Source organism: Podarcis liolepis, assembly GCF_965112155.1.
Source record: "Podarcis liolepis genome assembly, chromosome: 1".
NCBI classification, from domain to species: domain Eukaryota; kingdom Metazoa; phylum Chordata; class Lepidosauria; order Squamata; family Lacertidae; genus Podarcis; species Podarcis liolepis.
In genome coordinates, this window is record NC_139554.1 from 47,415,208 (window position 1) to 47,545,062 (window position 129,855).

The window sequence follows — 129,855 nt, forward strand, 5'->3', positions numbered from 1 at the left end:
TGGCTGAGGTCTGCTGAACTCTGGCGACAGTCCTGCACAAAACATTATAGTGGAATCTACACACATATAAAAAATGCTGTGAAAATGCTTTTTAAAAAAACATTTTGAAAAATATATTGAATTTGCCATAGTTCACTGTCGCCATCTAGTGTGACATTTGTATATTGCACCTTACAACATACTTAAAACATTTTATCTGCAGCTGTGTAGCTGAGTCCTATGACTGTGAAGAGTGAGGAACGTTATTCAAGATTTACAGTTTTCTGAGACAAATCCTGAAGTGATTCAGCACTAATTATGTTACCTTCATTCCTGATTCAAATAAGAGTTGGTCCCATTAAGATCACCACATATGATCACCATGATCCAGGGCTAATTGTCGAACTCGCATCCAGTCATTCTTTCTTTATCACACACCTGTTTTCCAATATATCTCACAGTTTCACAAGATTACCAAACAGCTGTAATTTACCTGTTGAAATGTTCTTAATTTTACTAACAAATGGCTAATTATTGGGAATTTTTTTAAAAAAATGATTTTTCAATACTTCTACTACCTTGTAATAAAGCACACCACATTTATGGTCCTAAACGATCTTCCTATGCTACGTGGTAAAATTCCATAAATGATGGGTTCTAGTTTGTGGGTTCATATTATAGATACAGTGGTACCTCAGGTTACAGACACTTCAGGTTACAGACGCTTCAGGTTACAGACTCTGCTAACCTCAGGTTAAGAACTTTGCTTCAGGATGAGAACAGAAATTGTGCAGCGGTGGCGCGGCAGCAGCTGGAGGCCCTATTAGCTAAAGTTAATAGGTTAAGAACAGTTTCAGGTTAAGAATGGACCTCCAGAACGAATTAAGTTCTTAACCCGAGGTACCACTGTATAGGGTTGTATCCAGTGTTAGTCCTACTCAGAGTAGGCACATTGGGCTGGATTCAGCTAACAGGTCTTGCTAGTGGAAGCCAAGCAAGGACCTCCACTAGCGCAACAGGGCTTTCCCCCTTCTTCTCCTCCCATAAGGTAAAGGTAAAGCTGGCCATTAGGTCCAGTCATGGCCGACTCTGGGTTGCGGCGCTCATCTTGCTTTATTGGCCGAGGGAGCCGGCATACAGCTTCCGGGTCATGTGGCCAGCATGACTAAGCCGCTTCTGGCGAACCAGAGCAGCGCACGGAAACGCTGTTTACCTTCCCGCCAGAGCGGTACCTATTTATCTACTTGCACTTTGATGTGCTTTCAAACTGCTAGGTTGGCAGGAGCAGGGACTGAGCAACGGGAGCTCACCCCGTTGCAGGGATTCGAACCATCGACCTTCTGATCGGCAAGTCCTAGGCTCTGTGGTTTAACCCACAGCGCCACCCGCGTCCTCTCCTCCCATACCCCTCCCCCAATTGACTAAGCAAGGGCAGAGACAACCCACTGAACAGTGTGCAGCGGAGGTGGGGGGGGGAGTGGTTTTTTTGTCCAACCAGCTGAAATGTTTGCACCAATGGAACAATTGCCATAGCACTATGCTGAATACCTCCCATCGAAATTAATGGCCATGACAAACTTAGGTCCATTAATTTCAATGGGTCTACTCTGCATAGGGCTTGGTTATTTAAGCCTTATAGTTAATACCATTTGCATGATTCAGGGGATTGGATTGGCCTTCCCCATGACTAAGCCGGATTCTTGTGTCTTGAGCTAAAGCTTGCCAGGCGGAAATTCAACATTTCCACACCAACCAACCTCCACAGAGAACTGCACACCTGTTGAATGTCTGCCTGTCATGTCTCTGTTACAGGTACAAAAGCCATGCCCTGTGACTCAAAATAACCCTTGTTTTGGAGCCAAACTTTTTCCATGGAGGGAGATGTTTTCTTGCAACATGATCTGAGTTGCTCAACTTTTTTGAGTGGAAGACGCTCCCTGCTGAGAGAAGGAACACTGGCCTCGGGCTGATCGCCACTGTTGTGGGGTTGAAAACCAGGGGAGAACGAGGAAAACCAGGGGAGAACGAGGGTTTTTCTTTAATTGGAGAGGGGGCGAGGGCAGGATATAAACGCAATAAATTAGCAACCCTTCATCCTTATTGTACTAGACAGGCGCCCTGCCTTCCGTGCGGGATCCTCATCAATATAGGACCCCTTCGCTATGAATTTATATGTACTCAACACGTGCCTACAAGTTCCCTGTCACACAAACAAGGCTCGCTTAACAGAACAAAAAATAGGTTTCGCGGTGGGGTGGGAACCATACAGCATCCCCACCCCGTTACCCGCTGCGCGACAAAATGGCGGCTGACTTCCCTGGGAAACTGAGCAGCCACGGCAGCGGGCAGAGCGAGACTTTGAAACACGGACACCGTGAGGGAGATATATGGTTGCATAATTCGCGAGACCCACAAAACCAGGCAGTTTTGACGCCATTTTGTTTTGCTCCCCACCCGCGCTAGCCGAGTAAAGGGGGAAGCTGCCCATGGAGAAACGCAGCGCTTTGGTTATAAACGCAGCTGCTGGGCAGCAACTTGTGCCCCCCCCCCCGAAAAGGAAGACCTAAGCTGCGAATATTTCGCGTTAGCTTGTCGGCATTTGAGAAATATATATGCAGCAAATGCCTATTAGCTTCCGCATTGCAGACGGGGAGGGAAGAGGGGAGTCACCGAGAACTGCTCTGGCTGCGTCTTTATCCCTGCATTGCAGAAGTGGGGACGTAGAAGCAGCGGCTCCACAAATGTGAATCCCCGGTTCTTTATGCGGCTTAAGAGGCGGCACGGAGTGACTCCGCTGTATATGTATAGGACATGGGATCGTCGGCGGGTTGCTTAAGTCTGGAAATGCAGTTGACACAATGGCAAGTCCGGCTCCCGATTTCGGGCTCGCGAGCTGCCGCCTCGCCCAGTAGCAGCGAGGCCTGCGTCTCGGCGATAATGCGGCAGCGCACAAGGTGCTGCTGGAGAGGCCAGCAACGGACTCCTCCGCGCAAGGATTAACTAGCGCTTTAAAATACTGCCGCTTCCGATTTTGTACCTCGCCTCCCTTCCTAGCGAGAATTGTTCTGGATCTTCAGCTAAAAAAAAAACCTTACAAGACTGCAAGAAATCTATACCGGAATTGAATTGGCCTTCCATAATCAGCTCACCCATCACCACCCTGCACTCAGTTGGGCATGTTTGTCAAGCAGGCCACTCAACTATAAATTAAGTCAATTGAAAAGCACGCATTGACCCAGTCTCGTGGGCCTGGCAGACTGCAGCAGGAAACACATCCTCCTAGCTTCTTCTCTGAATGGCACAAAACAAAGTGCACAGGGGCAATTAGCATCAGCCTGCTTTTGAGATGGCCTACTACACCCCCCACCCCAAATAGGAAGAGAAACAGTTTAGTAAAGGTTCTTGAATTGGGGCCTACCATCTAATCCAGGCCTATGTAGTTTGCATGGCCCAGCTTCTGAATTTGCAGTCTCAAAATGCCTCAAGTAAATTCTATTTTTAAAATATAATTTTTATTTAATCTTCTAATTTACATCTAAACAAATTTATCTTGTGTACTTTCTCTTGTGAACTGCCTTGATAGTCCGAAGAGCAATTGTTCTGCACAACTGGAAGGGCTAATTTATTCTCATGGATGTGAATCCTCCCCAACTGCTCAAGCATGTTAAGCTACTGGTGGATTTCCAGATGCTAGACCCATTAGGTAAAGGGGCCTAATAGCTGGGCACAAAAAGCTGTTCAAAGGGTCATTAGGCGCACAGTGATTAAAATGTTTGTCTAGATATCACCATGTTTTGTGTAGTGATTAAAATCTGGTGTAGTATTTTAGAAGAAGCAATTCCATGAAAATGCAGTATTTTCCTCTAACTTTCCTGAACCTTTAAGGAACTCAAAATCATTTAAATGCTGCAGACAGGTTTTTTTTTTTTTAAAACAACCTGGTCAAGTTCAATATAAACCAGGCCACTGCTGCTGCTCCTACAGGGATGCATCAAGAGCCAGTGTCATCTCTGCTCTTGGCTTTTTTGCCATAGCAGAGGCTTGAAGATTAACTAAAATGGGTCGAATGTAGTGAGTGAAAACTAATGTCTACTTTGGAAAGGCAGATGCTGCAGCCAAATAAATAAATAAATAAAATTGGGGACGGGTTGCCTTTGGCAATGTAAAACTGGACTTTATTAAGTCAGGCAAGAAAGACAGATGAAAAAGCATACTATCTTATACTGTCAGTGCAGTTTTTCTGCAATGTAGGGATTTACCACCTATGTTCTAGTTCCAGCTCCCCTTGTACTCAACCCCCCCCCCTCAAATGGAGTGCCTAGTCATGCAGAGATTATGATTTGTTCTGAAAAGCTCGCCCTTAACATTCCCTGCTCTGTAGTTGTAAAGTATTGTGTATATATAAACCAACCTTATGCTAACTACTTTTTTCAAAGAAAACACACAACTTTAGTAGCATTTTATTTAATTAATAATGGAGACCAAGCCAATGCAGGAACACTAAGGAAGCATGGAAAATCTGAAATAAAGCTTTATTTACAGCTGGTGTAGAGCTCTACTGCCAATAAAACGTTTTCAACACCTGAAGTGTCATATACTGGAGTACACCGATAACTAAAAATGTTCAAAAGTAGGGTTCTCTTTAAATACAAAAAAAGTTTTCTTCAAAGAGCTCTAGCAATATACATAAAGCTATGCACTTCTGACTTAATGAAGTGAGCAGGAAAAGGATTATCAAAAAGACAATACAATTAATTCAGTAACTTGTGTGGTCCACATATACAAAGCTGTTAACCCTCCCACCCCCGTTCAGTTCCTCTTTCCCAGGAGTCACATACTTACCACAACTAATAGCAAGTATGATTTAAAAGTCCCCAAGGCAAACTATTTGTTCAGTTGCCACTGTCAACAGATCTTGACCTTGAGCGTGATCTCTGGCGATCCACAGAAGCTGGAGACTTTGATCTACTTGAGGAAGCACGTTTTTGGCTCTTTTCAGGGGCAGGAGACCTACTAACTGAGCGTGACTTGCTACGGCTCCTGCTCCTAGATCTGGTGTAAGACTTGCGGCTCCTGGAGCGAGAACGGCTACGAGACCTTGAGGAACTCCTACTACGAGACCTGGACCTGCTTCTGGACCTACTGTAATGGAATAAAATATTCATTTTAGGTTCTTCTCTGTGCAGAGATCTCAAACATGTCAATATGCAAACATTTATAAATTAAAATTCTTACCTGTGCCTTTTGCTGCCTTCAATTAGTTTTATTTTCCTTCCATTTATTTCTTTGCCAGAAAGCTTTTCAATAGCATTCTTTAAATCACTGTAAGAGGCAAATTCAACCACCCTAGTAGTTTAAAAGAGGACATACAAATTAGTGAATAAAATAAGCTTAAGAAAAAAAGCGCATTTTACTAGTCTTTTTACTATTTCTCCTAATAGAGACCTTTCTCCAACACTATACATCAACCTCTGCCAACCTGGTGTCCTCCAAATGTTTTGTGACTACATCTAGAGGACACCAGGCAGGAAAGGACAGTATACATTATTACAGTATAACTATAATTACTCCATACCTCAATCACTATTACTGCACGATACTTACCCTTCATTTAACTTGGGCCTATGTGCATCTGCAAAGGTTACTTCCCCAGCTTGTCTCATGAAGTCTTTGAGATCCTAACACAAGATCAAACACGTTAAGACAAAGCAGTAAACAATACTCATGAATAATATTTTAAAAAATACTACTGTAAGAAAAGGTGTTAAGAATTACAATGTGGCAGATGCCACAATTGTAGATAATACTACATTTGATAGAATACATCAGGGCACGAAATAAATGAAAACAGCAAATTGCTTTAAGCAAAATGCTCAACAACTTTTAACATTTAAGTTACTTGTTTATACAGTTTACTGAACAGAATGCATAACAGTTTATTTGCAGAAAAGCATTCTGAAATGTTTTATGATTAAACAGTACATTTACAAAAACACCAGTTATTTTGTGCCCCATATGTCATTAAAAATATAGTTTACTTTACCTTCATTAAAATTTCCCTAGGCTAGCCAAGCAGCAAACTGCATTAAGCGATCGAAGATACCGTCATGATATATGCCCGACTGGCTCTTCGCCAACCATGTGAAGAACACTACCCAGTCGAAGGAAGCCTTTAATCGCACAGCCCTCCCTATTAGCAGACTACTGGCGGATCCAGACATTCTCTAATCTTGTGAAGTTACACCAAGGACCACTTTACTGCGATCAGGATTCCAACGACCACCTAATGCGTATCTCTTTTCAACTCTCTCGGATCATCATCATCTTATTTTCGAAGCGTTACAGGAGGTACAGTTCTCAACTTAGGACTCAGAGCTCTTTAACTTTCGGGGATCGCTGCAACCCGGCACTTTAAGGAAGTGCATCGATTACGTCTAGACCAGCAAACACAGATCTAGAGGTGGCCAACTGATACACTGGAGGAGCTGACTGGATAAGTCAACCAGGCCCAACCAAGAGTGACCAAGACAGAACGATTAGGATAACCCACAGGCACTCCTCGTCATAAGGCCAACGACACAGATAGGCTGGCAAATAAAATGGATTTTTAAAGTGGTTAAAATGGATTTTGAAAACAAGGTAAAATTACATTAAAAACTCTACCATTAATCTACTTTTGAAAATGTATTTAAGCATTAAATATTAATAATTCTGATAATGTTTTAAAATTAAGATAAAAATTAGTTCTAATAAAAAACAATTTACATATTACATATTACATACCCATTAATTGAAGTCTAAGAGATAATCATGTTTCAACAAACCTGCCAGCTGACTCTGGATGATAAGTTTTCTACAATGAGACGATTCTCTGTCCTTACAGGTGGAGCATTTCTGGAAGAAGCAAAATGTTTAGTTCAGTAGCAACATCTAATAAAAAATGAATTAAGTGTCTGTCAGGTCCTCTAGACCACGTTTAGTTCTAGCTATGTATGTGTACATGATACCTTCTATCATTTCGTGGACGGCGGCTACTAAAACGGTCAGAGTATCGACCTCTGCCTCTTCCACCTCTAGAACGGGCCCTTGCATGTTCAATTGTAACCCTAGAAAGACAGACCAAACCACCAATTTATTTCATTGCTCAGGCGTTCATAATAACTCAGATCAGAAAACTACAGTACCTGGGGAAGACATGTTAAGATGATCTACCTTTCACTGCAGAGCTCTTTTCCATCCAATTCATAGACTGCATCATCAGCATCTCTTGGATCTTCAAACTCCTGTTAAAAATAGGATCTGCTGAGTTCTGGCTTTGTATTCAATTAATGTAACAAACCAGAATGACATTTTAAACACCAATAACGTATTATTATTTTTTTACACTTTTCCCCAAATCCTTAAGTCACATTTGACCTTTACATTAAACCAAACTATTTTTCTTCAGAAAACATTGCTTCTATTTCATTAAAAATACAATTGGATGCAGTATTTTTCCACTGGCACATCCTCCCCCCCCCCAAAAAAAAGGGGAGAGCCATTTATCCACTGAAATCCTAATTGTACATGAACGGCTTATTTCCACTTACGACAAATCCAAAGCCTCTTTTCAAGTCGATGTCTCTGATGCGTCCATATCCCTTGAAAAATCTTTCAACATCCTTCTCTCTGGCGGCTGGATTGAGCCGTCCGATGAATACACGACAACCACTCATGGTGTATCTAAAGATGAATCAGCTGTAGATAAAAAAAACCAATGCGTTAAGCAGGAAACCACGAACAGAGATGCCGAAGCAAGATGGCTGCCACAAAAATAGGTCAGCAGCTGCTGGCATCGCCCTCCCCTTTGGACTGTGCCGCAGTACCGGCTCCGCCTTTCGCTGCCGCAATCTGACATCAAGGCAGGCAGAGCGCCAAACAAGCCCCGCCTCCACGCCTGCTGCTCCAGTCGGAATTCGCGTCCAAGCACCGCCTTTCCCCAAAGCCAATCAGAGAACGACGCATCCGTTTCGCCTTTTATGACATAGCGCCACCAGCCCCGCGAGGCTTCGGCGCGACCGACCCGCGCATGCGCTCTACCGCAGGCCCGAGCTTTTCGCCAGACGCCATTTCTTCCACAAAATGGCGGCGGAAGCCCGCCGCACCCGCAGCCCTCGTTTAGACTTTTCAGCAGCGGCACCGCCTGCGCTCCCCGCGGCCTAACTAAATATGGACGCGCCCAGCCACCGTTCAAACGCAAACCCCATTTCCTTCTTCCTACACCTGCAAGAGGTAAAAAAAAAACGACGCTCCCCGTTGACCCGCTAATTGGATATTTCTTCCTCACGCTTCATCCCTTCCTCAGCCCCCCCCCCGCAGTCTCCAAACAGCTGCAAAAGCTGCACGAACCTGTATTTTTCTTATCGGTCGTTCTTGATCGAAGTAGGACAGATGCCAATCGACACTCGGCGATCAACTACCTCGAACCTTCCCCAACGGCGTCTAACTCCCGACTGGGTAGTTCGGTCGCTGACTGCGCCACAAAATGGAAGCTGGCACCACGTGACCGAGAAGGCACGTGACGCCCTTGTCGCTCAGGGATAGGTGGAAAGGGATGCAAAAATCTAGGTCAGCGGTGGAGTGGCGGGGGGAGGGCTTTCGGCTCGGCTGAGTCATGGGAAGAAAAGAGGATAAGCGGGTCAGGTTGGCCGGCGCGCGTGCGCAGTCGCGACGAAGCTCAATGGAGTTGGTGTTCCACACCGAGCTGAAAGGGAAGGGCTATTGGGAGATTATTGGGTTCTTTCCTGCAATACTAGGCGTCCTTTTGTAGCCTCCCTACTCCTGTCAGCTGTCGAGAGAATAAAATAGAATAGAATAGACAAGGGAGGGTAAATCAGTGCAAGTAACAGTAATGTTGCTAGTCTCCCCATTTCGCTAGTCTCCCCATTTCGAGTTAACTCATAAACCATCCCATGTGTACAATGCAGCATTTGCAGATTTCCTTAAATCCAGCGTGATTGTATGCTTGTTTATTAATAAGTCCTGGGACTTAACTCCCGTCTAAACGCTCATAGCATTGCAGGCTTTGCTTCCATAAAGCGATGTCGGATTTTTTTATTTTTTAAGAGCTTTCCTTTCGGAGGCAGCCTTTCATTTCCCACTTTTGCCCTATAATAATAACCACGAGCCAGCATGAAGTGATCTGGACGGCATTTTGAATTAAGGACTTCATGCTGCCACAGTCCCCCTCACCCCGACGTCCGCCTCCATAAAAATATCCGGTTACACAACGCGCAGCTTTCTAGTCCAGGCCCGACTTCTCCAGCACCTTCCCAGAATTCCAGTTTGCATGATGGTTAAATCTTGGAGTGGTTGCGGGGTGAAAAATCTGCAACGGATTTGAAATGCGTTTTGTTTTTGTTTTTATAAGGCATGCAACTTCGTTGTTGATTTTATGCTGCCCACCGCCATAATGTTGGTACAGAATTTTTTGCATGTTTATATAGTAATAAAGTTCGTTTACACAGGATTATTAATTAAACTGCTTGCTGTGATAGCGTTTAATTCCTTTCTTAGGATGTTAGTTCTCTATCGCAAGCGAAGTTGTGAAGCTTGATAAAAGCTTATGAAAAGGGATTATATTAAATTTACAAATCCCAGATCAAAAACATTAAATAAAATGTATACAAATAAATGCAACCTTAAATATGTCAGAAGTGTCCCCTCTTTTAGCAATCGCAGCCCACTTACCTTTCTCCCCTGTTTAGTATAGGCATGTTGGACCCTCAGTAATTATTATTTTCTACAGCATCATCTATGTACACACAATGTTTTACAGAGTGGCATAAAGGAACAAAGGACAGATCCCTATCTAAGGAGAGGCAAGAGCAATTTTGGCTACCGTATTTTTTGCACTCACTTTTTTCCTCCTAGAAAGTAAGGGGAAATGTCTGTGTGTGTTATGGAGGGAATGCCTACGGGTGGCTGGCATGCCTACGGATTTTCCTCCCCTAAAAACTACATGCGTGTTATGGTCGGGTGCGTGTTATAGAGCGAAAAATACGGTAATTTCCTGCTACCTCAAACTTATGCTTCCAATTGGAAGTGTGTTTACTTCATTAGACATATTCATTCAAATGTGTTTTTACATCAATTTTAAAGGCACAGAGTTTTGTCAAATATCACTATTTTAATGGTTAACTTTGAACTTATGCCTCGATGAGTTATTTTGAGTTACTGTAATGTGAGACAGGCAGCAGTGAAAGCAGAATAAGGGTAAGGCTTTGAGGAGAGGACAGTCCCTTTGCTCTGTATGCTTTAAAGATAAGAAGTGATACTACTGCAGGGAGGAGCTGTGTATGCTTAGAAAGGGCACGAGCAGGAGCTTATGCGAACTTTGGCACACACATGTGGAACTACTGGACTGTAAAATCCTGAAATAGTGCAAGTGGCGCCTGCTTTGCTGGCACTGCAATTGCCGCTCCTCACCCACGCATACACTTTCATCTCCAAAGTCAATGAGTGAAGGACCAACAATGCCAAACACAACACAAACCACAGGGCTCAGATGCACTTTGGATCACATAAGAGACTCCAGGAAAAAAATGGCTGATTTTGTTGCATCTGGTTTTCTATCAAGGGTATCATAGCTGTTTCACTCACTGTGGGGACAATCCAGCCAGTTAAGCCATCAGGGCTACAATTCTGTACCTGCAGTCACAAACACATGCTTAAATCTAAATTAATAGTGGGTGTAATAATAATTTTAAGGTCACACACACACACATATATATACAGTGGTGCCTCGCAAGACGAAACTAATTCGTTCCGCAAGTTTTTTCTTCTTGCGAGTTTTTCGTCTTGCGATGCACGGTTTCCCATAGGAATGCATTGAAAATCAATTAATGCATTCCTATGAAAACCGCCTTCAGACCAGGTCCGGGGACAGTCTGTCCCCCGACCTCTTCTGAAGGCTGGGGGGGGGGGACAAGGGCTTTTCTTCCCACCCCCAGCATTTTAAAAAACCCCGGGACAGCGGAGGACTTCCCCGCTGTCTGGGCGATCTTAAAATGCTGGCGGGCGGCATTTTAAAATCGCCCCGGGACAGCGGAGGACTTCTCCACTGTCCGGGGCGATTTAAAAGCCCCTGGGAAGGCAGGCAGGGGGGACAAAGACTTTTGCCCCCCACCAGCCTTCGGAAGAGGTCCTGGACCTCTTCTGAAGGCGGGCGGGGGGCGAAAGTCTTTGCCCCCCCCCGCCTGCCTTCAAAAGCCGCCCGGGAAGGCAGGCGGGGGGAGCAAAGACTTTCGCCCCCCGCCTGCCTTCAAAAGCCGTCCGCGATAGCGGGAAGCGCTTCCCTGCTATCCCGGACTGCTTTTAAAATGCTGGCGGTGGGGAGCAAAGCCTTTCGGCCCCCGCCGGCCTTCCTGGACCTCTTCTGAAGGCCGGAGGGGGGGAAAGGCTTTGCTCCCCACCACCAGCATTTAAAAGAGGTCCCCGGAGATTTCCCTATGGTCTTTCATCTTGCGAAGCAAGCCCATAGGGAAATTCGTCTTGCGAAGCGCCTCCAAAACAGAAAACCCTTTCGTCTTGCGGGTTTTCCGTCTTGCGAGGCATTCGTCTTGCGGGGTACCACTGTATATATATTAAATGTTCATAAATGTACCAAGCAAACACATACAAATATGTAAACCACATGTCTGAAACCCACAGAAAAGTCCTGAAACCATTTTCTCTCTCCCAAAATGTCCTCAGATATTTCTCTGCAAGGTCGAAGGAAATGGGAAATCTCCCATTGTCTCTTGCAAATGCTGTCATAAGGGCACATTTAAGATATGAATAGGGTGTGAGCCTGTGACCTGGATTCAGGAATTGAGTAACAAAAGAGTGGCCAGGATGCCCAGGTAATCCAATCAAGCAACCTAGCAGACAAGAGAAAAAAAAAAAAACAACTCAGATTTCTGTGGTAGTCCGCCCCTCCTGTGATGTAAGTATGATGTTTTTGTGGGTGGTCTGGAGTTTGAGGATGAGCAATTTAAAAAGCCTATATAAGGACTTCCGGAGGCGGCGCGAAACTGTAATGGCGGTCCTCTTCGTTCTCTGAAGAGGGGCTCCGCGGAAAAGGGTCGTTCGCTGCGGCATAGCGACGACCCATTAAGATAAACCACGGGTAGAGTGAGCCCGTGGCCGTGGGACTCGGCGGGCACCAGAAGCTGCCCTGAAAACACAGAAGGGACCCCGTAAGGAGACCCGGAGTGAAGGAGGGGTAGCGGTGCTGTGAGTTCATCGCTCTTTCCGCGGAAGTGAAGCCGCGCGGCTGTTGCAGATGAGCGCTGACCTTTCTTCCTAAAATCAACACTAAACTGCAAGCAACATACCCGTGAGTAAAGGGATTTAAATTTGGTAAAGAATTTGTTGGATTTGGCTGAAATCGGGAGATGAGAAAAGGGAAGTCCGTCTCCCGACATTGCTGACAAGATCAAAGCAAAGCCTTAAGAAGCGGAAGCGCTTGAAACGGGACTTTGGGAAGTTTTAACTTTCTTGCGCTACTAGATCTATTCTTTATTTTACGGAAGGAAGGAATGGATATTGACTAAATTAAGCTGTAAATGTGGACTTTCCTCCTATTTCCTGCCTCTTTTGGTTTGTACTTCTAAAGAGTCAGACGTCGGACTGCCGGGGAGAGAGGTTGCAATAACTGCAGAAACAGTTGCAAAAAACTTTTTTGGAGTGCAACTGATACATTTGAGCAGAAAAGACTGTATGAGACTTTGTTGCAAGCACCGTTGATGGAACTTTGCTGAACTTTAAGAGGTGCTTTGGGGAATTTTTTTGGCCGGTGAAGGGACTGTTGGATTATTGGATTTATTGAGCAGAAACAACTTGGAATTTTAATGGCGGAATACTTCCTTCTTTGTCTTTGAAACTTGGTGGCACTCCCCCTACAGGGCTTTCGGATTATAAAATCCTGGGAACTGATCTTTGTTTTGGCTTTCATTCTACTGATTGTTTATAACTGGTTCTGTCTTTCCCATGGAACAATAGACAATTTGACCTTGAACACTGACAGATGTGTAATGAGTGGTGCAGGGAGAACAAGAGCATCTAAAGCTAAGGAAACTAAAGAGGCCAAGGAAAAAGAAAAGGAAAAGGAAAGAAAACCAGGACAATTTGTACAAACAACACTGACACAAGGACGCCGATCGTCGGTTCCAGCTGTACTGGTGACACAGAGGGAGCAAGCTGAAATAACAGAAAAGTCCACTGAGGAAGATATGGCAGCAGGTGGGTCAGACACACTATTAAAACAAATATTGGAGCAGTTATCAAGCTTAAACCAGAAGGTGGATGACCAGTCTCTGAAAATAGACAAAGCGACTTCTTCGATACAAAAATTGACTGATCAAGTTTCCCAGCATACGCAAGCAATAGAGAACCTGCAAGGAGCAACAGCGGAAAACCGTGAACTAGCTGGAGAAGCAATTCAAAAAGTGGGAGCCTTACAAAAAGAAGTTGAAGAAATAAAAGGAGAAGTCAAGCCTCTGCACAAACAGGTGGGTGAACAACAAACCTACCTGTCAATGGTGGAATTGAAAAATCGTGAGAACAACATCAAATTGAGAGGCATTCCAGAACTTGAGCAAGGAGACTTGATTGGATATCTGACACAAGAATTTTCAAAGTTCTGGGGCATAACAGAAGATACAGACTTTAAAATTGTCTCGGCATACAGATTGGGAAGACTGGTAAGGAAAGACAGATCCAGGGACTGTTTGATAATTCTAAGATCAAGGGAAGAGAGAGACAAGATCCTAGGCCTTCATTTCAAAAAAGCAATTCAAATACAAGACAAAAGGGTGGAAATTTATAGAGATATCCCAAGACAGCTGTTGGACCTTAGAGCCACCTATACAGAACTAGCAAAATTACTGAGACACAACGCAATTCCCTACAGGTGGGAGTTTCCACAAGGATTATCCTTTACATACAAAGAAAGGAAGGTTAAAATTAGAACACCTGAAGACAACCAAAAGTTCCTTCACGATCACGGTGAAGATCTCCAAAAAGGAGCAGATTGGCTTCCACCTTTACCAACATCAATTCTGCCTGGAAGCGGGCCAACGCCTGCCCCCTCGGGATCGGAGCAAAAGGAAGACACCTCATCTTAAGAACATCTCAACTAGAACAGGATGTCCCTGCAGCTACTTAGTTGGAATATAAATGGCGGGAATTCTCCGGAAAAAAGAAGGAGGATATTTCATATCCTAAAAAAAGAACAATTGGACTTAATATGTCTTCAAGAAACACATGTGACCAGGCTCCACAGGAAAGTATTAATCAATAAAAGATTAGGCCAAGAATTTATCTCATCAGACAAAGTTAAAAAGAGAGGCGTTGTAATATATGCAAAGGAGAATCTGACACCAAAATTCTTATTCAAAGATGACTATGGAAGAATTCTCGCAATTGAAATTCAAACACAAGGGGAGAAGATTTTGATACTAGGAATTTATGCACCAAATGATGGAAAATCAGAATTTTATAAGAAGCTGCATGAGACACTGCTTGACTACCTGGACTATTCTAATATTATCGTGATGGGAGATATGAATGGGGTGGTCTCAACAAATATGGATAAATCCCAAAATCAAAATTTAACAACAGACGGCAGACTCCCCAAAACGTTTTTTGAAATGACAGACAATATGGACTTGATTGACATCTGGAGGACAAGGAACCCCTTGGGTAAAGAAGGAACCTTCTTTTCTGAGGCCCATTTGTCATGGACACGAATCGACCAAATTTGGATATCTAGAGGGCTGGCACCTAAAACAAGAAAGGTGGAAATCTGCCCAAAAACCTGCTCCGACCATAATGCCTTAAAAATGGAATTGAGACTTATCCCAACCGGATCCTTTAGATGGAGGATGAATGACACCTTGCTAAGAGATCAAGAGATCGTTAAGAAGGCCCAAAAAACTTTAAAGGACTATTTTGAAATAAATTTGAACACTACGGTCGAGAAGAGAACAGTCTGGGACGCAAGTAAAGCTGTAATGAGAGGGTTTCTGATACAACAGAACACAATAAAAAGAAAATTTTGGAATGGAAAAAAGGAAAAAATCTTAGAGAAAATAAGTGAAGGAGAGAAAAAGCTGAGGACCAAACCAAAATCAAAAGAGGTATTAAGAGAAATCAAATTCCACCAAGCACAATATTCGAAACTGATTAATCAAGAAATTGAATGGAAAATTAAACAAATGAAACAGAGATCGTTTGAATCAGCAAATAAATGTGGAAAATTGTTAGCTTGGCAGTTGAAAAAAAGACAAAAGTTAAATACAGTTACAAATTTAGAGATTCAAGGAAAAATAGTGCAGAAACCAGAAGAAATAAGGAAGTGCTTCCACAGATACTTTAAAGATCTTTATGCACAGGGGCCTCAGCAAGAATTGGAAATAGACCAATTTTTGAGAACAAATGGTCTAACTAAAATAAGCCAAGACCAAAGAGTAATTCTCAACAGTAAAATAACCCAACAGGAAATTGAAGGTGCCATTCGAAATATGCAACTCGGCAAATCTCCAGGCCCGGACGGGCTCACCTCCAAATATTATAAGACTTTGAAGGACTTTTTGATACAACCATTATTGGAGGTTTGCAACCAGATTATGGAGGGGAAGAGGGCACCGGAAACGTGGAAAGAAGCATTCATCACATTGATTCCAAAGTCGGAGATGGAAAAGACCCAGCTTAAGAACTATCGTCCCATCTCACTCCTGAATGTGGATTACAAAATATTTGCAGACATTTTAGCAAATAGATTTAAAAGAGTATTAAATGAAGTAATTCATAAGGACCAAGCAGGTTTTCTCCCTGGCAGACATATGTCGGACAATACCAGGAACATTATTGACATATTGGAGCTTTTGAGAATTAGGAACACAAGGGCCGCTTTAATTTTTATTGATGCGGAGAAAGCATTTGACAACATTTCTTGGAGGTTTATGAAGAAAAACCTGAAAGGGATGGGAGTGGGAAGGGGGTTTGAAAATGGAGTAGAAGCAATCTACTCAGAACAAAAAGCCAAACTGATAGTGAATAATGTGGTGTCGGAGGAACTCAAAATTGAAAAAGGGACACGACAGGGGTGCCCCCTATCTCCTCTGTTATTTATTTCTGTCCTGGAGGTATTGCTGAATATGATCAGAGAGGACCGGTTGGTGCAGGGTATAGTGGTCGGAGCGAAACAATACAAATTGAAAGCTTTCGCAGATGACCTAGTCTTGACATTACAGGAGCCAGAATCTAGTACAAAAAAAGTTCTTGAACTTATCTCGGAGTTTGGTCGGGTGGCGGGATTTAAGCTTAATAAACAAAAAACCAAGGTTTTGGTTAAAAATCTGACACCTACAGAGACAGAGGGGTACCAGAAAGAAACAGAGTTAAGTGTGGTGAAAAAAGTGAAGTACCTGGGGGTATTTTTGTCCACCAAAAATTTAAATTTATTTAAAGATAATTATGAAAAATGTTGGTTGGAAATCAAAAAGGATTTGGATATATGGGCAAGATTGAAACTTACCTTGTCAGGCCGAATCGCAGCTATAAAGATGTGTGTTTTGCCAAAAATGTTATTTTTATTTCAAACCCTACAGGTCGTGGACAGAATGGAATGTTTTGGAAAGTGGCAGAGGGATATATCTAAGTTTGTCTGGCAGGGCAAAAAGCCCCGAATAAAATTTAAAATACTAACTGACTCAAAAGAAAGAGGGGGGTTTGCCCTGCCGGATTTAAGGTTGTACTATGAAGCTGCAGCCTTCTGCTGGTTGAAGGATTGGTTCCTGTTGGAAAACACTGATGTCCTAGACCTGGAAGGGTTTGACAATGTTTATGGTTGGCATGCATACTTGTGGTATGACAAGGCAAAGGTTCATAAATTGTTCAAAAACCATATTGTCAGAAAATCAATATTTGCTGTATGGATGAAGTACAAGGATTTACTAGAAAGTAAAACCCCGAGGTGGTTATCACCAGTGGAAGCCAAAGTTTCCAAAAAAAGGCCCAATATGGAGGCCTACTGGCCAAAATATTGGGAATTAATTGAAAGAGTTGGAGACAACTGGAAGCTCCAAAGCCAAGACAAATTAAAAAACAAGGTGCGAGACTGGCTACATTATGCTCAAATGCAAGAGGTTTTCAAAATGGATAAAAAAGTTGGTTTCCAGGTGGAGAAATCGAAACTAGAGACGGAGTTATTAGAACCCAAAACTAAGGTACTTTCGAGAATGTATAACTTGCTGCTTAAATGGAATACACAGGATGAGACAGTTAAATCGGCTATGATAAAATGGGCACAGGATGTAGGACATAACATTATGTCTGAGGACTGGGAAAGGTTATGGAACACCGGTATGAAATTCACGGCATGTAGTGCCTTGAAAGAGAACATTATGAAAATGGTATACCGGTGGTACATGACCCCAGTCAAGTTGGCTAAAATATACCACCTGTCTGATAATAAGTGTTGGAAATGTAAGAAGGAAGAAGGGACATTCTTTCACCTCTGGTGGACCTGCCCGAAAGTAAAGGCCTTCTGGGAAATGATATATAATGAGTTGAAAAAGGTATTTAAATATACCTTTCTTAAGAAACCAGAGGCCTTTCTGCTGGGCATGGTGGACCGGAAGGTGCCAAAGAAGGACAGAACTCTGTTTATGTATGCGACAACAGCAGCAAGGATCCTTATCGCAAAGTACTGGAAGACACCAGATTTACCCACACTGGAGGACTGGCAGACACAGTTGTTGGACTACATGGAGTTGGCAGAAATGACTGGCAGAATTCGAGATCTGACCGAAGAAACAATAGAGGAGGACTGGAAAAAATTCAAGGATTATTTGCAAAAATATTATAAGTTGTTTGAATGTTAAGATTGTGCATGATTAGGAAACGTCACGCTTCCGCAACCTATTTAAGCAAGGGATAAAATAAGTCTAGATAAAAAAGAAAAGGAAACAAATTTGAAACAATATATTATGTTTATTGTGAAGGTACCAAAAGTAAACTACAAACTTTCGAAATTGGTAACATAATAAAGTCAAAGATACAATAAGTTATGAAACAAGGTAACAAACTGCTGATCAGGTTAGAACAATGAATGCAATGTTGGGAAGATGTGGGGAGGTCCAAAAGAAAGTAAATTTATGAAACATGATGTGTAACATATTTAATTTTCTTTTTTTCTTTTTTCATTTTTCTTTATATATAAAAAAAAATGTTTCTTGCATGTTGCTATGTAAACTAATTTGTGAACCTATGAAAAGGAACGCAATAAAAAAATTTTATAAAAAAAAAAAAAAAGCCTATATAAGGGCGGGCACACATTTTGTTCTGGGTCCTTCCCCCTCCCCTGTGTGCCCGGGGGAGTGGTGGAGGGAGAGCACCCTGTTGCAACAGCTTTAATAAAGATCAGGCTTACTAGCTGCTTTGCTTCTCAATATTCTCTGGTTGGTCTCTCTTATTTTCTCCTACCGATAGAGAACCTACAAAATGACTCTGTATGGCCTCTTAAAGGGTAAAGGTAAAGGGACCCCTGACCATTAGGTCCAGTCACAAACAACTCTGGTGGTGCGGCGCTCATCTCGCTTTACTGGCCAAGGGAGCTGGCGTACAGCTTCCAGGTCATGTAGTCAGCATAACTAAGCTGCTTCTGGTGAACCAGAGCAGCGCACAGAAATGCCGTTTACCTTCCTGCCGGAGCGATACCTATTTATCTACTTGCACTGCATGCTTTCGAACTGCTAGGTTGGCAGGAGCTGGGATCAAACAACAGGAGCTCACCCCATCGCGGGCATTCAAACTGCCGACCTTCTGATCTGTGGTTTACCCCACAGCACCACCCGTGTCCCCATATGGGCTGTTGTGTACCCCATAAGGGAAAAGGAGCAGTTTTTTCTCATAACAGTGGGCAAATGTGTTTCACTTTTGCAGAGTTGTTCCCTACACTTTCTACAGTATCAAGCAAAACACTTTATGTACACGTGCACTTTACAGTAACACTTTATGTACACATGGTTATGCTTTGCTTTTAGTGCAGTCATCATCTCTTTTGCAGGGGATCCTTCTATTTTGAGGCAAACAAATAGTAAACTGGATTACAATGTTGTTAGGCAAAAACAGTTAGGATATCATGTAACCTCCCTGAATGACTCTGAGTGCCCCCAAACTAGAGGAACTAATTTCAAGTCCCCCAGCCTTCCCTAGAGTTCGGGGGACCCTGATTATGGAAAATAATCCCCAATCCAAAGGAATGTGTTTATGAATCCATATAGTGTGTATGATACTCTCAAGGCTGCTTTAGGGTGTAGTCTCCATGACCTATATATAAGCTCATGTTTAACATTCCTAGTGTGTTCAGCTATTTTCCACCATTCCACACCTACATTTTAATTTTATTTGTAGGAGAACACACATATGTACCACACTTTTAAATTTGATCTGAACCCTCTTCAATTATACATTCAAAGATTGTAATAGACCCCTTGAGGAGTAGCCAGACTGGCTTTTTATGAATAAGTTAGTTAGGTCAACATTAAAATATCCTGCTGACTGATGGGTTACTTTTTATAGTTACATCCACACACAGTCAAGATGTGGCAAAAAAAGAGTGGGAGAGACTGGATCACTTTCCTTAGTTGTAACATCAGGTTAGCAGTACGACACAGATGGCTATTGCACAATGTATTTTTGTGTAAAATACTTGGCGTTCATTAGAGTAGGACACTTTATATTTTCTAATATTGTAATCATCCTGGAGTAGGGGCTCAATCCATCCTGAGAGTAGCACAAGTACCAAGTGCATTGAAAGGATTGAAATATGTGTGCATTGAAAGGATTTAAATAAATTCCATACAATTTGTGCTAATGTACTTTCCAGCCTGGGAAAAACAGCTGATGGAGATGTAGCCTAAAGAGCTTTCTCCAGAGTTATGGCATTGACAACACAATTTCAGTTTGCAGTATGTGAATAGGGTGTGTCATTGTGGAGTGGGGAGATGGTATCTTAAGAGTCAGTAATAAATTTAAAGGCTTGGCCTAAAGGAGAGCTGGAAAAAATATTCCTGATTCTTGGGGGCACATAGGTGATAGAGTAGTATGTAGGGAGTTTTTCCCGTTTTGGTAAGAGCAATAGATGAGAAATGTCCTCAGTTCCAAATACTATAACTTGGCATGTTATGCTCAGTAACTGTACATAATTTGGATGCTTCACTTAATTTTCCCTGTCAGTCAGTTTGTGAGCTTTTAAAAAGTAGATATATCCTGAACACAGTATTACGTGTTCTTTTAGAGTGAGGGTACAACTGGAGTTCAGCCTGAAAGCCTAAACCCACTTTCTAGGGAGTAAACTCTGTTGAACTGCATGGGACATGCATGCAAGTAAACATGCATAGGGATGGGCTTCGCATGTGCTTTTAAAACGTGAGGAGAGAAAGTGGAACTACATTCAACAGAAGGAATTTCAATGCCAACAATTCAGCTGCGACCAATTTGACTTGCAGATTCTGAGCAAATGAAAAGCTCCCTGCCCCCAGCCCGCTGCCTCTAGAATAATGCAGTTTAATTCTGTTAAGTAAGGGAAGGGAGTGGTTTACTTGGATTATACAAAGTCTGAAAAGGCCTCTGTCATTTAGCCAGTTACTTGGAATCTATTGCATAAGCATGCCAGTATATTTTTCAGCCCTGTTTCAAGTTCCTGAGCCAGTCCTGCCTCCACAGCTGTTCTTTGTCAGACTGTTTGAGTATTTGACAGGTTTCTGTTTAACTAACTAGCCCTTACAACGTTCTTCTTTCTCTTTTTAGCTGGAGCCCTGTAGAAAAACATTATTTCCTCATAAGGCTTCAAAGCCTTTTGAGTTATCTAGTTAGGATATAGGCATGCACGGTTGATGCATGGGACACAGGAAGGTCAGCAGGGCTGGCCCACCCACAAGGTAGAAGCCTGTGTGGTGGTGTCCTAGGAGGTGCCCTGCTGCCATCACCAGCGAGGAGAAGTGACTGCAGCTTCCGGTAAAATCTCATGAGAGTTCCGCAAGATCTCACGAGCTCTTGCCAGAAGTCATGCCACACAATCCCGGTAAGTGAGGCTTCTTCAGCAGATGAAACCATCCCACTTCACTTCAGGTGGTGAAATGGGACAGTTTACCCCCGAGGGTCAGGCTGCGAAAGGGAAGAGATATCTGCATCTCTCTCTAGACATCAAAACAGGGGGAAGGTGCACTTAAAGACAGGTGAATCTGATGGAGTCCACCTGTCCAAGTTGACCCAGGGGGGGTGGGAAAATAGCCATCAGACAGAACTGAACTTCCATCCCCTGCTTTCCTCAGGGATCAGCTGCTTGAACAGCAATTTCAGCTGACACCAGGACCAGGTGTGGGGCAAGTAGGCATGGTTTGGGAAAAACAGACTGGCAGTCCAAATTTGGCCTGTGGGCTGGAGGTTTCCCACTTCTATCTAAAGATATACTTAGTGTCCACTGCTCTAACCCCACCCCCTCTTTTGATATCTCCCATTTGAACAGCACATTTGAAGGGTCAGGGTGCTATGACTGTAGCACCCCACATGAATTAGGACTCCTGTTTTCCTGGGATTAAGCAAGCAAGCCACCTCCCTCTCTGCATTGTGAGCGAAGCAGAATTAGCTGTTTCACCAGTTAACATCATACAGACACTGGGGCTATATCCAGCAAAGTTGCTCCATTCATGCAAGGACCTCTGCTTGCACAGCAGAGCTTTTCCTCCCTCTCCCTACCAACTCCACACCCCTACCAACTCCCCCAATCAGTTTTAGAGGGTTGGGGAGAAACCTGGAACAGAACTGGGGGAGCAGGGGGAGGAGACATTCTCCTGCCAAGTGGAAGTCCTTATAAAAATGGGATTCCTTTATGGGATACAACCCCATCGTTAAAGAACTTTGATTTTCTTTTTTGCTCTTAAACATTGCTGTGCCAACAGCAATCACTATCATACAAATATCCGCTCTGAGCAAAATGGATCAAACAATGTGCCCATTCTTTGCTTGCAGTGTTGACAGAATGCCTTTTAACACCTTACTCCTTGTGCATGCCTGGAACATTCCTACCACTGAACAGAACTGGGCTGCCTCTGTTTACACAGTGCTCCATGAGTACCTTTGTGCCAGCAGGTCATTGGGGCAAGTGTGCTGGCACCATATTGTACTGATGTTATTTGGTTGTGTGTTTGAAAGGAGTGCTGTGACTTTCCATACCTCTCCCATTCAACCAGTTATCTATACATCTTTAGGGATTGTTGCCGAAGGTTAAGCACTTCTCTCTTATTAATCTATCTGCCTTTTGTTGTCATTTTATAGTTCATCATTGTTCTTCCAAGAAAGTGAACATAAAAATTAGCCTTTTCAGTCTTTTGAAAAAGCAGGTTGCTATGACTCCTTTTTCCACCCCATATCTTCTCCAGCAATTGGCTTTAAGATCAGTCAATCTGCACCATGCGTTTTTCCCTTGAAGCAGAGCAAAGGGGCAGGATCGATCAAACTGCTAGGCTAAGCCGACTCAGAGCTGAGAGGCTTCACACAGCAAAAACTTGAGGAGAGTACTTGCCAGCTAACAACAGCTTACCTACGTGAAATATACTCAGAGTCGAGTGTGAATTTCATGCTCTTTATTCAGCTCATAGTAGCAGTGAATGAAACTTTCCCCAAAACGTCTAGCTACATATACGGTACATTTGTTACACAATGGGCCCTGCGTGATTGGCTAATTCTGGGCTGCTCCTGTAGGCCAATCAGGTTGCGGATTCACCTCCTCCAGAAGCCTGATTGGCTGCTCCTGCAGGCTAATCAGGTTGCTGATTCACTTCCACCTGGAGCTGGATTGGGTGGCTCCTGTGGACCAATCAGACTGCTGCATTCTGGATCCTGTTGTTCTTGGATTCAGCTCAGTACATAACATTACACATGGAGGGGTAGTCTGAAATTTTGTAACAGCAAGAGTAGAAGAACCTCAAATCATTGTAGGTGTAATGAAGTTTCATACACCAAAATTCCACCAGGTGCAACAAACCTGCACTACCAGTCTTTCTACATCATTCCATGCTTTGCACAATTAAGGTCCCATGCCCTGTTCTTAGCATCTCCAGTTAAAAGGACCTCATCCTAGAGAGATACTGCAAGTCACTGGAGACAGGACTGGGATAGGTGGACTAAAGGCCATTCTGTATTCTCAAATCCATTTCACACATGCTAGGGGGGCTCTCTTATTTGGGGAGAAGTCACAGCTCCATGGCAAAGCTCATGTTTTGCATGCAGAAGGTCCCAGGTCCAACCCCTGATCATCTCTAGTTAAAAGGATCTGCCACCTGACAGAGAAGGCAATACTTAGGTTGGATGAACCAATAGTCGTGACTCAGCAGCACAACCACTTGACAACTGCTAGAGTCTCAGCAGACCACTGAATAAAAATTGTATATTGGGGGGGGGGGTGTTCATTGGTACATTGTGGAACAAATATTCCTTTCACTTCTGGATTACTATAAAGAAAAATAAAGCACCATGTCTTGCTGCATCATAAGCATCATTGCCAAAACCAGTACCATGTTATGAAAACCATGGGCCCCAAGCCAGGGCCTTGTTAATAATCTGGCTCTTGTCAAAATGGGCTTTATATCAATTGACAGCGGAGGAGAGTGGAATGGGGGGGGGGCAAACTACAGATTTCCTTGACCATTCTGCAGCCTTTCCACAGACCATCTGAACGGAGCTCTCAAACCACTGCCTTTGGTTCACAGAGTACAGTTTCAGAACCCCTGGTCAGACTCAGTATAAGGTGAGTTTATATGTCACTACTGTAATAATCAAAAACATATAATACCACTTTAAAGTGGCAAAGGTGCCCCAAAATACAATATTTTAAATGCAACTAAGCATATAGAAATCTCCTGGCTTTTATAGTGTTTTATCTCCAAAATAAACACAACAAAACAAAAGGATAGCAATTGGGACAAGATTAAGCTGACCTGAAGATCAGACTGAACTATCCTTTCTTTGGCTTTTTAAAGAGAGCTTACCTACTTGGTGACTCTATCAAGTACAATGTGATGTTCAAGCTAAACTACAGGTTTTATATTCCACCTAATTTAAGAAGTTGGGGCGAGGAAAGCACCGATCCAACTCAAGTTAGTTGTGATGAAAACTGCAATCCTATGCCCACTTACCTGGGAGTAAGCCCTATTGAACTCAGTGGGTAGGCATGTTTCAGAGTGCATTGCAAATGTCATTCAAACAAGTTAATCATAGTAAGTTCCTTTTTTTCTGAATGAGCCTTTGTCCTTACTAATTATAGTGGGGCCAGGAGCAAAGTATATTCCACGCAGTGTTTTCCCTAGCATCTGCAGTTTATCCCTGAAATCACTGACATCAACAGCAATGCACATGTTTTTCAGCTAAAGCTATTACAAAATTAAAACATAGGTATGGAAACTAAGAAACAGAGAAGCAATATTGTGACCTGTTTGACAGGATTGGCTCTTATTATGAGCTTTGGCAGGTATTTTGCAAATCAAACAGGATAGGACTTGTTCTGCTATGCAAAATGGAACTTAATAAAGATCTGTAAAAATGGCATCCCAGGACACATATAGGGACCTTTAGCAGGTATAAAGGGTTAAGGTACCCCTGACTATTAGGTCCAGTCGTGGCCGACTCTGGGGTTGTGACACTCATCTCACTTTATTGACCGAGGGAGCCAGCGTACACCTTTCGGGTCATGTGGCCAGCATGACTAAGCCGCTTCTGGCGAACCACAGCAGTGCACGGAAATGCCGTTTACCTTCCTGCCGGAGCGGTACCTATTTATCTACTTGCACTTTGATGTGCTTTCGAACTACCAGGTTGGCAGTAGCAGGGACCAAGCAATAGGAGCTCACCCCGTCGCAGGGATTCGAACCGCTGACCTTTTGATCAGCAAGTCCTGTGGTGGTTTAACCCACAGCACCACCCGTGTCCCATTTGGCAGGTATGCTTAATCACTATTTCATTAATTATTTGGATTTTATTCCAGTTCATTTAGTAGCCACTATGAGGCTATTTTTCAACCTTTGTTTTTATAATACCATTTTTTAAAAAAAAATCTGGCTTCTTCATTGGCTCAAAGTAGCCTACAACATCAAAAAACAGTAATGCAATGCAAAACAACATCATCCATAGAACCAAAAGCAATTTCTTAAAATCCGTGCTGTTCTTCTAGAAGACAAGGTGCCAGTACTGCGTAACCTTGAGTACCCCCAGGGGGGGAAAGGACTGTTTAAAATCATTATTACGAAGAAAGAAAATTCTGAACACAGCACACATGGTCTCATTGCAGCTTACAAAGCTTTTAAATATCCCAGTTAAAATGCAAAAATGCTTGGACGAATTCCAGGGAGTAATGAAATGGGCTGGATTCAGATACCATAATCTGTACATCCAGGCTGTGAGGGCTGCTGCTTATGTAGTCAAAGCCACACATAAGAGGTAGCCCCATGAGGATGAGCATGCTCAGTGGCCACGGAATGTGGACTATTTTAGGGTGGATGAAGCTAAACCCGGAGAAGAGGGGTGTGTGGATTGGAGTGGAAGCGATCCTGGAACAGCACCATACCAAATGGCAACTTTTTTTGCAGACCACAGTTGTTGTTGTTTAGTCGTTTAGTCGTGTCCGACTCTTTGTGACCCCGTGGACCAGAGCACGCCAGGCACTCCTGTCTTCCACTGCCTCCCGCAGTTTGGTCAGACTCATGTTTGTAGCTTCGAGAACACTGTCCAACCATCTCGTCTTCTGTCGTCCCCTTCTTCTTGTGCCCTCCATCTTTCCCAACATCAGGGTCTTTTCCAGGGAGTCTTCTCTTCTCATGAGGTGGCCAAAGTATTGGAGCCTCAGCTTCACGATCTGTCCTTCCAGTGAGCACTCAGGGCTGATTTCCTTAAGAATGGATAGGTTTGATCTTCTTGTAGTCCATGGGACTCTCAAGAGTCTCCTCCAGCATCATAATTCAAAAGCATCAATTCTTCGGCGATCAGCCTTCTTTATGGTCGAGCTCTCACTTCCATACATCACTACTGGGAAAACCATAGCTTTAACTATACGGACCTTTGTTGGCAAGGTGATGTCTCTGCTTTTTAAGAGTTACATGTAACCACAGTTACACACATGTAAAATTAATGTAGGGGTCTTTCTACTTTTCACCACAGCTTGCTTTTTTATTTTTCTGTATGACCAATCCCTCTCTCTCTCTCTCTCTCTCTCTCTCTCTCTCTCTCTCTCTCTCTCTCCAGCTTTTGAAAATGAAAAACAACAAGAGTAGTGCTGTAAGCAAGAGCCCCTGAGCAAAGTGCCTTGGGAATTCCATGTCGGCAGGGCGGCCGGCCATCTGTTGCCATCTCAGTCATGTGCCAAATGACTGAACAATGATGCTTTGAATTTCAGGAATAAGGACATGTGTAATCTGCACCATTCTCGTAGGGAGGCTACAACATGCCCTTAATATTTCTGTGTTCCAGGCATGGGCAAATTGATTGGCAATGGTTAATCTCTAGAGTTTTCAGTGAACGGTTTCTTCTTATAAGGGGACAAAAACCACATAAAGCCTCTATGCATCATTAACATGACAGCTGTAGAGTGCTATATGTGTGGGCTTGACTTTGAAGATTGTTTAGAAACTTTGGTTAGTGCAGAATGCCACTTCTAGGTTACTTAACTGGGGTCCCATCTGCACTATAGATTTAAGGCAGTATCATTCCACATTCAGCAGTCATGGCTTCCCCCAAAGGATCCTGAAAACTGTAATTTGTGGAGGATGCTAAGAGGGCTACAGTTCTGGAAGGTCTTGGAAAAGAGGGATTGGTTGTTAACCCACTCTGGGAATTGTAGCTGTGGGGGAATAGGGGTTTCCTATCGACATGTTTAACAGTCTGCAGTTGTCGTCCTGTTAAATCAATAAATGCAGAGCTGTGTGAATTGTTAACAAATGGGATAGGTATGGAAATGTAGAGGGCTATGGAGAGCAAAACAGATTTGGAAAATGTAGGTTTTCAAGTCTGAGCAAGCCCTCTGTCGCTTCCTTTTTTGGCACGGGTAATATTCATTTTCAGCACTAGATGGTGGCATTTAATCGCAGTTGCCTGATGTCTATATCTTTCCTTATGTGTTCATATATACTTTCATAGATGCGTCATCCACAGTGTGTTGCAGTTTTCCTACTTATTGTTATTTCAAGTACAGCGGTACCTCGGGTTAAGAACTTAATTCGTTCTGGAGGTCCGTTCTTAACCTGAAACTGTTCTTAACCTGAAGCACCACTTTAGCTAATGGGGCCTCCCACTGCCGCCACGCCACCAGAGCACAATTTCTGTTCTCATCCTGAAGCAAAGTTCTTAACCCGAGGTACTATTTCTGGGTTAGTGGAGTCTGTAACCTGAAGTGTCTGTAACCCGAGGTACCAGTGCACTGCTGTTGCTATTCCATCTGTGCTGAGAACTCACTTGTAGCCAGTGCTTGTTTGCCTTGAACGGGGATTGGGAATCTAGTGTGCCCCCACCCACTACATGCTGCTGTACTACAACTCCCATCATCCTTTGACCACCAGTGGGTGGCTGATGGGAGCTGGAGTCCAACAACATCTGGAGGGGCACTAGGTTCTGCATCCCTGGCCTGGAGGCAAGTATTGCTCACCGCAAATACTCCAGCTGTTGCCTTTTTTACAATGCTGAGTTAGATAGACAAGTGGTCTAACATGGGAAGCTAAGACCACTGGTCCATCTAGCTCAATGACCAGCAGCCATTCTCCAGGATTTCAGATAGGAACCTTTCCCAGCCACATGTGGAGATGTCATGGACTGAACCTGAGACCTTCTGCATGACTGCATGTGCTCTGACAGAGCACAATGGCTATTCCCCAAGTCTACATGGGATACTCAGTTGCTAGCCTCTCTCCTAAGCTTGCCATTAAGGGCACCAAGCATGGGTGTTGGTTTAGAGATGTGGACATCAAATTTCCACATGCAGTTAAGCTATGGAACTCTCTCCCACAGGAGGCAGCAATGGCCACCAACTTGGATGACTTTAATAGAGGATGAGACAAATTGATGGAGGAGCAGGTTATCAGTGTCTTCTAGCACTGCCTCCATGTTCAGAGGCTGCCTCTCCCACAGAAGGCAGCTTCTGAATGCCACTTGCTGAAGACTGGAGAAGACAGTCCTCTTGTGCTTGGATCCTGCTTGCACAAGGCTTCCCATAGGCATCTGGTCAGTCCCTGTGAGAACAGGATGACGGACCATTGGCCTGATCCAGCAGTCTCATCTTAAATCCTTATGTTCATTTTATTCTTGTTCAATGTAAAAATGCAAAGCTTTGGGGAAATGTCTTGCAGATTTAAAAATCAGTTTAAGTTTGGTGTTGTTGTTTTTTAAAAAAACAACAGCAGCAACACACTATGGTTCTGGCCAGTTGTTACAATACTTCTCTCTTTTTTATATATAATAGTTTTTATTAAGAATTTCACATAATAAATTATCAAAACATATCATCTTTGTCGTTGTCCCCAGTTTTTCCCCCTCCCCACTCCTTGAGACAACCCCCCCCCCGAGACTTCCCTCAGCTCCTCTCTCTGATTTTTCAGCACATGTTATTCTCTGCATATTGTAAAACTGTACAGATTCCTAAATTATCTATCTATTATGTTAACAATCAATAAATTTGTGTATGTTTATTCAAAAGTTGTTGCAATACTTCTCAAGCTGACTGGTTGGTAGGCTGCAAAACATTTTTCAAAAGAAAGTCATATAGCGGCCATTGGAACAGTCGGCATGGCCTGATTCTTTGCTCTTAACGCAATGAGCAGCATTTATGATGTGTGACAACTTTAGCCCAGCACAATTTTTAATAGTTATGCAGAGGAAGAATTCTCCAAGGTGGGTCACCACTGTTAAAGAGTCCATAAACTGCTTTCCACTTAGGTGGAATCTACACACACATAAAAAAAAGCTGTGAAAATGTTTTTTTTAAAAAAAGTTTGGAAAAAAATATTGAATTTGTCATAGCTCACCATCACCATCTAGTGTCACATTTGTATATTGCACTTTACAACACACTTAAAGTGTTTTATTTGTAGCTGTATAGCAGAGTCCTTAATGATTTCAACTAACCAACCAAACAATTATTTGATTGTAAGGTTACTGTTGTCTTCTCTTGAGAAGGCAAATACGGTATATAATTCCTGAGCTTGAATGGGCTTTCATCCCATCACCAACCCTCTCTGTCATTGCCACATCCTGAATTTAAGCAGATGTTGGATGGCCATCTGTCATGTGTGCTCTACTTGAGATTCCTGCATTGCAGGGGGTTGGACTAGATGACCCTTGAGGTCCCTTCCAACACTACAATTCTGTGATCAATTTCCCTCCCACAAACACTATCAATAGGGAGGAAAATTAATTTTTATAGCTTTGTGGGCTTACTGACTCTTCTTCTAATAGCGTCAAATTAGACTGGGCCCCTATAGTAGCCTTCTTACAAATTGTTGTTTACATCCCATTTGACCATGGCTTTCATTTGGCAAGTATCCAAGCTCTGTGTGTCACAGTAATTACACTATTTCTGCTGCAGGATCTAGGAATGCCAACAGCTTCAATCAATGAGTGACGTACACTGGCTGAACTTCATTGCAACCCAGGAAGTTTCGTTTGTTTTTTATAATTATTTATTATAACTGAGATAGAAGAGTAAGCACACGCTCATGAGTCAGGCAGAAGGCACTTTCAGACCAGGCCTCATATTGCAAACACGTTGCTCAGAGCATTCTTGGCTTGTTAGCTTTCACACCTGCCTGTTGTTGTTTTTCAGTCGTGGATATTCATTGCCATACTGCCACTTGCCATTCACACTGATGGGCAGAGCTGGACAGAATTGTGTGTGTTGCATCCCTTTACTCAATCACTCCTCTCTTGCCCTCCATTTTTTCCTTTTCTCAGCATGCACACAGGAATTTCTGTATCTCAGGAAATTGCCTTTCCCTAGGAGGTGAACAAGAACAAATGTTGCCATGTTTCACAATGAGCAAAATGAATGCTTGTGCAGTTTTTGGAGTGGGTGGGATATCATTTTCCATTTGAGTTTTAAAAAATCAATGCTGAGGTATTGTACAAGAGTGATGTTATCGTTACTAAGCCTTATAGAAGAGTGATTTTTAAAGGTTTTGTTGAAGATCTCTTTTAAAAGAAGCAAAAACAACCACCGCCTCTATGTATGTACTGTGATTACAGTCTCCAAAGCAGTCCCTCACTGTGGCAATCTTGAGAGTACAGCTTCTGCTAACTGGGTTGTTGAAATTCAAACATGCACCTGGCTTGCCGCAGGAAACAAAATGGCTAGGTTGTGCTCAGGTGTGGAGCAGGGGTGTGGTCATCGCACATGTTACAAACTGACCCCTCCCCCCCCACTCCAGATGCACTAACTAGCTTCCACACAATCAGTGGCCAGTAGTGGCTTGGGATCACTGGACTGGTGAGGTGGCTTGGAAGCTAGTGGAGCTGGGCCCAAAGGGAAGTCACAAAGGCAGAGCCAAGAATGTCCCAAGCTGATGACAGGAAACTTCTGGGGAAACACTCCTAGAGGTCTCCCATGGTCCACATGTAGGACCCCTATCAATGAGGAATTGTGCCTTCGGTGTAGTTCTCTCTACAGAACACCCTCCCAGGAGAAACTAGACAGGCACCATTCCTGCAGAGCTTCAGATGTCTAAACGGTTTTATTTCAGAAGGCATTTGCACCGTGAATGCCGCTCGAATGTTCCTGTTTGAATCTACATCTTAGATTTCGAACACTGCATGTTTTACTTGTTGAAAGCTGCTTTGAGAAGCATGTGGAAAGGGCAAGTGGGCATGAATTCTTTTTAAAAGCACAGGCTGGTTGAGGACGGTATAATGTGGATGCTGCAAAGAACCTCCTGTGCACAAGCAGCACTGATTCCACAATAAATGCCATCTGGAAGCACAGACAAACAGACAGACAGGTGATAAAAATACTGGCTGAGTCATTGCCTCTATCCTGCGCAAAACAGTGATTACAACATACCATGGGTTTCAACATTTTATCTTTAGCTGCATGCTTCCATGTGTTCTGGTGGAGGTATGCATTTTTTGTTATGCCTACGTATGTACGGCATGCATCTTTAAAAATCCCTTGTAAGGTGTTTCTCTAAAACCACCCCATGCAGAAACATCAAATACTGCTGAGAGGAAGAGCAGCTTTTCAAGGAAGTGACTTGTCCTTGGGGGAAGGAGTTTGCAGCTCTCCTTAAGCAACAGCATACCTGAAGAACAGGAAAAACAAGCTGAGGGTGACCCTTTCTGTCCTAAACACAACTGTTCCCTGCCAGGCACTTTCATAATCTCCAATTTGCACATGAAAGAAAAATTACACAGCAAGCTCATTGCCTCCTTCACACAGTTTTTAAAGTCATTCCAGAAGTCAGAGCTTTCATTTCAGCCCTTTGGGGGCCTAGGACAGATTCCATTAGTAGCTTTCTTATATTCCTGGTATCTGTGTTGCCATGGCCAACTTTTCCTTGTGAATCCTTAAAGTCTCATAACCAATTACCGTATTTTTCGCTCTATAACACGCACCCGACCATAACACGCACATAGTTTTTAGAGGAGGAAAATCCATAGGCATGCCACCCGTAGGCATTCCCTCCATAACACGCACAGACATTTCCCCTTACTTTTTAGGATGAAAAAAGTGAGTGTTATGGTGCAAAAAATACGGTAGTTCAGACTTTCCCCCCTCAGCTCTCTTCTGCTCTTACTCTCTCTGAGTCCCTTTTCTATATGCTGGGTCTCAAAATCTTCTTCATCCACCCTTTTGCCCACTGATCCACCCCAGCAGGCTACTATTTTCTAAAGCAATTTGACTGAAACTTACCTACCTCCAAAACTGAGCTTATCTCGGTGGGAACAACATGTGGCAAAGCAAGGAGCAGAGTTTAAGGACAAATTATCCCACTCCATTTAGCCTTCTCGCATCACAATTAGCCTTACACATTTGTTACAACAGGCCCACTGTCACAAGGATTTCTTCAACGCAGAGCCATACCATCTGTGATGTCCCAGGTCCCAGGAGAATGATGTCTCTTGCTGTATATATGATAGGATGCTGCCACCATCCGAAGAGCTTTAATCAATTACTCTGGTACCCTCAAACATACAGTACCATGTACATCACCCTGATTTTTTTAAAAAAGTTATCATTTAGAGGGTTGGGTTAATCTTGGGCTCGTTGATGTCAAGCTATTGGATTTGATACTCAAATATTTACTCCAAACTTATCTGGGAGTTCTGCCTCTTCGAAAACTTTTATAAAGGAGTACATACAAGGATGCTTTAAGGAAGACCACGATCATACTGACCTTTCAAAAAGGGTTTTCTTGTGTGTGTGTTTCTTTGTGGCTGATTAGCTGCTCTCCCTGTGCAAAGGTCAGAGGGGGCAGGGTTTCTGTTGAGTCAGGTGATTAGCTGTGGGAGGAGCTTATCAGAGTTTGCAGGGCAGCAGTTGAAGAAGGAGCAAAAAGGGTTTTCTTGTGTGTGTGTGTTTCTTTGTGGCTGATTAGCTGTTCTCCCTGTGCAAAGGTCAGAGGGGGCAGGGTTTCTGTTGAGTCAGGTGATTAGCTGTGGGAGGAGCTTATCAGAGGTAGCAGGGCAGTGGTGCGCGCCTGGTGGCGTGCGCAGTTTGATCCATCTTTTAGATTTAGGGGAGCTAGTCTCAAACGTTTGTTGGGGGAGACCTAGGTTTTTTGGGGGGGTTATTCGTCCTGTCTTCATGCTTTTTAAGATGGAGGACCACTGTAGCCACCCCCAACGACACGTTCTCAAGATGGAGGGTGAGGGAACAGCTGCAGTCGCCTGCGGTTCCTGTGCAATGTTTGCCATCTTGCCAAAGGTTGCAGGCAGCTTTACCTGCAGCAATTGTATGTTGATTGCCCTCTTAGAAGACAAAGTCCAGCAACTGGAGGAACGTGTAGCTACGCTCCAAAGAATTAGAGAGCTGGAGGTATTCTTGGAAGCAACAGAGAACACCGTCTCTACCAAGGAGGAGACAGGGGAGAAGGAGGCTAGTTCACCAACACAGGTGCCAGATATATGGAGAAACGTGACTCAAAGAAGTAGGAGGCCCAGGGTTCGCTCTGATTGTTTAGAAATACTCAATTGCATTGAAGTCCTCTCCCCTAGCATGGAAGACGAAGAACAGACTCCATTTGAGGATCTCTCCCTCATTACGGTCGATCAGGTATATGAAGACGTGCAGCAAAGTCAGTCCTCAGGGAATGTGCAGGCGACCTTGGAACGGACAGCTCACAGAAGAACCCCAACCAAACCTAAGAGGAGGCGTGTAGTGGTGATAGGGGATTCCCTACTGAGGGGAACAGAAGCAGTGATCTGTGGGCCTGACAAGATGTCTTGGGAGGTGTGCTGTCTCCCCGGGGCTAAGATCCAAGATGTAACTGAACGACTGCAAGGAATCATAAAACCCACTGACAAATACCCCTTCCTCTTGGTTCATGTGGGAACCAATGACACTGCAAGCAATAGCCTCCAGAAGATCAAAAGAGACTACGAGGCTCTCGGCAGGAAATTGAAGCAATTAAACGCACAAATTGTCATCTCATCTGTCCTCCCAGTTGAATGACGTGGCCCAGAGAGAGAGGGAAAAATAGTGGAAGTGAACAGCTGGCTTCGCAAATGGTGTAAACAGGAACGGTTTGGATTCTTAGATCACGGACCACAGTTTCTTGAAGATGGACTTCTGGCAAGCGATGGGCTGCACCTCACAACGGTTGGGAGGAATGTTTTTGCCAAAAATCCCAGAAACCTCATCAGGAGGGCTTTAAACTGACTAATGTGGGGAAGGGAGACAGTGCTCCTGAAGGTAGGAGTCTATCAATTGATGAAGATGATCATCCAAATGTCATAGACCAAATGGAGCAAACAGCACGCAGACCTAGTGGTGGGAGGAAAAAATCCTTAAATAAGAGACACGGGGAATGATTAATGGACTTCAATGTCTGTACACTAATGCGCAAAGCATGGGAAATAAACAAGATGAGCTTGAGCTCTTGGTACAGCAAACTAAATATGACATAATGGGCATCACTGAAACATGGTGAGATAAGTCCCACGATTGGAATGTAATAATGGAGGGATACAATCTATTTCAGAGAAACAGACCAGACAAGAAAGGAGGAGGAGTGGCGTTATATGTCAGGGATGTGTATACCTGTGAAGAGATCCAAGATTTAGAACCTCAAAGCCAAAGTGAGATCATTTGGGTCAAAATTAAGGTAGAGAAGAATAACAGAGACCTCATTGTGGGAGTTTACTATAGATCCCCAAGCCAAACGGAGGACATAGACGATGCCTTCCTGGAACAGATGGCCAAGCATGCAAAAAGAAGGGAGATAGTAGTAATGGGGGGCTTCAATTACCCGGATATTTGTTGGATGTCAAACTCAGCCAAGAGCGTCAGGTCAAACAGATTCCTCACTGGCCTTGCAGACAACTTCATTGTCCAGAAAGTGGGAGAAGCAACAAGAGGAACAGCCATTTTAGATCTGGTCCTAACCAATGTTGATGACCTGGTTAGTGGGGTAGAAGTGGAAGGATCATTAGGCGTGAGTGATCATGCTCTTCTGAAGTTTACTATACAGCGGAAAGGAGCAGCCAAGCATACTAGGACTCAATTTCTTGACTTTAAGAAAGCCGACTTCATAAAACTTAGGGAAGTGCTGGGTGAGATCCCATGGACAGTAATACTAAAAGGAAAGGGAGTTCATGATGGCTGGGAGTTTGTTAAGAGGGAGATAGTAAAAGCACAACTTCAGGCAATACCAATGAGACGGAAACATGGAAGGTGCCTAACGAAGCCAGGGTGGCTATCTAAAGAACTTTTAACTGAGTTAAGATTAAAAAAGGATGTGTACAAAAAATGGAAAAGGGGGGAAACCACCAAAGAGGAATTCAAACAAATAGCCAGCACATGTAGACACAAAGTCAGAAAAGCTAAAGCACAGAATGAACTCAGGCTTGCTAGAGAGGTTAAAAGCAACAAAAAAGGCTTTTATGGGTATGTCCGTAGCAAAAGGAAGAACAAAGAAACAGTGGTGTCACTCAGAGGAGAAGATGGTGAAATGCAAACAGGGGACACAAAAAGGGCTGAACTCCTCAATGCCTTCTTTTCCTCAGTCTTCTCCGATAAAGAAAACAATGCCCGACCTGAAGAATTTGGAGCAAATGATTCAGCAGAGGAAACACAGCTCAGAATAACTAAGGAGATAGTACAAGAATACTTGGCTAGTTTAGATGTATTCAAGTCTCCAGGACCAGACGAACTGCATCCAAGAGTATTAAAAGAACTGGCAGATGTGATCTCAGAACCACTGGCAGTCATCTTTGAGAATTCCTGGAGAACAGGCGAAGTCCCGGCAGACTGGGGGAGGGCAAATGTTGTCCCTATTTTCAAAAAGGGGAAAAGAGAGGACCCAAATAATCATCGCCCAGTCAGTCTGACATCAATACCAGGGAAGATTCTGGAGCAGATCATTAAGCAAACAGTCTGTGAGCACCTAGAAAGGAATGCTGTGATCACCAATAGTCAGCATGGATTTCTGAAAAATAAGTCATGTCAGACTAACCTGATCTCGTTTTTTGACAGAATTACAAGCCTAGTAGATGAAGGGAACGCAGTGGATGTAGCCTACCTTGATCTCAGCAAGGCATTCGACAAGGTGCCCCATGATATTCTTGTAAAGAAGCTGGTAAAATGCGGTCTTGACTATGCTACCACTCAGTGGATTTGTAACTGGCTGACTGACCGAACCCAAAGGGTGCTCATCAATGGTTCCTCTTCATCCTGGAGAAGAGTGACTAGTGGGGTGCCACAGGGTTCTGTCTTGGGCCCGGTCTTATTCAACATCTTTATCAACGACTTGGATGATGGACACAAGGGCATCCTGATCAAATTTGCAGATGACACCAAACTGGGAGGGGTGGCTAACACCCCAGAGGACAGGATCACACTTCAAAACGACCTTGACAGATTAGAGAATTGGGCTAAAACAAACAAGATGAACTTTAACAGGGAGAAATGTAAAGTATTGCACTTGGGCAAAAAAAAATGAGAGGCACAAATACAAGATGGGTGACACCTGGCTTGAGAGCAGTACATGTGAAAAGGATCTAGGAGTCTTGGTTGACCACAAACTTGACATGAGCCAACAGGGTGACGCGGCAGCTAAAAAAGCCAATGCAATTCTGGGCTGCATCAATAGGAGTATAGCATCTAGATCAAGGGAAGTAATAGTGCCACTGTATTCTGCTCTGGTCAGACCTCACCTGGAGTACTGTGTCCAGTTCTGGGCCCCACAGTTCAAGAAGGACACTGACAAACTGGAACGTGTCCAGAGGAGGGCAACCAAAATGGTCAAAGTTCTGGAAGCGATGCCTTATGAGGAACGGCTAAGGGAGCTGGGCATGTTTAGCCTGGAGAAGAGGAGGTTAAGGGGTGATATGATAGCCATGTTCAAATATATAAAAGGATGTCATATAGAGGAGGGAGAAAGGTGGTTTTCTGCTGCTCCAGAGAAGCGGACACGGAGCAATGGATCCAAACTACAAGAAAGAAGATTCCACCTAAACATTAGGAAGAACTTCCTGACAGTAAGAGCTGTTTGACAGTGGAATTTGCTGCCAAGGAGTGTGGTGGAGTCTCCTTCTTTGGAGGTCTTTAAGCAGAGGCTTGACAACCATATGTCAGGAGTGCTCTGATGGTGTTTCCTGCTTGGCAGGGGGTTGGACTCGATGGCCCTTGTGGTCTCTTCCAACTCTATGGTTCTATGATTCTTAGAGGGCTTTTGTGAGAAATGCTGAAATGAGGCCTGGCAGCAGCAGATAACATCCCAGCACAGCCCATTGCTGATGCCTGCACAGGGCTCCTTAAGAAAACCACACTTCTGTCAGCTTCACATGGCTGCCATCTTTGTTTTTGACAATACACATGAAGAAAACCTAACTTCTGGGTCATTGGGGGGGGGGGGGAATGGCCACTCCTTAAACTGCTTGTGTCACCAAGCTAAGCCTCTTGAACCCATGGAGGAGGCAACATTGTGGGGGCCAGGATGCTCACTGGATAGCAGTTTGTAAGAATTCCTTCAGTCCTGGAGCTCCTCTGACTGAAATAACATTTGAGAAGTGTCTGGAGCACTTCACTAAGTGTTATGTTACATCAACTAGTGCTCACATGCTCTCCTAACAGGGGAATACGTAGTGGGTGCTTTCTGTTATTGTCTCCTTAGGGAGGTTTGCCCCATACTTTTGATGCATGCCAACCATCCCTGATCCTTGTATGAGGTTTTAAGGTTTCATTAGGCCGGGTCTAGCTCATGGCAGGGATAGTGAAGGAGCAATTCTCCTGGCAGCTGTAATATTTTCATTTTGGCTCCTATGGCAACCAGAAAGGTTCATCTGTCCATTGATAGGATGTGAATTAACCTAGGTGCCCAAATCTGCCTGATACTTGCGTGTCTCCATAGATTGCTGAAAGCAGGGTGCTAAGAGCCCCATTCAGATGACACATATCCAAGTTGAAAGTGTTTGTGAGAGAGGAAAGGGAGTGTGGCAGCAGCCCCCACCTCCAATGCACATGGATTCACATAAATGGCTGCATAAAGCATGCAAGTGTTAGGCTTTCCGTGTAACTAGAAGTCCCAAAAAGTAATGTTCCTATTAGGAGGCAAAAGACCTAATGTATCCAATTATACAGACACATGCTCTTTGCAAAAGCTAAGTGTGTGGAAAGTTTCCTCTGCTACTCTGGAGGTTCAGTGTGTGGATGTATTTTATCTGACTAGGGCGAAAGTGAAGAGGGGTGAAGGACATAGACTAGGAAGCTTAGGAAAGAAGGAATTATGGGGTAGGGTATAGATTTCTCAGTATCTTCTTGGCACAAAGACAGGCACACCCAAACAGCCAACTCTCAAGGCAAGTCTCAGGCAGTATATGATTTATTGGGCAGCCACGTCAGGCAGAGCTTCTTATTTTTTTATGGAAAAATGGCATAAATGTTTAATAATTAATTGAGTATCATTATGAACAAGAACAGTACAGCTGGGATAAGGCCAGAGAGCAGACCCAAAGTTCAAGGAGCCCAGGATGATTATCACTCTTCATTAGGCATATAGCTTGTGCCAGTGATGCAGTAAGACCTGGCCACGTGTGTCTTCAGTATCTCAGTCTTCAGTAAGCAACAAGTTTTAATCTATAACTGTTGTGATTACTCTGGGAATTGTTGTTCTAACTGAATACAGAGTCCGGCGCCTTTTTAGATAGCTAGAAGCATCTCAGCCCATAAAGGGCTTTGAAGGTTAAAACCAGCACCTTGAACTCAGTCTGGAAGCTAACCAACAGCAAGTGAAACCGTTGCAGAATGGATTGGATAGGCTCCTAGTGCCAGTGTTTTGCTCTAGGTCAGGGCTTCCCAAACAGTGGTATGAAATTTCATTCATTTGGTCCATGGCGTATCTCTGAATGCATCATGGAAGATGGAAGGCAGCAATCCATCAGATTATTGGCTCTTTCTTTCATTTTTCTTTCTTCTTTTATTTCTTATATTTGATTGTATTACAATTTGAAACCTATAGAATACAATGTATAAGTAACAAAAGAATAAATAAAAAGACAATGAAGTCGTACAGCAGCTAGCACAGTGCATAAAAAAAAAAGATAGCTAGAAGCCTAAAGTTACTTGGTAGAAGTTGTAGGTAATGTAGACGTGCCTAGGAGCATTGCTAGTTATTTAAAAGATGTGAACTTAGGCCCATGACACACATTTGCATAAAATTAGCATTTGTCCAGTGATATGTATAGATGCCAAAGGGAAATAAAGATGGTGTCCAGGAAAATCTGGCAACACATGTCAGAAGTGTATGTTTGGATGAATTTCCTTAAAAATAGCTCAAAAATTCTTCTCTCTCTCTCTCTCTCTCTCTCTCTCTCTCTCTCTCTCTCTCGCTTTAGATTTTGCAAAGAAAGCTCAACAACTTTGGGCAAAACTAAAAAAGAAAGCTCAACAACTTTGTCCCAAAAAAGCACTGCATGGAGTTGCCCTACAAGCAAAGTTGTTGTTGTTTAGTCATTTAGTCGTGTCCGACTCTTTGTGACCCCCTGGACCAGAGCATGCCAGGCACTCCTGTCTTCCACTGCCTCCCACAGCTTGTTCAAACTCATGTTGGTAGCTTTGAGAACACTGTCCAACCATCTCGTCCTCTGTCATCCCCATATATAAGCAAAGTTATATATGAAGCTTTTAAAGGGCAAGGGTAGAAGATGCAGGAGCCATCACAGAAAACCCAGGCCTTGACCTCCACCATCCAGGACCGCCTCTCCTGGTATGCCCTGCGGAGGACCTTACAGTCCATAAATAACAACACTTTGGAGGTCCTGGGCCTCAAGGAGATTAGATTGACCTCAACCAGGGCCAAGGCCTTTTCAGCACTGGCCCCGAACTGGTGGAATGCTCTGTCGCGGGAGACCAGGGCCTTGCGGGATTTGACATCTTTCCGCAGGGCCTGCAAGACGGAGCTGTTCCGCCAGGCCTTTGGTCTGGACCCAGTATGACCCCCCCTTTCTTCTTCTTTTTTTGATGGAACCCCTTATATGGGATCCTGCATATGGGATCCTGCATATAAATTTTCCCTTGGCCCTTTTGCTGGCCCATGTAGGACCAGCATGGATAACTGGTCCTGGTTAATATTTGATGTTTCCTCCCCTTATGGTCTTGATTTATGGGCTGCCAGTAAAATGAGGCTGCATTTTAAGCTGTATTTTAATCAATTGGGTTTTGTGTTGTTGTTTTTTACTGTATTTTATATTTGGTGTTAGCCACGCTGAGCCCGGTCTTGACAGGAGAGGGCGGGGTATAAATAATTTGTTGTTGTTGTATAAATAAATTGTTGTTGTTGTTGTTGTTATCCAATGGCATCCCATTGGATTTACTGTCCAGATCTTGGCCAAGTTTACGGTACACCCAATGGGAAAGAAAGCCAACCAAATTCTCCCCCTCCAGCACGTGTGTCTTGCAGAGACTGCAGGCCCAGCTGAAGGGAATGTGTGTGGTATCGTAAGGCATGTGAAGATTTTAGTCATCTTGTAAACAATCACTGAATACAGCGCTTCTGTGTTTCCGCAGTCGCTCCTCATCTCCCTCAGCGCAGATGGAATATGGCCCTTTTGTGATTCACAATGTGCTATCTGTATTGTTGCAGGACAGAGCAACTCAGCACTTTTCATGGGGAGATGTGGAAGTTGTGATGTCATGCCTGTCCTTTATGGCAGAGCAGCTGGCAGCCAGGCCCCAGAGGCAGCAGGATGGAATCCTCTCTTTTGTGTGCAGACGCCTTCCGTGTCAGAAGCTCTCTTGGGGCTCCCTCTCTCTATTCTTGCCTCCTTTCCTCCCTTGCGCTTTTAAGGGTTCACAATTAAAAGCGGAGCTGCACATAAAAGGATAATCACAGAGTAAAATAAGGGAGATAAAAGAGCACTGTGTGGCCCCACAGCAAAGCACATTGACCAGAGCAGGAGGAGATTGTTAAGGCTGCATGGGAGGGTTCCTACTAGCAGACGATTTTGAGGCAAACAATCTACAGCTGGGACTGACGGATGACTATTTCAATGACAAAACCAGGGCCTGTTCTCCACCGATAAGCACACTTTCCCCCTTCTGGCTCATACTTCCCTTTATTCTTAGTAGATCCCTGCATTCTTCCTTTTAAGCCGTTTGAAAAGCTGAACTATCAGTTCTGTCAAGACCACAGAGTCTTTGGTGGGGTGGGTCGGAGGGAGACAAGTGTGGTGAAAGGGCTTTCTCTATTGCAACCGTCTTACATACAGAGCTTTTTTTCAGCCAGAACTCAGTTCGGACACCTCTCAGGTGGGCGCAATTGCCATTTCAAGAAAACAAGGAAGGCGTCCATGGTGCATTCTGGCACCTCTTTTTCTAGAAAAATAGCACTGCACATGTAAGAGCAAGGCAAACGGAACAGTATCGGCTCTTCCTTGCTCACACCTCCTAGGCCTCATTGACACTATACATATAAAGCAGTATCATATCACTTTAAACAGTCACGCCTTCCCATCCTCCCCCAAAAGAATTCTGGAAATTGTCATTTGTAAAGGATGCTAAGAGTTGTGAACATGCCCTGTTCCCCTCACAGAGCTGCAATTGTCACAGTTGTTTAACAATGAATCCCTCTTCCCAAAGAGGCAGAAAGGGATCTCCTCACACCTCTCAGCAGCCTTAAGGAACTACTTGATTCTTTGGGGGAAGCCATGACTGTTCAAAACAGTATGATGCCACTCTAAATGTACAGTGCAGACGGGGTCTCAGTCTTTCCCTGTTATGAGCAGCCTCTCTCCAGCACAACAGGGCTGCAAACTCACTACCCGTTTCTCTGAAACTCGCCCCGCGTCACCGCAAGGTGTTTAGAGCTCAAGCATCAACAGCTGGAGGGAAACAGGAACAGGAGGAGCCAGGGTGAATGCAAGGAAGTCCATTTACAAATACTGACACATTTGAGTCAGGGATGAGGGCAAAAGGCTATTCTGCGTTTAATGTCACAGCAGGTTACGCAATTGTAAAATCCGATAACCCTTAATCTCAAATCCCTCAATGAAGGGTTTGTTAATTTGTATTTTGCCCTTTTGAGAACGCTCTCGCTAGATGGAAATTAAGGCTTTAATGAAGGGAGGCTGAGCTGGAGAGAGCATGAGCAGTGAACCAAAGGCACCGCAAATCATCCTTAACGTTGTTTACAGGCCAAAGAAGTGTATATAATGAGTGCTGATTGGATCGTGCAGGCAAACAAACCCCATGGATTTGAATGGCTTGGAAGCAATTTCTGCAATAAGATGAACTGATTGACAAAGTGCTGGCTGGCTGAGCGAGACAGCAGCGTTATTCTTTTTTTAAAAAATATTTTATTAAGGATTTTCTTGTTTTACAGAAGTAAGTGTAATGCCTCGTTTTTGTTTTTTCCCCCATGTAACATTTTTACAAATCCGTTTCATTTGGGGGAGAAGAAAAAAAGAAAGAAAAAAGAAAGGGGGGTGGAGAGAGGGAAGATGGATGGGGGTGGGGTCGGGTGGCGGTGTTTCTATTATGTTTAATGTATGTAGAGTTTGGTGTCAGCGTTGCTTGTGTTGTTCACTTGTGTTCCTTTGGTGGTGAGAGAGGTTGGGGTTGGCCTAGGGTGTGATTGTTTGCTTGTGATTGGCTGTGGTGATCTTTGTTTTCGTGTGTGAGTGAGGTGGGTGGGTGTTTTGGATCAGGTTAGCCATATTGATTTGTATGCTGTTGGTGGATTATTGTCATTGTCCTGTTGGGCTGTGTATGTGATAAAGGGGAGCCATACCGGGGTGAAGGCGTTTTCTTCTGTTTGCCCCCGTGTCAGTTTCAGTTTATTAGTTAATTTTTCTAGTAGGGCTGTTTCCCATACTATTTGGTACCATTGGTCCATGCTTACTCCTGACAGGTCTCTCCAGTGTCTGGTTATGGTGTTTCTGGCTGCTGAAAGTAGGTGGGTTATGAGTTCTTTGTGGTGTAAATGGGCATTGTTGTCTTAGCAGCGTTATTCTTATTCTTTGGCTGCTTTCCGTTGGGCAGGCTTGAAGGACAGAGGCAGACAGGGCCAGTGTGGTGTAGTGGTTAAGAGCGGTAGTCTTGTAATCTGGGGAACCGGGTTCGCTTCTCCGCTCCTCCACATGCAGCTGCTGGGTGACCTTGGGCTAGTCACACTTCTCTGAAGTCTCTCAGCCCCACTCACCTCACAGAGTGTTTGTTGTGGGGGAGGAAGGGAAAGGAGAATGTTAGCCGCTTTGAGACTCCTTAAAGGGAGTGAAAGGCGGGGTATCAAATCCAAACTCTTCTTCTTTGCCTGGTTCAGGCCTTTAGATGCTTGGAATGCCCCATTCTGGTTTACAGAAGCATAACCACAATTCCTTATCTGAGACACAAATACTTCCTTCCTCACCCTCTGACTAGCTCAGTCATGTCGCATATACCCCACCTCACTATTACAGGCATGAAACCATAGAGACAAATTCTTTCCAGTACATGATTTGTCAGATAAACACTCGAAGGGGAAAAATAATCCCAGCTGCAAGTGTTGCAGGAAAGCCTGACCTTGCGCAAAACAATGAACAAATAATTATAAAAAAAAGCCAGTTCCCCTGAAGCTGCGGTCACCACCCACACACCTTACACGAAACCCGCCTACACAGGAAAGAGCGTTTTAAAAGCCTGGTGCTCATTTCCCCACTTACAGCCTGTGGTTTGACTTAGTTTATAAACTTAGCTGTGTGATAGACAAATCACACCCACCTTCAATGGCTTTGGGGGTTAAGGTAAGGAAAGCAGAATGAAAGATAGCAACAACAAATTCAGCCTCAGCTAACTCCTGCAATAGGTTCTGGCAGTCAGAGTTGAGAAGACTAGTTGCAGGTCAGGGCTGCTTTGGAAGTTACTGTCTAAGTGCTGTTTTTCAAGCAAAAGTAATCATTTATACCAAAATAAGACCCTTCAAAAATGCATGCAAATGCATGCGTACAAAACTGAAAACCTAAAGGGGTTGTTACAGTAAGGTGGAAAATAAAGGTATCATAATACTGCACGCAAGACTATAGTATCACCATATGGACCACTGTAATGCTGACCTCTATACCTTCAAGAAACATTGGGCATCTTTACAAGTGGTAATGAGTCTTGTGGCAATTAAAGGCTAACAATTTTAAGCTTTTTGTAGACTCTGCCACACACACCAACTTAGTTACTGTTTTACACACACACACACACATTGTTGTAAGCCACTGGTTTTTTTTTTAAATGAATAGCAGTATATAAATACTTTTATAATAAATATAATAAGAGGAGAAAGGGTGAATGATTCCAAAGCCATTACAGCCACTTTGTAAAGGATTCTTTGGAAGAAGTTATGGCAATTGAAGATATACATGGAGGTTATAGAACCATAAAAGGTGTGAAGAGCAATAAATAAGAAGCAACTATAATCCCAGACACAACCTTTATTGATATAGGTGAGGATAGTGAGATACCAGGAAGATGAAACCAAAACTGGAATGGCGAGTTTACCCTTATCACCTCTCCTTATCAAGGGCTGATAGATGTAGCTTGCCATTCCAGTTTTGGGTTCCTCCTCCTGGTATCTCACTTTTCTGTTGCTGTATTGCCTGCTTGACTAGATCTTTTCATCTAGTCCTCTATCCCCCTCCAGGTTGAAGAAACCACCTGGGCTAATGTTATATCAGTGTTTTGTAAGAAGGAAGTGACAGAACTTGAAAATCTCCATGATTGTGCTTTTTAACTTGTCCATAAACGACCTGGAGCTAGGGGTGGTTCTGTTGCACTCAGGTCCACTTTGCAGGCTTCCCATTGCCATCTGGTTGGCCACTACGAGAAAAGGATGCTGGACTAGATGGGCTTTTGGTCGGTTCTTTAACATTTGTTCTATGGATGTAGCAACCATGTTCTCCAGCATTGGCACTCATTCTGCACTTTCCCTTGGTCTTGTTTCCCAATCCTTTTCCTCTGCTAAGAGCAGAACGCTGATATTCCATTAACCTAATTTGCATCAGAATGTTACAATTGTGCATCTTAACCAAATTCTTCAGCTTATGGGAAGCCATGTTAAGAGTACACTCCTATGATGTTCAGCAACTTAAGTATTTGTGTTTCTGCGTGGATGGGAGAGCAAGAATGAGTATAAGGGTGCTGTGAATCCCTCACTTAATCCCTCTTTGTCTTTTGGTGTAGTAGTGAATTTATAAGCACCTACAGGGGCCCAAACCAAGCACTGAATACATATGCATGCTTCTACTTCTTAGAGGTCCAATATTGCTCTATTTGCAGTCCTTGTTTTGCTGATTTCATTTAATATTCTAATTTTCTGAGATTGTTAATTTGGGGTTCATCACAATTATAACAAATAAAGGCTTGACATATCTTGCTTTGCATGTCATGAGTCTACTGTATCTCATATATTATTTTCACCTTTTAAGTTGAATTACTGAAATAAATGAACTTTTTCCACGATATTCTAATTTTCCGAGTTTCACCTGTAATCTGTGAAACCAAAGATGTTTTGAACCTAGAGACCAATCCAACATTTTAAGCTTCCAGGAAACATTAACGTTTTGTAACACTAAATCTTTGACTTTATTAACCACAAGTACACAGGAAATCTCAGCTTGAGTAGCGTGTGAATTTAATTCTTGCCTTTCCCTCTCAGAAAAGGCCTAGCAGGGGTCCTTTCCTTTTTCCTTATCTCTGCCTCTCAGCAAATAAAGTGGATACCCTGGCTAGTTCCTGAACTTTCTTGTTTAGGTCCCTCCAAACCTGAGTGTCCAAATATATGTTTCCTTTCACAGCTCAGTTCTCAGCCATCTGGCTTCTCACCCGTGGCCACCCACTCTCCACCAAAATGGAAAGAACAATCAGCTTTTAAACTATCACCAAGTAGCATGGGTGTAAAAAAAGAGACCGATGACTCCCAAACCAAGTGGGGCTGTTTCAGACAAATTTGGAACTTGTCAGAACGAAAGTAGGATCTCCCTGATGCAGAATGAACTGGTGAGGATCTCAAGTGGGTTTTCTTGGCCACTTTTGACTATTCAGATTTAAAAAAAATAAAAATAAATGCACCATGTCTCCCAAAATGGAAATACTTTGCCTCAAGCTTGCCATATAAGAAAACTGCCAGGCTGGAGAAACACAAAAGATCCTTAGTAACAGAGCAATCCAAACAGCACTTATGCTGGGCTGTTTGGGGGGGAAGGGGTTAGAGATTGAATAGGGGTGTCTCTCTGCCCAGGTGAGCCAGTTGCTGAACAGCTGCTGAACAGCTCATTCGGTACAGCATTGAGACTCTAATTCTCAGAGTTATGGGTTGGAGCCCCACATTGGGCAAAAGATTTTGCAGGTGGTTTGACTAGATGACTCTCGTGGTCCCTTCCAACTCTACAATTCTATGAAGGAGGCGTGCTAGCAATTTCTCTGCCAGCAGAGAAATTTGCTTTCCAAATTGATGAGTCTTCTGTTCTATGAGCTTGATAAACGGGCCATTATTCAGCTGTATGGTATCAGGAAGGAAGGAAGCAGGATCACATCAAAATACTTCTTGTACAGGCAAAAAAAAAACAACCCTCAAGCAATTAACTTCAAAAGATTTTTTTTAATTTAGAAATGCAGTTATATACATAGAATAATTGAAATTAAATTAAACTTTGTACAAATATTAAAATACTATCTTCACACCCACTTCAATGTACAGGATACCAGAAAAATATATATATATAAAATAAAGCAAAATAAAAACTGATTGACATCCTGCACAGCGTTATGGTATTTTTAAATCCCACATATATACGAGTACCATTCTGCAAATAGTTTCATAGTGGTGCAACTCAGATTACAAACAAATAAAAAGCACTGAAGGCAACCAGGTTCTCCCTGTGTGTTTGCATCTCCAACTACCTGCAGCCTGCCCACTGGGTAACAGAAGGTGTGCAAGTGCTTGTTCTGATGGAACATTTGGTCTGAACTGTGTGAGCTTCCATGTAAAAGCAAATGCAGCAGTGCTATCTCCAGTAGAAATGGACAACCAGTATTAGCAGAAGCCAGTATCTCAAGATATATATTAACATAGAAGTGTTCACCATTCAACACACATCTCCTCTGGTGCAAGCATTGAAATCTTAATAAAGTGACAGAGGCGGTCAACTCCAAAAGCAATTTTTAAAAAATCTACAGGAAAGAAGCCCAGGACTGAAGCATGAGAGAGAGAGAGAGAGAGAGAGAGAGAGAGAGAGAGAGAGAGAGAGAGAGAGATCTCCATAGGATACTACATAACATGAATCGAGCCAATGGAAGGTTTCCTACCAACCCCCCCCCCCCCATACTCAGTCCTTTGTTTGTATGCTCACTACGCTACTATAAAAGCAGTAAGGGAAACAGAGGGCTGATTCACACATCAAAACAGCAGTTCTTTCTGCTGTGGGCACAACATCTATTGTAGATGCAGGGGTGGGAACACTCATCAGCCCCAACCAGGATGGATAATGGTCAGGGTTAATTGGAGGTGTAGTCCCACAACATCTGGAGGTCCACAGGTTTCCCCATACCAATAAGAAAGTGTGACAGAAATGCACGTATTGACGTGTTTACAGACACTAGACAGTAGTCACTCCATAGACGTGTAAATTGTGAACTGATCTTAACTCACGCCCAACTTTGTTTTTCTGAACGTGTACATCATATTTGGAAATGATGGTAGAGCTGTAATACAATGCATTCAGTACTGCTTAAACCACCTGAAAACACTGTAGTAAGAAACCTCTGGTGGGCAGCAGGTTGGTCAAGGATGTCACAGACTTCCTCACAAGGATTAAGAAACAGTACACTAACAGTTTCAGTTGTGCATGTGCTATATTACCCTAGTGCAGGTACCACGAGCATCTTGATTTTGGAAATGCTCTCCCCATGCGCCACAGAAAACAACTAATGTGGTATTTACTCATTTATTTGGTAGACATGAGCATGCATTCTCATGTGCAAAAAGCCCCTGGCAGCCCCTGTGGTATCCAAAAGAAAATCTCTCAACGAGAAAGTGGTAAAAATAAGTATGGAGTGTACAAAGAAGCCCTTTCAATCTCCACTTACTTCTAAAAGGCCATGAGGAGTTGGGCGGCACCTTTCTCTCTCAGAGTTAGTAACATGCATTTAACACTCTGCCTAAAAATGCTGCAAGGAATTATCATACAAAAGCGCCTCAGTGAGAAAAAAATGTGTACCAGAAGTGGCCCTAGAAAAGAGTTGATGCAAAAGAAGCCTGCACTCAAGTGTCCAGCCCCTCCAGTCCCCCTTCATCCATTGTCCTGCCTGTTTTTTCTCAATCTGTAGGGTGCATCAAAGCCCACTCTATTCATGCCATTAAAAATGGAAAGCCAATCCAATGTCTTACTTCACCTCTTGCTTCAACTTATTTTACGTGAGAGCAAGTTTCAAAGCTAAGAACTTGAAAAACCTGAATGCACAATCCTACAAGAGTTTGCTGAAAAGTAAGCCTCACTAAGTTAAGTGGGACTTACTTCCAGGTAAATGTGTATGGTATTGCAACCTAAATGGTAATCCTATTTGCCGCAACTTGCATGGGCTCCCAGGTTTCAGATTTTCCTACAACAGGAGTGACACCATGGCAAGGACATCAGGCTTCCTGTAAATGCTAAAGCTTCTTGGGACATCGGTAGTTAATGGGCCTCATCATACCTCAAACAGACAATCTTGACTCCTGCCCTCTCTCCAGCAGGTCTCCAATGTCAGCAGCAGCTGTTTTAAGAGACACTTGCTGTGTGTGCCATACATAAACTGGATGCACAAATATCCTGGCAGCTTACCACAGTAGGTATCTAACCACTGAAGAAGTGCTGCATTTTAGTTTAAACAAGTGTTATCTTGCTTTTAGCACTAGGTGCATGGAAGTATAAGGGAAGAGCTATTGCTCAGTGGTAGAGTACATGCAGTGTACACAAGAGGTTCCACATTCAATTCCTCAGCTCTTCACATGCACACACACACACACACACACCCCACTTCAGCTGGGAAAGACCTCTGCCAGTCAGAGTAGACTTTTCTGGACCAGCATTAACTCAGTATAAGGCAGTTTCATATGATCAACCAATATTCTAAATGGAAGGTGACATGGCATGGGAACCACTCATTTATCAGAGGTGTAATGTTCCAGCATTCAAAGGGCAAGGTGAGCCTGCAGAATCAAATTCTAGATGCCTACAATTTTCAAAAGCAGACAAATACAACCTTTGATGAGTTTTACTCTTGCCAGGCACAAAGTGTGTCCTTGCAGCATCTGGCATTCTGTACACAAGACTGGAAGAATTTAATTAAATTAGTTGACTTATTAGGCACCTAACAGCCACACAGCATTGGGCCAGTGGTTGTTTCAACTGATATCTCAGAATTCTTAAAAAATGTGTCATGGTTTTAAAACAGAGGACCCCCTTCATTTCCAGCCTGAGCATTATAATAGATGCCCTGAGCATTATAGATAATAGCTATTGCTATTCTTGCCCTTCATAAATTTGTATTTAAGAACCTGAGAATAGAAAATCTTAAAAAAGGGGGCACCTACATTCTTAGCCTGAAGACCGTAACATTTGTATTTCATTTTTCGAAAACCAAATTTTATGAAAGAGAAAAACTGTTCTTCTGTTGTCTCCCATAAGATTTCAACCATGAAGTTCTTCTGTGTCCCTCATTTAAATTACTCAAGTGAAATGCCTATTCCAGATTTAAAACCCAAGTTTATATCTGACTCTTCATGTATCTGCACAAAAAATATGAACCATCCACAGGTGAATGGGGGGGGTGGAAATTAAGAGTGGTGTTATTGCTTCATTCTACTGTTAAACAAAAAAGGAAGAAACCAGATACTTTTCTTTGGGCTAGGTGTCACCCAAAATTCTGCCACTCTTTCACACCGTCCAAAACATTTAGCAGGAGTTCTGTCACTGCAACTCAAGATGATAGATATGGGCGCAGCTATATCCTTCTGCAAAAATGGTGCTCTTTAATTGCTGATATAACCTCCCCATGCAACAACACCCCAAATATATCAGGCAGGGTAGGGGGGGCATTCTTTTATAAACAGCAGAGGAATCTAAGCCACAGCATGGCTGTGTTGGCTGGGGCTGATGGGAACTGTACTCCAAATCATCTGGAGGGCATCCAGTTAGTGAAGGCTGATCTAAACACCACATTGAAGAAGAGCAGCACTCTCTGAACAAAGTGAGAGAACCTGCTCTACCACTGGGGGTCTCAAAGAGCAAGCCTGGAAAGCCTAAAGTTAGGGCCATGTATGTATTCTGTGATAACAGCCAATATTGGGCATCAAGGCAATCCACATTTGTGTGGCCTGTATACATTATAAAAAGCAAACTAATTGCCATCCATTGGATTACTCTGGGCAATTTAGTTTGCTTCTGCTAATCAGGATGAAGCATGAGGAACTATGCAGAGCCCCGAGACTTTATTCTCTCTTCTGCTTAATTTTAAACTGTTACGTTAGCATGTGTATATTGTTTTCCACAGCACTGTACATATTGATTTTTAAATGATGTGTTTTTCTAATTATCATTATTTTTTCTTACGTTCTTTTAATTGCGGTTGCCAGTCCCTAGATACATTGTGAACCAATCTGAGCAAAATCCTGTGAGAAAGCAGCATACAAATAAGCCGGTGATGAAAAGACGATGGTCTGATTTCAATCAGATGCATCACCCACAGATTTGCAAGGCAATTTTCACAAAGGAGCTAAACAGCTTTGAATTAAAGCTGCAACCTGTAATTATCTGAATGCTTGGGTCTATATTCAGTACCAAACTGTGTGCTTTTGTGTGGAATGTGCACAGTGTGCAATGCCCATCTGATGCTGGAGAACACGGACAGTGGCCCAGGGAATTGTGCTGCTTCCCATTCAGATTTTTTGGTGGTAGGCAGGTTGGGGGGGAAAGGCAAAGTGCTGCCTTTTTCCACAGTTGTCTCCCATGTCAGTGCATTGTTATGAGGCAGTAAACGGGGTTGACCTCTGCCACTTCCATTTTTCAAAGGATGGGCTTTCTAGTTCCCTTGATATTTTAAAGCACACCGTGGTTCTGTGTGCTCACCCTGGCTTTAAGACAGGGCCAAGTGTGAGAACTGGCAACCAAGCCGTTCCACTTTTGTTGTAGGAATCTTTAGGAAAGGTCACAGAACTGTTCAATTAAGGAAGGCTCACTGGGGAAAATCTGGGAATTTATACTTCCATGATGCCATCAAACTGCAATGCACTGACCACAGAGGGCTAGATAAACAAGAGCAATAAGTATATTTATATGGAAAAAGGTGGAGGTAAGTGAACATATTCCCTGCATAGAAAGAAGCAGTGTGCAATGGGAGTGGGTGGAGGAAGAAACTGGGACGAGGGGTCTTCCAAAAGGGTAAAGACAGCAGCATGGCTCTTTCCATTCTATTTTGTTTTAAGGCAGACTATCACTGTTATTCATTCAAGGCAAACAGGACATGCCAGATACAAAAAGCTAGGTACTTGCTAATGGTGATCCATTTTCCAATGACTAGGTTCTAACAGAACCAGGAGGAAGACATAAGCAATGCAGGCTAAACACTAAAAGCCCTGGCACTGCTTTCGCAAGGATGGGACCCAACAACAGCAACAAAAATAAAGTGGTGAGGCCAAAATTGCTCTCTCATTAAGGTGGGTCAAAGTAAAGGCATAGGTGATGAACCCTACTTGGGGAACAGCACAATGTGTGCACACACTGACATCCTACAGTCATTCCACAGAAAACGAGCTCAACACACTCCAAGATGAAAGGCTTTGGATTGACTATGGTACAGCTGTTGTATTGCTGGCAGGCTGGCTGTTCTAGGAAGAGGGCAGTCATTTTCCATGTGGGCTTCTCAATGCAAGTGCTCTTAAATCTCGTCATAGATTGAATTGCTCTAAGCTGTTTATCTCAAGACAACCCTAGACTTCAGCTCACACCAAGTTTAGAGAATCGTTTTTGATGAACCAAGATAGAGGGGGGACAGTTTTGTTTTGTTTAAATGGAAGCTTGCAGAGGTACAGACACTTCACCCCGGCAGGTGTTTACTTTCTCCCTTTCTTTGGGAAACAAAGAAAAGCAAGTGGCAGCCTAAGCTTGCCATTAATGATCTTGTTTTTCTTTAAAAGAAAAAGAAAAAAAGTCGGCAAGTTGCAGTGGCCTTTAATATAGCCAACACTGCCCAAGTTCAAGTGCAGCTACGTTAAGTAGTCTATGTTGAGGGCAACAGTATGTGTATGTCACTACAACTGGACTCTGACCCACCCCTCCTCACAGCCCATCCAGAGGTGTTCTGACTTGCCTTCATAAGACAGTGAATAAATGGAAGGAAACTCTTTACACCCAGAAAAGCAAGCTTGGTTGTTGTTTTTTGGCCCTGCTTTCTGAGCAGAAATCCAGAAGCTAGTAAAGCCCACGAGAAGCTGCAACAAGCCAGTGTGAGAAGGAGCAAGGCACAAGTAAATAGCAGCTCTCCAGGGACCACACTCAAACATTTGGTGGGGTAGGGGAGAGGTATGAGGAGCTTAAGTCCACTGACGTCACTGAAGCCCCCCCCCCCTTAATGTAGATAAAATGTGGGGAGGAATGGCTGGCACCCTGTACACCCCACTGATGCATCGAGGAGGCATCCTGGCGGCATCCTTTGGATCTTCAGCTATGGGGTATGTGTCTGGAGGTATTCAGGGCACAGCGCATGAAGGTGGGGAAAGTCTGCGAGGAGTGCTCACCATCCCGGAAGAAGGAAAATGGAGAGAAAAGGCTAGACAAACGCAGCAAGCCTCATGCTTCTTTCAACAATGGAATATCTGGATTGGGAGAGAGGAAGAGAGAAAAAAAGACAAGTTAAACAATCTTTTGTGTTTACGTTCCATATCTGAAATACCACACAGCACAGTCTTGATATAAGTCTCGGCTGTCCATAAAGCCCTTTCCGTTTATCAAGTTCTTATTTGACCATGTCAAGCTTCTATAAAAACGAGCCACCCTTTAAAACCCTTGTCAGTCATGCTTCTTCAAGGACTTTCCCCTAGCAAAGCCCCAAAGTCTCTTAACTATTGAGGATTTTCTTGGGATGAGAGACTAAGGCTTACTGACTAAAGCTGCTTTCTTCAGCAGGTGTCAAAGGACTGCAAAATAATCACAGCAGAAAGGATCAACTTCTCTCTTCCCCTCCACACACAACATCCTGCACTTTCTGTCATCCACATGAAAATACAAAGTCCAGAGTTCAGCAGCTGGAACTAATTATGCACATTCAGAACACTTTACTAATTTGGTAGAGTTTATTCAGATTACAAGATAAGGATGTGTTTTTGTTGTTGTTCTTGGCTTGTTTCAAACACGGACAATTTTATTTGTGATGGGAAGCAAAAATTGGGTCTCACAGAAGGCTATCTGATGGGCACAAGTTTTATTGATTGATTGTTATTATTTATACCCCGCAAATCTGGCTCGGTTTTCCCAGCCACTCTGGGCAGCTCACAGCATACATCAGAACATACTAAAACATCAAACATTAAAAACTTCCTGATACAGGGCTGCCTTCAGATGGCTTCTAAAAGTCAGATAGTTGTTTATTTCCTTGACATCTGATGGGAGGGCATTCCACAGGGAGGGCTCCGCTACCGAGAAGGCCCTCTTGCCTGGTTCCCTGTAACCTCGCTTCTCACAGTGAAGAAACTAGCAGAAGACCCTCGGAGGTGGACCTCAGTGTCCAGGCTGAATGATGAGGAAGGAGATGCTCCTTCAGGTATACTGGGCCGAGGCCGTTTAAGACTTTAAAGGTCAGCACCAACACTTTGAATTGTGCTTGGAAACACACTGGGAACCAATGAAGCAGAGGCAGAGCAAGGTGGGTGTGGCCCACTCCGGGTGTCATCCCTGAGGGGGTGTGGCATTGCTGTCCCGCCCCCGGGACGCTTGTGGTGGGCGGCGCACCCCCCCCCCGGATGCTCACTGTGGGCAGCACCCCCCTGGGACGCTTGCCCCGCCCTCGGGACACTACCCCCCCCCGGTGCACACCGCTCCAGGTGCCAGACCAGCTAGCTCTGCCTCTGCAATGAATATCCTTTAGGACCGGTGTTAAATGGTCCCAGCGGCCACTCCTAGTCACCAGTCTAGGTGCTGCTAGTTAGCAGCTATGATCCACTTATTTCCACTCACAAAGAAAAAACTGTAATGTGCGGGGGGGGGGGGGTTCCCCAGAATGTGAAGTACAACTGTGATTGCCAGTTTTTATGACCAATGAATGGCCACCAGAAGCAACATCATTACTCACCAGAAGCCACATCATTACTCAGTCCATTACTGAATGACTTATACCAGAACGCTGTTAGGGATTGTGCGTTGGAGAAAGGGGGAAGAGAAGGGAGGAGGATCCTAGCACTTTTAATAAAGTATTTCTCCTTGTAAATGTTCCACTATAAGGTGAAAGGCACTTTGGATATATGAACTTTTAAAATTCCAATTAGCAGGAGTTTAGGTGAAAGACTTATTTTTCAGTTTGCTTACCATCAGTGTACTCCTCTGAGGAAGCAAGTGATAGAAGGCTTTGTACATCACTGCTTTCTGAGTCTGGAGCTTCTTTGTGCCCAGGTCTGCTACAAGATGCACCAGCAACCCAAGAGGACGTGGTCGCCTGATGAACTAGAACAGCCTCCGAGTGGTGAGAGCTGCCTGCTTCACACAGTCCAGAGCGTCCAGGGATTTCATCCTCCCCAGCAAAGCAGTTGTGACCCACTTGGTCTGGTGGCTGCTGCATCTCCCTCGCTCCACTTTGCCCAGCTCCCTCCGAAAGGACAATCTGTACCCGTGAATCCGAAGGAGGTATGCAGTTCCCAGCACTGCCATAGACAGCTTCTTCATAGGATGGCAGCGCCACCTGGACTCCATCCACCACGATGGAAACCTGGTCCCCAGAAACACCTTGATCACGCCTGCATTTGAATTTTAGAGAAAGAATCCACATTATGTTCGGTGATGCCCAAGAATACAAAAGCATTTGTGCAATACTGTATCTGCAGAACTCCTAGATTCAGTTCTTCTTGACATGCTGTTTCATTACACTTTGTACTTGAAATCAGCCAGCATAACTGGACTTCAACACTTTCACTGGCAATGGCAAGCAAGAAGCATGATTCCTGGCCTTGGAGGTGCGGGGGGTGGGTGGGCACGGTTCATCCCAGCAACTGTTTGGGCAATCTAATCCCCATCCCAGTTCCAAGCCTGGGAGGAAAGCTGGGGACAATTTAGCAACTGGAATGATGGAGCAGGAAAGGGAAACAAGGGACTTCCTAGCCAGTCATGGCACCCAGGGCATATCAGCCATGTGGCATACGAACTCCATGCTTCCCTTTTGGGTTGAAAAAGGAAATACACTTAAGGTTTCTAAGCTCTTTACACCTCAGCCCTTACAAGCATGTAAGGCAGGCGATATGACCATCCCTCTGTGCACTGCAGATGGGCAGGGAAGAGACTAAGGAACAATGTTAAGACCACTCTGTGCGTTCATGGCTGAACTGAGATTTGAACTTGGACACTCCCAGTTCATAACTGAGCACTGGGCGATACTAACTCTGTAAGTTATACACTGGGGGGGGGGCGCTAAGACTCACACACATGAAATGTTGGACATAAATGACTATAGAAGCTACTGAAGAGTGGTGGGACATGGTGTGACAATACAACTCATCAGCCAACGGTATCTCATGAGTGTTAAGCAACAGACAGAAAACTGAGGTGAATTTATTAACTATAGCAAACACCTTATACCATAACCCCATAATCAGGGCAAGGAGCCACAGCTCTGGAATCAGTGCCCTGATTTTAAAAAAAGGCATTTAGCTTCCTGGGCTGGTATTGCAATATTGTTGGGCTTCTGTGGAACAGCTCTCTGCCTCCGAAGCCAGAGAAATGGTCTATACAGCAGCAAAAGTTGTCTGTCAGGAGGATTAACTGCTCAATGAGACTCCTCAACCAGGAATGCTTCGGCACTGAACCCTATATCCAGGTTAAGAACAGCTAGAATGACTGGGAATATTGTGACTAAGAACAGCATGTGTCAGACCATAGCAGGAGGGAAAATTCTCAGCATTTCCAGGGAACTGTCTGGGGTTCCTCCCACCACATATGTGTGTGTTTGTTTTAACAAACCCTCATCAAGTCTCCAGATCTGAGTAAGATTTCGAATGTCCAATTCAAGCAAGGGCTTCAGCTTCTGAGACAATGGAACTGATAGCTATCCCAAGCAACGTCAGAATTCCTAGTAGAAAACCAAAATCTAAAGAATCAGAGGTGGCTCTTTAATTGGGGCAGATGGAGCTGCACCCTTCTTGCACCCACCAGCCAAAGCGCATTCTTTCCCTGCTCTCCATCACTTATAACGCACTTTTTGCTTGCCCCCACTGAGTCACATGGCCTGGCTTCAGTGGCAGTCTCCTCCCTTGTTCTGGCCAGCCAAGGGAGGTGTGCATGCATCTCTTCCTTCTTACTGTGGCTTCTGTTCTTGCCCTCATAACTGAGCTTCAGTAGCAGCAGCCCATTTTTCTGATATATTTTTTTAAGCGTAACGAGGTGGTCTAGTGTGTATTGATGGTGGTTAACAGAGAAACTGGGACGCGGGTTGCACTGTGGTCTAAACCACTGAGCCTAGGACTTGCCAATCAGAAGGCTGGTGTTTCGAATCCCCGTGATGGGGTGAGCTCCCGTTGCTCGGTCCCTGCTCCTGCCGACCTAGCAGTTCAAAAGCACTTCAAAGTGCAAGTAGAAGGTAAACGGCGGGAAGGTAAACGGCGTTTCCGTGCACTGCTCTGGTTCGCCAGAAACGGCTTAGTCATGCTGGCCACATGACCCAGAAGCTGTACGCCGGCTCCCTTGGCCAGTAAATGGAGATGAGTGCCGCAACCCCAGAGTCGTCCGTGACGGGACCTAATGGTCAGGGGTCCCTTTGCACTTTACCTTTAATAGAGAAACAGCTAACATCACCACTCTCCCTACTGTGAAATAGGCTTTTGCTGAGTTTTACAACTGTGAAATGGACAAGTATTAATGGTCTCTGTTTGCCCGCCCCCTAAAATGGGTGTTCCATTTCACAGCTGCTGCTGCAAAGAACAGCATACCTTAAAAAAGAATGCACAAATATTTTCTTCTTTTGGGGGAAGGGGGGTGTCCATTATCCAAGAGAATGGTATAGGAAAGACAACATGTCTATATGGTTTGAGACTAAGCTTCAGATCTGTTTCCATGCAAAATTGGAGAGTGTAAAAGCAGAACAGCAGACAGGCCTGCCGCAGAAATTAGCCATGAAGCAACAAAGCAGTGCCTGTTACTGTGGGCCTCATCGCCTACATACATTGCAAAAGAGCACCACAGATGTTTCTGGCGCTCTCCTCAATGAATAATTTCTGTGTTGTGTGATTGCTGCCCTGAGTTCATTATCTTGTTAAGAGGCAGACTTTCTCTCCCCAACCACCAAGCCTCCTGCTACTTCAGATACTGGGCTTAGAAAGGAAAATTATGCCTCATTCTGCATCTGAGAAGCTCACTGTTTGTTCCAATATAAAAACTAGTAAGATGGAAAGTCCCTTCCCTCTCAAAAGAACATGCCTTTCTTCTACCTCGCTGCAAAATATGCTCTGTGTGAATAAGCCTGGATAGTTCAGTTGGTTAGAGCATGGTGCTGATAATGCCAAGGTTGCAAGTTCAATCCCTGTAGGGGGCAACTGCATATTCCTGCATTGCAGGGGGTTGGACTAGATGATCCTCAGAGCCCCTCTGACTCTACAATTCTATGATTCTATGTGACCCAGAACCCACATACTAATGCCTGTATTTCAGCAATAGCTACTTAACTGCTGCCATTTAACAGCCTCTGCAGCAGAGACTTGGAAGGCTCACTAAGCTTCTATACTAAGCCCTCCCCTATCCCTCTAAGTGAAGACCAAAGCAAAGCTTCCACTCAGCAAGTGCATCGCCACCATCAGGTGAGCATGAGCAGCCCCCAACCTTTGAACTATGGTGGTGGACAAGTATTCCGGTAGTTGCACTGCCATCCCTCCCCACAGCTCCAAAAGTGGGAGGCTGGATAGGGGTTGTTTAGCTACTGTGTTACTGAAGTGCCAAGAGCACCTCAGCTGCACAAAGGTCAAGTGTGCAAGCCCCCCACTCTCCCTTTTCCTGCAGGTAAGGGTGAGAAGGCTCTTTGGGCCATGCAGTGGCCAAACCAGCAAGGGAAATTGTAGGATCTTGGCAGCCACAGCTTTTAGCAGGCTGTTTTGGACCCCTGCCAAAATTCATCAGTAAAAGCTGTGCCTAAGGAATGCTTCCCAAGGAACTACCAAGGCTGAATCTTCTCTACAGATTATGAGACTGCAGTCATTAGAGGCCTGCACAACTTGAGAACCATCAAGCCCAATGCAGTCTTCACAGCCCCCGCCCCCTTTTCTACAATCCCCTGGAGGCAATAAGAAAAAGAGGCTTATCAAGCCTTTGCAGGTCGCAACATGGAGCTGCTAGACTGCATTAAGCTTAGTGATCAGACTTAGTTGTGCAGACTTGCAGGAGGATCAGCAGCCTGATAGCAACTTTTTGCCAAAGAATGAAGATACTCTGCCTACTAGAACTCAACCTAGAGAAGAAATCCACAAGAGTGAAAATAACACCAAAAGAATAATAAAAAAGGAGCAGGCAATAAGCATGGTTGTAGGCAGGACAACAGCAGGAACAAGAGAGACACCATTTCTCTTCTCTAAGCATCTGCATGCACAAACATCTGCCCTCTAGTTACAGTTCATCTCCACCAACTCCCAGAAGCTCACCTGCTGTGATGAAAGGACTTCAGCTTTGGCTGCAGCAAAACAAACAACACAACTAAGAGGAGGATGAGAGCTACAGAGCTTGCTGTGGAAGCCACTATGGACAGGGTGGGCACTCCTACACTTGGAGGTGAACCTTTATCTGTAGAGCAAAAGAAAAGGTTGTTTTTTAATGGTTTCTTCTTATGAAGCAGCTGTTTCCCATCACCAAATAAGAGTCCTAATAAACTGGGCTAGGAGAGAAAGTAGGATTATAAAGATGCTCTGGTCTTCACAAGCCCAGCTTTGTCCTCAAGTCAGTACCATGTGGAATTGTCCTAGGGAGAGACCTGTCCCGAATGCATTCATTGGGTTGTCAAGTGATCCTTAACCATTTGACAGCCAGGGCCCCTTTCAAGTGTTGAGGCTATTTGGTTACATGAATGCAAGCTAACCCTACTAGCTAGCACCCACCCACCCCTACCTCTCATCTGAATTGCATTTTATATCAAGGAAACAAGGAGTTGAAATTTTCTCCTTATTTATGTCTGGATGACTAAGTCAACTTCTCATCGAGCATATTGGTGAACTGTGAGACTGCTGCATCTTATCTGTTTAATAGCCTGTCTTCCTGTTGTGCAGAAAGCACCAATCCTTCCTCCACTCACCCCAACAATCTTTAAAAACATGCATGATTTTCAGCACATCATCCAGCTTGCAGGGAATTTCTCCTTTCCACAACATTTTATTCAATTACACACACTCCTCCCTCCCTCTGCTCCAATACCTCATGGTCAATTAAATGACAAACATTTTCCTGCAGACTTCTTGGCTTTCTGTCATGGGAAAGGAATTCCTATCCAACTGGTAAAAACCTTGCAAGACACAACTGTCAAGTTACTTTGGGAAAGTTCTTTTATTTTTGAGACAGGCAGGACTAGGCAGAGAGAACATTCTGTGCTGCAGCAGGGTACAATCAAGCAGTATCCAAATTAGACCCCTCTCTCTCATCTTGACCAGGTTCACTGAAGCTGATGGGATCTGAAATCAGACAACCTCTACAGGGCTGCTCTTAAACCACAAGCTTGCTATTTTAAAATAAGATCAAGGGGAATCATTCAGAGTTATGCATGAAACCTTTTTAACAACCAAAACTGGTGTGTGAGAATGTCGTGAATTTGGGTAGGAATGGGCTAGAGATTTTTGGTAGAACTGTCTCTCACAAAGCAACCTACACTTCAGGAAAAACATGATTACAAGTTTGCAGTGGCAATGTGCCCTTAGATAATAAGGTTAACCCAATGCATTTTCTGAGGTCTAGACAGGCACTGATTTATGTGCTAGTACTTGAAAGGCATTCAACAAAATGAGAGTGAGTATATTCACAGTGAAGCATTACTGACCTTGGCTGAGCCTACAGGTAACTTCCATGTCTGGGTTCCACTTTCCATTCTTGCAAGTCAAATATTTGTAGTCTCCCTTCAGCAGATAGCCTTCCTCACATAAATACTCTATGACACTGTCAGATGTCAATGGCTCTTTGCAGGGGGACGGGTGGCATATGTAGCCTCCATTCTCAGGTTCGGGTGGCTGTGGACAGACTGAAAAGGGAGGGGAAAGAGCAGTTATGATAACAAACTGAACAAGGGGAGAGAGCAAGAAAAGAAGCACGAAACAACAGGAAATAAACTGGATGCCCTCCCTCTACCAGCTTAATTCTTATAAGTGCTATTGAGACATATAGCACAGATACTCTGAATTTCAACCGTTAATGAAAAATGCTGCATAATAATCAGGGTCCGTTTTTTGCTCATGGCAGGTGAGAGGAACATATGCAATGGATGCTGACTGAGCACCTCAGCTCCCCCACTAGCACTCTGCCACTGCCACAGGCACCATATTCTGTTGCTTCTAGGTTGGCAGCTGAAAAGCCAGGCGGCATCCCTAAAGGTCCTTCAGTTGCTTCTGATCATCACAGCCATAATCTCAACCTATTTTAATTCCAATGTGAGGGGAGAAAGACTCTGTGTTGGCCAGCAGGTAATGGCTTTTTCCACCTGCCTTGCCTCACCCGCCCCCCGGCCGTAGGAGCCCTCATAAGGGAACTGTTTCCAGAAGAAGAACTGTGAGGAGAAGGGGAGGGGAGAGGGAGAGAGACCTGTTTGCCATCAGAGGGTGGTTGGTCTCACCTGTGCTGCCCCACCTTCAGCCCAAGTGAGTTGCTGCCATGGGCATTATAAGACTGTGTATTTTAATGAGCTGTATAGAGTGAAAGAATATGAGTCATGAGGGTGTGGAGAGAGTATGTATGAACTGATGTTGTTTATTTTGTTTTATGTGATTTAAATGTTGTATTATTTTGCTAATCATATAATATGCCTTTTGCTTTAATGGTGATTTTTAGCTTATTTTTTAGTTGTTTTGTTAACAGTGTTTTACAAATTGTAACTGTTTCACTGATGATTTGTTAATTATCGTATATTATGTATGCTGCATTTGTGATGTTCCATTATGTTCTTTTGACTTCAGCCCCAAAAGTGCACTCCTCCATTGTCTCCCGAGACAGATGGATGCCAAAAACAACAAATTATGTACTATTTGTGATGTTCTATTATGTTCCGTCATGTTATTTTTATTTATTGTTTGCAAATGGTTTTGGGATTCATTCGAATGAAAAGCGGCATAGAGATATAATAAATCAAATCAAATCATTTGTTCCAATTACAACTTTTCAGTTTAAGGACTGCGAAAAACAATTTAACTTAGAAAAGCACTAGAATAAGAACAAAAAAGCCTGCTGGATCAGGCCAATGGCCCATCTAGTCCAGCTTCCTGTTCTCAGTGGTCAACCAGATACCTGTGGGAAACCCGCAAGCAGGAGCCAAACAAGAGCACTGTCTCTTCCTGTGGCTTCCAGCAACTGGTATTCAGAAGCACTGATGACTCTGACGGTGGATTGTCTATTCACACAATGATACAATTACACTACTGATTACTTTCAGCAACAGGGGGCGGGACTAGGTCGATAAAAACATGCAATAATGATTCATGAATAGATTACTTTATGAGTGTCAGATCTTTCACTCTTCCAGAAATGCAGAAACAACAGCCTCAAATAAATAAAAGATACATGCACTAGTCTTCTGTCTCGGCTTTTCTCATTATTTCCCTTGTAAATGTGCTCATCAAGGTAACTTGGTACTGGGGTGTAGAAAATAGATGGTGCCACGCCATGTTCAAAACCATCTGTTATAAATTAGTGAGCTCTCGTTTCATTTCCCACAATATGTAAAATGTTAGCTAAAGCTGAAGTTCAGCACAGGAATGCAAGTTCAACAGCCCAGACCTTGAACAATATGGACTTTTACTGACTAGACATCTTCATTTTCCATCTTTGTAGTGTTGAAGATCAGGCATCTTCAGCATGAGAGCAGATGGTTATGTCATGAGAAGGGCAAGTTCCAGAAGGAGCTTCTCTCAAAAACTGCCACAATAGTTGGGGGTTGCAGCTGACATCAAGCTCAGACTATGTTGATGGCTGTTCAAAAACCTGTCTCTATATCACATAAGATGTAATGTATAATGCAATAGGCACGCAGCACAATATTTTTTAAATGAACATTTTAGTGTACTTCTTACTCCCACCCAACTGTTTATTTCACTATGAACGTTACTGAATTCACAGCAGAAAAAACTTCAACGTTTGTTGCTCCTGGTTTCTTCATATCAAATAATTATTGGGAAATTACTGTTTCCCTGTCAAGCCTGTTTTTTGAAGAAGAGTCTACTTTTGTAAGCTAATGTTGATAAATGAGAGCACGCTCAAGAGAAGGGATTTGTCTGTGTAATCATAGCTGTGCATTTATGTAATTAGACACAAACACTTATACAGTGTAAAATATGCCCAGTCATTTCAGACTTCCCCAAAGCTTTTTAATAAAAGATCCCCAAAAGAGAAATAAAGACTAATTACAGCCTTATACCAATGCAGTCACCAGCTGGTGATTCACAAGCAGCAGAGTTGAATTCTTAATTAACATGCGGCAACACTAGAAATACCGCATCCTCATTAACCCTCTACCATGATTAGCAAACCAGGGAGGAAACATGCCAGAGTACAGCTTTCTATTAAAAATATTGGGTGGACTTTAATGCCGTGCCATGACAAACGCTCCATCCGCAAAAGCATTTCCGCTTCCCAGATGGAATGCTCCCCCCTCTGCACACTGTTCTGGGGGTTCTCTGGACACCTCCCCAAGCCAATTTTGAGGGTTCACGCTGATGGGACTCATTTGGTTAATCCTGCCCTATGTCCTGTAGTGTGCCCTAACTTTGCAGTTAAAACCATCTCATCAGTAGGCCACGTTCCTAAGAACGCTTTGAGAAATTTAAAGAGTCAAATAATGGTGTATCAAATCTTAGCTGATGATTATGGAACGTAGTAACTATTTGTATCCCATACGCTGCCTTAATTTGGTTTCTGTATTAATATAAAATTGGGCTTTAAAAATATTATACACCAGCAAAAGTATTACTTATGAACCGGATTTAGAGTGTGTTTGCTTATGTTGACAGACCTTCAAAAACACACATATCCCATAGTTTTCCAGACATTTCACTGGGGAAAAGGTGTACTTTATTTTTGTGACACAAAACATGTCAAATCTATATTCTAATTTGTAATATATTTCTAACAAAAACAGCAACAAATGTAACGGGGGAAAATTGCATAGAAAAAGGCAATCCATTCCCAGGGTTAGCATAATTCATTACAGCATTCCAGAAGCAAGCAAACAAAGGCCATTTATCATTAATCTGCTTTCCTTCAACAGAACAAAAACAACAACAAAACCAACACTGTATGCAGTCTGTATACTAAGTGTCTGCTGGCTCTCCAAGTACTTGTCACAATTAATACATTTGTGTCCACTACTAGGACACCTAAAAGCTTCAGTGTTCCAAATCAAACACAAACTGAAAAGTCACTAGCAGACAGTATGAAGGCTTCAATTTCAATCACGCACAAGGCGAGATAAGCCTCACTAAAATAGAACTCTAACCAGAAGCGATAGGTAGCCAAATGTTTTAATGGTTCTCTTAATAAGGCAAAGGGACGTGGGTGGCGCTGTGGGTTAAACCACAGAGCCTAGGACTTGCCGATCAGAAGGTCAGCGGTTCGAATCCCCACGACGGGGTGAGCTCCTGTTGCTTGGTCCCGGCTCCTGCCAACCTAGTAGTTCAAAAGCTCGTCAAAGCGCAAGTAGATAAATAGGTACCGCTCTGGCGGGAAGGTAAACAGTGTTTCCATGTGCTGCTCTGGTTCGCCAGAAGTGGCTTAGTCATGCTGGACACATGACCCGGAAGCTGTACGCCGGCTCCCTTGGCCAATAAAGCGAGATGAGCGCTGCAACCCCAGAGTCGGTCATGACTGGACCTAATGGTCAGGGGTCCCTTTACTTTACCTTTAATGAGGCAAACAATGACTAGAGCTACTGAAGGGGTCATGAAGCAAGCTGAAGTGGATATCACAACCTCTGAAACTGAAGACTCAGAAGTGAGAGATTTGAATGCTGATGATTACAATGAAGTTGTGATCTAATAAATCGATGAGGTAGCAGAAGGAGAATAAGCTCAGTGGAGAAGCTGGAGGAGATATGGAATTTCTCCATGGAGACAGCTGAAAGAACAGAATGAAGTGATGAGTCACAGGTGGCGCCCCAATAGACATGCGATCCCTCAGACAGAGAGGCGAATAAAGGGTGCACACCCTGAAATATTATGTCAAATAGCTTTCAAAGCACATTTGTACATTAATAGATGGGAACTGTTGCACCTGAGGTTCCCTGGCTTTCTCTGTAAGCCTTGGGCAACGTTTGCAGGTCTCAACAACCTTCACAAAGACAAATGAGGCCAACATTATGACAGTCATATTCAGGGGTTTTGCTGCAACAGTACACTGTAACAATTCTCGGAAAGTGCTCTACTCACCAAAATAGAGTGAAAGTGCAAAGAAGAAAGTTCTCAGGGGGAAAACCCCTCAGAGAGTTCTTAAAGAGAGACCACTTTCATTTCTGGTTCTGCTAGATGCCAGTCAGAAATAAACTGAACAAAATAGCACTGGTTCAACCTTCTTGCCCCATGTGTTCAAAGCCAACTGAACCTGGGGGTGGGGGTTTCAAAAATTTCCCAAACGCTCTATGGCTGGATGCAGGTACATTCCCAATAACAGACTGCACAGAAACCCCCGCCCGCCTTCCACTTTGAAATCATTTTAAGGTACAGTGGTACCTCGGTTTACAGACGCTTCAGGTTACAGACGCTTCAGGTTACAGACTCCGCTAACCCAGAAATAGTACCTCAGGTTAAGAACTTTGCTTCAGGATGAGAACAGAAATTGTGCGGCGGCGGCACAGCAGCCCCATTAGCTAAAGTGGTGCTTCAGGTTAAGAACAGTTTCAGGTTAAGAATGGACCTCCAGAATGAATTAAGTTCTTAACCCGAGGTACCACTGTATATTACCAATTTATGCAACACTAACATCAGAATATCTTCCTCAAAATCTGTGATTTCCCCCTGAATCCTGTCCCCAAAGTGAGCTAAGCCACTGAACAAAAAGACAAAGCATATTGTGTTCCATTTCTCAAGATGACACAAGAAATGAACTTTAAGAAACCAGATCGATGCTGAGACACTGTAGAAATGGAAGGTTTATACAACCTTTGTGTAACTTCTGACATTTATGAGTCATGGTTATACTGAAGTTTTAGTCATGAGAGAGCTTTGAATGGATTCCTTATGATGCAAAGCACTGCTGAACTCTCAGATCTATCAAATTAAATCATAGTTTCCCCAATCAATAGAAATCTGACTTAGAGCATTCTTATTTAAGATTCAGTGAACTTCTTCACACTTTATTTTATGCTGCTCTTTGCAGGCATAAGAACTGGATGCCTTTCTAACTTAAATCATGCCTCAGATCCTCAGGATTCCACAGGAGCAATTTTAGATCATATTTATTCATTAAGGGATCCCATAGACTGTTGGCACAATAGAAACACAGAGGTTTTCAAGGTTCATGTCCCAAGACGAGTCCTATGAACTCCAGAGATTAACCTATTCCATTACATGATGAAACATGCCAAAATTGCTGCATCTTGCAATATAACAGTATACACAACCTGGTAGATCACCTCACACACACTGAACTGTAAATTGTTTAAAACTACCATTTGAGAACAAAAGCCAAGATCCGAAGCCATGGTTTGATTGCTCCTGGTTTGCTCTGACTAGCCATAAACATCCATAGAAATCCATCTTCTCCAATGGAAAAAAATCTTGAGCATTAGGTTTTCAGAGTTCATTTGACTATGTTTGAATCTCTTTGGTTTATTAAACAGGTGCAGTTCATATTTCATCCTCCCTCTACATCCACAAGAGCTATAGAAAATTGCTTTAAAATAAAAAGTACATTTGACTATGTGTGGTTCTCTCTGCTAGTTATTTTAGGCTTCTAAAAATCAACGCCACATGAAAGTTTAGTCAAACCTACATGAATCATGGGGATCACAGGAAATAGAAGCTCTACCATTCTTTGTCCATGCATGTGTACAACATTAGCAAAGGCCTTACAAATTGCACACCTCTCAGAACCTACTTTTCTGATCCCCCATGTGTCAGAGCACAGGATATACACAATTAAACCAACCCATTTGAAAAAAACCAGAGCACAACAGAGTGACTCAGATTCACTGGTATGACTCTGGGGAAGTTTCTTTATAAGTGTTGGAAATAATGCTATGGTCTGTTGTGTACTGTAGCTCAGATATTTTGGAAAGGTGGTTTAAGTCAGTCCAAACTAAACATAGCCAGAGACTGGGGTTCCTTCTCTTCCTCATAAAACCTGTGAGCACAGGAAATTCCCATTTCTCCATATGAATCCAGACTACTAAAATATAGAATTTATTATTTATAATTGCTCTTTTGAAATGAGGTAGCAGTGGCTTCCTTAAATACACAGAAGGGACTTCTTGGTGGTATCCCAACACTATGCAATGCTAGAATGGCCCGAGCCCCTTTTTACAGATTAGGAATCTTTGAAAGGAGTAATTAAAAATTAATGATGGAGTATTTTACTGTATTAAACTACATTTAACATTTGGCTTATTTTGTGTTTATTATTTGGGAACATTTTATTACTGGATCATTTTATATTTTTTATAAGCGAGTTTATTATAGCATCCTTAGAATCCATCAATTTGAGCATGTGTTTAGATAACATGGAATATGCAAATAAATCTTAACATCCATGTACATCTGGAATTTGTCTGAAAGCAAGATAAATACAAGCCAATCTAAGGGAGAAGAGTTTGTTAATCTTAATGAAAGCCCAATTCTTAAGAACAGGTATATTTTAATAGTTGTGACCTTCTTCTTCTTCTTCAGTGATCACTCGTAGCCAAGTGTCTTCCATGAACACGGTCTTAACAGTGAGTCCGTATGTGACTGTGGAGGCCAATTCTGGATCCACACGTCCTTCCACAGTGGTGACATAGGTTTCTGGGCATGAGATGATCATGGTGTATTGTACTACAACTTTACTGTACACTTGTGAAACATGGACCACTTATAAACGCCATCTCCAGCTCCTCGAAAGTTGTGACCTTATGCTCTACCTGAATCTCCTTTAAAATAGTTATTGGAAACTCTTCTTCTATTTAATGGTGCTCTTGACAGTATCAAGTATTGTCATGAAAGCAAAAGACTTCGGAAGAGTCGGTGGAAGAAGATTGGGAAAAAATTAAAGTATATTTACAAAAATATAGCAAAATTAATGAATGTTAGAAGGATGCTGGAATGAAGCTACATGGTTTTAGCAGAAATGTTATAAAGAATTAAGTAAAAATGGAGTGTTAATGGGACAAAGTGTAAAATTTAAGGTCAGACTGGGTTAAGGTAAATTATAGAACAAAAATAGAGTAAGATGGAAAGGATTTGCTGAAATAGCTAAATTGAATTAGAATACAAAAAAGGGAGGTGTGAGGAGGTCGATGAAACAAGTAAATGAAAGACAAAGAAATGGAAATACTGGATGTGTTTTTAAATGTTTTTGTTTTTAAATGTTTTTGGGTTTTTTTCTATTGTTGTGCTGTATTGTTTTTTATTCTGCTTTTTATTTTATTTTTTATGTATTGTAACTTTTTATTGTCTTTGTTTTCTCTTTTTTCTCTTTTGTAATTGTTAAACTTTTAATAAATATTACTTAAAAAGAAAAAGAAAGCAAAAGACTTCGTTGTGAAGTTTTTAGAATTTTTTTTAATATATAGAAAACATCCATTATTTCAGTGTATTATAAATATAATCCAAATAGTAGAAAATAAAGGCAAAGGAAGAGCACACTTAATATTCTTTAGAACACTGTGATTATTAGTTTTTTCTGAGTCTCTCCAATGATCCTCTATAGCAGATCATTCCTGCAGTTACATGAACTACTCTTAAAATCCCTCGGACCCTTAAAAAGGATAGAAGTAGTGCCATTTGTAGACCCTTGAAATGTTAAGGTTTGTGACAACCTTCACTTTTAAAGCCTCTCCAAGTCTCACTTTTATTATCTGCTCTGCATGTCAATCAGGAGTACAATAGCTACAAAGCAGCTTTTCAATTAGGAGGCAAACCATCTACCTCTTAGAACCTGGGGGTTATGGTAATTCCCCTTTTGAAATGCTAATATTATTACAAGCACAGCACCAGAAGACAAGTGGCAGAGCCTGGGTGACAAGCCGTTCTGGCTGTGCCCTTTTACAGATGGTTTAATCAGGGTCTATTGTAAGCTACCTAACCTCCCACTCTCAACAGCTATTCCCCTCCTCTGTGGAATATTTGACAGCTGTGGTCCAGATAAATAAAGTTTTGGTAACAAGTAATGGGGAACAGTGAAATGAGGAATAAGCGTGCCAACCGTCTCCGTCTGCAGTGTGTAGCTTCATTCTCAGCCATGCCTTGCCTAAGGCTTGCCTAAGGCTACCTTACATTCAGTGGAGGCAACATTTGAAATGAGAATTTCGCTCACACCACTACATCACGAATTGTTCTTCAAAAGTCTACTCTCAAATCAAGATGGTGCTTAAGATGCAGTTGCATGTGCAACATCATGAAAGTACTCACTGCCATTTTCATTCCTTCAAAATGTAGGACAGAAGAATATGATTATTATTTTTTACATATCCCAAAGCCATGAATTCTTACATTAGAGAAATTTCAGAGAAGACATGCTTCAGGGTGTAACCTTTTCCCTGACCAAACATAAACAGGAACCACGTTTTCAAATGGACGGAATTATTTACATACAAGGCAAGTTAGAATCTTAGCTGACCACCCAAAAATCTGCAATAGGCAGAACTGTCACCAACCAACCCAGGACTACCGGAAGATAATATTTACATTGACATGAAGCAAGAACTCTTCATATGTTGCTGTTTTCCCACCTCCAATTTGTAGGGATTTCAATGAGTCTCTAAGCAGACCACACACAGAGCTTCAAGCTGAGCCTTCAGTCAAGTGGAAACTAGGCTAACATTTAAACAGGTGAAAAAACACATTAACTGGCAGCGTACACTGCTGATCAAGCTACTGTATCCAGTGAATGAATATTCCAGTGTTCAAAAGTTGTTTCCATTCCACTGCTTGTTCCCTGGCTGGATTTAGAGATGATTGTTTTTAAGACATCTTGCCAAAAGCAGAAGCAGTAAGCTGAAGATTCATATAAAGAAACCATTTTATCACAAGTCAACATTATAGGAATACTTGCTCACCTTGCACAAACTGTCACAGCAAGGGGGGGGGGGGTAAAGAGGGAATAAAAAAAAATCAAGTAAAGTGTTAAGTAGAAACTGCTAGCAGTACATGGTAAGCAACCTGTTGGGATTATTTCAACAGTGCATTTGTGTGAAAGTGTGTTAAGAATTACCATCTTGTTCAGCTGCATATATAACGTGTATGCCAGAATGGGACAATTCTAACCTTAAATGACAGACAAGCTTCATCATACTAGGCCCACTGGTGAGTACAGTAATATTTCAAGAAGGAAATACAGATCTGCAGGCACACAATGGACCCATACCAGTGTGTGTGGCCATTAATTCCCCAATATAAAAAAATTTCCAGGAATTCATTTACCTCTGATACATTACAACATTCCAAGGGAGGCATGGTTATGAACCATGGAGAGACTTGCCCTGTGAAGTGTTTACCAGCCAGGTGGCCAACTGGCAGGAATGTATGGATGTGGGAATTTCAAGTTTGAATTCCCACTCGCCTGCAAAGATCACCCTTGCCTGGAGCATGCCAATTGCTCAGCCTAGCCCACGCACATCATTCCTCAGGGCTGTTGTAAAGCTAATACTGTTCTCAGCTCCTGGAAGGAATGACAATACACAATTCTATGCGATGCCATCCCACACTAATTATGTCAACATTGCTCTTGAACTGCTCCAAGTTTTGTCTCTTCTTTGCTGTGCCCACGCCTAAAATCCATTCACTTTTGCCTGGAGGTAAGCCATTTATTATTAGTAGTACAGTAGTAGTAATATTAGTATTAGTAATAGAATTAGTATTAGTATTTTGCCAAAAAGGACTACACAGTGATCAACAAGACAGGATGCCCACCTAAGCTCCACAAGATTACTATGCAATTCCACGAGAACATGCTCAGCACCTCCCAGTGTGATGGCTCATGCTCAGACACCTTCCCTATTAAAAGCAGTGTGAAACAGGGCTGTGTGCTCACCCCAACTCTCTTTGGCATATTCTTCTCCCTCATGCTTTCCTATACCTTCAGCTCAACTGAAAACTGTGTGTACTTGTCTGTAAACAAGACATGAAGACTGAGAACAGCAACCCTGCTGTGTGGGAATCCCTTGCAGAAAACCATAGTGCCTGGAGACAGGTTGTGTATCTACAGCAGAGACTAGAGGAGTAATGACCACTGGGATGAGTGAAGAGGAAAAAATGCCATAGTGCATCTGCAGCAGCACAACCAGATGCCTTCATCTGCTCCAGCTGCAAAAAACATGCCTCTCCCATATCGGTCTCTATAGCCATGGCAGGCAGGCCCTGTAACTCTCCCAACGGTTTGACTTCATCCCTAAAGGTGCACTCCTCCATTGTCTCCTGAGACAGATGGATGGCAACAACCAACAAGCTTTCCTCCTGCAATCAGTAAGCTAGTTTGTCTAAATGTTCCTCAGAACTCCTGTCTACTGACTAAAGCATATGTCTGCAGTCCTGTACAAGTGTGTACATTCTCATTGTCAATGCATAGGCACCTTTCATAGCTCTGGCCGATATTATATTTTTTATGGCTAAAGTTTATGAGATAGGGTTGGGAGTTTTGGGGGTATTTCAAGCTTTGCTGGTTCTGAACATCTTTATAAAATGCATGTTTTGTGTGGGTAATTCAAGACACTATAAAAGTCATCCGATTTTATAAAGAATCAACTGTCTAAAATGTGCAGAAAAACCAAATTAGCCAAATTTCCTTTATAAGTATTCATTATGTATATTACACAGACATATCTGGGAAAGTGCTGTTTCTTCCAACGATCCATATGCAAGAATGAATTTTATTTGCTCAAGTCAATAAAAGAAAGTCACAACTTGACAAAATATTGACTTCAAACACAAAGCATCATAAATGTCCAATGCAGTCTCCCAAAAGACAGCTGAGACACTGTGCTTTTTCTTTCCCAAAATGTAAGAGATGAATTTACCAAGCAGAACATTCAGCCATCTGCAATTCCAAACCAAGGAAGCATCCACAAATCCTCAGCTGGATGAACTAACAGACAGAAATGCAAATGCAAGGTCATATTCACATATTGGGATCAAATAAGCTGGCTCAGTAGGGATGGACAGATCAGTCCATTTCCAGTCTGTATCAATTTTATATGTGTTCGTAAAATAGTTCATTTTTATGCAAACCACTTGGAGTTTATTTTTTTGATTATTTTTGATTGAGCAGTATAAAAATCTGGCAAATTAAATAATTCTGCCCCATCCTGTTTCTGGCATTAATCTGTGAAAAATATCTGAATGAAAATTCATTTTTAAGTATTTATTTTATCAAAATATGTGCATTTTTAAATGCATTTCTTTTTAAAACATGTGTTTAAATTTTATTTTGGTACTTTTTCTGAGCAGAGGACTATATCCTAAGTTTTGGAGCAACACAAAATCTGAAGGATTGCATTCCAAGTCTGTTTCATCTGTGGGACATGGGATCTTTTGAACCATTTAAGTGTTCAGAAATCCTTTTGCATGTAAATGTGCATCCATTTTTTAACACAGAAACAGAAGCAAATCCAGTGGCTTGCATTTTGAGTAACTCAAACATTGCCCATGTTTTAAAATTACTGGGTACTATACATTGCAGCATGAATGCATGGACAAGCCTTCAAGGAAAAGTTTTTTCCCCAGCCAGAACTCACGGGAACTGAGTTCCGGCATCTCTTTGTTGCGGTGGCAGAGGTGGGTGGTAAAAGTTGAAGTTTGGGTGCTCCCTCTCAAAAAAGGTCAACAAGTTCCGACACCTTTTTTTCTAGAAAGAAGTCCTACATAAACCTAAATGTGGTGTCATTTCTAGAGCAATGGAAAAGAAAGTGGTCATACACAATGGAAAATGCTTCCAACAAGAAACTTGGGAAGTAAGAGTGGAGAAGAAATACCTCAAGTTCTTACCAAAGCTTTCACCCACCACAGCCTTTTTCTCTGAACAACCCTGTATTAATTAAACAGCAGACACCGGAACATGTCAACGCTTGCTGTTACGAGAACAGATCAGCATTCTGAATGAATATAGTATTACAAGCACAAAGTCAGTGATTTGCTTGCTACAGTTCAGCAGGAATAAGGTTTGATAGCATCAGCAGTTTAAACCAGTGTGCTCTCTGCTGAATGGATGTCAGCTCATCGCACCATGAGGAGCACTCAAAGCTGCTAGAGCACAACGACCACCCTCATCTAGTGCTATATCAGGGGCACCTCCATGCCTGCACCAAAGATGTGTAACAGGGCTGCTCCCGACAGCAGTTGATAGTGAAATCCTTACAACCGAGCTGGAAACTGCACCAGAACTCATGCATGCAAAGATCTTCTGGGTCAGAGCAAGGGCCTAAAATTATTAGTAAGCTGCCATATGCCAGGTCAGGCTGCTTGCTCATATAGCAAAGTATTGTCTAGTTTGCCTGGCAGCAGCTATCCTAGACCCTGGCAGAGGGCTTTCACACAAACTACTAGTAAAGGTAAAGGGACCCCTGACCATTAGGCCCAGTCGTGACCGACTCTGGGGTTGCAGTGCTCATCTTGTTTTATTGGCTGAGGGAGCCGGCGTACAGCTTCCGGGTCATGTGGCCAGCACACAAACTACTACCTGATCCTTTTAAACTGGAGATTACTAAATACTGAACCCAGGACCTTTTGCATACAGAAAATCTTACCTACAACCGAGTCTTGTCAAACGTTGTGATTTATAAAGTAGTTTGGTGTGGTGACTATCCCTAAAATGTGCAACGTTAGAAGTGCTCACATGAAGTGCTTAGTTACACTTCCAAGGTCTGTTTACACCTTTGTCTGGCTCTCCTGAACAAGGACCTCTACCTTTCTCTTACCCATTTAAAGGACACATAGTCACTTAAATGTTCTACTAAGAAAGTAAGAACTATTAGTCATCTTCCAAATTATATTCAAACAAATCAGTTTCCCTTATCAAGAGTTCTGAAATTCTAGTAAGTGGTAGAGGTAGCCAGAAGCAGATTAAATTAAAATTTCTCATGCCACCTTTATTTTTTGCTGGATACTGCTGCCAAGAAATGGGCCATGGGGATCTTTTGGCAATATCTGAAATCCTAAGCTTTGAACCTAGCTGCACATCATTTAGGACCGTTATATACAATTACAGTTAATATTGTTATTCAAGATATATATTCCATATGCTTCAGATTCTGTTCCATTATACTTACTTCATTTCTTATAAAAATCTGTCAGTATCACTGTACACCTTCACTTGGCTATCTCAAAATGAATTTGGTGCTATAGGCAACTAACCAGTACATAGATTTCTATTTCCTCACATATTATATAATTTCCCCCTCTCTTCAGGAGCTACATCTGCTTTACCACGGGATGGTAAAATTAGAGGAAATTCTCCTTTCACAATATTCATGCCTGCTTTATGAGACTTTAGCATTCACAGAGGAGCATACTCAGTGTGGGGTAGGAATAATTTAAATTGATGTGTGTCAGCTTCATCTGGGGGACATCTGCTGTCAAACTTTTAGCATTTCCACATCACTTTGCATCAGTATCAAATTTTAGGAATGAAGGCAATTAAGGAACTTTACCTTTTCCACTACCAAGTGCACTCGTGTTATGACCTTTGCATTCTTTTGTATAAATGTCTAAATAGCAAGGAATCCCAGAAAGCAAGGAGAAGCTTAAAAATAGGTAGGTATGCCTACTGAAAGCAGAGCTGGGTACTTATCAATATATCAAATCCTTAGTGGACTTTAGGTTACAGTACACAAAAGACCTAACTCTTCTGCAGGTGAACTTTGTTGCATGTCTACTGTCTTCCACCTCTCCCTGAAGCTATCAGTTAACTTGCAACTAACACAAAACAGCTATATCTGGAAACAGTCACATCCTTAAGGAGAAGGCTCTAGTGCAGGCGTAGGCAAACTCGGCCCTCCAGATGTTTTGGGACTACAACTCCCATCATCCCTAGCTAACAGGACCAGTGGTCAAGAAGGGCCAAGTTTGCCTATGCCTGCTCTAGTGTGTCAAGGAATACTCCTAAACTAAAACCTTTCTTCCCCACAAATACTTTTAAATGCTGTGGTCCAGCCACCTGCTTGTATGATACAATCTCTTTACCCATTTCAAACCCCAAAGAAAGGAAAGAATGTGATGTACTGTAGGAGACAAGCAGCTCATTTCTAACACAAGGCACAAACCTTTGAACCAAGGCAAGCTACAGCTGCTTCAGGCAACTTTCTCAGACACACTTGGAAAACTACACTGAAGAGCTCTAAACAGCATCTTAAATTCCACATCTATAGCCAGATGAGTTGCCATTACAAATATTGAAAATAAACAGATATTTCATAAAATAATTGAGAGTTTCAGGAATGAGACATTACAGTCAAGCATCCCATAGGCTTATGGCCAAAGAAGCTATGGAGAATTCAAAAATAAGGATGCATGCATTTTAAAAACAGACCTTCCCCATTCTCTAGTTATTATAATCTTATCGTTATTCATATTTTTATTTATTTATTTAACCCCAGCCACTCTGGGTGGCTTCCAAAAAATATTAAAATACAATAGTCTATTAAACATTAACAGCTTCCCCAAACAGGGCTGCCTTCAGATGTCTTCTAAAAGTTAAAATTCAGCCATAATCTACCTGACCATCCACACCGGGGAGAGGGGGAGAGACTAATGTTGTCCATTAGCCACACCTGGACAGCAGCTAGTGAGTCTCTCTGTTCCAACCTCTCTTCTGCCCTCCAGAACGATACTTAATATTTTGCTAAGTTTGTATTACAAGTACTGTATACTTGTATGCACTTGCCCTATCAGGGTTCCCTTCTCAATGGGAGCTAGAATAAAGGGGTGTAAACTCAAAATAAAGACCAAGCCAGTGTCCTCAACAACAGTGATTACCTTTACTGAATGTTAGCAATTCATGTAAGAAATTGTCCCCCAGAGACATGGCGAGAAACAGAATATTTCCTGTCTAATATGTATTTCCTGTAATAAAACTTGCTTGCTTATTTTCCATACTCAGTGTCTCAGTGTGATTATACCAATGATAAAGTGTGCTCCTCCAAAGAGGGGTTTCAGTGCACAGTGCTATCCAAGGAAGGGAGAGGGCAAGTATTACCTCTCCACAATTATTATTTTTATTCCCCATCATTTTTCTCCAAGGACTCAAGGTGGTCTACATGGTTCTCCCCTGTCCTCAATTAATCCCCACAACAACCCAGTGGGGTAGGTTAGGCTGAGAGGCAGTGACTGGCCTAAGTCACCCAGTGAGCTTTGTTTATGCTGAGTGGAGTCTCCCAGCTCCTAGTCCAACACTCTAACCACTGCACCACACAACTGCAGTCCATTGGTTCTATCTACACAAGTCAGTTCTAGGTTTTAACTCATGGTTAAACTAAAAAGTACATTGGAGAAAACCACAAGATGCCTTTAAGATATAGAGTAACCTGTCATTTAGACAACAGGACGTAACTAATGCAACTCTCACAAGATTACACCCTTGTATCTGCACTAACCAGTCAAAATAGTTCTCTGTGTATCAGTTCCATACTTCATGTGGTGAGATTAGAATCTCCACTTCATTCACAAGCATGCACTGGAGGCAATATAACCCCCTACCTAGCTCCTACCAAGATCCTTAAAGGATAAGGAAGCTGCCTTAAGCCATTTTTGTTCTCTGTTCTGTTTCTGAATTTTTAAGTGACAAGAGGCCATTTTTTAATGCATTTATTGTTACTTGCTTTGAGCCATCGCAGAGAGAGCTAGAAACCTAACCTTAAGTAGGGAGAGCTTTACTTACATGAGTCCAGTCCTTCCACCGTGAGGGTACTGAAGAGAGCCAATGGAAAAAATATCCCATGACTGATCAAGGTAAGCAGCGATGTGGTGGTGCTCGTTGCTGATACCATTCCATGGCACATCTTTTAGACGCCAACTGCTTTTGATTATTTCCCCCCTCCAACGTTTAATGTTTTCTTGGCAGAGGTCAATTCTACCTACAAAAAAAGGGGAGGAGAGAGAGAGAGAGAAGGTCAGCTAAACTTCTAAAATGGAAAAAGAATATTAGACATCTCCAAATAAATACACTCCTGACTAAATTGACTTCCATATGGGCACATGCATGCGTGTGTATGAAACAAAATTCAAGAAGCCTTTTGAAAAAAATCCAGGAAATATAAAGATGCCAGGAGTCCAGAAAAAAGGGACACCTTTCTTGACTGTTGTTAAGGAAGACGATATATGTTACGAGGGTGACTTGTTTTTGTTTTAAAGATACAAGTCACCTGGCAAACTGCCTCATCTGAAGATATCACTCAAGAGACCTCAGGTAAACCAGTTTTACTAGACAGAGGCATCGGTCTTTAAAAGGAACCACTCACACAGAAATGACAGTCAGACTAGACAGCTACGATAAATAAACCAAAATCCTTCATTAGCCACCTGGAAGGAGACAGAAACCAAACCCCAAGGGAGAAAAATAGTCAGAATACATACACTACCTGAAAGGAACTGCCGTATAAGTGGAAGCCAGCGAGAAAAACAAGCTGCTGAGCAGAAATGTCAGACCTCTGAATTACAAGAGTGCAGCTATTTAAATTCAGGGAAGTGACATCATTCCTACCTGTGGACTATTAGATTCAAGCCAATGGTGTATGTCACCTTCTATATTCAGAACGGAAGCCAAACGAATAAACAAAAACCTGTCCTCTGGCAAGTAGCTTCAGGGGGTTCATAATGTATTCAAACACAGTTTACAGCTGTTGTAACTCTCAAACATTCAATCCCAAATCAGTACAAAAACTTCCTGGAACTGGATTTCAAAATACCGTATCTGCCCTGCAGGGGGTTGGACAAGATGACTCTCGGGGTCCCTTCCAACTCTACAATTCTCTGATTCTATGAAACCCTTCAATGAATATGCACTTGCATACAGGAACAACTAAACCTATGCTATTTATTTATCAGAGTGGGAGGAGGAACAACACACACCTTTGCTATTCAGTACCAGTGATCTCATGGCCTTCAAATCAACACTATTTGCCAATTAAACCAAGTTATCAGCTGAAGCTGAAGTACTTGATTCTCAACCCCACCCCAAGTTCACGGGGTGAAATATGTAACTGAAAAGTTACTTGTGAGTCATATTGGCAGAATTTATATCCTGAAAGGGGGGGCAGTATAAATAAATGTAATAAAAAAATAGCACACCTCCACCTTTTGAAGTTCCCTCCCAAAAGGGCTCCTTTTCCCACTGACTTCTCATTTATTCATCTCAGCAGCTCACATAAGCCAAACTCCAAGATTCCAGTCAAGAAGAACCTCCCAGATCTTAGGCATTTGTGAGAATTCTGTACACAGATACAGTATTTACAATTTAGTCACTGTATGCAAACAATAATTACAAAGACTATAGTATTCACTTCCATGTCAGAAAAGGCTTCACACTGCACCGGAACGGATTAAGTTCGTAAATCGTAAACCGAGGTACCAGTTTGACTGAATTTGGAAGAATGACAAACATTTCCAGGCTCATATTTATTGTATTGTAACTGACTTTTACCTAGATCCCTTGGAAAAGCAAAGTTTGTGTTTGTATGCACACACACTCTTTCTGTCTTGGTGGAGGAGGGAAGCGACCAGAGAGGTTGGTGTTCATGGTACTTGATCAAAAACGCAAATGTGTCCCTGGGGCTAAAAAGGTTGGCAACCCTTATTTGTCCAGGAAGGCATTCAATAAATATTTTAATAAAAATAATGCCAAACTTTGGATTGTGTGAACTACCGCTAAGTCAAATTAATTTAAAAAGAATTCATCCCAAACAGGATGAAAAAACCCCAGTAATCTCAAGGGGGAAAGTCTTTTTTAAAAATCTCCTTGTAAACCAATAGGTTTAAAGTCTAGTCAGCAAAAATTCTCTCTGCTTTTTTGTGGTTTATTTTATTTTATTATTTTATTGTAGTTTTAAGTTAAGTTCAAAACTTTTTGAGAACACAGTTGTTTCAGAACTTATGCTTTTAATTGTTAACTCTTTAAATTATGTGGATAATTTAAGAAATGCCTTTGACATACAGTGGTACCTCGGTTTAAGAACAGCCCTGTTTATGAACTATTCTGTTTACGAACTCCGCAAAACCGGACGTAGTGTCCCGGTTTGTAAACTTTACATTGGACTAAGAATGGAAGGAAGACAGGAGTGCCTGGCGTGCTCTGGTCCATGGGGTCACGAAGAGTTGGACACGACTAAATGACTAAACAACAACAAGAATGGAAGCCGAACGGTGGAAGGGCATCGGCGGCAGAAGGCCTCATTAGGGAAAGCGTGCCTCTGTTTAAGAATGGTTTCAGTTTAAGAACAGACTTCCGGAACGGATTAAGTTCGTAAATCGTAAACCGAGGTACCACTGTAGCTTTATCTCTCCTCTCATAGTTTTTTTAAAAAAATCCTCAGCACAGAGCTCCTATAGAGCAGTGTTTCCCAACCTTTTTTGGGCAAAGGCACACTTGTTTGAAGAAAAAAATCTCGCGGCACACCACCATTACAGCCCCGTGATGTCAGCGCGCAGCGTCACGCCGGGAGGGACGCACGAAAGTGAAAGTTTTCAATTTTTTCCCCTCCCCCTTGCCGGGGAACCTCCAAGCTTTGGGGGTGGGGGGGGAGGAGGCAGCGCAGCAAAGCGAGGGACTGAGGGACGGCGGCAGCTGAGGCGGTGGCGGCTGTTGTGGTGGTGGCGGCGATAGCGGGCGGAGGAGGGGGCGGCGGCGGGGCCGAGGTGGCCGGCGGCGGCGGGGGAGGCGGCGGCGGGTGGAGCAGGAGGGCGGCCGAGGCCGGTGAGGGAGTAGGGTTTCCCGGGGCTTGAGGAGCCGTCGCCGGGAGTTGCTGCTGCTGTTGTTGCTGCTGCTGCCCGGACATGCCGGCCTCCTCCTCGTCCGCTGTCTCGCGCTCCTCCCTTTTGCACGCGCTGCCCCGCCGCTGCCCCGCCGCCGCCCCATTGGCTGGGTCCTGTCAGCTGATCTTCCTGTGTGTGTGTGTGTGTGTGTGTGTGAGGGGAGAATGGAGAGAGAAACCTCGGCACCACCACCGCGGAGCCGTCCCCGGCTCGACGCGGATCCTCGCCGCCGCCGCCTCTCACCGCCCGACTCGCCCGCCTCCCTCCCACGGCACACCAGCCAACCTCTCACGGCACACTAGTGTGCCGCGGAACACCGGTTGGGAAACACTGCTATAGAGGACAGTACCTCAAAACCACTGGAAGAAGTTACAGGGGAAATGAGAAAATGAAAGAGAACCAATGTAAAAGGGTCTGCTTAAACATCTCAACTCAGCCAGCATTCATCAACCATTAAGTGGGGACAAGTGTGACTATTGGCTGCTGCAAGGATGAATAGCTTAAGGAAGGTGAAAGCCTTTACACACCCAAAACACTATAACAATGGAACAGAAGCACATCTATTTCCTAGTCCTATGAAGCACTAGGCACATGACACTTTAATGCTATGTCTAGGTCTACACCTCCTGCGGACAATTCCCAACCCTTACCCTGATCCTCTAACGGTCACTAAGCAACAAAAGCCAAGCATCTAGGGTGGGTTGTTTATGGGGAGATGTTTCCTAGTTCCAGGAGTTTCAGGTTCTAAGTATTTTAATATTTACCTCCTATCAAACCAATACACATAAGACAGGCACTATTCAAAGCTTTTATTGTTGTTCTCTCTTAATATGCAGCCAGGAAAAGTTACTTTGAAGCTGCTGCCTTTGTGAATTAATCCACAGACCACTCCAGTCATTCCATCATTGCCTTTTGAAGTAGCAAGAGATCAACACATTCCTTTGTTTGAAAATACTGAAGCTTTCTACTCTCATATTCATGTGAGCATGTCTCCTTAAGCAGCTATTGTTACTCAAATTTTCCTTCTTACTCAATAATGTATCTCAGTTTCTCGACAGTAAATAACCCTGAGTAGATGCACACTCATCAGAATTATACAGAGATAAATTGTTTACAAAGGCACCTTTACTTTGCTGGATAATGTTTGCCTAGGCTGTATTTTTAGGGGGGAGAGGGAAAGAAAAGGGTCTATTCAAATTAAATTTAAGGCTCACACGCTTCCTACCTACAGGCAATAAAATTCTGCTGAACAGAGTCAAAGCAGGTCTAGGTTTGAAAAAGCTGCCGGGAACAATCTCAAGTGTCAAACATTCAGCCACCAGCTGCATAAATCTCAGCAGCAGCTTGAAGGCAAATTCTACCTGGGCTGATTTCAAAAGCTAGGGTGGAAGCCTACCTTTGATCGACAAGTCACAAGATAGGCTGTATTTAATTGCCTGTATTTAATTGCCTTTGACCTAAAGGGCTGATACTCCTGTTTTTTCTCTTTCATTCTTCACCTCTCTCAACCCAAGGTGTCAGAAGCTTGTAAAGTGCTCAGCAACTGGATTCCACATAATTACTGCTCACTCTCACTACTGCAGAACTTCTTTGCTTGCACTAATTCTCCAACAGAATGCATTTTGAATTTGTCAACAATTTATCTACAAAAGCAGAATGCTTCCCAAATTCTAAGCACCTACCAAGAAGCACCCTTTTTTAGTAAGGCTTCAAATCAGTTTCAATAGACATCAAGCTCTGGCCAAACATGTGTGCACCAAGGGTTTTTTGTCACTCTAAAGCCAAGAGGGGCACAGGCCATAAAAGGGGAGGAAGAGGAGAGCAGCAGGAGACCAAGTTCAAAAGGTAAAAGCCCATCTTTAACAAGACCTCTAATCTACATTTGAAAGGAAAACTCAACAATTTTATGCTGGATTCCCCGCCCTTCATCTGCTTAAAAGGATCACATTATACAGATTTTATAAAGGAAACCCCTGCAAGACAACATTCTGTGGGAAATGTAATTGCCATGTCAGTGGGTGGAAGATTTCTGAATGAACACATAGATACTTATAAACCACAGCAGAAAACTAGCTTGAAACAAACCTGAGTTTAGCTATTAACAGGAATGGGAAAGAACACACACACACACACACACACGTACGCACGCACCACTAACTCAAACACCCAAATGTTCTTCTCTATAAAATATCAGGAAACCTCCTGGCCCCAATAAAGCAGTCCAAGCAAAAGGATGCAAGCTAAGAAATACCCTATTTTCATACATACCAAGCATCAGGAAAACAATCAAATATATGACAGTGTGTTCAATTGATACCTTTTCTGGGGGAGCTATTATAATTGTAGCTTTTGTCCTTTATTTTGTCCCTGCTTGCCAGAAAGAATAAGCTTCCTTATCCTCCCTCAGTGCATTGTTCTGGGGGTTTTCCTGGCTATCCAGAGTGGATTTGGTGGTGGCGTGGGGCAGGGGCACTAGTGGAAGCCCTTGCATTGACTTGCACTAATTTGCTGAGCAAGGGGTATTGGCCCAAAATATCATTTTTCTGTGTCTAAGAGAAAAATCCTGAGTTTACAAATTGCTTTTCTTGGGAAGGAAAGGGGACCCTGGAACAAGGAAGAGGAATAAAGAAGTGACAATCTGAGAACCAGTGTACCAACAAGTATAAATTTTAAAGAGTAATTTTTGTTTGTCATGGATAATCAGTTTTAATCATTGAAATAAACTAATCAGAGGAGCATGGCACTGAATTCCGCCCCATTGATTTCCCTCTCATCAAGTGATCTGATGTGAAACTGAAGTCCGGACTATGAGCATGTACACCCCTTGATTCAAACCAACTTCATGGACCTTGAGATACCAATAGATGCAAACTGTGCATCTGACTGTATCATTCTGTTAATTTATGTGCACAATCTGTAGCTGGGGTTCTTAATGATGCAGATGCGGGGACCATGGCACCCTCAGACACCCTCCATAGCACCTGCCAAAGGTACCTGCCAAGAGTACCCACCTTTCGCTTATTAATTTTTAGAATGATGTTCTTTGACTTTGGGGGGATGTTTTGCTGGTGGGAGATTGCCTGCTTTGGAATTGATGGTATCTGCTTTTTTGATTTGGTGTGTGCACGTGGTTTGCCTATTGTTCTTTGGAGGTCTCAGCATCACCAGTTTTTCTTATTATCTTGTGCTGCCCGCAGCAGTTTTAGTTTTCCAAATGAACCATCCAGGCCAAAAAGGGTAGGGGACCCCTGATCTATAGCATAGTATTCTACGCTTATTGAATGAAGATACTTTGTTGATTCTCTGAACTTCCTGTATGACTACTCCTTATATTCATTTATTTGTACCCACAGAATTGTGCCCAATACTATAATTACTAGGCTTTTTACATAATTACTTCTTATTGGTCAAATGCAGCAGTTACACTGTATATTAAAGCGGTGTGAGCCAAGAAGCAGAAACTCTGTGCATATAAATAAAATAATGAAGTTGGTAGTCACATCAAAACAAAGGAAGTCCACAACAAAGCTAACCATTTAAATATAATATAATGCTGCAAATTATAGATGTTTCAGTAAACTGGCATCCAAGAGCAAATAAACATTAATACTCTGTTTTAACTACCTGTGGGTGGGGCAAGTTTTGGAGAAGGATACAAGTTCCCCAAAATGTTATAAGTCTCAGTTTCCAGCATCTGCTCAGTTTTGGGGGCTCAGCACCACATTGCCATTTTACCCTATTTGCTGTTGTGTTTATTTCTAGGAAGCTTTGAGCACACTTTTTTGGGGGGGAAATGTTAATTTTCTACATGTGAGAATCTATGCAGGGGGGGGGTAATTGCAGCCTGCCTCTATTAAAGTATAGGGGCAGATGACAACATTGAAGGATACTGTTTTGCCCTGCGAAAATGACAGAAACTAAAACCAAATATTTGATATGGCACGTCCAAATGCAACACATGGCATGTGAATTTGCAAGCATCTAAAAATGTCTAGAGTTCCCTTTGTTCACAACAGTTTAAATATTGTATGAATTTCAGTTAGTACATAATCAGCTTAAGAACATAACAGCTATTCAAGAAACCCATTTCTGAGAACAATGGCTCTCTTAGCCTCTATGATTTATTCCCCTGTGTTAGTTGTGGGAGAAGTTGCTCCATATATATGGATATTTGCAAATACTTCTTCAGAACAGCCTATTGTATGCCAAGCTTTTTTCTTCTACACTTAGAACAGGAACCCAACAGCACCTCTTCAGTACATACAAGTCAGTCAGTGGGACTGGCAGAAAAACCCCACACAATTTATTCTTAACATAGATTCTTCTCTCTCTCTCTCTCTCTCTCTCTCTCTCACACACACACACACACACACACACACACACACACACAGAAACAAAAGCAGTGAAAAGCTGTATAGAGGGTAGGCTCACTCACCACAAATGCAAGCCACTGAGCAAATTCAGCTTTATATTAAATTGGCTCTGAACAGCAGCAGGCACAACACAAAGGAGAGGATATTCAGTAAAGATGATGACCGAGAAGCCAGGATCCAGTTACTGAACTCTTTGAAAAGACAGGCTTTATTTCTACATAGTGAGCAGCTCCTTTGTCCATGAATTTTTGTATTATAAAATCCACACCAATAACTTGACACACAGCAACAATTGCTGCCTGCGTTACTGCTGACGGCCCTCTGCAGACAGGACATGTGGGAACAAAAGAAGAGATCAGGCAGCAACTGAGGAAAAGGACACAGGGAGAGAAACATCTGTTGGTTTCACTAGAAATGCCATATGGCCTGTATCAGATACAGAATACTGAGAGCCTGCCTTAACTCAATTTAGAGCAAACACAAACCCCATCTTTTATTTAGAAATTTTAAAAATCAGTTCTTTCCTCAACTCACGCTGACCATATGACGTCATAGTGTCTGAAAGTATGCGAAGTAGCTGTCAGAAATGAGAAATGCAGCTAAGAACCAAGACTGTAGTATCTAAAAATACTTTTCTCTATAAAGGCAGACTCATTCTGTTGGCTCCACCTTTGGCAAACAAGTATGGGATTGACTGGCCAGACCCAGCCAGGAAGAAACTCTTTCCACAGTTGCAAATTCTTTAAGAGGTCAAGAGAACAGTTCAGAGCAAAAAGTGTTACCAAACTTGGGCAGAATTTGAAACATCCAAGATTTTCCCCATTTGCTAAAATGAAGAAATAAAGCCACCATTTTCATGTGACAATGTATATTGCAAACTAGTCCACTCTTTAGGGAGTAACATCAAGAATTTTGAGTTCTTGTCCTTTGCGAAGAAGGAAGGTCTTCCAAAGGGAGAAGCATATCTGCTCAGGGTTCAAAATTAGCATGGCACCAGGAGCATTTTGCACCTAAAGATTCTCCATTTGCAAGCCCCTCAAAAGGTCTGGGTGACATTTTTTGCGCCTGGCTGACACTCAAGAATTGCTGAAATGTATGTCCTTTGACGCGGGTGGCACTGTGGTCTAAACCACAGAGCCTAGGGCTTGCTCATCAGAAGGTTGGCAGTTCGAATCCCTGCGACAGGGTGAGCTCCCGTTGCTCAGCCCCCGGCTCCTGCCAACCTAGCAGTTCGAAAGCACGTCAAAGTGCAAGTAGATAAATAGGTACCACTCCGACAGCAAGGTAAACGGTGTTTCCGTGCGCTGCTCTGGTTCGCCAGAAGCAGCTTAGTCATGCTGGCCACATGACCCAGAAGCTGTACGCCGGCTCCCTCGGCCAGTAAAGTGAGATGAGAGCACAACCCCAGAGTCATCCACAACTAGACCTACATTCAGGGGTCCCTTTACCATTACCTTTTTATGTCTTTGAAGCCTTGAAGTATATGTTAAGGACAGACAGTATGTTAAGGAGTTTAACAATAAAGAGTAGAGTGTTTCGAAAATTGAAGTATGGTACCAATATTTTTATTGTAAACACCAAATTAAAAATGTATTAACATTTTTTTAAAAAACACACATATTAACAATGAGTCACTTATGTGAACTGCATATTAGTTCATGCACATCAAAATAATAAATAAAAACTGTTGCCGACTAAATGGCGACTAGACATTATGTTTTGGCGCCCACAACCCAGATCCCAGGAGCCATTTGGTACCTAGCTTTTCTATCCCAGTTTATAACACTGTATCTGCTGTCCCACCACCCAATAATGTCCATCTTTGTGTATGCAATGAGCTCTTCTCTCCCACCCACCACTTTGCCTTTCCTCTACTATGCCAGAAACTGTGAGCTTTACTGCAGTTATGGCAAGTGCATTTAGCCTCTTTACAAGCTTCTTAACTTGTTGGATTGATTGATGGCACACAGGGCCAATCAGTTTGCAGTTCATTACCAACATTCCTTGGGGGCCCTTAAAGTATGCTAAGGGCCCATAAATTTTTGAGATTGGCTTCACAGGGTCTCTTGTTACTACTAACTATAATACCCTTCTCTATCCTTTTTTTAAACCACTCATACAAACCTTCAGTACAGACTGGAAGCTTATCATCTGCTTCACCAGCACAATTAGATGCCATGCAGTTATTCAGAATAAGCTAGAGAGATGACTCAAGAAAAACAAAGCTATTTTTCCTCTTTCAAATCAGACTGTGGCTCCTATAGAAATTCAGAAATCTAGCAGCTGTGCAGTAGAGTTCAATGATTTGAGTTTGCAGTGTTTTGCATCCAAATTTGGAACACCAGACCACCCCTGAAGCCTGCACTTTAAACAGCTGCATTTTTAAAAATGGACCCATTACTAAATACAGCTTGCTTGGGAAAAGCAACCTCTTTCTTACTAATGTAGACCTGCAGCAAACACATTAAAAATGTAGTTAATCCCTTTTTGCCATTTTACAATGGGCTGACCCAGGCTAAAATAGCTGAACTTATGTTAGATGGGAATCAATCAATGTCAGCAGCAGCAAGTGAGCTATGACCCAAGACAGAGGTTCTCAAACTTTTTGCAGTGGTGGAACCCTTTACTTTAAACAAAACTTCAGTGGAACCCTTACATAAAATATTTTTAAATGCTTTTTTTAAAGGGTTGATTATTGAGACAGCAAGCAAGGGAGAGCCAGTCAGAATGTCAACCTTTAAAAGCAGCAACTTTGAAACTTTGCATGCAACCATGTGCCCCCTTGAGCTTTGTACCCCCTGGATTATTAAATCTAGCAGGATGGGGGCTGAATGTACCCAGATTTAAATATCTAGGATTACTTATTGATAGGAAGTCATCATGGAAACCCCATCTGGAAGCAATTGAGCTAATACTGGCCATTCCACTGGGCAGATATAGGTTCTTCCATTCAAAGGGCAGACAGTTAATCAATCCAGCTATTAAGATACTTGTGTCTAAAATCATTGGACAAATGCTCTATGGGGCTAAGATATGGGGAACTCATGTCAAATCTGGAATAGAGGTCCTACAAAACAAATTTATGAGGCAGATTTTGGGGTTTCCGTGTGGGACACTGGCAGCCACCTCAGAGCCGAGTTGGGCCTTCCCTCGCTAGCAGCCAGAATTGATCTAGCCTATCTGAGATACTGGTGCAGGCTAAATGCCTTTGAAGATCATACTCTTACTAAGCTCTGCTGGTTAGAGCAACTAAGGACAGGGGCTGGCCACAATAGTGCCAAGATAAGCTTAGGGCTTATAATCTCCAAATGGAGAATTACCGTATTTTTTGCACCACAGCACTCACTTTTTTCCTCCTAGAAAGTAAGGGGAAATGTCTGTGCGTGTTATGGAGCGAATGCCTATGGATGGCGGGGGGATCTGCTGCAGTTGTGAGCAGAGGATCCATGGTTCCCCTTCCTCCCTCCTCCGTGGCTCGCTTTGAAACAGCAAAGCGGGAGAGGAGCCGCTTACACGGGTGTAAGCGACTCCTGTCTGGTTGGCTGCTTTAAACTGTGCTCTCTGTCCCTCTCTCCTCCCCACTCAGCTCGCTAAATAGCAGCAAAACTTTTCAGCTCTCTAAGCTGGGGAGGAGGGAGAGAAGCAGAGCCTGCTTGTTTTAAAGGAGCAAAGCGGGAGAGGAGAGGAGCCTTCTCCCCTTATACCCCTCTTCTGCATTATTAGCAGCATCCTTCTCCACACACCCCACGCGTGCTCCTTGTCCCTTGAGTGCTTTTCCTTCCCTCCCCACTTAAAACGTGGTTACAAAGCATGGATTCACATGGATCCTCAGGATTTTTGCATTGGGCTACCCCAAACTCACCATCAGATCACATGTCTGTGGCCACAGCATGAACCACAAAAATCATACATCCATTGTTTCATTTAGAATATTTTTTTTCTTGTTTTCCTCCTCTAAAAACTATGTGCGTGTTATGGTCAGGTGCGTGTTATAGAGCGAAAAATACGGTACTTAGCCCACATGACCTTAGAAATTGGATTTTTGATCAGGATGCCAACCAAGACAGAGCATCCATCTTTGCTGCATGCTACTCTACTTGGTACCCCCAAATTAAGACCAATCACTCAAGGCCCCATTACCTTGAGACTCTGGCCTTCCCACAACTATGCAGGGTCTTTGTAGAACTAAGATTTCAACACATGCCCTTAGCATATTTAGAGGGGAGATACCGGTGAATTCCCCATACGGATCGCAAATGGATACAATCAGGTAGAAGACATCACACACTACCTGCTGACTTGTTCCCCTGTATACAACGCCCAGAGGAAAATTTATATCACCAATTCTTAATTGGCTTCCAGGTTGATGCATACAGGAAGTGACAGCTGAACACCTAGCAGATAAACATCTATATATTACATACCAGGTAGTCAAATTTGCGCTGGTAACCAAGAAGCTCTGTTCCAGCTATGTGAATGCACTCCCATCTTAAGTCTTAATGCTGTAAATTCCTTTTATGTTGTAAACTGCTACAGGTTATGTACTTGATTTTAGATTAAAGTTTCATTTAATTCTCTGTCATCCATTGTAAAGGCCTTTGGTTATATACAATAAAAGTTGATTGATAGTGCCAGTATCAGATTCTTTGGGATTCTCCAAATCTTGATTCACCTGCTATTGGCATGCCTTTTAAACAATTTACTCTTCTGCAAATGGCCCATACAAAACTAAAGACACTGGGCAACCAGGTCTAAAACCAGAAAGTCCACCACTAGTCCACCACATGCATCTGCACCAATAGTTTAAAGTGAACCAGTCTCTTCCAGACCTAGAAATGGCACTGTCTTTGATAGTATCAGTGTATGAACTATCCAATGAAGTTCCTTCAACATTATATTCTAAAATAAACAGTGGGTTGCGAACTAAGCAAGAGTGTAACTTCTTTCTGAATATACTATTAATTGAAGCAGAAATGAATACTAAGGGCCAGAGAGAAAGAGACTAATGCTATAAACCCAACAATCTCCATGAATCTTCAGATTGTTACTGACAGTAGTAGCCTTTATGTTCTAGAAGACAACAGAGGCATTCATTCCTTACAGTCACATCCACCAATGGCCAGACTTTTAAGAGAACAGTACACATAAACCAAGCACCCTCAGGAAAAAAATACTCATGCTTTTGAGAAGGCCAACTTGAAACCACTCAGTTAACTGATGTCTAGGAAAAAGTAGCACAGCAACATGAATATGGAATGCCTTGTTACTTGAGCCAGACAACAAAGCTGGCAAGGAAGTATTGTGCCCTGTACCCAAAGACATATAGATTTTCCACTTTGGAAGGAAGAAGGGAGAAAGGGGAATCTATCACAAAGATCATTGCTAGTCAAGGAAGCACTAAGTGGATAAGGCCAAGGCAGTCTCAAGTGTCCACTGAGCTGTAATAAAATACCAGCAGATCATGATCACCACTCATCTGTTTCTTACAAGACATTTCTGCTTTCTGCAAACCCTGACATGATAAGGGCATGATAAGGGCACTGCTTTGAAGGAATTGTCCAAAAACATCATCATGGTGCAGCTGGACATCATGCCCTTAGGTTAAAAACATGATGTATTAGCTACAGGATGCTGAAGAGAATAGGGCTGTACAGGTAGCTGTGGAAGAGAAAACCTGGCAACTGACAGCTTGCAAATCAAAAGGGACAACAATCAACAAATTTCAGTTACACCAATTTGAGTTTTCAGTTCAGCAAAACAATACAAGATTATGTTAGAACACCTCTACATACACATGAAAGGCAGAGGGGGCTAACAAAGGTTACTCTATAGCAGCTGCACCCAGAGAGAGACGGCAACAGAAATCAGAGGTCTCCTGTAGCACAGCGCACATATGCCCCTGGGGTTATTATCTACCTTCTAATCAGCTCACCAGATCCACCTTTGCCTCCTATCTCTTCACATTTTGAGGGCCCATGGAAAACCATGGAGGGCCATTGACTCAACCTTTCAGAACAGTTTCATGCCTTTCACCTCTAGAAAGCAGGGAGATAGCCTAGCCCAAATCACACAACTACCAGGATTCTGCATATTTCTTCGAGGGGAAAAGCAAATCCATTATATTTACTATGAAAGGTATTTCTGGATCCTGTAAAAACTGTTGCCAGATTGGGATTTCGGATAGGCACTACCAAGCGGTCAGTAGGTAACATTGCAAGCTTGCAAAAAATAAAGAATTCAAACAGGAAGTTGCTGTTTTAGCTCCTCCCCTCCCCTTCCTTCTTCAGTTTTTAAATAACAAGCCAGAAAGCAAGGAGATTTGGTACCAGTATAGCATGGAAGACAGCTTTAACAGAAAGGTTGCCTTTAAAATTCACTGAGACTCTGGTAGGAAAGGTAGAGAAGTATGATGGAGGAACTATTGGGGGAAGGGGGAGACAAGTGATGAGGTGCAATAAACAGCTGCTGACAGCCTGGGTGGGCTCTGGCGGCAGCTTTTATGGGATTCAGAAAAACCTTTCACAGAAACAAATGCGACCAGATTGGGATGTATAAAAGCCTACAGACCCATGAAGGGAGGGACAAACAGTGAATGGAAGAAGATGCTGCAACACCCTCCTTCCAAAGGCAGCTGAAGCTGAAGCCAAAGTGTCAGCTTTGTAATGCTAAAGGAATATGGAAGATGTTGACCATGTGACCACTCTGCAGAACTCTTGTATGTAGATGGGCATTTAGGGAGAAGGCCGCAAGGGTGCTGCTGTCCTAGTCGAGCAGGTGGAGGCAGGTTAAGAGAAGCGCAAGCCAACAAAATGCATTGTTTCTGCCATCCAGCTCTTTTTCGACTCTTTTCCTCATCAGGAGAGGATGAAAGCAGCTGGAGTGCGAGCTGGTCTGTTGTATGGACCGTGTACGATGAATATATACCTTCACTTCTCAACAAACATCAAGGCAGTGCCCTGCCTTTTCTGACAGATGTACCAGAAAATGGCAGAGTGATGGAAGAATCAAGTCTTCTTGGCAGTGGAATTGTGAAAGTACCTTTGGAAGGAATTACTATCTCTCTCTGTGGAAAACACAACTCAACTGACAATGCATTTGGTTCTGAAATGCCTCTGGTGGAGGTAGTGGCTATGAGGCACAGGACTTTAAAGGATAGTAGGAGGGACCAACTTGAGTAGCTCAAAAGGAGGACATTATAGAGATGATAAGACAGTATGCAGATTCCAGGTGGGGAATTTATGTCGCACAGACAGGGAGAGAAGTGCTACTCCTTGAAGGAATGGGAGGAACGAGTGAGCTGCCATAGGATGATCTGGGTCTTTAGAGAGGATAGATGAAAAGTGTTGAGGTCCAACAACACAACAGGCACTGTAACTCTTCAACAGTTTGACTTTACCTCCAATGATGCCCTCTTCCATTGTCTCCTGAGACAGACAAATGCCAACTAAGGTTGTGGGCCTGGCTTTAATGCAGCATTTTAATCCTTTAAATATAAACAAAAGAGTCTATTTGTCCCTTCTTCTGCAGTGGTTTAAAAAAATGATTCAGCAACACAAGACAAACTGCCAAAAGTTCAAATTTTAAGATATTTCACTGAGAAGGAGAAATCAAACTCAACAGTGCTGAATTGTTACAGTTCGCTACACAAAACAGTTAAATCAAATTAACCAACAGAGTTGGCCAGAGATCAAAACTAACCCAATAAAGATTCAAATGCTGAGTCAACTATCACAAACAAGAAGTGGAAATGGGGAATGCAAAAACTCAATTCAAGCAAAAATGAAACTACTGTTATGTTTAAGATCCTGTTGTTTCATATACAGTTTTTATGAACAGAAAAATTAGACTCCTGGCTTACACACCTCAGTCAAACTCAGCTTTTCAAGGACGGCAGGCCTCCTAAATCACAAACAAAGAAGAAAATTGGGCCTAAACATGGTACAACTGAATCTAGAAGTCTATACTTAATGTAAAACACTGAATGGCCAGAAACTCCAAATATGGGAACTACACAGATATTTGGGTGTGTGTGAGAGAGGTTATTAACATAATTCCTGCAAATTTGGGGATTTGTTCGGGACTAGGATAGAACAGGATGGGACACTTTTACAGAATGCTTCTAAGAGTATCATTTGAAATCCCTAAACAAGTTACACAAGTCTGCAGAGAAGTGTTAGAAACTCAAATATATAAGCTAATTGCCAAGTGGCACCTTAAACGTGGGTTACAGTTGCCATAACAGAATTTCTAGGCACACAACAGAGGTGGGGGCTTTTTTTGTAGTGGAATTCATTATTATTTTCATTTCTACACTGCTTTACAGTGGTACCTCGCAAGACGAATGCCTCGCAAGACGAAAAACGCGCAAGACGAAAGAGTTTTCCGTTTTTTGAGTCGTTCCGCAAGACGAATTTCCCTATGGGCTTGCTTCGCAAGACGAATCATCTTGCGAGTTCTTGCAAGTTTGTTTCCTTTTTCTTAAAGCCGCTAAGCCGTTAATAGCCACTAAGCCGCTAATAGCAGCGCTTCACAAGACGAAAAAACCGCAAGACGAAGAGACTCGCGGAACGGATTAATTTCGTCTTTCGAGGCACCACTGTATATTTAAAGAAAAAAATTCTCAAAGCAGTTTACAGCACATTAAAACGTCAAATAAAACAATTCAGAATAAGACAAATACAAGCTTCAAGGAAAATATTTCAGATCCTTCTCTAAGTGACATTTTGCTTTCCTCACATTTATTTACCTACTTAATTTACATAGCTGCCCCATAACAGAAGTACTCTAGGAAGCCAGCAATCTCATTTTCAGTGGATCCCAACTGATAATCCTTTTAAAAACATTATCAGGAACTTGAAGATAAATAACTATGATTATACTATGTCTTTACACATATTTGATAAGTAATGGCCCTATAAATTATAGACACACAATACTGATAACTCTTTTTGCTGATGAAAAAGCAGAAACATATACAGTCTCACTAGGCACAGCCTACTTAGAACTAAACTAAATGCTGCATGAAAAAATGTGCACTATCACCTGCTCCTCAGAATGCTGATTTGGTAGAATGCAATTAAAATGTTTTACACCTATTGGCAAGGAAAAGGTTGAACAGCCTCCCATTCAAAGTATCCTCCCACCAATTTCCAAATGGATGCTTGTTCTTCAACATGTCTCTATAACTCTAGAAAGTGGGGATGGGGGATTGAGTAATTTAAAGCAGAACACAACAGGTAAGGAAAGGGTTTCTTTCTCTCTCTCTCTCTCTCTCTCTCTCCCACACCATTTCTCCATTCCCAATTGCCCCTTCTTTACATTAATTAAACAAACACACTCCAAAAACAAAAGTAATGTTGCAAGGAGGGAGGGGCTTTATTTTACCTAATTTGGGACTATATTTTTATCAAACTGGCAGCCTGTGCAATACAGAACCATTTCAATGCTCAGAAGCCACTTCAAAAACGACAAATACTGAGGCTTAAAAGCACACTATTTAAAAGCAGCCCGTATTAAAACACTGCCTTGCATCGGAAGCAGCCCTGGCCATTTCTTATCCACAGCCTGCATCAGCACTTTTATCTTAAAGCTTCTTATAGTGCCAAGAAAAACAAAAGGCCTATACATTTAAGAAGAGTAATGGATTTTGCCCTAAAATAAAGTCTGTCATTTTCTAATTTAAGCAGATGTGGTTACAGAAGACTGACAAATAACACACTACTGAATGTGACTACAGAATGTGTAAGAGCATCATCTGAATGATCATATATAGTCTCTTCCTCACCCCCCCCAAAAAAATTCAGACTATTATTTCTACCTGAAGAATTCAGGCTTTTATGCCATAGGATTTCTGGTGAAGAAGTCTTCCTCATGTCTTCGCCTATTGTTTCTTATTTAAGCCTACCTCATAATTATATACAGAAAAGCCAAGTGAAAGAACAGTTTCCAATTATAAAAGCATACAGTAACATTGAGAAGCTTACACTGAAACACCTGGATTCAAGGACATTAATTTACTAGTAGCGGCATGCTGCATAATTCCCAGTTGACATCTGAAAAGATAATTCATCACTATACCTAGAATACTCTTAGTTTCTGTGATCAGGAACAATGGCTTCTCTTAGTATAGGCCATGGGTAGGCAAACTAAGGCCCAGGGGCCGGATCCAGCTCAATCGCCTTCTAAATCTGGACCGTGGACAGTCCAGGAATCAGCATGTTTTTACATGAGTAGAATGTGTCCTTTTATTTAAAATGCATCTCTGGGTTATTTGTGGGGCCTGCCTGGTGTTTTTACATGAGTAGATTGTGTGCTTTTATTTAAAATGCATCTCTGGGTTATTTGTGGGGCATAGGAATTCATTCTTTTTTCTCCCCCCCTCCAAATATAGTCCGCCCCCCCCCCAAGGTCTGAGGGACAGTGGACCGGCCCCTTGCTGAAAAAGTTTGCTGACCCCTGGTATAGGCATTTGTTAATCACCACCCAAGTTGATGATCTGAGGTGAAGGCTGTAAAATGTAGTCTACAATTAATCAATATTAAATGCAATGGTCTTCTGTGATTAGCAACAGAGTAACAAACAGGAACTAGTGAGGTGTCAGCCGAGGACAAGATGAAAATAAATGTGAGTTAACATGCTCTTTTTAGCATTGCTCTTAAGTTCCCACCTCCTCACCATAAGCTAGCTTTGTTGGCTGAACCATATTAGGAAACCTTTCCAGGGTACACAAGCTCACTTACAAACATAGCACAGGAAGAGGCACTCTGACCAAATTATTCAGGAACAAGTAACCAAATGCACATACTGAAATACCATTAGACACTCAGGAAACAAACACAAATTATTGCTGCTTAACTCCCTCCAATCTTTGCTCTTGCATTTATTATATTGTGAACTAACAGAAGCAGTCTTAAATATAATCTATATCAGCCTTTCATGTTGCGCTTCATTTAAAATAAAATTCTTGCACGACCATTTCACAAAGACAGGAGTGAATTTTAGCTGAAGCAATGTGTTGGATTGGGAACAGCAGATGGGAAATTAGCCGGCTCCTCTGCTTCCTAACTACTCATTCACCTGCAGTCACATCCATATTCCACCAATATGACCAAAGATTACATTTGTGTGTCAAGCAGCTTATTACATTGCATTAGCAGTAGGATAACATGCACACATTAATCCCTACATCCACCTTTGTACTTCAAGCCACTGTGCTCCTTTTTGGTTTCCATTAGCTCAACAACTTACATAACTTCACACTTTACAAGAAAACTGAGTACTCATCTGTCTACTGAAATTGTGAGCAGTGTTCCCAAGACAAATTCATCCTCCCTTGCACCCCACAAGCAAGCTTGGAAAACACAGCCCAGATCCCCTGCGTAATACACATAATGAGAAAATATGTGACATTTTAGTGTATCTTTCATCTTTGTTGGAAGACGCCCAGAGTGGCTGGGGAAACCCAGCCAGATGGGTGGGGTACAAATAATAAATTATTTATTATTATTATTATTATTATTATTATTATTATTATTATATTATTATTATTATTATTATTATTATTATTCCATATCTGCTATGGTAAACTCTTAAAGGTACACATAGCATATAGAATATGCTTGCTAATAATACTCAAAATGTGAAACAGCTATCAGAAAAGCAATGCTTAAAGGGAATCTCAGACTTCCTTTGAAATATCACCTCTCGCTGCTCAAGTTTATCTTCTTTCTTCATTTTAAGCAGGATTCATGCATCTGGAACCCCATGTAGGGGAGAAAATGCTTGGGGTGCCATGAGAAGCCAAGAAACAGCAAGTAGGAAGAGGAATATGTACCTCCTTCCCTGCCACTTTGCTTTCTTCTGAAGCTGCTTTTCAGAATCACAGCTCTGTTTTATGCATCTGTGTAGTTAGCCCCCAAGAGATTTGCTTTAGGGAACTAACTTGAAAACCAAAACCTTGTAATTAACATTTTCCTCATTACACTTTTTGCCTGTAGGTTTCTCTGTCCTCACTGATTTTTGTCATTCAACCACAGCAGGAACTTCTAAATCCCTTTTGTGGCGTCCACTGTCCAAAGAACTATCTTGAATGTGCCAAAAGAACTAAGGCTAGTGAAAGATAACAAATAAGTCTGACCAGTCACATTGCTGTTCTTTATGGCTAGGAAAAAGAAAGGAGGAAGTTGCCTTTGTTTTGTTCTATCACCTTACACACATTCTTCATGGTTACATGTTGCAGCATGCTAGAGGCACCAAAGTTTCAGAGTTATGTGTCCAGTTTGTCTTTATATATTGTAATCATATGCACTGAGCTGTGCTTCAGTATTCCAGGCAAAAGCCCCATGGATCTTCAGTAGCCAGTTGCATAATTATTTTAGGTCTCCTGTACAATTTCACTGTTCCCAAGATCCAGTGCAGTGCCAGAAGTGCAAGGCTGAATGTTGCAAACACAGGTTCAAAATTCCGATTCAGCCATCAAGGTTCCTGATTTTTCTAATGCTAGCTTAGTTTTAGATAATTGTATTTAGGATCAGACATTCAAAACACATACAATATCTCTAAGTATACATTAGTTACTAAGAAAAAAAAGTTGCACCACCCTGATTAATAAGTTTTGAAAAGAGGATTTTCTATACGTATATTAAAATAGCTTTCAGCCTGTGTGCCATTCATCAGTTTAAAAAGCGGTACAGGCAGAGAGTTAAACAAGAGAATTTTCATGAGTATTTGTAGAAACCGATTTTGCTTCCTCTTGTGCTTTATTAGCTACTGAAGCATTACAATAAAGCTAAAACAACAGAAACATTGAAGTAGCTTAAGACTGCCAAGAAAGAATACCACTACATTCCACTCTGGGTGTGTGAAGCAGATTTAAAGGAAGGTTGGGTTGTTTCCAAGACTGCTAATTCCTTGCAGGTATTTATGTGACAGGAGACAAAACGATCCTTTCTTCAGTGAAGATGGATCTCAATATGTACATCTGATTTTAGAGTATATCTGCCTCCTACTCCAATCTTCCATTTTTGTGAACCTTTAAGGTCCCAATGTGATATTAATATAGGTATTGCAATTGACATTCTTCCATTGTTCAGTTTTGTCCCTCATCCCTAGCTCTCTGTTGGTGAATGCTGAACTGACTCAATTCAAATAAGGAAAGAGAAGCACTCCTCTGCCCCTTTCCAGTAAAAGCAGGGCAAGTACCACAAAAAATTCAGTAAAATTTGGCATGAGGAATTACAAGTAATACTTGGTAAAAAATATCATGACATTACAGAAAAACATTTTTTATTATCTCTTAGGTTATACTTGAGCTATGTATGTTCTGTGAAAATTTCCTGTTTGCAAACTTCACCACAGAACAAGTTTCCTGTTTGCACTCTCTCTTTGTGCTGCAATCAATGTTGAAAGTTAAATGCCGTCCTTCTATTTTTTTATATGAATTCACTTCAGGAAGAATTAGACATTCAGTATAGTTTCTAAGTTAGAACTGTAGTCACTATGACTATATTCCATTTGATTTGTGCACAGATCTTCATCAATAATTTTTAAAAAACTCAACATAGTAACAGTGACATTTTCCTTCCTCTCTCCGAAAACTGACATTAACAAAAGAATACATAGCCAGGTGGCAAGAATCTTGATATCAAATTAAATGTTATAGACTTCAAAAGGGCAGTGTTCTCCATAGTCACTGCCAAATAATCACACCCATGTTTACCACTTCTTTGAAACTTTCCCCTAACATAGTGAAATCATCTTAAAATAGTAATTAATGCAAATCATTAAACCATTGCAGCAGAAGCATTGTGACCTCCACCAGTGCCCCCACCCCCTCATCTCAATATGGAGAACATTCAAGTGAAAGAGTTAATGCTGATACTTAAATGTTACACGCCTGGGATTTTTTCAGCCCTGGATCTAATAATGAATTAACGAAGCAGAGTATTGACACTCATAAATGTTCTGATATCATTATACTACTAGAAAACAAGGGATAGTCAAGGAAACTGGAAAGTGCACAAAAGCACAACCAAGACTCCTTACTTCAACTTTCTCATGTCTAATCTAACTCATGACAATCCCTGACCTGCTAACAAATTAGGAAACATTTTGTCACTTTTTTTGTATGCTCCCCTGGTAGTAAAGCAGATGTCAAATCAGTCTTGACAGCGTAGCTTAAGTAAAGGGGGCTAATTTGTTAGTCTGATCAGATTTGCATGCGGGCCATTCTTAACCTTTGCTGGGGTTTATATATGTTTAAAACTCTTCCTTTAATTGCTTCACTAGAAGCACTTGGAAAAGGTAATGGAAAGAAAACATTTTTTTTCTTCTGCAGTTTACTTAATACTGTCTAGATTAGAAGCCAAAGCCTTGAGCAATTTTAACATCAAAGTCATTGGGTAGCTAGAACAGCAACAGCACAGGGAAGCAGCTGCAGTGATTCATGCTCTGGTAACCTCTTCTTTGTATTACTGAAACACACAATACATGGGGGAGTCTTTGAAAACCTTGCAGAAATTTCAGTTGATCCAAAATAAGATGATGGTCAACTCGGACTGGACCTTATGACCATAATACACCAGTACTTGCTTGCTTCCCTCCATCCCGCTCTTTCTTTCTTTTGCACTAGCTTCAAGTATTGTTCTGGGCCCAACTCAAAGTTCCAATATTAAGCTTTTAAAGCCCTAAAAGGTTGCAGACATGTTATCTGAACAATAGTCTCTTTTCACGTAACACCAGCCACATTAAGGACATCAAGGACCTTTTTCAGGTGTTCCACCAAATGAGATCCAGCAGGTAGCTACCGATTGAAGTTTTTATTGGTTGTTTGCTATAATTGGTTTTAGTGTTTATATTGTGCCTGGGTCACTTTTGAATGGAAAGCCCCTTATTAATAGTAATAGTATCAATAATAAGACTTTTCAGTGGTGGCACCCTAGCTGTACAATGTCTTCTTAGAGAGGCTCCCCTGACACCCACACTTAGGATTGACTGGGACAAATTTGAAAAAGACTTACTGGTAATTGTCAAAATATATCTATAACTGTTTGTTCCAAAGTATTATTGTCCTAATTGTGTTACTGTCCATTGTCCATTGTTCTTTTTATGCTTTGGAGTACACAAAAAGTAATTTCCATATTTGTGGGTCTTTATGCTGACTGTGCTCAATACATAAGGACTTTTATTGCATATTATACTGTATCTTTGAATTGTTTTTATTATGCATGTTGTGTTTTTATCTTGTATTTTTATGCTGCGAACCACCCTGAGATCTATGGATGAAGGTCAGTATACAAATTTAATAAATTCTACTACTAATAATAATACTAACCCAGCCACAAGTCTGACCATATTATTTTAGTTCTCTATTTGATTTACTCATTAAAGTAAATTTATTATCATTTGTTGGACACCGCCAGGGGTGATACTAAAGGAAGGGTGATTCATAAACAACAACAACAACAACAACAACAACAACAACAACAACAACAACAACGGCACACATGCAATAGAGTTTAGCTTACCTGACAACAAATGTATTTCTGAGCCTTAACCACAAACTGAAAATTAAACCAAACTTAACCCTGACAACTCAGTTATTTATGAGGGGGGAAACTGGTTTTCATAACTTTCAACTGCCAATCAAAAACCACTGTACTATGCAAAGGATTCTGGAACATGTTCTTGGGTACCATTCATATGAAGCATGCACCAGCCCTGTTGGGCTTCACTCTCCCCCCCCCCCCCCGAACATAATGTGACTCAGGACACACCCAACACTCTCCAACTACTGTGGTACCTTTGGATGCGAACAGGAACTGTTCCGGAGCCCTGTTCGCATCCTGAAGCGAATGCAACCCGCGTCTGCAAGGGTTCACCGCTTCCGCGCATGATGTCATTTTGAGCGTCTGCGCATGCGCGAGCAGCGAAACCCGGAAGTAACAGGTTCCGTTACTTCCAGGTCGCCGCAGAGTGCAACCTGAAAACGCTCAACCCGAAGTATGACTGTACTCACTGTTTGTGAAGAGAAGGAATGCTAGGTAGCTATCTTCTAAGTTTCTTTGCTCTTTCTGATTTCTCACTGAAAACCCCTCATAAGATTCTAAGGATCAAAGCTCCCCAGAAGACATTGTAAATAAAACATATGCAGTGACATAGGTTTTCCTCCTTGCAGACAGGCACACAGACTAAGCAGGCTCCAGCTTTTGCTACAGAGGCCACTTATGGAGCTGCTGCTTTGCACTTGCTGCTGCTACCTGCAAGAGAGAGAAAACTGCCCAGTTACCTATATGGCACTGTGGGCATGTAGTTTAATCCAATGCATGTTTGATTTTGTAAGTCAATCAAATTACATTCACTGAGTCAGAGGGCTCCTCCGGATGTTATCTTTGTAGAGTGGGAGCAAGAACACTGCAGTTCAAGTCTAGACTTCTTATATTATGCAAGTGGCATGGGAAGAAGCTGCACAGTTTGCAGCAGTTCCCATGTAGTGAAGCCAACTAAGAGGGTGCCCCAAGTATGACTGCAAAGTACGCTCTCTTTTGTCCCTGCAAGCATAAGTCCTAGCCAATAATTCAGATAATGCTAAATACAAATATCCATATTATTTTACACAAACCTGTATAAACAAAGCCAAACCATTAGTTAACAAAAAAGGGAAAATATACTCTGTTTTTAAGGTAAAGGTAAGAAGAATTTAAGAAATTTCAGTTGCTACCATCTCTTGAATTTCATGTGCAGGCATAGCTTGAAAGGGAACTGCTGTTTTTATATGTTGTGAAGAAGTACGGGGGTGGGTGGGGGGTGGATGTGCCATTGTAGCCCTAGTTGCCAGGTATGTTATCCATACATTGTCCATAAATCCACATAAATGGGCTTCAGTGTTTAGCATTCAAAAAAGAACATCACTCACAACACTGTTTTGTCTTTCTCTGGTGGGGACAGTATCCTGTCTGAAAAGTTTCTTAGGCCTATGCAAGCATTTCCATTTCTCTCTTGCTGTAGTTCTGGGACAGGCAAGTACATTTTATTACAGAAGGCGACAAAGTGGCATCCTCCTCCTGCTTCCGCACCCAAGCATCAGGCTTTAGATACTATAGTTCCAAGACTATTTCAACAACCCTGAGCAGAGTTTAGAAAAATCTTAACTTGTATTAGGAAAACAACATTCTCTTTTGTTAAAAACACTTCTTCACTTTCCTTAAGAAACTCACTTTATTTAAAAAAAGAAAGAAAGAAAAACCCTGAATATCTACCATGATAGAAGAGCGCCTGCCAAGTGAAGCTTTGCTACACAATAGCATTTAGAGGAACATAAAGAAAGCACAATAAAATAAATTGGCAGTACTTGAGATACAAACAACTTCAAGCATCATCAAGACATTTCAACATCTTCACTTCCTTCCCAGTTCAGACAAATGTATGACACAAGGCTACAATAAATTGTGATGACATTCAAAAACTTCAAAAAAACCCCACATTTCCTAAGAACTGAAGCTTGCCAAACTAGTGTCTCTTAAATTACTCCTCAGCAGGGACCCACAAATTCGTCTACCACACTTTCTGATGAGACCATCAGCTGGTGTCTTCCTCTGAACCTGTCAAATGGGGCAGTGGTTTTTCCTGTGGATGCACTATACTTTCGGGACACCAGAGTGCCTCAGAAATGCAGCCGAATTCAGGGAAGATCCACACTCCACTCTCTAGCTCCAAGGTGGAGAAGGAAGCTATGGTTGAAGGGAAGACTGATCCCTTCCCTACTTCTACATTATGAGCTGGGGAAAGGAGCAGGAGGTTATGATTGTACAGCACACAAAGAGAATCGTAGCAGTTTCAAAATGTTTTTGGTTAGCTAAGGCTTGCAAATTTGGGGATCCAAGTGTGTGCAGCTCTGCTCATCAGACACTATCACATTTTAAATTACCGTGTACTGTAAGTTGAGTATAGCCATTCAGGAAGAATCTAAAGACCAACATATCTCAACAATTTTTGCTTTTTTCAGCCGCTGGACTTTTGATACTAGAGTGGTGACTCTTGCTTACAGGCCTAGAATCAAAATGTTATTTCAAATAACAAATAGGTATAATAAAAAAATTCCTTCCAGTAGCACCTTAAAGACCAACTAAGTTAGTTCTTGGTATGAGCTTTCGTGTGCATGCACACTTCTTCAGATACACAAATAGGTATAGGTATACTGATACTGAAAAGCAGGATTTAGTAAACAAAAACAGCTATGTACTAAATAGATTCAATTGTTTGTATTATCTTTATAGTAGCATAGCTTACAAAATTCTACAAAGCCAATGGGGGGCAGACCTAACATGGACAGGTGTACATTCACACACATGTACCCAAAAAGTGAATGTCAACTCTATGATGCAATTCTTCAGCATAAGACAACAATTAAAAACTGAGAATCTCATTAAACCCCCACCCTTTAATATAAGGAATTTTTTAAAAGTATGTCCAAATATTGAACAAAAGTTAATCCAGACGGAGGCCTTGTATAAACATTCAGCTCCTCAGCACTAATATGCTAATATTCAGGTGGAAACCACCACTTAGAATGAAATATTCAATAGAAAGTGTCAATGTACCACTCAAGCTGATCTTGCATATACATTTTATAGGAAAGGAGAACTAATACATGAGAAGACCTTTTGTCAGCACAAGGCTGTGCTGGTTTTTTCTACTTTAAGTTTATTATAGAACACATCCTAGCAGCTAACATTAGGATCAAACAGGATCAGCACACCAGCCACGATTATATACGATTAGCAATTCTTACGTAAAGTTTCGTGGAAGAGGAGCACATTACTGGAAAGCAAAGCATTCACTCTCTCTTAAATCCAATAATGGACTTTTATTCTTATTCATAGGCACAACTATTTTCTCATTACACCTCACAACTTATTTTAAAACAGAGATAAGCATATGAATGCAATATTTCATCTTCTAAAGCCCAAAAGGCTTTTGTAAAATAGCACAACTTTCTAAAGAGATACAAATTTTTATTATTTTTTAAAAAGAGTCTTCTTTCTTCCCCTATTCCTCTTTTTTAAAAGAGTGAGGTAGTTACTTACAGCCACACAACTTTCCCCAGGAAATTCAGCATTCGTAGAGCAGCACCCAAAGTACAGATTCAGACACAAAGAAACTAGACATTACCAGAGCCTAAGAGTCATTTCACCACCCACACCACCCGCTAAAAGGAGGTTTCAGAGACATGGCATAAATAAAGATTGTGTTCCGTTATGTCATCAAGCCCCAGAATTCTCTTTAGTAGCTGCCCCCAATGCAGACACAGGACAGGCACATCTGCATTTGAGAATCCATGTTCTCCACTGGTCTTCAACTAGTGGTTTGGGACATGGCCTGGACTAAGACAGGTTAGCACAGCAGTGCAATGATTACAGAAACAGAAGGTAAAATAATAATAATAGGGCCGCTGAATGCTTGTGTGGGTTAAAAACTGCTGCATCTAACTAGCCCATCCTCCAGCAACTTTGAGCGTTCTGGCATCTCCACCACAGCTTTGTCCTGACAAGTTTCCCAGGCGATGATGGGATTTCTTCCCAGGATTTCTCCCCCCACCGTCACCCTTGGGAATCTAACCCTCTGAAGGAATTTTTTTTTCTGGGGGGGCGGGGACGAAGACAGTGGCTGTCAGTCTCCATCCACAGATGCTCCCGCAGAAAACAGGGCTCAAGCATCTTCGCCCTCCGCCCTTTTGCCCCAAATCCATCCAAACCGTCGCCGTCTGTACTCGGCGGCTCTTTCATTATTTTCCAGAAGCCGCCCCCCACCCCCCGGGCTCCGCAGAGCAGGTGTGCGTGTCTGGAAAGGGGAAAACCCAGGAACTCTTGACAGCCTCCTCCCCCCCCCCCCAATGCCTGCCTGTCTGCCTTCCGCGCTTGGCTAACAAAGAACCAAAGGAGGTGGGGAGGGGTGGAGAGAAGGACGCGCCTTCAGCCCCCTCCACACACCCCACACTTTCCTCGCCCGCCCTCCCCTCCCCACCCCCTTTCCCGGCAGCGGCTCGCTCACCCAGCCGCGGCTGGTTCCGGGAAAAAGGCGGCCCCTTCTTCTTCTTCTCCTGCTACCTCCTCCTCTTCGCTCCAAGGCACTGAGAGGTTGGGCTGCCGCCGCCGCTGTTGCTGCTGCTGCTGCAAGGCCCGCGTGCCCTTGTCTGCCTGGCCCTGGTTACGGCAGGGGAGGGACCCGTCTCCTCTTGGCGCAGGGCTCGGCCAATGCAACATTCGCGGCCGCCAGGGGAAATAAACAAACAAGCGAGGGGTTTTAAATAGATAGAAATGCCAAGGCTAAAGTAGCTCCGGGGCAACGTCGCGAGGGCGGCGGCGAAGGCGAGGGCACTCCCCCCCCCCTTCCTCCTCTCGTCTCCTCAGTCCGACCCTTCTTCTTCGCTCCGACTCCGCCGCCGAGTCCCGCTTCCTCCTTCGCCGCCGCCACAAGCAACAGCCGCTCTCGGTCGTTGCTCCGCCTGCGCTCTAGCGCGAGCTCGCCTCACGCGCCGGGCCTGGCGAGTGGGAGGGGAGGGAGGCGGGGGAAAGAGGGCGGCCTGCCCTCCCTCGGCGAGGGTTTAAAGGGGCAGAGTAGCTGCTGCTGCCTGCAGGGTCGAAGTTAGAACCCCGGCGGGAGGGAAAGGATTGATCGGGGCGAGGCTCCCCAGGCCGGAGGAATACAAGGAAGGGGAGGAGCTTCGCCGGCCGGCCGGCCTTAACAACGCGGGAGATCAGCCAGCGCCTTCCCGCACGTGGACTGCCGCCGCCTCCCCGCTCTCCTTGCGCGGCCTCGGCGGCTGTGGGAAGAGGAGGAGGAGGAGCAGCTCCCTCCTCCGGGGCGGGGAATATGGGAGGAAGAGAAACAGGCAGGAGGAAGCGGGCTGGCTCCGTTCTCTTCCCATGTGCGGTGTTGCCCACTTTGCGCCCTGTGGCTTTGGGGTACTTTCGTCTCTTCTCATATTGTGCCTTAACTCTGAGCGCAGGGGGACTGGACTTCTCTCTTTCTCCCCCCCCCCGCCCTCGTTTTATTTATTTCTCCTCTTCAGCGTTAAATGGGCCAGGGTTGTCAGAGGAGACAAGCTTCGGAATGCAAAACGCTAGAGAACAAGTTGCCAGTTGTGGTTTCTGTCGCCAACCCCACCCTTTCCACAACATTACCCTATCCTTTCTGCCCTCTCCATTTTCTCTTTTGCCACTTTGTATTCTTCCCTTTTTTCGGATCAACCTGCATATCCATTCCATACCCATTCCCCCCCATTCTTTGCTCGCAGCCCATCCTCACCCAGTGCCTGACTGGACTTCTGCTGTAGAAAGTCAAATCTCTGGTTAAATTATTTCCCCGCTTTATCAAATGAAAATTCCGAGTCTTGCAGCCCAGTGACGTAGGGTGGGGGGTGCAGGGGGGGCCGGCCGCACCGGGCGCAACATCTGAGGGTTAGGGGGCGCAATTCCACGGGTTAGGGGGCGCAAATCCACGGGTTAGGGGGCGCAAATTACTTGCCTTGCCCCGGGTGCTGACAACCCACGCTACGCCACTGTTGCAGCCCCTCCCCTATCTAAATAAAACACTTTTTAGCATGCAGAAACACACTTTTGTGAGAGAAACCGTCAACACTAATAATTCCTGCTTTTGTCAGTAATTTCCCAAAGAGGTGCAGCAAGAGGCCCTCTGAGGCACTTTTCATACAGCTTTTAATCTCATATCTTTGTCACTGGTTTTGAAAGACTACACATTTGTTCTTCTGCTTTGTTTTCCTGTTAGCTCAAACTCAAAAGAAGTGCTTAAGGCTTGACAATCTGAAAGTACACAAGCCTTTGCAAAATCAGAAGCCCTCAGATTCTTTGTACCAGGGATGAGGAACTTGTGGTCTCCAGATTCTCCCAAACTACAGCTCCCATCCTTCCTGGCCACTGACCATCCTTCTGCTGTATCCAATTACCGTAAGTCCATCCCAAGAGTAGACTCAAAATTAATGAACCTAAATTAGTCATGTCTATTAACTTCATTAGGCCTGTTCTGAGTAGGACCAGCACTGGATACCACCTCAAAGCCACAGGTTCTGCTCTATATTCTTGCTCATCTGGTGTGTTCATGAGTTAATAATAATAATAATAATAATAATATCTTTATTGTTTACACTTTGATCACACTCTTTTTTTCCAGTGCTCAAATCAACCAAGGTGAAACTGAAAAAAACTGTCAGAAAGATGTCTCTTTTATGAAGGCCTGTTTTATATTCATTAGGGGAGGGGGTGTAATATTTGATACATTTATGTATATTATTCTGTGTGTTCATAATAAAAGGTAAATAAATTTCCTTAGTGGCAAGGCGATTATGATGGTATCACCATATTTAAAATTGGCTACACAGCTTAGGTCCAAGCTATCTGAAAGAATGTTTTGGTTCATATGCAACTGCCTGGGATTTGAGATCTTTCTTTGTTTATCTATGCAAGACACTCTTTATTAGCACCCACAATTGTTTGGGTTTCATATTGGTTATTTGTGTCTGGAGTCCCAAGGCAACGACTGTCCCTCTTCTGATGTCTAAGTGTGCAAACATAAGGCTACAGAGATGTAGCTCCATGCCAAGCGGCCTGCCATCTGAGCAAATTCTCCCTCATGGTAGTGTGCTGTGTACACCATATCCTGTGATCTTGTGTTGCAACATGGGGGGGACGGTTGTCAATTCAGGGATGTCTGTAAAAAAATGTTTTTAATCCCTCCTATTGCATCAGTTTTGAGCTGATGTAGAATCACAGTGTCAACAACAGTGTGGCACTTCAAGTCAACCTTGTCAAGAGCCTGATGTGTCTCGCTGTTCCTACTGCCTGACAGGGGCTCCAACCGTGTCACCTGCCCTGTCCACTGGAAATTCCCCATGGGGAGGCAAGAATCCATTGGGTAACTGGCCACGTCCTACCACGAGAAAAATTATTCATTTGGAAAGCCCCATATGATTATGACATGGCATGAACTAGGTTTTCTTTTTTAATATATCCTCATTCTTTCTCCTTTTGTCTTTTTTTGTCTCTCCTAAAACATAGTTTTTAATGAGCTAATAATGACAGTGTGAAAAAGTACCGATTCCAAAGAAATGGAAAATAACAGCAAGGAAAAACCAAATACATAGACAGCACAAAGGAGACATGTGATACCACATGCCAAATATACCCCAAAAGGCCATGAAATCTTTCAAGTCCTGCTGCATCAATCTCTTAAGGAAGATGGGAAGTGTTAGATGAAAGTCAGACGACTGCATCATCTGGCTCAGTATTTGTCTATAATGGTTGCCAGCAGCTCTCCAGAGTTGCAGGCAGGGGTTTTTCCTAGCTCAACCAGGAGATGCCAGGAATTGAACCCAGAGACCTTCAGCATCCTTAAAAACCTACAGCTCTGGGGGGGAAATTGGGGAGACGCTATGACTGTTTAAAGTGGTATAGTGCTTTAAATGTATGGTGTGCATGGGGCTAATATTTTACATCCTAACAACTAAGCATACTCAGGGTTGCTTGTATTAAGCAGACTGTGCAAGAATACCCATAAAGAACATACACCTGCATTTCATGTATTTCAAACTTTCAAGAACAGTAGGCGCACACAAAGTGCAAGTTTGGTTCAGTGAAAGTTAAGAGGACTCCTCCCATTTGGCTTCCTGACAGACACTTTGCTTGTTCCTTAATAATAAACATACTCCAAATGCAGTTCAGCAGCCCTTTAGAAACCAGTCATTTCCTGCATTTTACACGTGTGTATTACAAACATAAAAGCATATGCTAAAATGACCAGGGGCCAGGGAGGGAGAGGACAGGTTGCCCGTAAGTGCTTCCCTTTTAGCAGCCTTGATTACACAATGTCAGCCTGTGCACCTTCTAGGATAGCGTTAAATTCACAGGTTCCTGCTAAAAAACACCTGAGCCTTTATAAATAAAATGAAAAAGAGAGAGAAAGAGAGAGAGAGTGTGGCGAAAACACACAATGTATAAGTATGCACAAAATGGCAGGAAACATTTGGGTTGTGTATGTCGTCCAGAGTGGCTGGGGTAACCCAGCCAGATGGGCAGGGTATTATTATTATTATTATTATTATTATTATTATTATTATTATTATTATTCCTGACTGAAGTATAAGTAGCAATGACAAGGAAGGCTAATGTAACACACAGGAAACTTGCTTGTCTGAAAAAAGAGACAATGCATATACTTTTGTAAACCAATAAAATCTTTAATTTAAAAAAAAATTATATAAAAAAAGAAAGTTTGCTTGAATTTGGTCCAAGGACATGACTACATGCTAGCTGTCAACAACACATTACCTATTCAAAATGCTCTGTGTATAAACAGCATCTATTCAGAGGCAGGAAACAGCTGTATTGTCCACTTACTAGACGATTTCTACTGAGACAGGAAAGCCAAAGGTGAAAGAGCTGCACAAGAATTCCCCTGCTGTTTGTAGCATACCCTCCAGCATTTCTCCGATGAAAATAAGGACGCCCCATTCTATAATGATAATTTTACTATTTTACTATTTATACCCCACATCTCACTGGGTTGTCCCAGCCACTCTGGGCAGCTTCCAACATAAATAAAAACATAATGAAACATTAAAAAAAACCCCACTTCCCTATACAGCAGGGATGTCCAACTCCCAAGAGATTGCGATCTACTCCTGGAATAAAAAACTGGCAGTGATCTACCCATTTTGGGGGAGGGGGATCCAAAGTTGTTGAGGTTTTTTTTTAAAGGGGGAAGGGGGAGCAACATAGTTCTCCTACTTTTGGGGGGGGCACTCCATAAATCGCTCACAAACCAATAGACGCTCCGCAGCTCTCATCTATGACACAGCTTCATCCCCACTGGGGCCGCCGCAGGAAAGCAGGGAACGGATGCCAAGAACAGTCTAAGGACAGCTGATGCCATGGGTAGACCGGCACTGTTGGGGATCCAAGAAGCCTCCTAATGGAGTGAACTTGCAGCAGCTTGCTGGCAGGGACTTCCTAAACACCAATGTACCAGGGTGCCAGCAGCCTAGCAACGACTGACTCACGCCAGGTCAGGACGGCACACACACGGATGCTCTTTTTCTCCGTGGAGAAAAATGAGCCAGCGATCCACCACAATCTATCACAATCACCCGGGGATCGACATGTTGATCGCAGCTGACTCGATGGACACCCCTGCTATACAGGATTGCTTTCAGACAGCTTGGGGGGTCAGATAACTCCATACCCTCCAACATTTCTCCAATGAAAATAGGGACATCCTAAGGAAAAGTATGACATTCTGAGATCAAATCAGAATTTGGGGCGGCTTCTCTAAATCAGGGACATCCCTGGAAAATAGGGACACTTGGAGGGTCTGTTGTAAGCAGTACAGTCATACCTCAGGTTACATACGCTTCAGGTTACAGACTCCGCTAACCAAGAAATAGTACCTCGGGTTAAGAACTTTGCTTCAGGATGAGAACAGAAATAGTGCTCCGGCGGCGTGGCAGCAGCAGGAGGCCCCATTAGCTAAAGTGGTGCTTCAGGTTAAGAACAGTTTCAGGTTAAGAACCGACCTCTAGAACGAGTTAAGTACTTAACTCGAGGTACCACTGTATATGCTTTAGTTTGATTTGTGTCTTCGTTCTGCAACAAGAAGCAAAAATGCAGAGGAGAGAACTGCAAGGGGTCTCTCTACCACATGGAGAGACTCCCTAGGTTTTGCAGGGAAAACGGGGGTGGCAAAACTACCTCCTGCCTCACATCCAAAACCATCCAAGGCTGACGGCTGGATGTGCGTGCCGCCCTCATGCTGCCAGGAAGGGAACCATGGCAGCGGAGAGATGCACAGGCAGAAGCTGTCAGCCAGCTGGCACTGGGAGTTAGGCTGAAGGAAAGCAATGAAGCAGACAAGCACTTGCTTCCCTCTACCTTGGGGCCTAATGGGGAAGAAAGGACCTGGCTGTGGAAAATAAACAGCTTCCTATCTTCCAAGCCTAAATTCCCACCCAAACAGACCCTTTAAGTCAGCGTTCATCAATGTTTTCAGACCTGGAACCCAACTGTAATTCAAACATACATCATTTGGGGCCCATTTCTCTCTCTCTCTCTCTCTCTCTCTCTCTCTCTCTCTCTCTTTGTGTGTGTGTGTGTGTGTGTGTGTGTGTGTGTGTGTTGTTTGTGTGTACCATATATTTGAATGGTGCTAGTGCCGCTGTTTTGACCCATCTTAGCTCAGGCCACAACCCTGTACTGGCTCGCAACACACCTGCCGGAGATCAATGCTTTAAGCTGTGAAATGAGGCCAGCAATTTTAGAGTTTAAAGGTTCCTGGGGGTGCGGTGAGGTGCAGTGGGGTGGGGAAATTGGTCATGGAGGGCATGCTTGAAGATTCACATTCAGAACAAACTGTCAATAATGATGTCAGTTGACTGGCAAGATGCGAGTGGTGATGTGGTCTAAACCACTGAGCCTCTTCGGCTTGCCAATTGGAAGGTCAGCAGTTCGAATCTGCGTGACAGAGTCAGCTCCCGTTGCTCTGTCCCATGTTCTGCCAACCTAGCAGTTTGAAAGCATACTAATGCAAGTAGATAAATGGGTACTGCTTCAGCGGGAAGGTAAACAGCGTTTCTGTGTGCTCTGGCACTCGTCATGATGTCCCTCTGTGCCAGAAATGGTTTAGTCATGCTGGCCATATGACCCAGAAAACTCTCTGTGGACAAACGTTGACTCCCTTGGCCTGAAAAGCGAGATGAGCACTGCACCCCATAGTTGTTTTTGATAATAATAATAACTGTCCAGGGGTCCTTTACCTTTACCTTTTTACCAGCTCATTGGCAGGTGTGTTGTCCTGGCCACCTGACAAAGTTGGCCCATGATCTGGCCCACCCTACCCAAAAGGTTCCTGAAAGTTTTCACAGTGCCCCAAGGCCTTCAGAGGAACAAAAGAGAGCCTTTGGCTCTGAGGGATTCTGAGTATCTCACCACTCCTATCTTCTCTGCCCATTCCCATAAGCAGTGGCAAGATTAAAAAAAATGCCAAAAGGCTAAACACATGCTATATGTACAGAAGAATATGAGAAAATAAGAAGAGCCTTGCTGAGGTCTATTGAATCCAGTATGCCATTCTCCCAGTGGCCTCGGGGGAATCCCACAAACAGGAACTGAATGCAACAGCGCTCCTCCCAGAAACTGGTATTCGGAGACATCCCTGAAATTGTAGTCAGTGTTTCAGATGGAAATCAGATTAAAATCTGAGGTTTCCCCCCACCCCCAACTGCTTAACCTGATCCAGGAAGCAATTTCATGGGCGTCAACTGCTCAAAAGTTCTACCAACCATGCCAATCCCGCTTTGTCAATACACCTTCTATTTTTAGCAAATATAGACTAATATAAACATTTAGCCTTTTCAGATCTCGGTGTGGGAAAAGGCACACTGCTTGGGGAGTGTTCTCAAAGCCTTGGAAGTAATTGCTATGGTTGGCTCTTGAGCTTTCCTCCTAGATGAATGGTATTGCCATTCATAACAACCAAAAGGAACTTTAATGTAATGCATGACAATGACAGTGCGTTCTAACAAAGTACTAATGTGGTGACACACACAATAATGCCATTTGTTCAAGGTCCCACCATGAGTTTCTTATTTTGGAGCGCTTCAGGTGGCAAACCTATTCGCCTTTCAGCCCTTGTTCAATTGTTTGAAAGTTGGTTGATTGAAAAATTAAAAATAAAGTAACTGATAACTGATCAGTGAGTGCCCTCTAGTGATGAAAAATATTCAAATCCTCTGCCTATAGATTGGAAATCCCCTATGACATCTGCCTGTTTACAGTTTCTAAGCACCGCCCTTTAAACTCAAATGTGAAATCTTATCTGGATCTGACTCAGTGTAAAATTTGTGTTTCTTCCTCCAGAATTAAGCACAATGCAAGCTGGGCTGAGCAATCCTATATTCATATTAACCCAGCACAGGAGATATGCCACCACTGCACTGGTAGAACGGCCGCTATATCCAATCCATGCTCAGTCCCAGGGCAAGAGGAAAACACCCTAGCAGAAAATGCAGAAGCCAATCAGGAACTATACTGGCAATAATGCCCCTAAGCTGCCTATGCAGGAACAAATAATGAACTCATGACAATCGGAACATAGCATGACTAGTGGCTGTTGCACGTGCTGAGGTGCTGGTGTCTGTCAGGGCTGGTTCAGCATGAAGACTCAGAGATGAATAATAAAGCTAATTCTTTTATTCAAGGCAATAGAACACACACAAACCTGTGGCAGACCCTCCAAGTGTCTCTATTTTGCTGGGACAGTCCCAGATTTACAGAAGCCACCCCAATTTCTGATTTGATCCTGAAAATGTCCCGCTTTTCCTTAGAATGTCCCTATTCTCATCAGAGAAATATTGGAGGGTATGGTAGGATTTTCATCAGAAAATTGTTGGAGGGTATGGAGTTATCTGACCCCAAGCCACCTGAAGGCAGCCCTGTATAGGAAAGGTTTTTATAAAATAATGTTTAATACGTAATTTTTAAAATTATTTTTATATATGTTGGAAGCCACCCAGAGTGGCTGGGCAACCCAGTCAGATGGGTGGGATATAAATAGTAAAATTATGATTATGATTATTATCATGGAATAGGACATCCCTATTTGGAGGGATGTTGGAGGGTATGCTAGGGTATGACGGGCCCTGGTGAAGACATTCACAGAACTAGAGTTCTGGGTCTCCCACTTCCTCCTAAGCCTCCTCCCCACCCATGTGTCTTCCCAGCAGTCTTAAACTCCGCTGGAGAGGGGCCCTCTGAGCTCTCTGCTCTGTAACATGCAACACCCTCTGAGTCCTCCTCAGAGACAGGCGCAGAGGAGAGCTGAACACAGTAGGACCTGCCTGCTCCTGTGAATCTGTCTCAGCTTCAGCCCCCACCTCCTCCTCAGCTTCCTGTTCTATGTCTGCAGTGTTTTCCTTCTCTCTCTCTCACTCAAGCCTGTTTCTTGTTCAGCATCCCCCCATTCCTCCTCTGTCTTCATTGTCCCACAACCACTCTCCCAGCTCAGAGCTCTTCTCTTCTGAGGCTTCCCTGGGGTCTTCGGGCTGGAGCTCCCCACCATTCCTCACCATTTAGCCAGTCCCTGACAGTGTCCTCATCACCCTGAGTTCATAGGCTCTTTCTCTATGGACAACATATGAGCATTATCATCAGCTGAGTCCATGGTGGGTTGCCACTAGTGGTGTATCGTGGGTTGCCAGGGGCATGTCTGTCCCTTTTATACCATTTTTGTATTTTCTGGTTGTGTACTTTGCCCTTCCTTCCTATGATAAGCTTGTCCAGGATATTGTGGCCATTCAGCCAACAGCGCTATCTTCTCTCAAAGCATAATTATAGTTATGAGTTGCTCTGCAAATTACTTCCTTCCTGTCAACATTGAACGTGAACTTTCAGAGTAGCTTTTATTGTTGTCTAATCCAAGAATGGGGAGTGTGTGGCCCTCCAGCTCCTAAACTGTGACACTCCTTTCTTCACATGGCAACTATATTTTCTGTGCTCTATGATTTTACATACTGCTGCAGAAACTGTCAGTTTCAATTCAAACTGTAAAGGCTTTCACTTCCAGCCATTTTTGAAATTATGTTAATAAGGCAGATGTTTCTGTTTGTTTACTTTGCCTTGTAATTAGAAGAGAACGCTTTAAAAGTATGTGTCAAGACAACATTTTTTTCTGTTGGTATAAACTATATGCTTTGTGTTCAGGGGTTTGCTGTGGGGTTGTTTTTGTTTTTTTGGTCTGGTTAACCCACATATAGCAATTGAAAGGACCCAGGAAAGAGGAAATCTCCAATTAACATCAATGCAAACCTTAATGCATGCTAATTTCAAGGGCAGCTCATTTAAACCACGGTCAGCTGATTTCTGTATTTCTACAGGATTAACTCTTCAACATCTGGCACCAAGGCTTGTTCCAAATATTATCAGAGTTCAAAAGCTTTTCTTCCAGCAATCTCCAATGCTGGCAACAATCCCAGATATGTGGAATGAAAATGAAGCATCTATGTGGTATACGCATGTGTGTGCACACGGACAAGCATGCCAGCCAAAATAAGTGATCCCACAAACTGTCCTACACAAACCACCCGGGAACTAATAGATTCTATGCCAGGCTTCCTCAGTCTCGGCCCTCCAGATGTTTTTGGCCTACAACTCCCATGATCCCTAGCCAGCAGGACCAGTGGTCAGGGATGATGGGAATTGTTGTATGCAAATGCTGACAAGTCAAAATTGACTTTCTTGTGACTTTAAAATATCTAACATTTCAGGAAAATATTAGATTTTGGAAGCTTCCCCATGGCAAGCTCAGTATGTGCATCTTGTTCTTAGCATGTGAATGACAAAATCAGCAGCAGGCAATTTTGTTTTATCCTTTAACTCAGTGGTTCCCAATTAGCTAAATACTGAGGACCCCCTATTTTTCAAAAGGCAATCCACAGACCCCCTACCTTTGAAAATTTTCATAACTCTATGGTGGTTACCTGTGCAAAGCAATTTTTTTGAACAAAATGTGTGTTGTTGTTTAGTCATTTAGTTGTGTCCGACTCTTTGTGACCCCATGGACCAGAGCAAGCCAGGCAACAAAATGTGGGGTAACCCCTAATAAGCAAAGGATTTTAGGCATACTAAAAAACAGACTAGGGCTGAGTGATATATCATGATGTTGGAAATCAGATTTCAGCAGCTAAACATCGTGATATTCCGATATATCACGATGTCTTAAATTTGAGATCAGGTGTGGGGATGAGGGAAGAAGTAGCCTCAGAGGTCGAAGGTAGTGCCATGGTGCCTTGACGTGAGGGCAATCAGCTCTGTTTTCCCTCAGCTTGAAGGAAGGCAGCTCAGATCAGCAGCGTTTATAAGCCGAGATCGGAGGTGCCTTGAAATCGACTGTCCTCTTCTACCTCACACAAGGAGCGATATATTGCTGCATATTGCCAGGTCAAAATCGTTATCACAGTGTGATTTCAAAAGCGAGTTTGGTCAATATGTTGAAAAAATTGCACAGCGCTAAAACAAGACCATTGAATTTGTGATGTTACCATGCCATGCAAAAAATGACAAAAAAATTAGTTGTGGGGAGGCAAGGGATGGGGCTGCGGACCCCCTGGGTGTGTTCCCCGGACCCCTAATTGGGAACCACTGCTTTAACTAACAGCCACATCCTACTTATGTTTCCTTGAAAGTGCAGCTGTGCTCACTGAGACTTATTCATAGTAAGTATGCTTAGGATTTCATCATGTGTGAATGAAGAGAGCTGGGGATAAGAACACAAGAACCGCCTACTGGAGCAGGCCAATAGCCCATCTAATCTCGCATGCTGTTCTCACAGGGGCCAACCAGATACATTTCACTCATCTCAAGGAGACACACGGCCAGTTCCCTAACTGGAACCACCTTTTTCGGCTGCGATGTTATGGGGCCCATCATCAGACCCAAGGTCCTGAAAAGTTGTTGGACTCCAACTCCCATCAGCCCCAGGCAGCACGACCGACAGTCAGGGATGTCAGGACTTGTATTTCAACAAAATCTGGATGGCCAAAGCTCTCCCAATGCTGTTTCATATTGCATTTTAATTGTTATATGTGTTTTGCAGGCTGCCCAGAGAACTTATGTTATGGGGCAGTTATGTAGATCCAGTTGAGAACAAGAAATAAATCTTAGCATCCATTTGCAACATCAAAATGGCTCAAAGTTGCGTTGCCCAAACTTGTGTTGCCCAGGTGTTTCTGGCAGCACAGAAAGTGGGAAAGTGTTGCAGGGCAGATCTTCATGAAGCCAAGGGCAGCCTGTGTATGTAGGAAATGTTATGCTCAATATTTCTCTGATCAGTTTGAGGTTATTATTGAAGGCTCTCTACTGCATCCTGTAACAATAAAACCCAGACTGTTTTATTGCCTGCGAGTCGGATCAGAGGGGAGATACCATTGCTTTATGTTAGGAACACCATCTACTTTTGCACCTTCTCTCATGAACCTTGCAAGAATAGAGGAAACTGCCCAGAGCAAGCAGGTTAACCACTCTTTGGAGGAACAGCTGGGTGCACCCAGGTGACTGTTGCTGGGCCACTCTTCAAGTTATCACAGAACAAGTGGTGGGATGGATCCTGTACCTGGGGGAGAACAGTCTATGATGAGCAGAGACAGACTCACAGAGAGCAACGAGCAATAGTCAGCAGCTGGAGCAGATGGTTCCTGGACTTAGAAACATAGAAGGTGTTGCGAGGAGGTGAGAGGGAAGAGGGAATGGTACCAAATGGGTGCTCTGCCAGTACAGTGGTTCCTCGGGTTAAGTACTTATTTCGTTCCGGAGGTCCGTTCTTAACCTGAAACTGTTCTTAACCTGAAGCACCACTTTAGCTAATGGGGCCTCCTGCTGCCGCCGCGCCGGCAGAGCACAATTTCTGTTCTCATCCTGAAGCAAAGTTCTTAACCTGAAGCACTATTTCTGGGTTAGCGGAGTATGTAACCTGAAGCGTATGTAACCTGAAGCATATGTAACCTGAGGTACCACTGTACCACTATTGGGGCTTGGGGAGAAACCGGAGAAACTGTGATTATAGTCGTCCTCCCCCCGCCCCCGTTGGGGTTGTAGTGAAACTGTGTGCAAAGTGGTTGTCTGTTTTGTGCATTCAAGCTGTGCACAGAGGCAGATTTAGGGGAGAGCGACCGGTTAGCCTGCACTGGGCACAGAGCCAAAAGGGTCTTGCAGGGACCCTTGTTGTTTGCCAGCAACAATGGCAAACAAAGCAAGAGGCAGGGAAGGGGGAGTGAACTGAATTTTGGTGTTGCACCAAATTTTAAAGCCCAAAGTTGTCCACTGCTGTGAGATGCTTACCTGTATTTATCCAGTTGTGACATTAGTTAGAGTGTCCTTTGCCAACAGAGGGAGCCTGTTGGGAGCAAATGTTACAGCAATATGGTCAAACAAGATGTAGTCTTGCTGTATATAGGAGAATGGGGAAAGGGAGTGAGACATGAGAGCAACAGTTATATATTTCCAGCATGTTTGCCCCTTCCCTTGCTTAATTGTATGGGGTGGCCTATCCTAGAACCCCCAGTTGCTTGAATTGAGTTTTGTATTGGGTATTTGGGGTTTCACACACAACAATCCCTTCGTGTGCAAAGTGACCTTTCTCACTTTTCCCCAACACCAAGTCCCTCTGCTCCCTGCACAAATTCTAAGTGTGCACAGCACCAGGCCACAAAGATATAGTCCACGTGCTACATGCCCCATCATCTGAGCTGTGGTCCCCCCACCCCTGTCATCATCTGCAATGTGGAGATAGTGCTGCTGGTCAACCTTACAAAGCTGTTGTAAGGATTATGGAGATACCACGTATGAAGGTTTTCACAAAAGGGATTTTTCACATTTATTTATTTTAATAGCTTTTCTCCAAGAAAGGTTCTCAAAGTGCATGACTACAAATAAGACAAACCCTGTCCCTGCGTACAGGACACAAAAGGAAAACAGATTGGGAGGGAGGAGGAACTAAACAAACTCAGGTATAAGTTCTTACCTACTAAAATCCTAGTGATGTCCAACCTTAAGTCATACTCAGAGACCCACTGTTGGCTATCCCTCGCATTGAGCTGTAGAGGCAGGCGTGAGGGTTATTCAAAAGGCACATGGGGAAATACTGCAAGGGCAAGAAAACTCGCAGTACGCTCCATCCCCTCCTCTCTTATTCAGACCCCTCCTTCCTCCTCCTCCCCGCGTCCCCCGTCTCGCGGCAAGTGGCGCGGATCAGCGTTCCTCGCGCGTCTCTCCTTCCCGCGGAGCAGCAGCGGCGCAGCAGCGGAGGCTCCATCGCATCCTCGCAGGCGGAGCTCCGAAGGCGGCGGCGGAGGGAGGGAAGGAGCGAGGCAGGAGCCCCGCAAGCGAGGCCGGTGGCGGCGGAGATGGGCAGTCGCTGTCCTCTTCCACCTTCAGCTTAGGAGCCACAACATGCTAGGGGTTGCGCAGCCCAAGGCACCTGCCAGCTGCCTCCTCCCGGCCGTGGGCAGAGGCTCTGCGCGGGGGTTGCCGGGCGCCATGGAGAGGCCGCCGCAGCCGCCTCTGCTGCTGCTGCCGCCCGTAACCTGATCTGCCCCCCACACGACACACTCACACACACACCAATACCCGTTTGGTGCTACATCGTCGAAAGCCCGCGGAGCCCCCGAAAGCCAAAACGGTGAGTGATCGGCACCCCTCCCCCTCTTCGCCCACCCCAGATGTTTTTGTCTGCGGCGAGGGGACTGATCGAATGATGCACGTTTTGCTATGGGAATGGAAGGGTCGCCGGGAGGGGCAGGCAGCTCACCGCTGTCGCTGGAGGAGAGTGTCCGAGGCTTTCCAAGGATGGCTGTTCCCCATCAGGGTGTTTTCTGGCGCTGCATCCCAGCGGCAGGGAGACGAGGCGGAGGCTTGTCCAGAACCGGGAAAACCGCGGAGAGGTCGGTCTCACGGGACCCGGAGGAAAAGCAAGCTTGCGTTAAAAAGAGGCGCTTTGGGATCCTGATCCCCTCTGTCGTCCCCGCACCTACCCGCCTCCCCCCTTTCTCCGGTGGGACTTCAGGGCTTCTAGATAGACAGCAGGGCCGGTGCGAGGGGGCTGGGGAGACGGAAGGGAGGGGGACCTCTTCAGCGCCCCTCTCTCCCATCTCATTATGTGGGGGAGGCTAACCTTAATCATCCACGTTGCCCAGGGCGGAGGGAGAAGCGTTTGGGGCGGCGGAGCTTCGGTTGGGATCCCGACCATTCACACACACACCGCCGTTAGGTTCCCCTCCCCTTGATCTCCCGTTACTCAGGACGACTTTGCAACTTCTCGCAAAACTCCGCACTCTTTCTCCTTTCAGTCACTGGGGCAAGAGCCACGGTGCATAGAAGCCAACTCCTAGGGGCCGAGGTCCCTTCGGCCCCCTCAATAAAATATTTGACACCCCCCCAAGCATTGCCATTCCAATAGTGTGCCTCTCTGCACCATGTCTTGTGATCGATTATGCGGGGTGCGCCCCCAATATTTTATTCAAGTTGGCACCCCTGCCACGGTGCGGGGAGTCTCCCCGGATGGGTCTTGCCCGGGTGCTATGGGGGGTGGAGAAAGGTTGTAGGTTCCGCTGCTTCCCACTGCGGCCCCCCCCCCCCCGGCCATGGAGACGCAGATGCCGGCTAATCCCTCGATGGCAGCAGATTAAATCCCGGCGAGGTTATTTTTACGATTGATCCTCCTGATTTCGCTGCTTCTGTTTTTGCTTTCGTTCCCTCGCAGATCCTGCAGGAAGCCAGGCATGGTGGATCCGGTGGCGGATGCGGGAGAGGAGAAAGACGCAGAGCCCGGGAGCGCAGCAGCAGCAGCAGCAGGTGGAGACGAGGCCTCGGCGGCGGCGGCCCCGGCCCCGACAGCAACAGCAGCAGCCAGTTCCTCCTCCTCGGCGGCGGCAGATGGTGCCTCTCCGGCGTCCGCCTCGGGCGCGGCGGCGGCGGAAGCGGCGGCTCCTCCTGGCGGAGACGCGGGGCAGCTGCGCGAGGAATCGCCGATGCTTCACCTGGACCTGTACAACTTCGACTGCGCCGAGGCCGAGGGCAGCCGCTATGTGCTCACGAGCCCGCGCTCGCTGGAGGCGTGCGCCCGCTGCGCCGTCAAGCCGGTGGAGCTGCTGCCGCGCTCGCTGGGCGAGCTGGTCAAAGAGGCGCCCGGGCGCTCCATGCGCGTGGCCGCCGGCCTCTACGAGGTCTACGAGATGGACCGGCAGAGGAAGCTGCAGCAGTGCCGGGAGGAAAGGGAAAGGATTATCCGCGAGGAGAAGAGGAGGCTCTTCACGCCGCTCCTCACCGCCAGCCTGCCTTCCTCGCCGGCGCCCAGGATCGCCTTCAAAAGCACCAGCGGCAGCTGCACCCCAGTAGGGCAGACCCGGACCGGCTGCTTGCCTCCTCCTCCTGCTGCTGCTGCTGCTGCTCCCACAGGCGCCAGGACCAAGAAGAGCCACTCCCTGGACTCCTTGCAGAAGAGGAGGGATGGCCACTCCACCAAAACCTCCTCCGACTCCGGGGCCTCCTCCTCCTACAGCGGAGACAGTTTCCGGGACAAGTGGCCCAAGGAGCTGCCCAGGACTAAGACGGTGGCAACCATGACGGCCCTGGTGGGCCGCAGCTTCAGCTTGGGCGACCTGAGCCATTCGCCCCAGACGGCCAAGAAGGTGGAGAGGATTGTCAAGGAGGTGAAGAGGAAGAAGGGCCTCAAGGAGGTGTCGGAGAGGGACCGGAAGATCGCGGCGCTGATGATCGCCAAGCAGCAGGAGGAGAGCATCTTGAAGGAGCAGAGGTACAGCGCCCACCTGCAGTGGGACATCCAGCGGAGGCAGGTGGAGCAGAGGAGGGAGCGGGAGGAGAGGCAGAAGCAGAGGGCCTTGCTGCAGTGCCACCAGCTGTGGGAGTCGCGGCTGGAGAGGCGGCGCAGCAAGGTGAGCCAGGAGGAGCAGGCGGCCGCCCTGCTGAAGCAGAAGCAGAGCTGGCAGCAGGAGGAGAAGTGGCGGGAGCACCTGGAGAAGCAGGAGAAGATGAGGCGGGAGAGGCAGGAGAAGGCCCTCCTGGATGACAAGAAGAAGAAGCGCCACCAAGAGCACAACCTGAAGGCTCAGGAGGAGGTCAAGAAAGAGGCCATGGAGCGAGAGGTGCAGCTGCTGCAAGAGAAGCTGTCCTTGGCCGCCCAGAAGAAGCTGAAGAAGGAGCAGCTGCTGCAGAGGGAGAAGCGGCTGCTCAACCAGGCCGAGAAGCGGAAGCACGAGATCATCCTCAAGGAGAAGGCCAAGCAGGAGGCCGAGGAGAAGGCGGTGCTGAGGGCTTCTGTGGAAGGGAGCCTCAACAAGGCCCAGGAGAAGTACGAGCAGCTGGTGGAGAAGAGGAACCAGGAGCTGAGGGAGAGAGCCAAGCGGGAGGAGATGCACAGCCAGAGGGCCAAGAGGGCAGCGGAGAGGAGGGACCGGGAACAGAAGGAGTACTTGAAGGCCTTGGCCAGGGCTTCCGAGCGGAAGCTGCAGCATGCGGCCCAGGTGGCCGAGGAAGTGGTGCAGCAGAAGGCCCAGAAGGTGGTACAGAGCCGGCTGGAGAAGGAGAAGGTGCAGAAAGTGAACAAGAGGAAGGTGGAGGAGAACGAAGACATCCGCCGCAGGGAGATCTTGCAGTCCATTGAGAAGAAGCTGGAGCGGAGCGAACAGATCTGCAAGGAGAAAAAAAATGTCTTGGAAAACGCCCGGTCTGTTGCTCGGGCGTCGTTCCATGTCCGGGAAAAAGTCCGGGAAGAGATGAACATACGTACCTTTGACAGGATGGCCTTTGAGGCGGAATTGCAGGCCAGCCTGGTTAAGAAATAAACAGTCTTTTTTTCCTATTTCAGTTAAGTGGCAAAACCTTTTTTTAAAACCTTATTTATTGTTTCAGGGGAGCACAGAAACTTTGGCAGCTACTTCACAGAACTTTTTCAAACTGCATTTGTTCAGACACCTGTTTCTGCCATTCCTACAGAGGAAAAGGTATATCTTACCCTCCACTGAAGAAAATGTTGTTTACAAGGCTCAAAACAGGGACAAATAAATTTTCTACAACCTAGTGCTGCAGTAAAAACTCCTCAGAAATCACGGGCCATTTCAATTCCTCCTGCAGAAATTACCAAACAAGCAGCTACTTCCTTTTTTTATACACCTCACACTTAATTTGGACTCCATTCGCTTTGGATCAGGCTGCAGCATTTGCATGCTGGGACTTGCGCTCCCTTTAATATATAAAGACAAGTGTATTTTACAGTGTTTTGGCTCATATGGTGCACTTTATCCATGCTCTTGGAATGGAAACACTGGAGCTTGTAATGGACATTTCTAGACAAAAAAATGCAAGTAAAATTCTGATTAGGCCTGATCCATGGCATTAAGCAATATGCAGAAACTCTGGTGCAAATAAAACTAAAAATATATGGGAGGTGTTTTACAGCTCCCTTCATTAACTTTTTGCTGAGAGTTATTGGGTGGCATCCAGCTGTGTCCATTGCTGAAGGAAGGGATCCTCAGTGGAACAGGAAAGGGAGGCAATTTTCAGCAGTCCCCCCCCCCCCAACTCATGCAGCCTCCCATGGTTCCTCTAGAGCTGAAGCTGTAGTAGGAATCACAAAAAAATGCTTGCCTCCCTCATTCTGCTGCTGAATGCCTTCCATCAATGGGCAGACACCAATGGATGCCACCCACTTTTTACAAGCAATGTAGCAGAAAGAACAGGCAAATGTTGCAAATATTGACCTGTAGGAATAATTGCACCAAAAGTGTTTAAAACTACCTTGAAGCTCGGCTATCTTGTTGGATTCCAGGTGCATTCCTGTAGTACCATACCTAGATTATTGGATAAAACCCGTTTAGACCAATGTGCCCAATATAAGAAGAAAGTATCGTGCCTGAGCAGAGAGCTGTATGCTGAACGTAACATCTCCACTTATCCAAAACATTAATAGCAGCTAAATGTATACACATGTGGAACTAGCTGCAGGCGAAAGCTTATGAACCACCTACATATTGGATGGTAATTTAATTCCTTCACAGTATGAAACAAGGTCTACTCAAATTATTTCATTTGTTTGTCAAGTGAGGCTAATAATGGTGTATGGAGACATATCTTGTAACCAAATGAGTTTTGTAATATCTCTGCTCAGCATGGGATCATATCAGCCTGGATAGCTCAGTTGGTTAGAGTGTGGTGCTGATTACGCCAAGGTTGCAGGTTCAGTCCCCTTATGGGACAGCTCCAGAACTGCAGTGGTGGCCAAGCTTGGCCCTCCAGCTGTTTTGGGACTACAGTTCCCATCACCCCTGACCACCGGTCCTGTTAGCTAAGGATGATGGGGGTTGTAGTCCTAAAATAGCTGGAGGGCCAAGTTTGGCCATGCCTGGACTAAATGATCCTCGGGGACCCTTCCAACTCTCTGATTCTAAGACATTTCTACAACTTTGAACTAAACAGTTGTGTTACCAGCAGAATGAGCCCCACTAGCAGAATGGAACTCCCCCCCCCATCTCCCTCCAAATTATCACTGTGGGGTGGGGAGTCAGGAGAACCCCAAGAACGGGGAGCAGGGGGAGGAAAAGGGAAATTGTTTCACCTGGCAAACAGAAATACTTGCACCCGCAGTATAATAGTGCAACACTAAATTCCTCTCTCTGAGTGTCGTAGAATGAGTCTCTTAAGGAAGCACGATTGTCCCCCTGAAAATTGCACTATGCAGAAATAAGTTGTCATGTTCATTATTTGGTTGGTATTAATATTGTAACAACTTAACTTAGCAAGCGAGATCTTCTCCAGTATTTGAAGGGGCTAATATAGGAATGGTAATGTCCCCAAACTGAACAGAATTGCTAAATGTTGGCGACGCATCAGGACTGGCTATACAATTCTGTTTTTACATAAACTATACAACACCATGAGCATATATGCCAGGTAGGTTTTTTTTAAAATTTAATTTGCTTATTTATTAAAATATTTCAGAGCACCTTTCGAGGCGTAATGGCCCTCACAAGGTGGTGTACAAAATTCCAGAATAAAATATCATGATATATAAAATCATCCAGTTAAAAATGGAACAGTACAAAATAATCCAAGCACAGCAGTTAATAAAACGAGATGGAAAAAGAACTGTCTTCAGAGTTTTCTTTTTTTAAAAAAAAAGCACAACCTGATAATGATACAGCCACACACATTTTTGGGAGGAGAGAGCAACCACCAAAAAAGCCCTGTTTCAGGTACCTGTCAGCCTAGTAGCACATAGGTAGCTAACCTGATGTCCTTCAGATGTTTTAGACTCCCAACCTCTGTTGGTTTCAGCCAGCATGGCCAGTGCTTAGCGATTGTGGGAGTTGTAGACTACAGCCTCTGGAGGACACCTCATCGGCTATGCATAATCTAACCTGTATCATTAAGAGGTTGGGTGGCCATGATCTGCCAGGGATTCTTTAGCTGTGGTTTCCTGCATTGCAGGGGGTCAGACTAGATGACTCTTGGGGGTCCCTTTCAGCTCTACAATTATACAATTCTGTGATAATAACAATATAAAACCAGGGAGTAACAGAATGTGTAAACTTGTAAATGAATACATAATTTATTTATTTATTGGCTATAGGATATGGTTAAGGACAAGTGGGAGAAGCCAAAAAGCTTAGATGCATAGTGATAAATTCTAAAGTCCAGGCACTTTACATGACAATCCACATGTGCTGTAAGATTACACAACAGAAATGAATTTCTGGCGAACGTGGACACTGCGGCTTCAATACCAAGCCAGTTTCTCTCCCCACCCCAACCCTGCACCTCCATCCTTCTGCTTTGTTTAAAATCCATGCTGATGAAGCATTTGGACGGACTGAAAAGTTAGCTTGCTAATTCATGACATTTGGATTGGTACATTTGATACCAGGGTCTTTGGAAATGGCAAATCAACTCTCAGCTATGCTTGCCAATTTATCCTTCCCATTTTTCCCATTGGTGAGTTTCCTTCTGAGAAAAGCTTTAAAACCACCTTTTTAAAATGTGGGGTGGGGGTTTGGGGCTGGGCTGGGGCTGGCTATTGGGTTGTTGTTTTATTTTGATCATGGATTTTATGGTTTTATATTTTGATTTTATTGTGAGAACTGCCTTGAGACCTGCGGGTATAGAGCGGTATATCAATTCAATAATAAAAACAACAACAATATTTATTTTGCACGCAGATAATTGGCAAACAGCACCCCAGGAGATAATCCCTGCTGTGAAATAAGTGGCAGTGCCACATCCTTGCCTGTCCCTGCTCCTCTATGCCACTGATGCAGTCTTAGCGGCACACTTGAGGTCAAACTGCACACTATAGGCAGCACATGACATCTTCTCTGACTTAAATTTAAAGCAGGAGGAGGAGGCTGCAATCTTGAGTGGAGGATCAGCAGGAAGGAGAGCAATGGCTTGTCTCCTGTTCCCCACCCCCCTTGGGATATTTTCCTACTCAATATTGCTCCCCAGTTGCTTTTCCTCTGGGGGGAAGGCGCAGTGGGAAGAGAGATAAGTGCCTGTATCTTTCCCTGCAGAGTGAAAAGTAGGTTGTGTGCATGGGAGGGTAATCACCACCAGCACCCCAGCCAGCCCTCTGCTGAAACTTGCAGCCAGTTTTGCTTCAAAACGAAAGAAATTGCTAGAGAAAAGATACCTGCAGATATGTGAGCCAAACAGTTTGGCCCTTGGAAGATTGATTTAGGATATTGACACACAGATAATGACAGCTTCATTCTGCCTACAGGAAGGTGCTTTTCACCGAGACAAAAATCAATTAGACTCTCCCTGTGACGAGATGTTGTTAAGGCCTTTCTGTCTCATGTTCTTCGTATCCTTGTATAGACTTGCTACTAATTAGTGTGCCTGTTCTTCTACCTACTACATGAGCATTTTTCTTCAGGGATTTTGCCCTGTGCATTTATCCTCCGCCACAGCAGTAAGTAGCAGTGGTCAACCTTTATGAATACAAATACTAAAGGATGCCCTGTGGGTGCAGATAAGGAAAAGATGCAAGGCTCAGCACTGCAAAAACCTTCAGCATTCATTGGCCAGGCACAACTGCACAAAGCAGATGGTGAAATGGAGAGAAGGGGAGAATCTGGATGCTCCACTCGGATGCCTCCCTTGCGGGTCACACTTTATTAATAATTGATTTATCAGCAAATTTATACCCTGTCAACCACACAACTCAAAATTCACATACTGCTCTGCATTTGAAGAAACTGCAACAACTTATGGCACCAATCTGAACTTTTACAGGCTGTTTTGTTAAAATTGCAAGCGGCGCTCCATTTTTTTTACATGGGTCACTTGTGGATGACTTGTTTATTGAATGTCCATCCAGATTTGCCAGCACAAAGTTTGCAGGGAGGCATGAGCAACATCTCGCCAAGCAATTGTTATGCCACACTTTCCAGTCATGTTTCATGCCGTTAATTAAACATCCAGGGCGGGGAGAGCAAGTTTGTGGCGCATGAGCACCAAATCCATTTTAACTGCATAACATAAATTTGCTAGTATGTAATTGAATCTCACCCACAAAATAGCAGCGATCTGGAAGTGCCCTTATCCACACTTCCTCCTGTCTTGCAGCTTTCCCCTGGGAGAAACCACTCTTTAGGTCTGTGGATTGCAGTTTGCTCTGATTTAAAGCTAAAGAGCAGGTTTTCACTGGGGAAAAAGTGAGGCAAGAGGGGAACTGCTCAGATCTGTTTTTTCTAGGCATGGGATAAATGGAAGTGTGGATGAACCCTAAATTGCTGTAATGATCATCCTGGTTACCAGGACAGCAGATTAACAGAGGCTGGGACAGTAAGAAGCTGATTAGAAATGGCCACCTTCCACCCAAATTTTTGTTAAGGTACGCATGCAAAACCATGTTCCAAATCACTTAGGTCTTCAGCTTTCCCCCCATGAATTGCTAATCTAACTGGCTTTGGTACTTCCCATAGAAGTACTGGCACATATATCACAGCAGGGATTGTGATGTTATCTCCTGGGGTGCTATTTGCCAATTTTCTGCGTACAAAATAAATAAGCTTTTCTCAGAAAGGAAACTCTCCAAATAAACTAATCAGAGAAATGGGAAAGTTAAATTAGCAAGCATAGCTGAAAATTAATTTGCCACTTATATTTCCAATGATCCTGTATCAAATCTACCAAATGTATCAAATGTACCAATCAAAATGTCGTGAATTAGCAAGCGAACTTTTCAGTCCATCCGAATGCTTCATCAACATGGATGTTAAACAAAGAAGGAGGATGGAGGTGCAGGGCTGGGGTGGGGAGAGAAGCTGGTTTGGGATTGAAGCCGCAATGTCCACGTTCGCCAGAAATTCATTATGACCATAAAAGTACTTCTCATAGAAGCCTGTAAATGTGCAGTGCACTGGGGAAGAAAGGTACCTACAGACTGGGAAGCTGAGCTAAATAGATAGAGGCCAGAATCAGCGGCGTAGCTAGCCGCTCAGGTGCCTGGGGCAGTTAACGAGCCCTGTAGCCAGGGGCAGAGCGAGCCACCCATGGGAGAGATGCGTGCCCCCCCCGCCTCACCTAGCTACCAGTGGCATAGGAAGGGGGGTGCAGGAGTTTAAGAAAAAAAAGTGTAGTGAGCCCAATTAAAAAAAAAAAATTGAAAACACCTATTTTCGCCATTTTTTCATGAGTTTGACCAAACTGCGGGAGGCAGTGGAAGACAGGAGTGCCTGGCGTGCTCTGGTCCATGGGGCCACGAAGAGTCGGACACGACTAAACAACTAAACAACAACAACACCCCCCTCAGTGATTACACCTGGGGTGGACCGCACCCACCGCACCTCCCTTCCTATGCCACTGGCTAGAACCTGAATTTCCAGGGAATGTTCTTTTAGAGCAGCTCTTTTAAGGGAGCAGCGGAGGGCTCAATTAGTTGATGTGGTTGAAGGGAGATGGGCTGGAAGTCCAACAGAAACTTCACAAATGAAAGTTTCACTCTCTCACTGCCAAAGGAACACAAATGAATAGCAGAGAACCTGCAGAAGCGACGCTGACACAAAACCCCACATATATTAAGTAAAATAGAAACATCGCCACCCGACCCCACCCCCCCTCACCTTTCCCTCCCTCCACCTCTTTCCCCCTTTTCTTCCTAATGTCTCAACAAATGAAACTGATCTGTAAGAAATGTTACTTGAAAAGAGAGAGAGAGAGCGAGAGAGAGAGAGAGAGAGAGAGAGAGAGAGAGAGAGAGAGAGAGAGACATTTTACTTTTGTAAACCAAGAAATTCTTTAATAAAAAACATTTAAAAAACAAACAAATGAAAGTTTCCTGGGTTAGGGCTTAGTCCTCAGTCCTGATCCTTTTTGCTCCATTTCACTCCAGTTACATTCATTTAGCAGTGCATAGCCTCTGAAAAGAGGGAAAGAACTGCTTTTCCAAACGTTAACTGCATGCATCAGCTATATTTGGACGCCACACAAAAATACTGCTGGGTGCTGATGCTCCTATGTCTTCTCCACACAGCATAAATGTCTGTGCCATATGGCTCCATGCACTCACAATCGAAATGCCCCATTTAGGCTACAGTATCCTCCAGGCTGTTAACAGAAGCAATAATGGCAATTTCTGAAAGGGTTAATAATGTAACCCTTTCTGAAGATCTCACGGTAGCAGACTTTACTGGTGGGTTACTGGGAATGGGTGGGCGGAAGTCTGGAAACCCGCCATACCCAAGCCATGTAGCAAAGATATGGAAAATATTGCCTAATGCAGCAGTTTAATTACAAAGAGTTTATCTCTTGATCCTGAGTTTAAGGATTTGCCTCTGGCAGATAACACAGCCAGCACGTGGGAGATGCTCAAGAGGCTAAATTCTCACCATCAGGGAGGGGGCTTCGTCCTGTGGTCTCTGGCTTCATCACGGCTTCTGGAAGCAGTTCGTGCTTCAAGAGAAGTTTGCCCTGGATATGCAGAGAGTGGGGTGGGTGAATGGGGTTGTAGCCTCCTGCCTTCCACGTCCTCCATTGACGTGATACCTAGAAAGCACACACCATTCCACACATGCATCTCCATCACTATTTTGGGCAGCCAAGTGTATTTAGCAGTGTGTGCCAAGAAATAATACTTCACGGCGGGGGGGGGGAGCTTTTAATAGTGCAAGAGGTTATTAACTGAGCAGTAGGTCTGGCTCAAAGGAGAAAGTAAGGCTTCCTAATAGGAGGGGAAACAGGAGCAAAGGTTAAGTGGCTATTTCCAGCTAGCAGGAGAAAGCGAGACATTTAGGACGTAACCCTATTAGGGATGTCAGAGAATTCTGATGAACATGGAGATGGGAGCAGAAATTCCTGATGTTCACTTATTTGTCCCATAACCAAAATGGTAATCAATCCAGCCAAAAATCTATATATTGATATTTGCTGCTGTTGTTATTTTCATCTCCACAAATGATATTGTTGGGGAGCGGGGGGATGCTGTATGCCTGAGTCCCCTTCTAATTCCTGGATCCAGCAAGGATTAAATTACTGGAAGAGTCAGAGCAGCTTCTTGGTGAGGCAATGGCCCCCTAACTATGGGTCGTTAAGGTAACAAAGGAACTTGCTTTGTGCCATAAATCAAATGAGTGGGCCCTCCCCTCTGAACTGGCTGGTAGTTAGGACAAAATCAAGCTTAGAGCTGTGAGAGAGAGCAAGGAGCTAGAAGCAGGCTGTAGGCAGAGGACTGTGAGAGAGACAAGATTGATTTCTGCTGTAATCCAAGGCTGTGTCTATGGGAGAAGCAAGACCCTCTTGTGAGCCCTTCCATCTTAGGTTCCGGTTGCATATATGTGTGAATAAACCATATATCATAAAGACCCCACAGTCTCTACTGGGCCTCATTTCCAAAAAGAAACATGAACCCTGGGTAAGTGTCTGGAATATCACACAGCTTAGAGACTGAGGTGAAGTGCAACAATATGGTTTATGTTGTTCCTTTTTTCCAATTTACATTGTGTTTCTTTTGTATTGAAATGCATGGTGTTGTATAATATAACTGACTACATAACTTTTCACCCGAGCGGACGGCTGGACAAATAATATTGTTTTTGTCAGAAGCCGAACTGCAGGTGAAATGAAACAGAGGTGCTTGCAAAGAATATGGGGCAGAATGGAAACTGATGCCTTCTTACACCCCTAAATCTATATCTGTGGGGTGAAGGGATATAGGATTCCGTAGAAGTTCCACTACATTGGCAGAATCCCATCTGGGGCTTCTTCTGCAGCCCCTATGCTCCTGGTGCGTATAATTGGGTGTTGGGACTAGGGAGCAGAGAGAGATGTTTGCCCTATGCTGTGTGTGAGGATTGGCTTCTGTTGCTGCTGAGGAGTCACGGAATATAACTTCTCTGATGGCAGGGCGAAAAGGTCAGAAGTGGAATAGCAGAGGAAAGGTAAAAGAAGCAGAGGACTTGAAAAAGAGAAGTACGTTGTTCAATGGGCGCCCACAAGATTTATAAAAAGCAGGTGCTGTTTGCAAGCAAAGGGAGCTTTGAAAACTGGGATAGTCTGAATTATAGAGCCAAGAGGAGAAATAAGTGTTGAGTGTAAAGTAGGAGACTGCATTTCACTTATTCAATTATTCAATTAATCACAGCTTTAGCTGCAAGTCGTTAG

General features: G+C 43.6%; 4 protein-coding genes and 1 long non-coding RNA gene across 10 annotated transcripts in view; 2 read left to right on the top strand and 3 right to left on the bottom strand.

The window, feature by feature from the left end:
• The window catches only part of SLC10A1 (solute carrier family 10 member 1), a 9,138-nt gene extending 8,391 nt beyond the window's left edge, over positions 1 to 747 (top strand). Inside the window, exon 6 of the mRNA XM_083482247.1 lies at positions 1 to 747. This exon is cut by the window's left edge and continues 149 nt beyond it. The gene's annotated coding sequence lies outside the window, so the exon portion shown is untranslated.
• A 3,747-nt stretch (positions 748 to 4,494) lies between these two features.
• SRSF5 (serine and arginine rich splicing factor 5) lies at positions 4,495 to 8,584 on the bottom strand. Of its 2 annotated transcripts, XM_083510029.1 has the most exons (8): positions 8,368 to 8,584; positions 7,569 to 7,716; positions 7,192 to 7,262; positions 6,987 to 7,085; positions 6,804 to 6,873; positions 5,584 to 5,657; positions 5,215 to 5,325; positions 4,495 to 5,121 (listed from the first exon to the last, which is right to left on the bottom strand). In XM_083510029.1, the coding sequence occupies exons 2-8, from the start codon at positions 7,692 to 7,694 to the stop codon at positions 4,872 to 4,874; spliced, it is 801 nt and encodes a 266-aa protein (XP_083366155.1). In that variant the 5' UTR covers positions 7,695 to 7,716; positions 8,368 to 8,584; the 3' UTR covers positions 4,495 to 4,871. The 2 variants fall into 2 exon arrangements, with proteins under 2 accessions (XP_083366155.1, XP_083366156.1); XM_083510030.1 differs by lacking the exons at positions 4,495 to 5,121; positions 5,215 to 5,325 and having other exon boundaries at positions 5,653 to 6,566.
• A 37,709-nt stretch (positions 8,585 to 46,293) lies between these two features.
• On the bottom strand, positions 46,294 to 104,397 carry SUSD6 (sushi domain containing 6). 5 transcript variants are annotated; one of them, XM_083509808.1, is made up of 6 exons: positions 103,676 to 104,397; positions 76,168 to 76,359; positions 59,954 to 60,151; positions 58,575 to 58,713; positions 54,271 to 54,695; positions 46,294 to 52,565 (listed from the first exon to the last, which is right to left on the bottom strand). In XM_083509808.1, the coding sequence occupies exons 2-6, from the start codon at positions 76,286 to 76,288 to the stop codon at positions 52,540 to 52,542; spliced, it is 909 nt and encodes a 302-aa protein (XP_083365934.1). In that variant the 5' UTR covers positions 76,289 to 76,359; positions 103,676 to 104,397; the 3' UTR covers positions 46,294 to 52,539. The 5 variants fall into 5 exon arrangements, with proteins under 5 accessions (XP_083365934.1, XP_083365932.1, XP_083365935.1 ...); XM_083509806.1 differs by having other exon boundaries at positions 76,168 to 76,363; positions 103,676 to 104,395; XM_083509809.1 differs by lacking the exon at positions 103,676 to 104,397 and adding an exon at positions 83,692 to 83,945 and having other exon boundaries at positions 76,168 to 76,363.
• Positions 104,398 to 114,297: 9,900 nt separating this feature from the next.
• LOC310710447 lies at positions 114,298 to 117,364 on the bottom strand. Its single transcript, XR_014528067.1, has 3 exons — positions 117,206 to 117,364; positions 116,524 to 116,578; positions 114,298 to 115,798 (listed from the first exon to the last, which is right to left on the bottom strand). It is a non-coding gene; the product is annotated as an uncharacterized lncRNA (long non-coding RNA).
• Positions 117,365 to 117,512: 148 nt separating this feature from the next.
• On the top strand, positions 117,513 to 121,669 carry CCDC177 (coiled-coil domain containing 177). Its single transcript, XM_083507617.1, has 2 exons — positions 117,513 to 117,862; positions 118,943 to 121,669. Exon 2 carries the CDS (start codon positions 118,962 to 118,964, stop codon positions 121,041 to 121,043), a length of 2,082 nt encoding a protein of 693 aa, XP_083363743.1. The 5' UTR covers positions 117,513 to 117,862; positions 118,943 to 118,961; the 3' UTR covers positions 121,044 to 121,669.
• Positions 121,670 to 129,855: the final 8,186 nt, after the last annotated feature.

What these genes read in the sequence shown, in the direction of transcription:
- SUSD6 (XM_083509808.1), bottom strand. Translation starts at nt 76,288, where the DNA reads ATGTGCCATGGAATGGTATCAGCAACGAGCACCACCACATCGCTGCTT. An exon ending in AAGTCCTTTCATCACAGCAG is followed by an intron (nt 54,696 to 58,574) that starts GTGAGCTTCTGG and finishes ATTCAAATGCAG; the next exon opens with GCGTGATCAAGGTGTTTCTG. An exon ending in CTCAGAGGAGTACACTGATG is followed by an intron (nt 52,566 to 54,270) that starts GTAAGCAAACTG and finishes CTCCCAATCCAG; the next exon opens with ATATTCCATTGTTGAAAGAA.
- SRSF5 (XM_083510029.1), bottom strand. Translation starts at nt 7,694, where the DNA reads ATGAGTGGTTGTCGTGTATTCATCGGACGGCTCAATCCAGCCGCCAGA. An exon ending in CATCCAGAGTCAGCTGGCAG is followed by an intron (nt 5,658 to 6,803) that starts GTTTGTTGAAAC and finishes ATCTTGTGTTAG; the next exon opens with GATCTCAAAGACTTCATGAG. An exon ending in GAAGGCAGCAAAAGGCACAG is followed by an intron (nt 5,122 to 5,214) that starts GTAAGAATTTTA and finishes ATTCCATTACAG; the next exon opens with TAGGTCCAGAAGCAGGTCCA.
- CCDC177 (XM_083507617.1), top strand. Translation starts at nt 118,962, where the DNA reads ATGGTGGATCCGGTGGCGGATGCGGGAGAGGAGAAAGACGCAGAGCCC.